Consider the following 144,179-nt stretch of genomic DNA (forward strand, 5'->3'; position numbering starts at 1 on the left):
TCTGGGCCCATGAGCCTTTAGCTATGCCCCTGGCTCCAACCAGAGTAAAGTTCTATTGCAATGACTGTGCTGTTTTCACCTCCATCACTGCGCCATCGTTGATGGTTCATGAAGTTCCAAGTCACAGAGGTGGACCATGCTGGCTTCTGCCAGCCCACATCAGCAGACTGACAGCTTTCTCCCCTTTCGTGTATAGGGAGAAAGCTGTCACGCTGCATACTGGGAGAGGCAGGCATGGCTCACCTGCAGGGCTTGGAGCTCAGCTCTGAGGCTGCATTCACACGAACATATATCGGCTCCGTTTTCACGCCGAGCCCATATACGTCGTCCTCATCTGCAAGGGGGGGGGATGGAAGAGCTAGGAGCAGGAACTGAGCTCCCGCCCCCTCTCTGCCTCCTCTCCGCCCCTCTGCACTATTTGCAATGGAGAGAGGCGTGATGGGGCGGGGCTAATTCTCAAAACTTAGCCCCACCCCTGTCCAGCCTCCTTTCATTGCAAATAGTGCAGAGGGGAGGAGAGGGGGTGGAGAGGAGGCAAAGAGGGGGCGGGAGCTCAGTTCCTGCTCCTGGCTCTTCCATCCTCCCCCCTGCAGAGGAGGACGACGTATATCGGCTCGGCGTGAAAACCGAGCCGATATACGTTTGTGTGAATGCAGCCTGAGTCAAACTTCATGAACTGGTGATATACTTTTTTGACAATCTGAATTCTTAGTAAACATGCACAGAGGGAACTAACTTTCAGTTCTATTCCCATATGAATGCTCAATACCTCTAGTATGATAACCCGATGGCGTCAGTATGTCACTATGATTTGTCTTCTTGCTTTTCTACCTCTTGGATATATGTCTAATTAAGAAGCACCAGCAGCATCAATCATTTGTAAAAGATATTCAAGTTGACGTGTATTCCATTTTAATGAGGCCATTTTATAAGATTCATACAATAAGAAGGCAGAGAGGATGTTGATAATTAAAACGAAGTTGTAATCAATGCAGAATTGTTATATGTGTTTTTGTGATTAAATAATTAAAATGTCAGGTTCACATTCACTTGATTAAATGGAACAATTACTGTACAGTCACAGTAAATTAAAAAAGAAAGTGCAGCAAATAAAGCTGTCCCAACACTGCCTAGGAGAAAGGCTCTACCGGATTCAGTGGCACTTCTATATAGCCAACCTCAATATTGGTATTCATTAAATCAGGGCTAGGATTGGGCAAATTCAGTTCTACTAATCCTTTAGTTGGCCAAATCTTCATATTATTCCCCATCTGCTGCTGAACACCAGATATGATACACAGCCAGCCATATGGACTGAAGCTGATTTATTGCAATCTAAGATCTATATATATATAAAGACGAAAGCCCTCACTGACTCATTGACTGACTGACTCGCCACTAATTCTCCAACTTCCCGATGTCGCAGAAACATGAAATTTGGCACAATCATAGATTATGTCTAAAATAGGAAAAGTGAAGGGGTCCCAACTCGATTATTCAATTCTAGCGCAAAATAATTAGCGCCCAAATTTTACATATGTAATCTAATTCTCTCACTTCCCGATGTCCTAGAAACATGAAATTTGGCACAAGCATTGATTATGTCATATATAGGAAAAGTTAATGGGTCCCACCTCGATTATTCAATTCTAGCGCAAAAGAATTAGCATCCAAATTTTACGTACGTAATCTAATTCTCTACACTTTCCGGTGTCATTTTATATAAAGGAAACGTCGCATGGTTACCTCCACGTGGTGTTTCCTGGGTAACGCAAAGAACCATGCAAAATGGTGAACATATGTTTTTCCGGTATCTCTAAAGTAACCACGACTTCATAAGATTTTCCGTGTTAACACCAGATAAACACCAGTACCAAATTAACTCGGGTGAAGCCGGGTATATCGGCTAGTAGATTTATATTAGTCTAAATATATGTAAAACCTGATCTATTGTATTCAGTTATATCATGCACATAAACATAGTCAACAACATATGAGTGAACACAAAGCAGCAACTGGAAGACAGCAGTTGATTTTATACATGTAATCACTGTCAGACTGCGAGCTGAAACAATTTTAATTGCCTATGGTAGACAATGGGCAATACCTGCATGTAGTAATGTCCTGATTTGTGTGTCTTTTGATTCAATTTAAATCTTCCCATGTAGGTACAGTGCAGCTTGCTCATTTTTTATCCAGGCATGTTGGAGCTGAATTTTCTTTTGTTTCATGGATAGGGTTGCCCCTTTCAGGGAAGTTACCCCATATAACTTAGTTTGATGATATGCCATAAGGAAAGAACAGTTATTGGGTATACCTTTAATATATCTTCCGTCATGGGAGGGGCGTTTTTGTTCAATTTAATCATTTTTTTTTGGGGGGGAGGGAGGCAAAATATACAAAATAAGCATTTTGGCTCATTTTTGTAGTTTTGTTTTTACAGTTTTCTCTGTGCAGGAAAAATAGTATGTTCAATTTATTGCACTGTTCATTATGGATATGATGATATCAAGCATATATCTTTACATTTTTTTTATACAAAGAGGGGAACGTTCACAAAGGGGTTTTTTACTTTTTTTACTATTTTAATTTCTTTTCTTTTTTTTTAGCATATTTTATGTCCCTAGAGGGGACTTAAACCAGAAAAGCTATGATCACTATGATAATTAGAGATGAGCGAATATACTCGTTTCGAATAATTACTCAATCGAGCACTGCGATTTTCGAGTACTTCTGTACTCAGGTGAAAAGATTCGGGGGGAGGCGTGGCATAGCGGGGGGTAGCAGCGGGGAACAGGAGGGAGCCCTCTCTCTCTCCCTCTCCCCCCCACTCCCCGTTGCAACCACCCACTCACCCATGGCACCCCCCGAATCTTTTCGCCCGAGTACGGAAGTATTCGAAAATCACGGCGCTCGGGCGAAAAAGGGGCGTGGCCGAGTAGGTTCGCTCATCTCTAATGATAATGCATTACAGTACTGCACAATGCATTATCACAGGCTATGGCAGGTCCAATCAACATTGTCTTGCATCCGGTTACATAAGAGAGGATTGATCAGATCATACCCTTTACATGCCATGATGTATAAAGGGTTAACAGTGGGGATCAGTGTACTCGCCGAGTGGGAGGCTGGCTGTCAGTTACAGGACATATGTATATGTCCTATAGAGTTAAGTACCATGGGCCCAGGACATAAACTCTCAATAAAAGTTCTGTTTTAAGTGACTTTTTTATGCATTCAGAGTGTAACAAATAATACATCATCTTAATCTTTCTTTATATACATAAACATTAATTTCTGTCATATGTTCTTTATGCATGGTCAAACAACTAGACCAATCTGCACCAAATTTGTCACATAGGTAAATGAAACACTTTGGACGGTTTTAGACCAGGTTTCAGCTCTCTAGGATCTACTATTTACTTTATTTTCACAAAAAAATCAAAATACAACTAAACGACTGGACCAATCTACACCAAATCTGCCTTATTGGTAAATAAGGCAGTTCAGAAGGTTTTAGATCTGGTTTGAGCTTTCTAGGACCTAACGTTCTTAACATATTTTTCTCCCAAATGGGCTAAAACTACATTAAAAAAATATATACTCCCTGCAATGCCAGATCGCCGATTCTGCGGTCCGTCGATGTGGCATCTAACAGGTGACATCACTTGGCCAGCAGGCCTGGTGATGTCCTGTTAACCTTCTAATGCAGAAGCCCCAAGGCAGCTTTATGTGACACCACTGATGACGTCCCTGCTGGACTTTCATTAGCAACAGCGGTCACATGAGTAAACAACCCATGTGACTGCTGCCGCTGATGTGAATACATCCCTGCAGAGGCATCCAACAGCGGCGGGGGAAAACCCCCTTAACTTACCTGGCACAGTGCACTAGGCAGATGTAGTGCACCTGACGATCATTTGGTGCTAGCTACATCTGTAGTCCTGGTGTAAGATGAACAGCACTGAAATAAACATGATTTTGTGATACTCTGTCGGAAGATTTCTATACTGTATCCATCTATATGTGGTCATTGCTGGTGATGTGAACGCTAGCCTGTCAAGGCTTTTGCTAGCATGTCCCGATAATGCATTGAATTTGTTTCATGACTAATTGGAGTCCTTAATATTCAAAGAAATGTAAAGGAGGACACCTCTGTATGTAATGTTATCAAGCTACAATATTAATCTGCTATTACTAAAACTACTGAAATAAACATGGGCTTATGTTGTAATAAACTGGATTGGCTATTAAACACAATTTACAAACTTTAACCCTTTCCAATCCACTGTCTGATGTCTAAAGACATTATGATTTAAGGCTGTATAGCTCCGATGTTGGAAGACGTCCGTCGGGGTTCTCTTACTGTATACTGCCAGCCTCTCTGTTGTCGGAGCCTATCCAACGTGTCACCTCATGCAGTACTGGCTTTAGCCAGCAGATAGCGCCATTGTATAATGGCAGAAAGAGAGTAAGAACCCTAGGAAAACCAGGATACAAATTCGATTGGAAAGGGTTAAAATAACTTGTGGAATTGAACCCAGCTATAACAATTTTATAAAGAATTGTGATATGCAGTATCTACAGTATACTAAGTTCATATTCATGATGGCCAGGCCTTTGCGAAATATCTTGCTGTGGAAGAATATGACAGTGTATAACTGAGATTTATTGATTTTGCAGTTGTGTAGTGGCCAGCCGGATAGGCAAGGGTGGACACTTTCAACGTCGAAGGCCCCTGTACTCTTTATTGTGTGATTTTTCTGAGCAGTTCAGGAATATGAATAGACTACAATGTGTTTCCATATTTACATGTACAATAATGTACTACTTGAAGAAAACTTACTGGATGTTCAATCAATTGTAACGTTTTTTTCCATTGAATATACTGTGAAAGCATTCGAGCCATTCATAACCATAGCCTGATAAAGTTTCTTTAGTGCAAATGTTTAGATTGGCTTTTGTGATATAGGCAGAACAAAGAAAGGACTGGACATCGGGACCTGAGACTGCCGGCACACAGCATAATAATATAATGCAAAGATGAATCCACTGACTTGGCTAGGAGGAAAGAGGGTGACCATCCCAATCATTCACCCCCTTGAAGCCATGCAGGCATTATTAGATGTCCATGGTACTGGTGTGTCTTAACACCACCAAGAAGTCCTGGTGGAGACAAGATTGATAGGGGGTGACGCCCTCTGTACCTGATTGGCTGCACAGCTGGGTCGACTGCAGGTCCTGGCAGCCCACTAATTATTTATTCTAAATGCATACAGCGGCCCCCACTGCAGCAGTGCAGCCCCTTGTGCAAGGGCCTTCCCTGTCGTCACCCCAGAAGGCTACACCCCCCTCTGTTTTAAAGCGCAAAGCGGGGTCGCAAGCAGAGAGCCCACAGCGCCGTGAAGCGGCCTTACCGGTGGCTGCCAGAGTTGCAAGCAGGGAGCCCATAGCGCTGTGAAGCGGCCTTACCGGAGGGTGCTGGGGTCACAAGCAGGGAGACCACAGCGCCGTGAGACAGCGTTACCGGCGGCTGCAGCCACCACCCCCCCCCCCCCACACCCACCATGTCACTTTCACCTCGCAGCAGGCAGCAGAGAGCCAACAGCGCTGTGGGGAGACACAGTGAGAGCAGGCAGCCACAGTCTGCAGGACCTCATCAGAGATCCGACAGCGGCGATGGACAATGCAGGCAATGCATGAGAACAGCTGGGAATGTAAGACCCAGGCAGCTAACAGAGCGGGAGCAGTGACCCGGGTAAAAGACACAGGCACCGAATCCTCTCTGAAGCAGAGAGTCAACAGCAGCGCCACTGTCACATAGAGACGGGTTACAGGGGTCCAGCAGAGCAGTGGATCACTCATATTCTGCCCGTAATCCATTTCAGGACCTTCCAGGACCTTGCAGAATTCCGCCAATTGGGAGCTAGGAGTGTGACAGGGGCATTCCTCCATTGAAGCCCTGTCAAAGCTCTAGCTTCCTGGTGGAGTCAAGATACACCAGTACCGATGTCCATCAAATATAAGGTTCCTATTGGATTGCAAACAGTGAGGGACTTTTTTTCACTATATTTTAAATTTTCCTTTGTGGCATATACTTGAGCATTGGCTTGCTTGATTCTTTTTTGTCATATAAGTTACAGTCACCACAGCTGAGATGTAGTTATAAGAGGGGCAGAGGAAATAGTCACAACTGAGCCGCAACTGAGCCACAGAGCCGGAGAAGGTGCAAAGACGCTTTGGGCCCAATTAGAAGCCACATGATGGCTTGGAGACCAAGAGGCTTGTTATTGTCACATTCGCATTAACCTTTACTATAAAATGATCAAGCTACTGTATTTATCCTGCACAGTAAATGCCATGAAGAAAAGGAAAATAATGGCAGAATTGCTATTTTTGTTCATCCTGCCTTCTTAAAAACACTATAGAAAGTGATCAGAAGTTCCATACACTCCATAATGATACCAATTGTCTCGCACAAATAAACCCCATACAGCTTATTTGACAGAAGTATGTTTTGGCTCTCAGAACATGGCAACATGACAAAAAATGTAACATTTTTTTGTTAAGGTGCTTTGTACCCCAAGTGTTACCAAAAATAGTGGCAATAGAGTATTTTAATCCAAACCCAGAAATGAATCCACCAGGAAGGAGACGTCTAAGTCCTTCTTTTATATCTTACATATCTTTTGATTCCACTTCTGGGTTAGGCTCAAAATAATGCATGAAAAACTGCTCCAAAAACTACAATGTTTTTCCAAAAATGCTGTGAGTAAGGCCGTCTGCACATGAGCTTAATTCATTGCATGCCGCCCGCATGTGACAGTGGCACAGCACACAGCAAGTACTCAATGACATTGCATACTTAGTGCATGGCAATTGGCAGCCTGCAGCATCTTGGCGTTTACACGTGCATGATGTGCGCCAGGAAGGAACATGCTGCAATCTTTATTGCATGCGTATTCCGTGCAATGTGTGTGATTGGCAGCATTGGAGTCTATGGCAGATTGGTACAACGTATTCTGCATACAGCACCCATGCGTGGAATATGCTGGAACAACACGGTCGTGAGAAGGAGCCCTAAAACAACCCTAAATTTGGTATCACCGTAGAAATGCATATAGTTGTAACCAGTCTAGGCAACGCTATGTGAGCTAAGCAGCCAAGACTCCAGGCTTGTACATTGTAGCCATTTTGAATAGAAATCTGTGCAGCTGCAACTAAAGTATCTCTAGCTCATGGCTCATTCACAATTTTGTCATTTAATTACAGTGTACGGCTGCATCCTGGAAATGCTGAATGGACCCCATTAACTATATTGAGATTCGTCCAGATTTTATTATGCCTTTCAAGATTTTCCAGGATGAAATAAAAGCTGCTTTCTTGTGTCCTGGATTTTAATGAAAAATCTACAATGAAGGCTAAGAATGAAACTTCCAATGGAGATGTGAATGAGTCCTCACATAGTACTGCCTAGACTGGATACAGTTGTATTTACTGTTCAGATGACAGCAGGACTGTCAGAACTCAACGGCCACGACAGGGCCATAATATACTGGACGCGAGGCAGAAAAGGATTGGCGGTGTTAGGTCAGTCCGAGCCATGTTATGACACTTTTGTGGTTGCACGTCTGTTATTCCTTCTAGTTGATAAAGGATCATTGAGAGTCATATGTTGAAATTCCTCTAGGTGGTTTGTGTTTTCCTTTACTGGGCAATCTATTTAGGAGGGGCTTATATATACCACCCCTGCTTTCCATAGTTGCTGATTATTCATCTCTTATTGGTGACGTTGGTCTAGTCAACATTTCCCTTGGAGTTGTCATACTGATTCAGTTAAGTAGCTGGTGTATTTCTATATTGGAGTTGCTTCTGCTATCGCCTATAGTTGTTACAACCTTTTCTTAGCTATTCCCTGTTTCCACCAAGAGAAAGTACAGGTAGCCCCTAGGTTCCAGCACGGGGCTGTTCCTATTGGGCGATCACCCCACTTTAGGCAAGTTTTTTTCCCACTTCTGGCTGTTGGGGCTAGATTTCCTCTCTTTCCCCCTTGTGTGTGTTTGGGTTGCGACTTTGGTGACCTCTGGTGCTGCTACCTTCTCTCGTTCTTATTGCTTTCTAGGGGGGAATCTCTGGGGGATATTTAACCCTTTGAATGCTAGCATCGTCTACCTCTCCTTTACAACTTCCGCTACAATCTAATTTTTGTCGAGCAGTTTAAGGACGTTGTTTACTGACTTTTTGACGTCCAGATATGGAATTTGGTTCCTGATGACGCTACTCTAACTGTAGCAGAAACGCGTCGAACCGCGTAATTTTTCTTAAGAAGTGACGTCCTAAGACTATTCCATACAATTGATGGATTATCTTTCCTCTCCTTATTTTGGATTGGAAGTAATCAATTTTGGAATTTTTTCTAAGTTATCAATGGTCTATTCTCCATCAGATATAGCCACATGGGAAGTTATCTATATATAGTGGACTAGATCTGGGAGGAGTGGATCTTCTCTTTTCTGCTGAGATTACCCTGAAGTCTCTATTGGAGTGCAATTTAGAGGGATTTATGTATACCTCTGTGCACTAAACTAGGCTGGGGTAACGTGTGAAGTTCCAAAAATTCTGAACCCAATCACCGAGTTAACCCCTCGTTTAGAGGGCTACGGAGACTTCTCGAGGTTGTTGGTGTTCTGAGAAACTTCTGAACGTACTAGCTAGTTTGACCCTTTGAGTAAAAGGTTATAGCTACACTACATAATTCTGTAGCAAATCACTGATTGTTTTGAACCTTCTATGGTCTACTCCTTTTAAAGCTGTATAGCTTTAAATTCTCTATCCCGAAATACGGCCATTCCGTCATCTCTGGGAATTTTGTTTAAGGAGTACTCTCTTTTAGCTATATGTGTGTCCTATCTGAGACTTGTTCATCAAGTTCTTTTTTATAAAGATTTAATAAAAGTTATATTTTAGAACCCTACAGTGACAAATTCAGTTTGACCATCTGGTGTTCCTCCTGCTCCAGTGATTTCTCAATGAAGACAGTGGGTTGAAACATCCAACTTGTCTTTTTTTACATGAATCAAAAACCAGGAGATACGCATTTTGGGGTAAACCTTTTCATCAGTCAAGTTGGATGGAACATAACTCTTAGGGCTGGGGTATAGACCCAAAAGTGCTGGTGCTATGAGGGACGGTGACGGCCGGGCCCGGGAACACCTAAAGAAGTTGAGCCCTGGCTATTTGTCTGGGACTCAGGCCCTTGACATGATTGGGTTTGCTCCACCTCCTTCTTCTTTTCCTCCTTTCTAATATTCTATATAGGTACCTTTAGGCCTCTTTCATAAGAGTGTCATTTCTTGGCAAAGTTAGCCGTGCAAAAGAATTGCAACTATCTCTGCCGAAAATCGGGTGAACGAAGAATAGGCGCATTTTTTTTAGCCATTCACATGGCTGACTGAAGGGAAACTATGCTGCAGCCCTGAAATCCCTCAGTTGGCAGAACTACTTTAATGACCTTTAAATGCCTCAACTAGCGGCATTTCAGTGTTGAGCAGCGCAAGCTGCTGCTAAGCTCCCTCCCTGTCCCTTTTTCTGACAGCTCCCATAGACTCCCATAGGAGTCTATGGAGCCTCCAGCATTGTTCTGTCCAAAGATAGGGCAAGAATTGTATTTTTCAACAGCATTGAATTTTGGTCGCTGAAAACGCACCTATGTACTATATTTTTCGGTCAGGTTTTTTTTTTTGCGCGTCTCAGTTTGATGTGATATGTTCGTGTGAAAGAGGCCTTATACAGTACAACTGTCAGCCACATAAGTGCCTGGCACTCATCCCAGCAACTATCATTTCTATGCTTTCACACAGGAGCGATAGTCTGTCGGAGAATGGAGGTGGAGCGCACTGGAGATCTTAGCTCACTCCAACTAAATGACCGGCGACTAATGGGCGACTTCTCTCTCAGTGCTTTGTTGATGGCTATGTGTACACGTGCTCACAGTCACTCAGGACTATCGACCAATGTAGTGCTACCTTGAGTAGCCAATACATGATGTAAAGGTACTGTATATCTAGTAGAGCTGCTTACTGCTCTACCACTGGGCGTAAAGATCAGTTACTATCTAAAATACAATCTATTGCCATTGAGTCCTTAATAAGGATGTATAATCCGACACCTCTGGTTTCATATCACCGTAGCGTACATTTTAATACCAGTACTGTACATGTTCTTACGTCTCTCTGCCTGGTGGATCTTATTAGAATGACCTTTCTGCTTCATAATATTATGCGTTGGTGCTTCCTTGAGGCTTATTTTTCTCTTTTCCAAGTACCTCTGAAGAATTCCTTCATGTATAACGGCACTCGTTCTCCTCCCGCTGTGGCTATGATGCCATGGGCATGTCTTACAGTGTTCGAATGCTTCAACCTTCCTAATGTTTGAAGTTTAGTGTCTTGCGTTCTCCTGTCATTCATTACTTTCTTCTGAGATGCCAGATGTTAGATAAAGCCGGTGGCTGTGTGCACTTCTCAGCTTGAGTCAAATGGCATGAATTGCATAGCAAAATTGTATAGGAAAATGTCACCTGTGCAGAGGATGCAGATCATCAGGGATAGCGGTGTAGACGTGAGGCTGGGGGATATTATAAATAGGTTTTATTCACACTTCAATGTCATGTCATTGCAAAAGTTGGACTTTTTTGCTGCAATGTTAAAAGGTCAATTACTGACTTATAGGGTAGCTATGCTCCGACAGATGATGCTTAAGGAGGCATTTTTTTTTATCTTCCAATTTGCATACCCTTTTGCCAGGGAGCATTGTATGGCCTTTAATTCTCCCTATGCTCTCATGGTGCCCTCCATAAGGAGAAGCAGTAGCCTCCTCAGACCTAGAAGAAACATATACACCAGTGTTACCCAAATCCAATCCCTAAGACTGACCAACAGGTTATGCTTTCAGGATATCCTATAGATAGAACACCTGTTGTAGTTTTTGAGACATTGACAATAATTACATCACCTGTGCAATACTAAGGAAATCCTGAATTTATGACTTGTTAGGTGATCTTGTGGAGTTGGGAAACACATTGAATAGGTTCACAGACCATATAGACTCAATAGATGCCAAATGGGAGACCTATTGGTAAAGGAAAGAGTAACTTGCTACACTTTTTCCTATAGAGTTTGCCATGGCATAAAAATACATTTTTGATATTGGAGCCTATGGATCACGCATACCACTGTATAATATACTTTATATTTAGCAGATGTGTCAGGAGGTTTCCCATGTGCATCAAAGCAAAAGCATTAATGTGTTGTAAATAAAGACCTAGAAGACTATCAATAGAAATGTTTATGAGTATATATAGCCAAATTTTACTAGGATCTACTTACATTATCATATTGATGGTAAGTGCTAGATTACGTTTGATGTCTGCCATTGGGAATGAATGGATTAAACAGATTGGGATTCAATTAACATAGTAAAATAGTATGTAAGGCCGAAAAAAAAAAAAAACATATGTCCATCCAGTTCAGGCTATTACCCCCAATGTTGATCCAGAGGAAGGTAAAAAAACAATTAGATAGAAGCCAATTTTCCGCATTTAACTGAATCAATCCTATTAGTTTCCCAAAGATAAACATTGTCATGTACTCAACAAGTTGCTCCTGGAACTGCAGGAAAGTGAATGTTCCCTGGTACTTCTTTTAAAGTATAGGCTTTATAGGTAGCAATTAGAGATGAGTAGTATCTAGCTGGCTGGCTGAGAGAGAGAGAGAATTTTGGTGCTGGCTTTTCTCTAGTAGCGATCTGAATAAGGTAGATTGCTACTTTTTTGTAACATGCCTTGGTCTTTCACTTCCCCAGGCATGGCTGAAGCACCAGGTTGGACAGGTCCCCATCTGTTAAGCAGGCAGGTTTTCTCTTGCCCGTGGCAGCCCCCCTTTCCCTTACTACTACTGAGGTATCTGCATGCACAGTGCAGAGCATGTAGACATTCTTTTTGTCATGCCACTTGACTGCAAGTAGTGGATCACTTGCAAGTACGTAAGTCGTTTCACTATCCACGCGCCTAGACACCAGGGGTTGTGGGAATCCAGTTCTATTTCTTCTTATTGTCCCATAGGCCCATGTGTTTGCAGTGTGTAGTCATTTGAATAGTCGGGCACTAGTATAGTAGTTATCCAAGTACACATGGTACCCCTGGTGCAAGAACAGCCCCGCTTGTCTTCTGCATGCCCTACTCGGAGCGCTCAGCTGTATACCAGCTGAGCGCTCCGAGAAGAGAGCAGCTGGATGCAGAAGGCAAGCGACCCCATTTGTATTCTGTATATCCCGCTCGGAGCGCAAAGTGATCGCTAAAAACTGTCAATCAAACTGCCGTTTGAGCAATCATTTTGCTGTAAATGTACACAACGATTATCGCTCAAAAGACATCTTTTGATCGTTAATCATTGTGTCTAATCCACACATTAAAGGGGTTGTCCCGCGAAACAAAGTGGGGTTATACACTTTTGTATGGCCATATTAATGCACTTTGTAATGTACATTGTGCATTAATTATGAGCCATACAGAAGTTATTCACTTACCTGTTCCGTTGCTAGCGTCCTCGTCTCCATCGTGCCGTCTAATCTTCAGCGTCTAATCGCCCGATTAGACGCGCTTGTGCAGTCCGGTCTTCTCCCTTCTGAATGGGGCCGCTCGTGCCGGAGAGCGGCTCCTCGTAGCTCCGCCCCGTCACGTGTGCCGATTCCAGCCAATCAGGAGGCTGGAATCGGCAATGGACCGCACAGAAGACCTGCGGTCCACCGAGGGTGAAGATCCCGGCGGCCATCTTCACAAGGTAAGTCAGAAGTCGCCGGAGTGCGGGGATTCGGGTAAGTACTGGACGGTTTTTTTTTTTTATGCCTGCATCGGGTTTGTCTCGCGCCGAACAGGGGGGCTATTGAAAAAAAAAAAAAAACGTTTCGGCGCGGGACAACCACTTTAATTAGCCGTAGTTAGTGGTGGGAAACTTTACTGTAAAAGTTGGTTTGTTTCCTTTTGTCACAATACTGCCATTCTTTTGCATTGATTTGTTCAAAAATTAAATTGCATGTTTTTTGTAAGTCCACCCTTGGCATCGTATCCTGAAACCTGCTCCATGGCACAGCACCCGCAACCTGTGTTTGCATACCTGTTTTCCTACAACGGGCAATTCATTTGGTTGGTGGATTTGATTGACATGATATAAAGGTCTTTAGCTAGAAGATGTCTTCAAATAAAGCCGTTATGGTTATAAAGCCTAAACTATGTTGACCCCCTTGCATATTCACATTCATTTTTATCTACTTATCTGCTCAATTAGGTAAGCAGCAGCGGCTGCCGCTTTGATCTCATATAGATACATAACATTAAAGCATTTTCTGTGAAATTTCATTAAGTTTTGTCTGATCTTGCTTTTTGCTGCTCATTACACTTCTGTACAAGTGGAACAGAAAATAAGTCTGTGATCCTTTTCCTTGTGGGAGAACAGTCAGTAATTATTGTACCAATAGCAGTGATGTGAGAATTGGTATATAAAAAAAAAGAAAAGTGAATTCAAGAGTATCAAAAACCTATACTTCCCTGAAGAAATGTTTTTTCCTGAACTAGAAGCGGTCCCAGGATGCAGTCAGAAACACAAAGTAGCACACGGCTTACAGTATCTAGTTCAGCAACATTGATCCACCCCACATAAAGAATGTATTTATTTTACATACCTAATGAAGTGCTACATTTAATCAATATAGTGTGTAAACACAGAGATGGAAATGTCAAGCAGTGAATCAAAGATGAGGGATTTTTTCTCCTGAGTGTTAACTCTTTGAAAAGGTAAAGAAATCCCTAATCTATTCTTGGGCAGTGATGACCTGAGCGATCGATAACAGGATCCTGTTAGCATTTCAAAAGTGACAATACCCAAATATTTTAAGCCATGATTTCCACTGATGCATCATTTTACAATAGTCATTAAGAAGCAGTAATAGTGACCCCCTCCCCATGGCAGCCCCCAGTATAATAGTGCCCCCCTCCCCACGGCGGTCACCGGTATAATAGTGACCCCACCCCTGATATAATACTGCAGCGCCCGCTGCCAGTGGGTGTGGTGCTGCCGCTCCCTTCAGCGTCCGCTGCCAGCGACTCTGGTCCTGCTGCTGCTCTCTGCCCTCATCCCATCGGCGCTGCATGCGCTGCTGCCACTGCCCCAGCCTCTCGGGATGCGCTGACGCCGCCGACGCTTCCTCTCCTCAGGCCACACACGCTCCCAGTCAATCACAAGCTGGGGGCGTGAGTACATGTCAAATCCCTGTATTATGTCACCACCCCTAACTTCTGGTGGCAACATAATACAAGAATACTGACGTCAGGAGGGGGGAGGAGGATCCCGGCTGCACACTGATGTCACAGTGTGCGCCGGGATCAGCGCCGCTAGCTGCGCAGCTGATTGAATGCCGGCAGGGGAGCCACAGCCCCTGTCGGTATTCACTAAAGTGGTGAGCGGCCTATGGCGACGCATGCCAGCAGAGAGGGCTCTGCGTGCCGCCTCTGGCATGTGTGCCATACGTTCGCCCCCACTGACCTAGGGTATGTTATGTATGAAAATAAACAGTGGACCTTGATGGACAAAAATCTGCATTGTGCTTTACTACTAGTTCACTGAAGAATTCTATATATTTATATTTAGCAGTAGAAGTATTTTTGCTGAGATACATGGTATCCATAAGAGCAGAGGACAGCAGAAATCTGGAGCACCAGTAGGTAATCTTATAAGTGAGAAGCTAAATGCAATTACTGAAGAACACTGCCAAGTTTTCATCTTTCTGATGGAGGACCATATAAATGAGATACTAAACCTAAAGTCTCATTTCTCTAAAGCTACATGACATTTTTTCTATGTAAGCAATTATCTCAGGATGCGGACAGACTGTGGGTTGTATATGTCAATGAGATTACTGACAGTCATCTCTTATTCGGAGAACATCCGGGGTCGTTGACAATTGTATTTGCTTTTATAAACCCTCTATTACATGTTTGGTGATGTAAATCATCTTTTACAACTGAATTGTTGCATGACTCTGTCATTACTTTAGTAAGAATTCATGTATCTTTGTATCATATATACTGCAGTATATCAGCATTTTCAATGTAGGAACCCACCAGAGAATCTTCCAATATTGTCAGGGTATGTTTGCGCAGGCCAGAAAATCTGCAGAAGTTACAAAACAAGCATTGCGGATGGGATTTTGGAAACCCCAACCACATGCTGCAGAGAAAAATTGTAGTGTAAGTTGACAGGCGCTGCAGATTTTAAAGGGGCTGACCAGTAGTAAGTTATGAATAGCCTATACTCAGGATTAGAGATGAGCAAGCATACTCGCTAAGGGCAATTGCTCGAGCGAGCATTGCCCTTAGCGAGTACCTGCCCGCTCGAGAGAAATGGTTTGGTTGCCGGCGCAGGGCAGCGGTGAGTTGTAGCAGTCAGCAGGGGGAGCGGAGGAGAGAGAGGGAGAGAGAGATCTCCCCTCCGTTCCTTCCCACTCTCCCCCGCAGCTCCCTGCCCGCCGCCGGCAACCGAACCTTTTCTCTCGAGCGGGCAAGTACTCACTAAGGGCAATGCTCGCTCAAGCATTTGCCCTTAGCGAGTATGCTTGCTCATCACTACTCAGGATAGGTCATCAATAGTAGCTTCGTAGAGGTTAGTCACCAGGGATCCCTGCCAATGTCTTGTTTGTAAAGCTGGTGCACACTAAGCTGATTTCTGCAGAATGTAGACAGCTCCGTTTCCACTGTAGTGGCTAGGCTTGGTATCGCAAGGATTGAAATTAATGGGAACTCTCCTGCAACGCCAATCCTGGCCAATGCAGTGAGAACGGATCTGTCCGCTTCCTGCAGAAATCAGCTCAGTGCACCAGCATGGCAGAACTCCACCAGTCTGCTGTCAATAACCTATCCAGAAGATAGGCCATAGATAGTTTACAACTAGACAACTTCAAATCCACATCATGTCAATTCATACTGTGGATTTCCACCGTGGCTTACACTCCTTTAACGAAGCGATAAAATCCACAGTAAATCCGCTTGAAATCGATTTGGAATTGCCACTGCTAATTTTCTGCTACAGAAAATCCACAGCAAGTCGTCAGAATGTGAACACAGCCTTAGCCCTCATTCACACAGCAGAATTTTGCCATGGATTTTGGCCCAGTGTCCAAATCCAGAACAAAATCTATATAATTTCAGTATACTGTTGGTGCTATAAAACTCCATGCTGTAGTTCATATGGCACTGATGTTTCCCAATGTGGATACTGAAATGTGCATTGCATTAAAAAAAACAATTAGCATATCAATTCTACACATACATGGATTTGCGGCATTGACCAAGGCTAAATCCACATGCAGATCCACATTAAAATACGCAGCAGAACTCTGACGCTCCGCCTACAGTACCAATCTGGGCCACTTAGTAATGCATGGAGCTGTTTGCTTCCTGTAGCAAAACAACCTTTTTAATAGTTGACCTAGGAAAAAACTGACCATTGAACTTTATCAGCATCTAAAGGAGCTCAACTTATAAGAAAGTCCTGCAGGTTGATGTGTAACATTCATGCTCCTGTCTGCAGAATAAAAAGCTTAGCAATGCAGAATTTGTAAATGCCGTCACTTTTGCCAAGTCCTAAAATATCTCCTTGTGTTTTCTCTAGGAATGGAAATTTCATGTCAAGACAACAAGAGGCCTGAATCCTACTTTGTGGAGGAACATGTGTCTTATAATACAATGTAAATGCCATCAAGGAGACACATTGAAGAACATGTGAAGTTTTCTTTTACCCCCTCTATGGCCTAACACTCTTCAGAAATCTTTCCACATTTCCGTATATTGGAAATGTGCTTCGTGAAATTTATAATATTTGGAAGAAAACCTCCATATTAATTCTAAATGAGGTGATATCTGTGTCTTACTATATATTGTTGGCTAGTGCCAAGGATTTAGGAGATATTTAAAGGTCATTTACAAAGGAACTGAGGTATCTACAGTAAGTTGTTGATAAAAGACAACAATAAGAAAGGTAATCTTGTGTGGAAATCCCTCAGTCATTGGTCTATCTAAGTATGCTGTGTAACAGTTTTATGGATTTACTATAGAAACTGGCTGAAGATATGGAAAGCACCAGTGGCAGGAGCTATGGACCTGCCAATCTCACAATATACAGGGTCAAACTCAACAGCTCCAACTCGAGCTCGGAGTTCACTGGAGTGCAGCTCATACAGTCCTACAAGCCACTTATCATACCATGCTATACTTTAGTAGTATTAATTGGAATATTTGGGAACTACCTACTTCTGTATGTCATTTGGAGAACCAAGAAAATGCACAACGTCACCAATTTCTTTATTGGAAATCTGGCTTTTTCTGACATGCTCATGTGTGCCACGTGTGTGCCCTTCACTCTCGCCTATGCCTTCAACTCCCAGGGCTGGATATTTGGCAAGTTTATGTGTTACTTTGTGTTCCTGATACAGCCAGTAACAGTGTACGTTTCTGTCTTCACCTTAACAGCCATTGCTGTGGACAGGTAATAACCCCTTACGTCGATTCTTGACTTATTTGTAGAAGTATCACTTCAGACCATTTTATAATGATGTTTTTGTCATGACCCTACTGTACACTACCTAAGTTTACTGCATCTGGTTCTTATATTTTCCTGTCTGCCTGCTTAAAATGTACACTCATTGTCAAAAGAAATCAAGTACCTAGAAGGAGTTGTCAGAATCTAATGAAGCTTTCTGTATGTGATTGTAATGTTGGTATAAGTGATTACAATATCAGAGCAAAAGGAGAATCTGTTGTGGAAAACTAACACCTTGAAGGGAGGCTCTAGTACCCTGTTGTACAGCCTCTAGCTTGCATACAAGATGTAATATGGGAGGACATGGAGGCTATTGTACCCTGTTGTACCGCCTCTAGCTTGCATACAAGATGTAATATGGGAGGACATGGAGGCTCTAGTACCCTGTTGTACCGCCTCTAGCTTGCATACAAGATGTAATATGGGAGGACATGGAGGCTATTGGACCCTGTTGTACCGCCTCTAGCTTGGATACAAGATCTAATATGGGAGGACAAGGAGGCTCTAGTACCCTGTTGTACTGCCTCTAGCTTGGATACAATATGTGATATGGGCAGGCATGGAGGCTCTAATACTCTGTTGTACCACCTCTAGCTTGGATACAAGATGTGATACTGGCGGGCATGGAGGCTCTAGTACCCTGTTGTACCACTTCTAGCTTGGATACAAGATGTGATATTGGTGGGCATGGATGCTCTAGTACCCTTATGTACTGCCCCTAGCTTGGATACAAGATATGATACGGGTGGGCATCAAGGCTCTAGTACCCTGTTGTACTGCCTCTAGCTTGGATACAAGATGTAATACGGGTGGGCATGGAGGCTCTACTACCAAGTTGTACTGTCTCTAGCTTGGATACAAGATGTGATACGGGCAGGCATGGAGGCTCTAGTACCCTGTTGTACCGCCTCTATCTTGGATGTGAGATGTCATATGGGCAGGCATGGAGGCTCTAATCCCTTGTTGTACCACCTCTAGCTTGGATGAAAGATGTGATACTGGTGGGCATAGAGGCTCTAGTCCCCTGTTGTACCACCTCTAGCTTGGATACAAGATGTGATACAGGGGGTATGGAGGCTCTAGTATCCTGTTCTACAACCTCTAGCTTGGATGTAAGATGTGATACTTGTTGGCATAGATGCTCTAATACCCTGTTGCACCACCTCTAGCTTGGATGCAAGATGTGATGCAGTTGTGCATGGAGGTATACAGATTCCAAATGGTATCCTGCAATATATCTGTACACATTTGCTGTAACTGAGCCTCTAGATTGTGCAAACCCGTAGGTTGTCAAAATTGGCATCCCAGATGGTCCCATAGATGTTCTATTGGCGATAAATCAGGTGACCATGCAAGCCACAGAAGTGTAGCAATGTTGTGGAGACATTCCTGTGACCCCCTTGTGTGGCCGAGCATTATCCTGCTGGAAAATACCTCTTGGAAGCCGCCATGAGAGGAACACATGTGGCTGCAGGATGTTCTGAACATATCGCTGAGCTGTCATTGTCCCTCGTACCACTACTAGGGGTTACCGACTGTTGTATGCAATGGCCTCCCAGACCATCACACTAGCAGGGTGCAGTGTGTCGCTCCACAGCATAGACAGGATTGAGGTGCTCACCCCTAAGTCTACAGACACAAATATACCTGTCATTAGTGCCCAAGCTAAACCTAGATTCGTAGCTGAAGAAAAACTAGTTCCACTCTGTAGCAGTGTAGTTTCATCATTTGGCACCACTTTAGAGGTGATGGTGGATGGGTGTCAAAGGCAGGACACATAATGGGTGCTGTGAGACCAAATATCCTTGAGCCAAGTGCCTGGAAATGGTTCCAACAGACACAAGGGGGGAACAATGGTGCCACCTGTCTCTGGATGTCGAACAGCAAAAGAGTTGGAGCTGCTCGTGCTTGTTAGACAATCAGACGATCATTTCTGCTGGTGGTCTGTCAAGGATGGGATTACTTTTAGGTTCTCAGGTGGCAAGACCGTTCATCTAATCACACCACAACTCTAATCGTTTGTAAATCTGCCTCAGATGTAACTGCATGCCAAGTTTTGCAGCAAAACGCCAACTCCTTCTAGATACTTGATTTTTTTGGTTTACAAAGAGTGTATTTTACTGAAATCACAGCATAAGGGCTTATTCAGACAGGCGTATATAGTCCGGGTGTTCCCGCCTTGCCAATATACACTATCCCTCTCTGCAAAGGGGAGGAGGCGGGCCTGGCCAGGAGCTAGTGCACTGAGCTCCTGCCCCCTCTCTGACCCTCACTACTCTTTGATTCCGATTCACCCCATATAAAGTTCAGCTCTTCTAGTAGGATTTCCTGACATTTTCTAAGTTGCATTTTTTAAGCAAGAAGCCATAAAGAGCTTACAACACATCAAAGGGATCTTTGAATTCAATGAATGGCTGAGCGCTGCCTGTGATTGGCTGAGTGCTCAGCCAATCAGACGCAGCCCTTTCAGCAGGCAGAGATTTTAGACCTCGCCTGCTGAAAGAACTTCAATACAGTTCCTGGGTCCCAAGCGGCTAGACGTGCCTGAGCCCTGACAGCGGTGGACAGGTGATTATATATTTTTTAAATTTTTTACACAAGCTAGGAATGATTTTCAGGGACGGGCTTATATTTAAAGCCCTTCCCCGAAAATCATTGCGGGGTGCTGGCATCCTTTTGATTTCAAAGGGCCCGCCAGCAGCAGCAGTGGCCGTATAATGGCAGAACATTGCGTTCCTCTGTCACAGCTGTCACAGCCATGAGAGCTGTGACAGGGGATTCTTTACTCCCCATGGGGAGTCCCCTTGTCTCTGAACACTGTGACGGTGCTGTCACAGTGTTCAGTGACAAGGGAACACCCCGAGGGGAATATTGACGTGCACCACGGACCTATGGTGCACAGATGTCTTATGTTTTGCAGGTACATGCGTTTGCGCGCCTGTAAAACATGGACATGTGAACAAACCATAGGGAACCAATGGTTCCAATAGATGCCTGGTTTTGTGTGGATGTATGTACGCACGTAAACACACTCATCTGAATAACCCCACAGGTCTCATTTAGATGAGCATGGTTTACACGCTACTACAGCAGCCTGTAAACCACGCTTCTATAACAACCAACAGGTTGCTATAGAAGCACTCAAACAGATAGGACAGCAAGTGCTGACTCGCCTGTCAGCTCAGTGCTGTGGCGCTGTCCATGGTGCTTACCATACGTTCCCATGGGAGCTGCAGCAGCACTCTGCTCGTAGCATAGACACCGCAAAATTCCTGCATGTCAGAAGAGTGTAAACCACGCTGAACAAGGGCCTAAAAGATTTCAGCTTGTTTTTCAATGGAATTGTACAGATAATGGGTTCCATTGATGGTGGGCATAAATCTGAAATGATTCATCTTTGTTGAATTTGTTGAAGGGGTGAGTAGAATTTTTATATCCACACTAGTAAAAGCTGCACATTTCTGCCACTGATTAAAACTTTTGTATCATTAGGGAAAAGACAGTAAATCCCTTATCGGGTCTTTCGTGCAGACCTAAAATCATTGGTCTGCCGCTGCATCGTTCTGTGTAAACAGGCCGTCATTCATCTATGTTTGTCCTTCCTAAAATCTGCCTCTGTTGTTGACTATGGCTTTGGGATTTTTTTTCACATTCGCATTGAATACAAATTAAATCATATGTGACCTCCTGGGGTTGTATGAAATTTTTACTGACTTTTATTGGCATGCCAGGATCGTCAAGGCTACACAATCAGTATTCCAGAAGTCAAAGTAAATTATTGCTTAGGAATGCAAAGCTTTTGATCTGATCCACATCTCCCAGAGAGCCATGTATAAACAAGAAATGTGCTCCAAAGTGAGTCTTTTTGCAATGTTTTAGCTACAAACTAAGTCAGGTAGTTGATAAATAGGGTTGTATAAACTGTCACCATATAATTAACTAGAAGAGTTGTTACTCTTTATCTTTTGTCATTCAATTCTGATATTGCGCAACATTTGTATATTTGCATTTTCTCAACTTTTTCTGTGCCCCAGTAGCAGCGCACTGTCGCGGAATCATCATGCAGAAAAGTTGTAGTCATGGAGATATGTTGCTCCTTTTATGATTCGCAGTCACCTTGATGCCTAGAGAACCAGACTTACATTGTATAATGATAAGCCTCACAGAGTCATCTTAATAATCAGAAGCAATTGTTCCGTAGATTTACATAATGCATCAAACTACAATATTGGCACACATCCATATACAATTTTAATGTGCCTTGTAGAAAAGGAAAATCCAATGCAAAAATGTACTGTACTTAGAAAATAGTGCATCATAAAGTAAGAAGTCATCTAACTGTATTACTTTACTGTATAACCTTACAGGCCTGGAGATTTGATATAGGCGTGGACAAACTGCTCTGGCAATGGCCAAAATTATAGCTAACTGTCAACATATTGGCATACCAGAGGGCCCTAGGAATTTTACTTGCCCCTGGTTCCCGTTGTTAAGAAAATTGTAGATCAATGTGTGAGTTAATTGTTTTCTTAGTAAATTGTAGACTAGGAAGATATAGCCTGCTGCTAGTAGAAGTAGCACACACACACCCCTTGCATTCCTTTTCACTGAATTCATAACGGTTTCATTGTATGTTATAGTTACACCTTAACCCCTTGAGTGGCACGCCCGGAAATTTTCCGGGACGAGCTCCACTGCCCATAGCGATATAGTCCGGAAGATTTCTGGGCTATGTATCACTATGGAAGCTGCAGAGCACAATGCCACAAGCTGTGGCAGTGTGCTCTTCCTGCACAGTCCCACAGAGAACAAAGCAAGGGCTTTGAAAAAACAGCAGAAGATATTGCCGATCTGCCGGCAATCTCCTGCTTCTAAATCTCCTGCTTTGTTTACAGGTTGCCATAGAGCCTATTGGCTTGTCAGAAGCAAGCTGATGGTCTCTGTGGCAGGGAGAGCTTGGTGCTTGGCTGTGAGAGGACAGCCAGGCACCAGCTCTTACAGCAGAGATCAGAGAAAACTTCTGATCTCTGCTGTGTTAACCCTTTACATGCTGCAGTCTATGTGACTGCAGCATGTAAAGGGCTGTCACTGCAGCATGTAAAGGGCTGTCACCATCGGACCCCCGGAATGTGATCAGGGGGTCCTGATGGGTCCCTGTGGAAATCCCCTAAAGGGACAAAAATAAAAAAAAGTAAAAAAAAAAACAAAAGTAAAAAAAATATTTAAAAAAATAATAACACTTCTCTCCCTTTACTTTGAAAAAAAATCAAAAATACAATCACACATGTGGTATCCATGCGTCGTAATGACCCAGAGAAGGAAGTTAATATGTTATTTAACCCCTTAATGACATGGCCATTTTTTTCTTTTTTCCCCCATTTCTTTTTTTCCTCCCCCCTGTTTAAAAAATCACAACTTATCCCGCAAAAAACAAGCCCTTATATGGCCGTGTCAATGGACAAATGAAAAAGTTATGGCTCTTGAGACGCAACTGTAAAATTAGTTGAAATTCAATGATTAGACCATTTTTAAAAACCTGCCCTGGTGGGTCAGACAGGGTGGTAGGAAACCCGCCACTCAAGGGGTTAAAGGTGTAACTTATGTTAATCATTTTAGTGGTAACTAGAGATGAGCGAACGTACTCGTCCGAGCTTCATACTCGTTCGAGTATTAGCGTGTTCGAGATGCTCGTTACTCGAGACGAGTACCACGCGATGTTCGAGTTACTTTCACTTTCATCTCTGAGACATTAGCGCGCTTTTCTGGCCAATAGAAAGACAGGGAAGGCATTACAACTTCCCCCTGCGACGTTCAAGCCCTATACCACCCCCCTGCAGTGAGTGGCTGGCGAGATCAGGTGTCACCCGAGTATATAAATCGGCCCCTCCCACGGCTCGCCACAGATGCATTCTGACATAGTTCAGGGACAGTGCTGCTGGTGCCGGAGCTGCTATAGGGAGAGCGTTAGGAGTTATTTTAGGCTTCAAGAACCCCAACGGTCCTTCTTAGGGCCACATCTAACTGTGTGCAGTAGTGTGAAGGCTGCTTTTTGCAGTGTTGCACTTTTTTTTTTTTTTGTGTATCGGCCGTGCAGAGCATTGCGTCCTGCAGTAATTTTACATTGTCCAGGGCCAGTGGTGGTGAGGCAGGGACAGAAGACATATTTAGTGTATATAGGCAGTGGGCCTTTCCAAAAACATTTGGGAAAAAGAATCTATTTGGGCTGCCTGTGACCGTCCTCAGTGTACTGGGTCTCTGCTGGGGGTAGTTGTCCTAATTCATACGCAGCCAGCTAAGTGTTACAGCAGGCTTGCGCAAAATTCTTTCCTGCCTCTGTGTTGCCTCTTACATCACCGCTGTATTCCTGTCCACAAGTGTACTGGGTCTCTGCTGGGAGTAGTTGTCCTAATTCATATGCAGCCAGCTAAGTGTTACAGCAGGCTCACGCAAAATTCTTTCCTGCCTCTGTGTTGCCTCTTACATCACCGCTGTATTCCTGTCCACAAGTGTACTGGGTCTCTGCTGGGGGTAGTTGTCCTAATTCATACGCATCCAGCTAAGTGTTACAGCAGGCTTGCGCAAAATTCTTACCTGCCTCTGCTGTGCGTTCCGTAAGCGAAGTCAGCCTCCAACCACAGGCCAATAAGCGGCACATTTAATTACAGCATTCTGTTTCTGCACTACTGGTAATACACCATGCTGAGGGGTAGGGGTAGGCCTAGAGGACGTGGACGCGGGCGAGGACGCGGAGGCCCAAGTCAGGGTGTGGGCACAGGCCGAGCTCCTGATCCAGGTGTATCGCAGCCGACTGCTGCGGGATTGGGAGAGAGACACGTTTCTGGCGTCCCCACATTCATCTCACAATTAATGGGTCCACGCAGTAGACCTTTATTAGAAAATGAGCAGTGTGAGCAGGTCCTGTCGTGGATGGCAGAAAGTGCATCCAGCAATCTATCGACCACCCAGAGTACTGCGCCGTCCACTGCTGCAACTCTGAATCCTCTGGCTGCTGCTCCTCCTTCCTCCCAGCCTCCTCACTCCATTACAATGACACATTCTGAGGTGCAGGCAGACTCCCAGGAACTGTTCCCGGGCCCCTGCCCAGAATGACCAGCAATGGTTCCTCTCCCACCGGAGGAGTTTGTCGTGACCGATGCCCAACCTTTGGAAAGTTCCAAGGGTCCGGGGGATGAGGCTGGGGACTTCCGGCAACTGTCTCAAGAGCTATCGGTGGGTGAGGAGGACGATGATGATGAGACACAGTTGTCTATCACTCATGTAGTTATACTTGGAGTAAGTCCGAGGGAGGAGCGCACAGAGGATTCGGAGGAAGAGCAGCAGGACGATGAGGTGACTGACCCCACCTGGTTTGCTACGCCTACTGAGGACAGGTCTTCAGAGGGGGAGGCAAGTGCAGCAGCAGGGCAGGTTCGAAGAGGCAGTGCGGTGTCCAGGGGTAGAGGCAGGGCCAGACCAAATAATCCACCAACTGTTTCCCAAAGCGCCCACTCGCGCCATGCCACCCTGCAGAGGCCGAGGTGCTCAAAGGTCTGGCAGTTTTTCACTGAGAGTGCAGACGACCGACGAACAGTGGTGTGCAACCTTTGTCGCGCCAAGATCAGCCGGGGAGCCACCACCACCAGCCTCACCACCACCAGCATGCGCAGACATATAATGGCCAAGCACCCCACAAGGTGGGACGAAGGCCGTTCACCGCCTCCGGTTTGCACCGCTGCCTCTCCCCCTGTGCCCCAACCTGCCACTGAGATCCAACCCAAGCGCAAGTACGCCGCCACGCACCCGCACGCTCAAGCGTTAAACGTGCACATAGCCAAATTTATCATCCTGGAGATGCTGCCGTATGGGGCTGTGGAAACGGAGGCTTTCAAAGGTATGATGGCGGCGGCGGCCCCGCGCTACTCAGTTCCCAGTCGCCACTACTTTTCCCGATGTGCCGTCCCAGCCCTGCACGACCACGTCTCCCGCAACATTGTACGCGCCCTCATCAACGCGGTTACTGCCAGGGTCCACTTAACAACGGACACGTGGACAAGCACAGGCGGGCAGGGCCACTATATCTCCCTGACGGCACATTGGGTGAATTTAGTGGAGGCTGGGACAGAGTCAGAGCCTGGGACCACTCACGTCCTACCCACCCCCAGAATTGCGGGCCCCAGCTCGGTGGTGGTATCTGCGGCGGTGTATGCTTCCTCCACTAAACCACCCTCCTCCTCCTCCTCCTCCTCCTCCTACGCAACCTCTGTCTCGCAATCAAGATGTGTCAGCAGCACGTCGCCAGCAGTCGGTGTCGCGCGGCGTGGCAGCACAGCGGTGGGCAAGCGTCAGCAGGCCGTGCTGAAACTACTCAGCTTAGGAGAGAAGAGTCAGACGGCCCACGAACTGCTGCAGGGTCTGACAGAGCAGACCGACCGCTGGCTTGCGCCGCTGAGCCTCCAACCGGGCATGGTCGTGTGTGACAACGGCCGTAACCTGGTGGCGGCTCTGCAGCTCGGCAGCCTCACGCACGTGCCATGCCTGGCCCACGTCTTTAATTTGGTGGTTCAGCGCTTTCTGAAAAGCTACCCACGCTTGTCAGACCTGCTCGGAAAGGTGCGCCGTCTCTGCGCTCATTTCCGCAAGTCCCACACGGACGCTGCCACCCTGCGCACCCTGCAACATCGGTTTCATCTGCCAGTGCACCGACTGCTGTGCGACGTGCCCACACGGTGGAACTCTACGCTCAACATGTTGGCCAGGCTCTATGAGCAGCGTAGAGCTATAGTGGAATACCAACTCCAACATGGGCGGCGCAGTGGGAGTCAGCCTCCTCAATTGTTTACAGAAGAGCGGGCCTGGTTGGCAGACATCTGCCAGATCCTTGGAAACTTTGAGGAGTCTACCCAGATGGTGAGCGGCGATGCTGCAATCATTAGCGTCACAATTCCTCTGCTATGCCTCTTGAGAAGTTCCCTGCAAAGCATAAAGGCAGCTGCTTTGCGCTCGGAAACAGAAGCGGGGGAAGACAGTATGACGCTGGATAGTCAGAGCACCCTCCTGTCTATATCTCAGCGCATTGAGGACGAGGAGGAGCATGAGAAGGAGGAGGAGGAAGAGACAGCTTGGCCCAATGCTGAGGGTACCCATGCTGCTTGCCTGTCATCCTTTCAGCGTGTATGGCCAGAGGAGGAGGAGGATCCTGAAAGTGATCTTCCTAGTGCGGACAGCCATGTGTTGCGTACAGGTACCCTGGCACACATGGCTGACTTCATGTTAGGATGCCTTTCTCGTGACCCTCGCGTTACACGCATTCTGGCCACTATGGATTACTGGGTGTACACACTGCTTGACCCACGGTATAAGGAGAACCTTTCCACTCTCATACCCGAAGAGGAAAGGGGTTCGAGAGTGATGCTATACCACAGGACCCTGGTGGACAAGCTGATGGTAAAATTCCCATCCGACAGCGCTAGTGGCCGAAGGCGCAGTTCCGAGGGCCAGGTAGCAGGGGAGGCGCGGAGATCAGGCAGCATGTACAGCACAGGCAGGGGAACACTCTCTAAGGCCTTTGACAGCTTTCTGGCTCCCCAGCAAGACTGTGTCACCGCTCCCCAGTCAAGGCTGAGTCGGCAGGAGCACTGTAAAAGGATGGTGAGGGAGTACGTAGCCGATCGCACGACCGTCCTCCGTGACGCCTCTGCCCCCTACAACTACTGGGTGTCGAAGCTGGACACATGGCCTGAACTCGCGCTGTATGCCCTGGAGGTGCTTGCTTGTCCTGCGGCTAGCGTCTTGTCAGAGAGGGTGTTTAGTGCGGCTGGGGGAATCATCACGGATAAGCGTACCCGCCTGTCAACCGACAGTGCCGACAGGCTTACACTCATCAAGATGAACAAAGCCTGGATTTCCCCAGACTTCTCTTCTCCACCAGCGGACAGCAGCGATACCTAAACAATACGTAGGCTGCACCCGCGGATGGAAGCATTGTTCTCTATCACCATCAAAAATGTGGACCTTTTAGCTTCATCAATCTGTGTATAATATTCATCCTCCTCCTCCTGCTCCTCCTCCTGAAACCTCACGTAATCACGCCGAACGGGCAATTTTTCTTAGGCCCACAAGGCTCAGTCATATAATTTTTGTAAACAATTTTTATACGTTTCAATGCTCATTAAAGCGTTGAAACTTTCACCTGAACCAATTTTTATTTTAACTGGGCTGCCTCCAGGCCTAGTTACAAATTAAGCCACATTAACCAAAGCGATTAATGGGTTTCACCTGCCCTCTTGGTTGGGCATGGGCAATTTTTATGACGTACATTAGTACTGTTGGTACACCAATTTTTTGGGGCCCTCGCCTACAGTGTAATCCAATTAGTTTTTTGCCCACCTGCATTAAAGCTGACGTAACGTTACATCAGCTGTGCTGGGCACTGCAATGGGATATATTTATGTACCGCCGGTGGGTTCCAGGGAGCCACCCAGGCTGTGGATCCACAGGGAGTTGTAACTGCATGTGTCCACTTCTAATGAACCCCAGTCTGACTGGGGCATGCAGTGTGGGCCGAAGCCCACCTGCATTTAACATGACATTACCTCAGCTGTGATGGGCAATGCAATGGGATATATTTATGTACTGCCGGTGGCTTACTGTGTCTATGAATTAAAAACCCCAGTCAGGTTGGGGCATGCAGTGTGGGCCGAAGCCCACCTGCATTTAATCTGACGTTAGCTCTGCTGTCCAGGGCACTGCAATGGGATACATTTATGTACAGCCGGTGGGTTCCAGGGAGCCACCCATGCTGTGGGTGCACACGGAATTCCCATTGCGGAGTTGTACCTGCCTGTGACTATTTATAAAAAAACTGCGGTCTGACTGGGGCATGCAGACACCTTGACAGAATGAATAGTGTGTGACACATAGGTTCCCCATTGCTATGCCCACGTGTGCAGCTCCTGATGGCGGTGACACAGGATTATATTTCTCATTGCTTCTGTACAGCATTGTGGGCTATCGCCCCGCCCCTTTTAAAGAGGGTCGCTGCCTAGCCTTGCCAACCCTCTGCAGTGTGTGCCTGCGGTTCCTCCTCATGGCAGACGCACTTATAAATAGACATGAGGGTGGTGTGGCATGAGGGCAGCTGAAGGCTGCGCAGGGACACTTTGGTGTGCGCTGTGGACACTGCATCGTGCGGGGGTGGGGGGTGGGCAGCATGTAACCCAGGAGAAGTGGCAGCGGAGTGTCATGCAGGCAGTGATTGTGCTTTGTGGGCGGTAGTGTGGTGCTTAGCTAAGGTATGCATTGCTAATGAGGGCTTTTCAGAAGTAAAAGTTGTTGAGAGGGGGGGCCCACTCTTGCCGCTATTGTGGCTTAATAGTGGGACCTGGGAACTTGAGATGCAGCCCAACATGTAGCCCCTCGCCTGCCCTATCCGTTGCTGTGTCGTTCCCATCACTTTCTTGAATTGCCCAGATTTTCACAAATGAAAACCTTAGCGAGCATCGGCGATATACAAAAATGCTCGGGTCGCCCATTGACTTCAATGGGGTTCGTTACTCGAAACGAACCCTCGAGCATCGCGATAATTTCGTCCCGAGTAACGAGCACCCGAGCATTTTGGTGCTCGCTCATCTCTAGTGGTAACCTATCATGTATTCTTGTTAATCTTGGAGGTTTATACTTCCTGTGATGTCATTTATCATACATAAACTACATACAACTTTGAATACATTAGAAATCATTTGATACCGCAACAAGACTGATGTGATTCGAATTTCTCCTATGGGCCCAGACTTCTACACGAGATCTGAGATTGTCTTCTCCTTGGTAAACACATAAATTCTCCTTCCACCCGTACATTATAGAATGTAAGAAATTGACTCACCCAGACAACCCTCTTTTAAAATGAAGCCACAGATCTAGTTTTTCCAACTACACAATCAGCAATATTACTGATATAGTATTGCATGGTTGACATTTGCATGATTGGCTCTCCATGTAAAATATGGATGCACCAGGTGCACCAGGATCAAGATCTACTCTTCATTCTGCAACACAATAGGGGTTTCAAGTGCTCCTCTATGATATCCATATGCCTTAATGGCATAAGAACAGCGCATATGTATTCCACAGCACTGTACAGAGCCTACATTGGTCTCTTTCCCCATTGGGGCTCACAATCTAAATTCACCTATTTGTATGTTTTTGGCATGTGGGAGGAAGCCTATGCAAACAGAGGGAAAAATTCATACTCCTAGCAGATGTTGCCCTTGCAACCAGGACTCAGTGCTAACCACTGAACCACCATGCTATCTTTATGATTGGAGTATGTTAAAATCATATGCTGGTTAATGTATTGTATTGCATGGTGAAATTTAACAATTCCATGAGCCTTCAGGTCCTAAGTAGAGATGAGCGAGTATACGCGCTAAAGGCAATTGCTCGAGCTGCGGGGGAGAGCGGGGCGGAACGGAGGGGAGATCTCTCTCTCCCTCTCTCCCCCTCCCCCCCACTACCTACTGCTGACTGCCGCTACTCACCGCTCCCCCGCGCCGGCACCCGAACCTTTTGTCTCGAGTGGGCAGGTACTCGCTAAGGGCAATGCTCGCTTGAGCAATTGCCTTTAGCGAGCATACTCGCTCATCCCTAGTCCTAAGCTCTCGCTCACGACCTGAAGGTTGCAAGTTTAAGTCCCGCATTATTCAGGTAGTCGGCTGAAGGTTGACTCAGCCTTCCATTCTTCTGAGGTCGGTAAAATGAGAACCCAGCTTGGTGGGGGGTAATAAATAAATTACCTAAAAGCGCTGCGCTGTACAATAAGTGAATTATCCAAGCTCCATGTTTGCTACAGCCCATTCATAATACTGCAATAAAACTCCCTCTGTCATACCATCAACCCTCCTATGACATAATCACAAAGTGGCCTATGGGCTCTCATGGCAGCCTGTGGCCTAGTGTGGCCCTAACACATATTCAAAATTAAAAATTACAGTATACTGCAATACTGAAATATTGCTGTATATTGTATAGGCAATCACATACTCAAGTCTCCTAATGAAACTAGAAAAAATGTAAAAATGAAATTAATAAAAATATTTTTAAAAAGAAAGAAATTAAAAATTAAAAAAAGTTTAAATTTTTCCCTCTGGATGCAAGTAATAAAAACTAAACATAATTGGTTTCCCCACATCCGTAAAGTCTGAGCTATTAAATTATTGCACTATTTATACCACATAGAGAACAGCATAAAAAGTTACACAATTCCAGATTTGCACTTCTTTGTTCTCCCAACCTCCCCCAAAAGTTCTAAAAATGTATCAAAAGGTCATACAGTACCCCAAGAAAAGTTACAGCTCACCCCAGAAATAAGAATCTCTTACGTACCACCCATAGATGTAAAAATAATAAAGCTATTGGTCTCACTATATTGCAACAAAAAGCTATTTTAACCCCTTAACACCCTAGAATGTACAGTGTGTGTTCGGAATTTGTATGGAGTGGGATCTGGAGCTGATTCCACTCAATGCAATGTTGCTGCTGGCTGTCTTTCACAGCCTAATACACATGCTTGCCATTAGCAGAGGGAGTTTAAATTTCCTGGGGCACGAGTCTTTCTGTGCACAGAAACGTTGGTCGCGCATGCGCAGAAGGCGACATGAGGTCCTGAAAGGACCATTTCATCGTGGAACATCACTGAGGACAGGGGTGAGTATTTTCACCTCCTCTCATGCCTCCGATCCATGAGGGAAGGTGAAACTTTAACTTTAACTTTATTTAACTTTATTCAACTTTTCCATGATACTTGACCTGTAGGTAGATGGGAAATTTTAAATCTTCTGGGCAATTCAGGATTTTGCCCATGCGCCGCCAATTTTTCCTTGGCGCGCATGCGCAGAAGACAGCACAGCATCCGTTCCGGAGTTGGACATTGCCAGGCATTAGATGAGGATCTAGATGAGAAGTTTCAGCCCCCCTCATGGATGCGATCACATTGCTGGGGGATGGGCTCTCCGCGGCCCAGGATGACAGCTCCAGGTTGTCGGCTACCTTCAGTAACCAACAGCATGGAGCTGTCACATCTAAAGCCTGCAGGGCTTTAATCCTCAGTGGATCCATACTTTTACGTCCCTAAGGATTAAAACCCACTTAGGCAGGACGTAAAAAGGCAATGGGGCCGTCACTATTGGGTTAAATGGTGTAATTAAAAAATGCAACTTGTCTCATGAAAAACAGGCCCTCCTATGGCAATGTCACTGCAAAAAATAAAAATTTGGCTTTGAGAATTTGGGGAGGAGAAACAAAAGCAAAAAATGCCTGTCCCTTAAAGGGGCTGTCCAGGCAGGACAAAAGTTTTTGAAATGAGCTGAAAGTGGTGGCAAAACATAAAAGTAGTAATACTCACCTCATCCAAACGCTCACCATTCCCATTCCACCATTGACTGATCCCCCTCTGCCCTCCACCTACAGCAGCAATCCCAACACAGCGATATGTAACCACTGCAGCTAATCCCTTGTTATTGGCTGCAGGGGTCGCATGTGCCTTTTGTCTGTGATATTACTGCAACTTTACTGCATGAGAAAGTGGAGAAAAGCAGAATACCAGGTATTGACGGAACAGGAGTGGTGCGGGGGTAGAGTTAAGTAATTTTTGATCAACAGAACAGGAGCCATGCTGGGGGTGAATTGAGTATTTCCTGTTATGTTTTGCCATCACTCTGAGCTCATTTGAAAAAAAAAATTGTTTTACCTGGATTACCTCTTTAAGGGATGAAATGAGTTGTATCAGATGAAAGTTGACTGACTGCTGAGCTGCAATACCCCACACAGCCAGTGAACAGACATGGCGCTGTTTCTGGAAGAAAGCAGCTACGTTTTCTAATCCTGTAAACCTCTTTAAGAAACACTGTGAGTGTACTTTGTCTTTTATAATCAGTTTATAAAGCATTTGGAAGCCAGATTACATTATACTGCATAGCGATTGATATTAAAAAATAAAATGAAAATTGTTCGTAGGGAGGTAATTGGCCATTAGTTAAAAGTAAGCCAATCTATTGTGCAGTTCCATAGCCCTTCCTCGTTGTGTAATTAATTCGAGCAGTCAGCTTTAGATTCTGCTAATGGTGTTCACTTTAGGCCCTTTCATTTGCCGGTACCAGCCTGTGTGTGTGCTGCTTGAAGTAAAAGCACTCGACTTTCCTTTAGTATTGTGTATCGGTTAATGGAATCAGCTGCAGTGTTGTCTTTACACGCTAAATTCAGATGGCTAGAGGCCACCCAAAGCAGTAAACAAGTCATTAATAACTTCAGGTATACAAGACATTTTTTCAACTTGTGTGCATTGCATGGTACTTTGCTACTTTTATTTTAGGAAAAAAATTGTTCTTTTTTTCTTTAGTGCATGCATATTGTGTCGTTACAGCCATTATTTAAACGTATGGTTGTCCAGAGAATCTTTGTCAGTCATAAGGGAATTGCATGCCCCATGGTGGATCAATATCAGTCATAAATAAGATAGCTCCCATCTCCCAAGAAAGACAAGGAAAGAATGTGCCCCTCTCCAAAATGAATCAGTAATAAGTGAACTCTGACCTTAACCCTATTGATATGCTATGGCACAAGGCATCCCAGAAATATTAATGATAGTCCAAAATGTCTCCTCAACATTGTTCTAATCGTATTTGCAGCTAAATGAAATGTTTGAGGGATGCAATTGCTGATTGCTACTGAAGGCAATCCATCACATGTGATTAAATTCAAGGGTTCTTCTCACTTTTTTTTCTCCCTGAACTGTGGATGTTTAATCAATGTGCTCAATAGAGGGTAGTACCTGTATAACTATCTATGTGTTTTTTGCTTAGGGTAGCTGCTTTCACACAGGAGTGATACCTACTCACTAATTGGAGGCAGAGTGCACTGGAGATCTCTTCTGGCTGTCTGCCTCCATTCAGAGTAAACAGGCAATCATTTATAGATGAACAATTATCAGCGAGCAGCGCTGACAAGGCTCATCGCTTATTTCTAGTGGGCTCGAAATGAGCAATGAACGAATAGTGCACGAAAAGTGTATGATGGCTGCATATTTAGATGCAATGGTTATCACTCAAAAGATGGCTTTTGAGCGAATTTTGAATGATAATCGTTGTGTCTAAATGGGCCTTAAGTGAGCTGAAAAGCGAGCAACTGGGACAAGTGTAGAGTTCTCAGTCACTTGCCTTGTCAGCACATGCGCAGAGGAGTTATTTGTTTCTTTTTTAAACACCTGCTTTACCATGGAATCTGCAGGCCATCCGCAATTGAATTGTTGGACGGGCCACGGATTGGACAGCTTCCGTTGACTTCGGGGACCGCACTGCAATGGAGCATGGTGCAATTTATTTTTCCGGACTAAAAAGGTCTGGAAATCAGATCCGCATGATTTATTTCATTTGCAGACACCCATGTTTCCCTATGGGGGCTTTATTTGTGGATCGTCCACAAATCAGATCTACCTGCAGACATTGAGCCTAACTGTGAGTCATGAAACAGTTACTAAATGAATGTGTGTTTAATTGTGCTCTATTCTGAAATTACCATGCTGGAGGGGGTACTGCTTCACATAGAGTAGGGTAATGGTTGCCAGATGAGGTTCCTTAAAGGGAAGCAGCCGCCAGGATACTCCAGGGTCAACACTTGTAATTGCAAGTACAGCACTCATTGAAATCAATGGGACCCCAGCCTGCAATGACAAGCAAAGCTCCCATTTATTTCAAAGAGAGCTGCCCTTGCAATTACGGGCACAGGTGTCGGAGCAGTGCTTCCACTTATCCTGACAGCTTGGATAATCCCTTTAAATGCAGCTGGGGAGAGAGGGTGGAATCTGGTTCTCATTGAAGAGACTCGGCTGGTGTATGGAGGCTAGAGATGAGCGAGCATACTCGATAAGGCAAAGTACTCGAGCGAGTAGTGCCTTATTCGAGTATCGCCCGCTCGTCTCTAAAGATTCGGCTGCCGGCGTGGGTGACAGGTGAGTTGCGGCGGTGAGCAGGGAGGAGTGGGGGAGAGAGAGGGAGAGAGAGATCTCCCCTCCGTTCTTCCCTGCTCTCCCCCGCTGCTCCCCGCCCCCTGCCGACACCCGAATCTTTAGAGACGAGCGGGCAGGTACTCGCATAAGGCACTACTCGCTCGAGTAGTTTGCCTTATCGAGTATGCTCGCTCATCTCTAATGGAGGCATATTTGAGGCAATGCTCCTTGCCCTCTACCCAGCATGCAGTAGGTAGATGACATGGAGAGTGAAGATTGTAAAGTGTAAATGCTAAAAGGGTAGTAGTGAGTTATAGCTATTATGATTATACAGTACAATGCAATGGTTAAGGCGACGCTACTAAAAATTGCAGCATTTACAGCAAGTGCCTATGGTTTAGAACTCGGCTGAGCGCACATTTTCTACCATTTGTGATGATAAAGGCTATAAAAGTACTACATTTACCTGCCATGCTGCTGATTTCCCTTGACTCATAGTGACACAGAAGACACATCTTCCTTCTCTCCAGCTCTTTTTTTTAGTTCCGTAGCTAATGTTTCTTTTCTTCTGACCATAGAATGAGATTATGTTTCTGCTGCTAGCTTAAAAGCAGTCTAATGTTTCATAGAAAGGGATACAAATACAGAACTCTGTGCCACCATACCCGCCTGAAAAATGGAATTGCCTATCTCAGTTTCCATAGCTGTAAAGATAAGAAATCGTGATCTTGTTAATACAGAATCATGTTGTTGTTGCATATAGGCATTACCAGATACAAACTATGTCATGGGTAGTGATGAGTGATTAATAAAATAATCAGTTTGTGTCTGTATCGGGACGATTTCATGAAAATCATTATGAATCGGGACAGTAGATTCCGACTCCCATTAAAGACAATGGAAGTAAAAACCAGGTTTACTAATTTGCCCTCCAGAAGGTCAAATGCAGCTTAAAGGGGTGGTCTCGCGAAACCAAGTGGGGGTATACACTTCCGTATGGCCATATTAATGCACTTTGTAATATACATCGTGCATTAAATATGAGCCATACAGAAGTTATTCACTTACCTGCTCCGTTGCTAGCGTCCTCGTCTCCATGGTTCCGTCTAAATTCGCTGGCAGCTTGCTTTTTTAGACGCGCTTGCGCAGTCCGGTCTTCTCCATTCAGCACGAGCCGCTTCAGTGTGCTCCCCGCTACAGCTCTTCTGCGCATGCGCAGACGAGCTGTCACTGCTCGGGAGCGCGCTGAAGCGGCCATTCTGCACCATCCTCTGTTAGAGGAAGGTGCAGAAACTGGAGCTGCCCAGCGGAGAAGCCCAGCCCAGCAGCCCCGAGAAGCCTCCCAGGTAAGTGATGGGTCGGGGGGGGACTGCCGCTGCGCCGGGGGGGGACTGCCGCTGCGCCAGGGGGGGACTGCCGCTGCGCCGGGCTGCGCCGGGGGGGCTGTCGCTAGGCCGGGGGGGGCTGTCGCTAGGCCGGGGGGGGCTGCCGCTAGGCCGGGGGGGCTGTCGCTAGGCCGGGGGGGGGCTGCCGCTGCGCCGGGGGGGCTGTCGCTGCGCCGGGGGGGCTGTCGCTAGGCCGGGGGGGGCTGCCGCTGCGCCGCGGGGGCTGTCGCTGCGATGGGGGGGCTGTCGCTAGGCCGGGGGGGGGGCTGCCGCTGCGCCGGGGGGGGCTGCCGCTAGGCCGGGGGAACTAGCGCTGGGCTCCGGAACCTAGCGCTGGGCTCCGGGGCCTTCACCTGGGCTGAGGGTCTAGCGCTGGGGAGCCGGGGGCTAGCGCCGCTTACCTGCTGCCTGGCGGTGGGCGTCTGGTCGGCGGCTGCGGGGCGTCCGGTTGCCATAGAGACACAGCTGGCGGCGTCTCGGGAGCGCGCACGTCGGGCTGCAGCGAGCGACGGGGAAAGAGCCGGCGGCCATCTTGAGGAAACTTTTATAAGTTGCTGAAACGCTGGAACGGTAAGTACGAACCAGCTAGAAATGTCATTTACAGGGGGGCTTAGTAATGTGTGTTTAATGGGGGGGACTGGGCAAAAAAAAAAATTAACTGCTTCCTCGAGACATCTCCTTTAAGTCCACCAAATTGCATGGAAATACAGCCACACATGGGGAACACTGTGCTCCTCCCAAAAACTGGTCAAAATAGTGTACAGTGGTGCAGTGATCAATCGTAGCTCATGCGTGTCACTGAAAATAAAAGAAGGCCCACGTGGGGTCTCCAAGATCAAACATTGTGCCAAGGAAGACAGCATGTGTGTTGCTTGTTTTAAAAGCAATGTCATACATTTTACACAGGGAAATTCTTCCAGGTGAACACAACACTCAAGCACGGACCTGCTCCAAGGAACAGCTGTAGAGCTACTAGAATTTAGTTACACAAGATAGCAGCTGTGCTGCTTGTTTTAAAAGGAATTTACAATCCAAAGCAATGTAGACAGCGGCAGAACAATTGTAGTGCAGAAAATTAGATTTATTCCTCCATCTTCAATAAAAATACACATGACGTTTTGACCGTCCAACGGTCTTTTTCAAGCATGATGCTTGAAAAAGGCTTTTGGATGGTAGAAACATCACGTGCAGGAAAGCACATCTAAAGCATGTTGTGAAAGCTCTGGCGACTAGTCCAGTTTAGATACCCAAAGGTCAATGGGGCAAACGCTAATATGATTGAAGAGAAGCAGCATCCACGGATATTTATCTCAACACTTTAATTCATCCAGCATAAAACAACGTTTCAACCATGATATGGTCTTTGTCAAGTCAAGAACTTGACAAAGACCATATCATGGTTGAAACGTTGTTTTATGCTGGATGAATTAAAGTGTTGAGATAAATATCCGTGGATGCTGCTTCTCTTCAATCATATTGGCTCTTATCACTCTCCGGTCCGAGTGGATCCAGGACTGGTAAAGAAGCGTGCAGTTTCTTGCCCAGTGGTCTCCTCCCTCTCCATATAGAGGTTTAGCGTGTGCTGTCATCTTTTATCTGCTGGTGGCGTTAATGGGGCAAACGCTGACATACTTGGTACTGTTGTATCTTGTCTCCACCAAAATAATGAGTACAGACCTGTCATTGTGCTGAAGGAGGTGTAGGGTACGCCCCCAGCTGCCGATTGGCTGGGCTATGCGATATTCTCCAGTGTCAGCTGCGAGTGCCTTCCACCCCGCCGGAACCTTCCAGTCTTAGCTGCAAGCTCCTTCCCCCGTGGTTATGCAATTCCCCTTGCCATGTTTTCTGGAACACGTGGCCAATTTGGCCTGTCCGCTACCACTACCACTGACATGTTCCCTGCCTCTTTCTTTCTTCAGGTTTCCTTTTTATATTACATTTTTTTTAAATAAGATTTTTTGCTGTGTGTAGTTTTATGTAAGTTAACAGCTAACAGAAAACTAGTGCTAGCAGCGTAAGGCCTGCAAATAATTCATAGAGGCCAATCTGGCAACTTTGAACGGTGTCTAACTTTGGCTGCTGACACGCACTGTGTGTATTTAATATTTCCCTCTTTGGTTTTCTTTTTGTTTATATTAACAAAAAAAGCACAGCCAACTAAATAAGCCGCAATCCCTTGGAAGCATGATATGTGAGAAAACAAGGCCACAGAGTATATAGCTTGTGTCTTTGGAGGCTGTCCCTGTTTGGTGCAGCATAATTGATTTCCCCAGACCCCACTGCTAGCTGAAAAAGGTTTTCAAACAATTGGTAGGGCCTGGACTAGCGACTTTGAGTGACATCTGAGACCACAAACAAAGAACTGCAATATTTCCCACACCAAAGCATAGTTTGTCTGTCTAATTGCTGCTATATATGTTGACAGCAGTAGAAATATACCTTCTCCCAATTTACAGACCATATTTCTTATAAGTCAACCGTAAAGTGGGTGCTGGTTGCACTGTGCCTCTGTTATATATGGCTAGTTTATGTGATATCGGCGTCCAATGAAACAGCTGTCCATAGGCAAGATGAAGGACACATTTGGTGACATCAGCAAGGCATCCTGGTTGTTGATTGGCCGCACACTGACCATTGCAGCAGGCATTATGGGAAATTAGATTTTCTCATGATTATCACCAAAAATTGGTTTGGGCTATCCCGCTTTGATTTTGTAAAAATTGGGAGGATTTTATTGCCCAGATTATCAAGGTGATCAACACTAGTCATGGGCCCAATTAGGAGGTTCCATAGTGGCAATGCCCTTGCAGCAGAGAATCCTTATTGAAGTTATCATCTTGGGTATTATAAGACAATTAGACTGAATTTTCTATAGAACATTGATATATTCATTAGCGTTGAGCAAACTGAAGCAGGAAAACTGTGTCTCGGCTCAAACTTTTCTGAAAGTTTGGTTCGGCACAAGCCCAAACCAAGCTTTTAGCAAGTTCTATCTGAAACAGGGTTCTACTGGTTCAGTTGGCTCAACACTAATACTGAATAGTGGTATATAACACTACCTAAGAGCCATAAAATCACAGCATAACACTCTCAGAGTATTATATACTTGGCTTTATAGCTCATAGACAGTGTTATAACCAGTTATATGGGCTTTGGTGAACTTCTAGTTCAGTTCGAACTAATTTGAGCAAAACTAATTCAAGCCTAAATTTTTTCAAAAGTTTGAGGAACCTTTTCAAACTAAACTTTTCAAAATGTTTGTTCTATACCCCACCCATTCATTATATTTATTTGCCTACATCTAAACCTACTATTGGTCTGCCATGTGTTCCTTTTTAGAGATGAGCGAGCATGCTCGTTTAGAGCAATTACTCGAACGAGCATCGCTTATTTCGAGTAACTGCCTACTCGGGCGAAAAGATTCGGGGGGAGGGGGTGGACCGGGGGGTTGTGAGGTAAGGGTAGCCGGGGGAGATCTCTCTCTCTCTCTGCTCCCCCCCCCCCCACAACACCCTGCTCACCCCCGCCGCCCCCGAATCTTTTCGCCCGAGTAGGCAATTAATCGAAAAAAGCGATGCTCATTCGAGTAATTGCTTTAAGCGAGCATGCTCGCTCATCTCTATTCCTTGTATATTGCTTCCCAAAACCTTTCACTATATTCAATGTGCAGCCGAGTGATAAAACTACATTCTCCTCATGCAATCTGTATTCCTTTTGGCGCAACCTATGATCTTATTATTTTTGCAGCAGCTACCTGATACTCATTTCTACAGTTCAAGACCTTCTGAGACAAAAATGTATAAGGATTAGAGATGAGCGAACACCAAAATGTTCGGGTGTTCGTTATTCGGAACGAACTTCCCGCGATGTTCGAGGGTTCGTTTCGAACAACGAACCCCATTGAAGTCAATGGGCGACCAGAGCATTTTTGTATTTCGCCGATGCTCGCTAAGGTTTTCATGTGTGAAAATCTGGGCAATTCAAGAAAGTGATGGGAATGACACAGAAACGGATAGGGCAGGCGAGGGGCTACATGTTGGGCTGCATCTCAAGTTCACAGGTCCCACTATTAAGCCACAATACCGGCAAGAGTGGGCCCCCCCCCCCCCCCCCTCCCAACAACTTTTACTTCTGAAAAGCCCTCATTAGCATGGCATACCTTTGCTAAGCACCACACTAGCTACAACAAAGCACAATCACTGCCTGGATGACACTCCGCTGCCACTTCTCCTGGGTTACATGCTGACCAACCGCCCCCCCTCCCCCCCACAGCGCACACCAAACTGTCCCTGCGCAGCCTTCAGCTGCCCTCATGCCATGCCACACTTATGTCTATTTAGAAGTGCGTCTGCCATGAGGAGGAACCGCAGGCACACACTGCAGAGGGTTGGCATGGCTAGGCAGCGGCCCTCTTTAAAAGGGGCGGGGCGATAGCCCACAATGCTGTACAGAAGCAATGAGAAATAGAATCCTGTGCCACCGCCATCAGGAGCTGCACACGTAGGCATAGCAATGGGGAACCTATGTGCCACACACTATTCATTCTGTCAAGGTGTCTGCATGCCCCAGTTAGACCGGGCTTTTTAATTCATAGACACAGGCAGGTACAACTCCCTATTGTGAAGTCCCTGTCGACCCACAGCATGGGTGGGTGCCAGGAAGCCACCGGCGGTACATAGAAATATCCCATTGCATTGCCCAACACAGCTGAGGTAGTAATGTCGTGCGTAATACAGGTGGGCTTCGGCCCACACTGCATGCCCCAGTCTGACCGGGGTTCTTTACAAGTGGACACATGTAGGTTAAACTCCCTGTGGACCCACTGCCTGGGTGGGTGCCAGGAAGCCACCGGCGGTACATAGAAATATCCCATTGCATTGCCCAACACAGCTGAGGTAGTAATGTCGTGCGTAATACAGGTGGGCTTCGGCCCACACTGCATGCCCCAGTCAGACTGGGGTTCTTTAGAAGTGTACAGATGTATTAAAAACTCCGTGTGCACCTACAGCATGGGTGGCTCCCTGGAACCCACCGGCGGTACATAAAAATATCCCATTGCATTGCCCAACACAGCTGAGGTAGTAATGTCGTGCTTAATGCAGGTGGGCTTCGGCCCACACTGCATGCCCCAGTCAGACTGGGGTTCTTTAGAAGTGGACACATGTAGGTTAAACTCCCTGTGGACCCACTGCCTGGGTGGGTGCCAGGAAGCCACCGGCGGTACATAGAAATATCCCATTGCATTGCCCAACACAGCTGAGGTAGTAATGTCGTGCGTAATACAGGTGAGCTTCGGCCCACACTGCATGCCCCAGTCAGACTGGGGTTCTTTAGAAGTGTACAGATGTATTAAAAACTCCGTGTGCACCTACAGGATGGGTGGCTCCCTGGAACCCACCGGCAGTACATAAAAATATCCCATTGCATTGCCCAACACAGCTGAGGTAGTAATGTCGTGCTTAATGCAGGTGGGCTTCGGCCCACACTGCATGCCCCAGTCAGACTGGGGTTCTTTAGAAGTGGACACATGTAGGTTAAACTCCCTGTGGACCCACTGCCTGGGTGGGTGCCAGGAAGCCACCGGCGGTACATAGAAATATCCCATTGCATTGCCCAACACAGCTGAGGTAGTAATGTCGTGCGTAATACAGGTGGGCTTCGGCCCACACTGCATGCCCCAGTCAGACTGGGGTTCTTTAGAAGTGGACACATGTAGGTTAAACTCCCTGTGGACCCACTGCCTGGGTGGGTGCCAGGAAGCCACCGGCGGTACATAGAAATATCCCATTGCATTGCCCAACACAGCTGAGGTAGTAATGTTGTGCGTAATACAGGTGGGCTTCGGCCCACACTGCATGCCCCAGTCAGACTGGGGTTCTTTAGAAGTGGACACATGTATTAAAAACTCCGTGTGCACCTACAGGATGGGTGGCTCCCTGGAACCCACCGGCGGTACATAAAAATATCCCATTGCATTGCCCAACACAGCTGAGGTAGTAATGTCGTGCTTAATGCAGGTGGGCTTCGGCCCACACTGCATGCCCCAGTCAGACTGGGGTTCTTTAGAAGTGGACACATGTAGGTTAAACTCCCTGTGGACCCACTGCCTGGGTGGGTGCCAGGAAGCCACCGGCGGTACATAGAAATATCCCATTGCATTGCCCAACACAGCTGAGGTAGTAATGTCGTGCGTAATACAGGTGGGCTTCGGCCCACACTGCATGCCCCAGTCAGACTGGGGTTCTTTAGAAGTGGACACATGTAGGTTAAACTCCCTGTGGACCCACTGCCTGGGTGGGTGCCAGGAAGCCACCGGCGGTACATAGAAATATCCCATTGCATTGACCAACACAGCTGAGGTAGTAATGTTGTGCGTAATACAGGTGGGCTTCGGCCCACACTGCATGCCCCAGTCAGACTGGGGTTCTTTAGAAGTGGACACATGTATTAAAAACTCCGTGTGCACCTACAGCATGGGTGGCTCCCTGGAACCCACCGGCAGTACATAAAAATATCCCATTGCATTGCCCAACACAGCTGAGGTAACGTCAGCTGTAATGCAGGTGGGCTAAAAATTAATTTGATTACACTGTAGGCGAGGGCCCACAAAAATTGCTGTATCAACAGTACTAATGTACATCCCAAAAATTGGCCATGGCCAGCCAAGAGGGCAGGTGAAACCCATTAATCGCTTTGGTTAATGTGGCTTAAGTGGTAACTAGGCCTGGAGGCAGCCCAGTGTAACGAAAAATTGGTTCAAGTTAAAGTTCCAACGCTTTTAAGCGCATTGAAACTTATAAAAATTGTTCAGAAAAATTATTTGAGTGAGCCTTGTGGCCCTAAGAAAAATTGCCCGTTCAGCGTGATTACGTGAGGTTTCAGGAGGAGGAGCAGGAGGAGGAGGAGGAATATTAGACACAGATTGATGAAGCAGAAATGTCCCCGTTTTGGATGGTGAGAGAGAACGTAGCTTCCATCCGCGGGTGCAGCCTACGTATTGCTTACGTATCGCTGCTGTCCGCTGGTGGAGAACAGAAGTCTGGCGAAATCCAGCCTTTGTTCATCTTGATGAGTGTTAGCCTCCAGGGCATACAGCGCTAGTTCAGGCCACGTGTCCAGCTTCGACACCCAGTAGTTGTAGGGGGCAGAGGCGTCACCAAGGATGGTCGTGCGATCCGCTACGTACTCCCTCACCATCCTTTTACAGTGCTCCCGCCGACTCAGCCGTGACTGGGGAGCGGTGACACAGTCTTGGTGGGGAGCCATAAAGCTGGCCAGGCCCTTAAAGACTGTTGCACTGCCTGGGATGTACATGCTGCTCGATCTACGCACATCCCCTGCTACCTTGCCCTCGGTACTGCGCCTTCTGCCACTAGCGCTGTCGGCTGGGAATTTTACCATCAGCTTGTCCGCAAGGGTCCTGTGGTATAGCAACACTCTCGAACCCCTTTCCTCTTCGGGAATCAGAGTGGGCAGGTTATCCTTATACCGTGGATCGAGCAGTGTGTACACCCAGTAATCCGTCGTGGCCAGAATGCGTGCAACGCGAGGGTCACGAGAAAGTCATCCTAACATGAAGTCAGCCATGTGTGCCAGGGTACCTGTACGCAACACATGGCTGTCTTCACTAGGAAGATCACTTTCAGGATCCTCCTCCTCCTCCTCCTCCTCCTCAGGCCATACACGCTGAAAGGATGACAGGCAATCAGCCGGTGTACCGTCAGCAGCGGCCCAAGCTGTCTCTTCCCCCTCCTCCTCATCCTCCTCATGCTCCTCCTCCTCCTCCTGTACGCGCTGAGAAATAGACAGGAGGGTGCCCTGACTATCCAGCGGCATACTGTCTTCCCCCGCCCCCGTTTCCGAGCGCAAAGCAGCTGCCTTTATGGTTTGCAGGGAATTTCTCAAGATGCATAGCAGAGGAATGGTGACGCTAATGATTGTAGCATCGCCGCTCACCACCTGGGTAGACTCCTCAAAATTACCAAGGACATGGCAGATGTCTGCCAACCAGGCCCACTCTTCTGAAAGGAATTGAGGAGGCTGACTCCCACTGCGCCGCCCATGTTGGAGTTGGTATTCGACTATAGCTCTACGTTGTTCATAGAGCCTGGCCAACATGTGGAGCGTAGAGTTCCACCGTGTGGGCACGTCGCACAGCAGTCGGTGCACTGGCAGCTTAAAGTGATGTTGCAGGGTGCGCAGGGTGGCAGCGTCCGTGTGGGACTTGCGAAAATGTGCGCAGAGCCGGCGCGCCTTTACGAGCAGGTCTGACAAGCGTGGGTAGCTTTTCAGAAAGCGCTGAACCACCAAATTAAAGACGTGGGCCAGGCATGGCACGTGCGTGAGGCTGCCGAGCTGCAGAGCCGCCACCAGGTTACGGCCGTTGTCACACATGACCATGCCCGGTTGGAGGCTCAGCGGCGCAAGCCAGCGGTCGGTCTGCTGTGTCAGACCCTGCAGCAGTTCGTGGGCCGTGTGCCTCTTATCGCCTAAGCTGAGTAGTTTCAGCACGGCCTGCTGACGCTTGCCCACCGATGTGCTGCCACACCGCGCGACACCGACTGCTGGCGACATGCTGCTGCTAACACATCTTGATTGCGAGACAGAGGAGGAGGAGGAGGAGGAGGAGGGTGCTTTAGTGGAGGAAGCATACACCTCCGCAGATACCACCACCGAGCTGGGGCCCGCAATTCTGGGGGTGGGTAGGACATGAGCGGTCCCAGGCTCTGACTCTGTCCCAGCCTCCACTAAATTCACCCAATGTGCCGTCAGGGAGATGTAGTGGCCCTGCCCGCCTGTGCTTGTTCACTTGTCCGTAGTTAAGTGGACCGTGGCAGTAACCGCGTTGTGAGGGCGCGTACAATGTTGCGGGAGACGTGGTCGTGCAGGGCTGGGACGGCACATCGGGAAAAGTAGTGGCGACTGGGAACTGAGTAGCGCGGGGCCGCCGCCTCCATGATACTTTTGAAGGACTCCGTTTCCACAACCCTATACGGCAGCATCTCAAGGCTGATGAATTTTGCTATGCGGACGGTTAACGTTTGAGCGTGCGGGTGCGTGGCGGCGTACTTGCGCTTGCGCTCCAACAGTTGCGCAAGCGACGGCTGGACGGTGCGCTGAACTACACTGCTGGATGGGGCCGAGGACAGCGGAGGTGAGGGTGTGGGTGCAGGCCAGGAGACGGTAGTGCCTGTGTCCTGAGAGGGGGGTTGCATCTCAGTGGCAGGTTGGGGCACAGGGGGAGAGGCAGGGGTGCAAACCGGAGGCACTGAACGGCCTTCGTCCCACCTTGCGGGGTGCTTGGCCATCATATGTCTGCGCATGGTGGTGGTGGTGAGGCTGTTGGTGTTGGCTCCCCGGCTGAGCTTTGCGCGACAAAGGTTGCACACCACTGTTCGTCGGTCGTCAGGCGTCTCTGTGAAAAACTGCCTGACCTTAGAGCACCTCGGCCTCTGCAGGGTGGCATGGCGCGAGGGGGCGCTTTGGGAAACACTTGGTGGATTATTCGGTCTGGCCCTGCCTCTACCCCTGGCCACCGCACTGCCTCTTGCAACCTGCCCTGCTGATGCCCTTGACTCCCCCTCTGAAGACCTGTCCTCCTGAGTAAGCGTTGCACACCAGGTGGGGTCAGTCACCTCATCGTCCTGCTGCTCTTCCTCCGAATCCTCTGTGCACTGCTCCCTCGGACTTACTGCCCTTACTACTACCTCACTGCAAGACAACTGTGTCTGATCGTCATCGTCCTCCTCACCCACAGAAAGTTGTTGAGACAGTTGGCGGAAGTCCCCAGCCTCTTCCCCCGGACCCCGGGAACTTTCGAATGGTTGGGCATCAGTGACGATAAACTCCTCTGGTGGGAGAGGAACCGCTGCTGCCCAATCTAAGCAGGGGCCCGAGAACAGTTCCTGGGAGTGTTCCCGCTCCTGAGCAGGTGTCATTGTAGTGGAGTGAGGAGGCTGGGAGGAAGGAGGAGCAGCAGACAGAGGATTCGGATTTGCAGCAGTGGACGGCGCAGAACTGCGGGTAGACGATAGGTTGCTCAAAGCACTTTCTGCCATCCAGGACAGGACCTGCTCACACTGCTCATTTTCTAATAACCGTCTCCCGCGTGGACCCATTAATTGGGCGATGAATGTGGGGACACCAGAAACGTGCCTCTCTCCTAATCGCGCAGCAGTCGGCTGCGACACACCTGGATCAGGAGCTCGGCCTGTGCCCACACCCTGACTTGGCCCTCCGCGTCCTCGGCCGCGTCCACGTCCTCTAGGCCTACCCCTACCCCTCAGCATGCTGTATTACCAGTGATTTGATTTCACAGGCAGCTAATAAATTGGCGCAAGACTGCAGGCCAAATATAATTTTTTCCCTTTTTTGAAAACGAAAGGCCCCACTGCCTCTAGTGAATGTATAATCTAAGTTTAATAACTGTGCTGTTTTCCTGCTAATGTGTCACAGAACGTGAGGGTAGCAGAGTTATTAACTGTGGCAGAGCAGGTATTTTTTTTCCCAATTAAGGAAAGCAAATGGCGAAGCCAGGAGTAAAACGTAGCTGGGTGCGTCTGATTTTTACAGGTTGCACACGCAGCCGACACGTGTCCACCGCCCTTAGGACGGACAGAGGCAGGACAAATAGAATTATTTTCCGTTTTTTTGCACCAAAAGGCAGCACTGCGTATATTCTATGAACATGAGAAGTTTAATAACTGTGCTGTTTTCCTGCTAATGTGTCACAGAACGTGAGGGTAGCAGAGTTATTAACTGTGGCAGAGCAGGTATTTTTTTTCCCAATTAAGGAAAGCAAATGGCGAAGCCAGGAGTAAAACGTAGCTGGGTGCGTCTGATTTTTACAGGTTGCACACGCAGCCGACACGTGTCCACCGCCCTTAGGACGGACAGAGGCAGGACAAATAGAATTATTTTCCGTTTTTTTGCACCAAAAGGCAGCACTGCGTATATTCTATGAACATGAGAAGTTTAATAACTGTGCTGTTTTCATGCTAATGTGTCACAGAACGTGAGGGTAGCAGAGTTATTAACTTGGCAGAGCAGGTATTTTTTTTCCCAATTAAGGAAAGCAAATGGCGAAGCCAGGAGTAAAACGTAGCTGGGTGCGTCTGATTTTTACAGGTTGCACACGCAGCCGACACGTGTCCACCGCCCTTAGGACGGACAGAGGCAGGACAAATAGAATTATTTTCCGTTTTTTTGCACCAAAAGGCAGCACTGCGTATATTCTATGAACATGAGAAGTTTAATAACTGTGCTGTTTTCCTGCTAATGTGTCACAGAACGTGAGGGTAGCAGAGTTATTAACTGTGGCAGAGCAGGTATTTTTTTTCCCAATTAAGGAAAGCAAATGGCGAAGCCAGGAGTAAAACGTAGCTGGGTGCGTCTGATTTTTACAGGTTGCACACGCAGCCGACACGTGTCCACCACCCTTAGGACGGACAGAGGCAGGACAAATAGAATTATTTTCACTTGTTTTACAAGCAAAAGGCAGCACTGCGTATATTCAATGAATAACAACTGTGTTGTCGCCCTGCCTATACAATTCTTTCCCTGCAGTATCAATGGAGGGTGCAATGCTCTGCAGAGGCGATTTTGAGAAGCAAAAAAAAATGCAGCACAGCTAACAGCAGCCTGGACAGTACTGCACACGGTTAAATATGGCCCTAGAAAGGACCGTTGAGGTTCTTGAAGGCTACACTCACTCCTAACACTCTCCCTGCCTATGCAGCACTTCTGTCCCTAATGCCAGGTGCAACGCTCTGCAGAGCCGATTTTGAGAAAAAAAAAAATTGCCACTGCTAACAGCAGCCAACACACAGCTATCAGTGGCCCTAATAAGGACCTTTGGGGGGTCTTGAAGCCTACACTAACTACCAATTCTTTCCCTACAGCAGCTCCGGTACAAACAGCACTGTCCCTCATCTAACTCACATGGCATCTGAGGCGAGCCGCGGGAGGGGCCGACTTTTATGTTCGGGTGACACCTGATCTTCCCAGCCACTCACAGCAGGGGGGTGGTATAGGGCTTGAATGTCACAGGGGGAAGTTGTAATGCCTTCCCTGTCTTTCAATTGGCCAGAAAAGCGTGCTAACGTCTCAGGGAAGGAAGTGAAAGTAACCCGAAAACCGCATGGTGTTCGTTACGAATAACGAACATCCCGAACACCCTAATATTCGCACGAATATCAAGCTCGGAAGAACACGTTCGCTCATCTCTAATAAGGATCCAAGTATTTGTACAGAATAATCATTTCAATATCAGTTATTTTCATTACATCCATGTGTCAGTTGACTACACAAGGTATATTAGACTGCATATTTCTGATCCTTTACCATTATAGTGCATTATGTATTCATTCTCCGAGCTAAATAGGATTTTATGTGACTAGGGCTTATTAACCCCTGGAGAACATGGCCATTTTTCAGTCTTTATTTTTTGCTTGTTCTTTCATGCTTTCATAATCCAATTGAATAGGCTTTTTGAATACAGCAATACCAATTATGTTTTTTTTACTTTTAATTTTTTACTCGAATAATGGGAAATAGGTTTTGAAATCTTTTATTTTTTGTCGTATTTAAACAATCTTTATTAAACCTTTTTTTTAGTTCCAGAAGGGGACTTGAACTTGCTATCATCTGACTGCATGTACAATATATTGTAGTACTTCAGTATTGCAGTATATTGTACATTTATTGCCATAGCTGTTAAGCCCTGCCACAAGCTTTTTCAAGTGTTGTCTGGGAGAGTAGGGGGCTGTAGAGTATATTCCATGTGCACTGTCAAGTATGAGCTAACCGAAAGAAACCAACAGGACATGAAGCACCAATGAGCTCTAAGAATTGCATTGGAAAGTGTAAAATGTGATTGTTCCCAGCAAGAGAAACCACGTAATCTTGTAGATATGATACCTTTTAATGGCTAACAAAAATGCATGATGTTACAGCAAGCTTGCGAACCAACGCAGGGTTCTTCTTCAGGCTTAAATGGATTGGATCTGAAGAGGCATGCATATTTATACACACTTATAACATACATACTTATGACAAGGCGCAGATATGGATGTGATTGGTTCGTACTTAAAAGGAATTCTGCAACAGCAAACAAACTTTTTTTGTCTAGGCACTGATAACAGAGTGAAAGTTTTATGGTCCCTAAATTACTGTTGGGGGGGGGGGGGTCGTCATGCTAGAAATGCTACAAGAGGTGCAAAACATTTTTCACTAAACACTGATAAGGGAGTGAAAGTTTATGGTCCCTGAATTACTGTTGATGGGGGTCTTATCTGCAATAAATGTCTCACACTTCCCATTCACGCATAAATCCTGGGGAATAATTTAACCCAGTATTCAACGTGTCAAAGGTTGTTATCAATTTATATTCCCAAATTCTTCTATGGTTTTGTGACTTGAAACCACCCTTCAATATCAAAACTCTCATATCTCCTATGTCATGCCCATGGTTAGAGAAGTGCTCAGCCACAGGTAATTCTCTTTTTCTGTGTTTAATCGTGTGACGATGAGATCTCATCCTGGCTTTCAGTTTCTGTCCTGTTTCTCCGACATAAAGACCCCCAACAGGACATTTACTGCACCAGATCAGGTACACAACATTGGATGAGGAACATGTGAATGTCCCTGGGATCTTATAGCCCTGCTGTGTGTTGGGGATCCGTATCCTGTCCGCAGTCAGTATATGTGAGCAGGTCTTACAGCTCCTTACATTACAGGGATATAGTTCCTTTTTGTATGTCAGAGGGCAATGCACTCCTGATTATAAAGTTCCTTAAGTTAGGAGGTTGCCTGTAACACAGAAGCGGAGGGTCCGGGAATATGGTTTTCAGATGGTCATCCTTGTGCAGGGTATGGTGGAGTTTCTTTGCGGTTTTCCTTAGTACCTCTAGTTGCGGATTGTAGGTCACTACTAGAGCCACACAATTGTTACTTTCCTTCTCCTTGCATTGGAGTAGTTAATTCCTGGGTTTCCTGGTGGCTCTGGTGATTTGGCCATCAATTGAGGTGGGAATCGTAGCCCTGATTTATAAATGTCCTTTTAAGATGGTACAAATGTTCCTCTCTGTCTGTTGGGTTGGGTTGGAGCAGATCCGGTTATACCTGATGGCCTGGCTGAAGACAATGGACTTTTTGATGTGTTTAGGATGGATACTGTCCCATCTGAGGTATGTGGGTCAATCAATCGGTTTTCTGTATAGGGATGTCTGTATTGAGTTGTTTAAAATCTTTATGGTGGTGTCCAAAAAGTTGATTTCTGTATACGAGTAGCTTAATGTCAGGTTTATGGTGGGGTAAAATGCATTGAATCTTTCATGGAATTTTATTAATTCTTGTTTGGTGTGGGTCCAGATGATCATGATGTCATCAATGTAGCGAAAGTAGGCCAATGGTTTGCTGGGGCAGAAGGCCATAAAGTCACTCTCCAGTTTTGCCATAAAAAGGTAGGCATATTGTGGTGCCATTTTACTGCCACCCGGTGAGTTGCAGGAATATCTCTTTGCCAAAGGAGAAATAATTGTGGGTGAGAATGAATCTTGTAAGTTGTAGCATTGCATCAGAGGCGACCCCATTGGCCTCAAGGTGCGCCTGGCAGTCAGTCAGTCCATCCTCGTGTAGGATGTTGGAATACAAGGATTCCACATCCATAGAGGCCAGGATGGCGCCATTGGGGAGGGGACCTACGGTTGACAGTTTGTTCAGTAGGTCCATGGTGTTTTGCAAGTAGCTGGTTGTGTTTCTCACCAGTGGTTTGAGGATGCCTTCCACCCATCCTGAGATTCCTTCAGTGAGGGTTCCCACACCTGAGATAATCGGCCTCCCTGGGTTGCCAGCTTTGTGTAGTTTTGGAAGCATGTAGAATGTTCCAACCTTGGGGTTCTCTGGTATCAAGTCCAGAAGTTTCGTGGAGCCCACAGACAGGCTTCTGATGACCCTTCTCAATTTCCTCACATATTTCTGAGTCGGGTCTTGATTCAGTTTGGTGTAGTATCTGGTGTTTGTCAGCTGTCTGTCTGCTTCTTTCTTGTAGTCCGATGTATTCATGAGGACTATAGCACCACCCTTATCTGCAGGCTTAATGGTGATTTCCTTGTTGCTCTTAAGTGCATGGATGGCACTTCTTTCCTGCATATTGATATTAAATGTTTCACTTCCATGCTTGTCCAGTATAGTGGCTTGCACTGCATGCCTAAAGGAGTCTATGTATTTGTCCAAAGTGGGATTGCGGCCAGGAGGGGGCATCCAATCAGACTTCTTTTTGGCCCCAAGTTTCTCCTGTGTTTGTGTGCTTGAAGGTCCTGTGTCCTCTTTATCATGAAAGAATTCTTTCAGTCTTAGTCTTGTGAAATATTCCTCCATGTCACTACAAAGTTCTGTTTTGTCAAGCGTTTTAGTGGGACAGAATGAAAGTCCCCTGGAGAGGACACTGAGCTCCACCTTACTGGGGTTGTGAGATGACAGATTGATAATACAGCTGGCTTTACCTTTGTCCGTATCCCTTTGGGGGTTCTGTTCCATCCTGCCAGACCCGGGGTGCTCCTGATCCGTGTTTGGGTATAGGCCTGCTCTGAGTCAAAGTCTCCAGAGTGTCTTTTCCTTCTTCTGAGTAAGGCAGCATCGTAGTGTTGTGTAAAAGTGTTGCATTTCCAGGTTCAAGTCCTCTGTAAGTGTATTCCTTAAAGTTTGTATGTCCACAAGGGCGTTATTCTTGTTGCTGTAGAAGACATGGATAAGGTGATTCCGCAGTCTCTCAGAAGTCCTGTAGCAAAGACGTTGTGCATAACGAGTATTGTAAGTGTGCAGAGTTGGATTCTTCAGGCAGAGTCCTTTTGGGAATTAGATGTTCCTTCTTGCATCTGGTTAGAAAGAAAATGTTGCTGTCCAGTTGTGCCAACTTCTTCAGAAGATGTTTCAGTTCCATTTTTGTACGGTACATTCTGGTATCCTCCATTAGCTATAATGAAAACAAAGCTTTGGTACCGTATTAGCCAGTAGAGCAAAACGTGATTGTTCCCAGCCAGAGAAACCATGGAAAGTGTAAAATGGCCTTTAAGCACCAGGGATCAGGCTGTGACTGCTGTCTCTGTAACTATATAGCTATGTCACCGATAAAGTCCATAAATGAAAACTTTTAATATGTCTATGTGATACGTCAATAACTGGAGGTACACTTTAAGGTTTTCAAGTAAGGCTGAAGAGTAAAACAAGATATAAAGGAACAAACAATTGGAAGAGCAATTAGTAGTTTGAATGTACTTGCTGCAAACTTTAAAGCTGCAGGCTCTGGAATAAGGAGCCTAAAGTGCTGTCATTAAAATATCATTTAAAACCGTATGATTTTGCCTGCTGTATACTAAAAGATATTCATGCTTTTTATTTTGTAGATGTAGTAATTATAGTCACATAAATGCTTAGCAGTGAGGATACTGAATGGGCTGGAATTGTGCTTGCTTACTTCTTCACTTAATTTGTTCCACTTCTTCTCCTGCAGTCGCCATAGTGTGTTTAGAGAATAAATGACTGTCTTCAGTTTCTGATTTGTCATTTAATGGATGTGAGCAATGGAGACTTTATTTATGTAATTAAGACAAACAGACATCCTTCTGCGCCAGTCTTTGGTTTCGCATGAAGTGTTATTTCTTGTTAGACTAATTTTGTATTTCAGTTTTTCTTCATTTCCTGTTTTTTATTTCTTTTACAAGCAAAAAAAAGCATAGTGGCAAGATGTTAAATCAGGGGTGCACAACACTTTCTGGTCTGAGAGCCACATTGCCATACTAAACCACTTCCAAAGGCCACCAGGATATTCCTATCTGAGATATTTATGGTAAATCCTAGATATATGCCACAATAAAGTGAAGTCAAGGTCCATTTACACTGGATGAATATCGAGCAAACAATGCCCGACACTCGTCACTGCACGGGAGCTAGCAGAGCGGCTAGCAAGGGGGCGCGGCAGTGTAGGAGATTTCTCTCCTCTCGCTCCCCCACCCCTCTCCATTGAGATAACACAGCACCCGTTCGCTATTGAACGGCGGCTGTTTAAACAGAATGATGAGCTGATCATCCATCGTTTATGCAGCATTAAAGATCAGCTATGAGCTCATCACTCAGTTAAAACAGCCGCCATTCAGTAGTGAACAGCAGCTGTGTTATTACAATGTAGATGAGGGATGTTGAGGTAACGGCCTGGCACTTCATACGTCCTAAAAACTAGAATGAAAAGAGCTGCATATACAATTCCTCTAACTCATGTACTAATTTCTAGAGTGCCAAACAGGTCATGAGGCTTTATTCCCCTAATATATAGGGACCGAGACATGGCTACACAGTGCACCCTTAGTACTTGTCCATGCTCATTGCCCTGCTATGTGCCACGCCGCTTCACCCTGACATGGAAACTACACGTGAGCAGCCATGCATAGATATTTCTGTGTCCAGATGATTGGGGCTGCAAAGGATGGGATAGTGGGCCACATGTGACCCCCCCCCCCCCCAGGCCACCTGTTGTACATCTCTGCCCTAGATGAAGGAAAGTCTAACTATAACTACAAGCTTGTGTGTGAAGCTGGCCATACAATAGGAATGTGGACGAGGAGGAAAAACAGGGGTGGAGCAAAACCCGTACAGTTGTGTTTGTTCTTAAGACTGTGCTGGGAGACACAGCAAATCCTCTTGGGAGGGCACATATGGCTATTCCATCCTAGACGCGCAGGATTACCTATGCAACCTGAGTGGGCTGTAGGTACTGCCTCATGCTAACCGTAGTACCAAGGACAATCGCAAAATGCAAAACTATCAGTCAGGAGGGTGGAAAGAGTAATTGTTTGTGGTCACCACCTGCAAAACCATTCCCTTTTTGGAGTTTGTATTCCTGTTGACTCTACAACCACCTGTTGCCACTTTCATTTGTACCAAAGCAAGTGAAATGGATTCACAATCTCTTTTGCTTCCTAACTAGATAGATTGTTAGAAACCTAGAAAACTGATGGCAGAAAAAGACCCCCTAATCCATCTAGTCTGCCATTATATTATTTCCTTTTTATTTCTCTCTAAGAGATAAATCTACACTTCATTATTGTTGATTTTCAAACCACATCTTCTAGAAGTTTGTTTTAAGCAACTACTACTCTTTCATTATCATATATTATTTTCTGACACTGCTACTGATCTTCCCTCCAACTAATCTCAGATTGTGCCCCGTTGTTCCAGTGTTTAGCTTTCTAATAAAAACAGTTGCTTTCTGAACCTTATTTGTACCTATGCCATATATAAAAGTTATCCATCATGTCTCCCTCTTCCTTCCTTCCTTCCTCTTGTATCATATATAAAGGTTTCCATTCTGTCCACCTCTTTCTTCTCTCCTCCAGGCTATACAAATGACATTCTTTACATCTTTCCTGATAAGTTTTGTTCTGGAGACCTTTCACCACTTTTATAACTTTTATAGCCCTATCCAGCTCTTCTCCTATGTCCTGATTATCTGCTCCATGCTCTTGAGATTGTGCTAGTAGACACAGTAAGCCTTCTTGTGATGGCACATATGGATGTGCCATCCTGGAGGAGCAGGACTACCTGTGTAATCTGATTTGACAGCAAGTACCGCATTGTGCTACAAATAGTGACAAGGAGACTAGCCAAGAACAAAACTAGAGATGAACCAGTCAGGAAAGATAAGGAGAGAATAATTACTTTGATCATCACTGGCAAAACCATTTCCATTTCTATACATTCCCTTCTTATAGAATTGTCTGAAATCTGGAGGACGTATTTGTTTTACTGGTTAACTATTAATAACATAGGAATACATTTATGGGCTGTCATAACATGTCAACACACTGTGTTTTCTATAATTATTCTTTATGTTTGATCTTTGATCATTTATGCGTCCTTCAATCTGTTTACAGTTTTTCCCAGGCTGCATGAGCACTCAAGCAGATAAACAACAGTTCAACATACACTTAAAACATGATTTTAGAACAGCTTACTTTCTCCCTCAATTTTGAACTCTGTAACGCTATGATTAATATTTAAACAGCATTTACATATTTTAGTTCCACATTTATATTACATTTTAGTTAAAGTCTTTGCATTGGTGGATAACTGCCAAATGAGGGTATTTTTGGGGAGGTGTGGACAGGGGGGAGTTATGGCCACTGGCTACGGCTGGAAGCTCCCCTCACCTCCTCCTTCCACCAGTCACTTCCATCAGCATACTCCAGTGTTACAGATGCCACACCATCCTTCTGGTTGATTATACTGCCTGTAAGGTGTGCATGGGCTTCTGGTCTGCCTGTTAAAGAGCCAGGTGGGCACCAGGCTTTTCCCATTTTCAGGCCTCAGTCACACGGGTGCATCGGCACCCGTACACCGGCGCCAATGCGCCCATGTGACTGACACCAGCAGACGGACATACCTGCAGACGGCCGTCTCCTGCAGCGCTGGAGGAAAGAACATGTGACCGGCTTCATTGCCAGTCATGTGTTCTTTCCTCCAGCGCTGCAGAGAGACAGCCGTCTGCAGGTACGTCCGTCTCCTTCCCGCGAGTGTACGGGTGCCAATGCGCCCGTGTGACTGAGGCCTCAATCAATCCTTATATTTCCTTGGCTATTTAAGGCACCTAACTAGAAGGTGTCTGAGCAATAAGTTCAGTTGGTTCTGTGTAGCTGTTCCTACTCTTGTAGGCTCTTGCCTACATAGCCAGCTCTCCCAAATTCTGCTTTTGCTAACCTTGGCCTGTTCTTTGACTATAATTTGCCTGATTTCTGCCTACTCTGCTTGTCTCTCCATTTTCTGTGAATTTTGTCTGTCCCGACTTTGCCCTTTTATATTGACTACATCTTTATCTGTCCTTCATGCACTTTACTAGTCTGAAAGTATTGAATTATATTTTATGTAGTAGTGTCATGTGCATAATATTTTTTGTGCCATGTTCATAGCAATATGTCTGTGTGCAAAAGACAGACATTGTAGTTTTACTAACAGGGTCTCAGACGATGAGCATGCAGCTTTGTCATAATCAACCTTTGTAATGTTTTACTAAGTGAGAAGTATCACACATGCTGTAGACTTTGTATTGTTGACTTTGTGTGGGATGCCACAGTATATAACCTCTTGTATTAGAACAATAAAGCAAAAGGGCATGGAAACATAACTTGAGTGTTTCTCATTGTATTCTTCTCCAATGCATCGTATAATAATTAGGCATCCCTGATTGATAAGACTACAATACCCCTTATGAATTCAACACTTTAGTGTCTTTGACCTGTTTGTGTCAGCTGCCAGAGCACCAGGGCCACTCCTTGGGTAATGGCTTAAAGACTCCTGCAGCTGTAAGAGGTTCACCCCTAAAGGAGTTAAACATAGAAATAGCCTGACTATAAATGCAACAAATTTTGAGGCAAATTGGCATGTACGACAAAATTTGAGACATGCAAACGAGCTCAAGTTGTATTGGCTGTTACCTTGCCCACAAAAGACTGTCTTTTGACCTGAGTCACAAAAGGAGATCAGAGAGTCTACAAATGAGTTGTGCTGGTGCCTGGAGAAGCTCCGAAAGCGTGAAAAAGAACAGAGGCTGGTGTGTTAGGTACTATGGAGGAGAAACAGCAGAAATCTGTGGGCGCAGGGCTCTGTACTGCACACAATGTAGTGGTGCTGCTGAGAGCTTCAGGAAGGAGAGCATTAGCCTATGTGAAAGCATGCAGGCACCTGGCTGCGGGCTAGAAGCTACTTCTAAGATGCTGAGGACCACGTAAAGTCTTTGCAGTGAGACTTCTTACAGACATGTCACAGACTACAGGGATGCTGCCATCCACCAAATACAGAGAGATAGGAAGAGTTTGGAACTGCTTCATAGAGTCAACAGATCAAGCTGCCACAGAAGGACATTGTGGCATTTACCTTCATTGAGTCATAAGTAAGGCCAGCCTCATTAAAAGCCTAATAGTGTGCACACTTACAGCGACCTTTATGGGACTATGCTATCGGGGTAAAAAAACAAATACAATTCTTTAGGATGCTGGACATTACAAAAACACTTGAATATCCAGTTTATTACTGAAACTGAATTTTACTGGAATCGAGTCTGGGCTATTGGACACTAGTGTTAGAGGCTTTGGAAATCTGCAGGTTTCGGAAAGTAATTTTCTTATTTATGAACTGCGCGCGTCAACTATATTAACTGCTTGTGTTAATTTCCAATTTATCTTTGCTCAAGTGTGTTACTAACATTGCAATAATTTAATCCTAAGTGAGCAATATTATTTTTTGTTAAATGTGATTGTTCTTAGTAAGACATACTACGTAATTTTGTAGATATGATACCTTTTAATGGCTAATAGAAATATATGATGTTATAGCGAGCTTTCAAACCACTCAGGATTTTTTAAGCCTGAAGAAGAATCCTGAGTAGGTTTGAAAGCTTGCTGTAACATCATGTGTTTTTGTTAGCCATTAAAAGGTATCATATCTACAAGATTACTTGGTTTCTCTTACTGAGAACAATCACATTTTGCTCTATTGGCTAACACCGTACCAAACTTTTTTTTTTAAATTTCTGTTAGACATAACAACAAAGTGGTAGCCCCTCGTTAGTCACGATATCATTCTAGGTTGTTTGTTTAAGAACTACTTCTTACCATTGCAATATATTACTTTTGTTCAGTTTAAAATAGACGCTTTCTGTTGTGCACCTCTGTCCTGTAACCTGCGTTGCACTACCATCCCCATACCTTAACTAAAACCAGATCCTTCAAGAAGGGGTTGAAGAGTGAAAACTAGTGGATCCTATGTGCAGCCCTCAAAAGTAGCCCAAAGTCAAATCGAACAATAGCACAGTGAGTCCCCAGCATGACAAAGGGTGCTGTGAAATTCTAATTCAATGATTTAATAATTATTTAATGTCTTCTCTCAGCAAAATATCAGTTTGGGTCTCCCAATAATGCAAAGTCCAAGATCAGATTTCAAAAGAGCTCATTGTTTTATTATAACCTGCTATATTAAAGACTGTTTCATACTGAAAGACATTAGAGGCCATATTGAACTCCCCTGTTGTTAATGGTTTCATATTGGCAATCAGGAATAATGTTCAAACGACAACTGAATCAAGGTTTTTGGAATAGCCTTTTTCCAAAAATCTATGAAGCAGTACATTAAATGGTGATCCCTAGAGACCTTCTATAACACAATTTCTCCTAATCTTCTTCACTTAGCTGCAAAGAAAATTCTATTAACTTTCGAGGGTTTCTATTGGTAACTTCTCAACTCTTAATAACCTTTTCCATCAACCTTCTTAAATGCGTTTTACTGCAAATTTGCATACTTTCTGTGTAAGTTGTTAAATCCAACAATACAATTTCCCGGCTGTTAATGTGAAGTGTAAAGTTTAAATCCCAGCTATCTTTGCTGAGATTTTTCTTTAAAACTACTAGGTCACCTTCTCCCCCCTTTCCGTGTCAGATTAATATTATTGATAAATCTCTTAGAAAATATAGACTTTGGGTCAAGGACTGTGCAGTACATTGCTTACAACTGCTCCTATAAAGATATGCAAAACGGGCCCGTTTTTTGTGCCCATGGCCATCCCTCTCAGGTTTGTAGATGATATTGCCCATTGTATCTAAAATACTTATGCCACAAAGCGAATTGTTTGGCTTGTAAAGTAAAATCTCACTTTGTGCAGCATAAGAGTATCTTCCATTAAAAATCATGATAGCAAATTGATACCCATTTCAGGTAGAATATTTGCTATATTAGGATGTGACATTAGTGAGGCCAAAATATAGTCCACATCCCAATGAATCTCCCTAAGGAGATTCTGCAAGTGTCCAATGTCTATTAGATATGCTGGTAGAGTAATGACATACTTTTGAGGGTGGCTGTTAATGCATTGTACTTTTATACATTTCCAGTAACTCAGTCTATACTACTTATAGGTCTGCTTGGGGGGGGATACCAATGATTGTCATGTCTTTGGTAAATAGAAATAGGGAATGTTGGGATTAGCACTATTTACGTAAAATGTGAACTGTGTGCATACTTTGAACATAGCACTGCACTATTTATCAAGGGGATTTCTGGTAATTCGATAGACTATGCATGCATAACTATGAGAATTATTAGTGTAGAGACAAAGCTTGAAGATTCCATAGTGGAAGACTAAGCGCTCCACACATTATTGTCATTTTTAATCTCTGAAATTTAGAAGCTATGATTTTAATAGATGTCCTGTATATAAAAACTATTTGTGATTGGTATCTTTACTGGAACACAGGGGGGAATTGATAAAAAGGTTTTGCCAGATTGTGACACAAAAAAGTCTTAATATGCTTCCACAAAATGTTTGCAACTTTTTGACAGGTACACCTCTCCATAACACTTTCCCAAAAAGATGCGTAGCTTGTCGGGGGGCACGTGATTGCTGTAGACCGACACATTTATGTGTTATGTACACCAGAAAATGGGGTAAATAATACCAGAAATCTACACCACTTTCTAGTTGGCCTAGACTTCTGTGCAGGCACACTGAGAAGCTTATCTGCAGATTTTTGGTGTGGTTTTAGAAGTCGAATCTATGCAGGAAAATCTGATGGAGATTTTACTATGCAAACATACTTTTATAGTGCCCCCTTTTAGACCCCCAAAGAGCAACAGCGCCCTATTTAAGGATCTACACAAAGTAATAGTGCCCCAACTTAGGCCCCCTATAGTGACACTGCACCATTCAGCAATAATTGCACCTTTGTGCTCCCTATAGGACTATCTATAACACCCCTTTTCTGCCCCCTACATACAGATTAAAAACCCTAAATTTAATTGCAAATTAATAAAAAAAATATATTTAGACGCTCAGGCCAAGTACACTTTTGGCTGCTTTGCTAATCATCTGTAGCCAAAGTGCACTGCATTGTAGCAAATTGGTTTTCGAAAAAGCTAGTTGACAACCCCTATGGGATTTGTAGTGACAGCCTTTTCATTATTGTCACTTTTGAAAGCATGGAGGGAATAAAAGAAACATTTCAACAGAATTTTTAATAATTTGACTCTAGAGAACCACTCAATGACTTATATTTGCATCTAGTTAGAAAGAGCTTTAATTACCTATATGCTTTATCCTTTCCTAACCTTATGATAATTGTCCTATATGAATATTATCTAGATTTTTCTGAATATCCAAGCCTATTGTCCAAAAACAAATCCATTTTAAAAGCTATATAAACTTGGTTACCATAATTGGATATAGCTTGAATATAAAGTAGTAATTGGGTTGTAATTATTGTATTATATTTCGGTGGTTGTTCTCTAATGTGCATGGAAATGTTGCTATAAATGCTGCTGGTTTCCATGGTTTAACAATTTTTGTCATCCAGAAAGCTTATTGAAAACTATCCAAAATGATAACATTTTTGAAGAACTTTCAGCTTCAGCCAAGGATAAAAAATATTTATGGCCAATTTAAATTCCTGTAAGCCTCAGGTAGCCAACAGACAGGCACATTAAGAGGTCGGAGGTTTCCAATTCCAACTGTGCATTTTGCATGCTAACAAAGCTGCAGAATAAGAATTACTTTGGGGAACTGATTATAATAAATTCAAAAGAACAAAGTGTTTAAAGGAATTAATGTGTGAAATCTTTATAAAGACTAATGAATTTAACTTCTCATGGAGGAATTCAGATGAGTCGCTCTTCAGTTGTTCAACTTTAAAGGGAATCTGTCACCTCTTTCCCACCCACTGTATAATCCATAATGTATCCATAATGGCCAATAACACCCACATACCCTACGAAATGTACCATATTGAACTCCCGCACCTTGCTCTAATGAGGACTCAACAGTCCAATGAGCGGGCCCAAACCTTGCTACCACCCAAGGGATTCTTTGAAACCGTACCATCTGGTTATGCACACGGTGATCTTAATCTTGTACATGCTCTGCACACCCTGTGACTGACACATGTGCAACTTCTCTTGCCCATGCTTGAGATTTGCTCAGCCATGTGGATGACATATGGAGCAATCAAAGGCTAAGGCATAGGGTTTCAAAGTAAACCTTGGGCGTTGTACGGCCCAGTCATGCCCACAGGACTGTTCAGCCCTCATTAGAATACGGCACAAGAGTTTCTTAAAGAATGTTTCCAAAGGGTATATTTACAATGGCGATTTTTGCCTGTTAGTTTCGTCCAATGTGTTATGTACGGAATTCGCATGCGAAAAAAAAAACTGCATTTTCAATAGGTTTATATACATGGAGGATTTTTCTTTTGTAGGAAGAGGCTTGGTCTCTAGCTGCCAGACAGATCTACTAAAATTTACACCAGAAACTTATTCAGATTATTAAAGCAGATGTTCGGTTGTAAGCTATCAATGGTCTGCTGCCCAGGACCGCCACTGATAAGCTGTTCTCTGGGCCACTGAGCTGATTTCTGCAGGAAGTAAACAGCTCTGTTCGCACTGTAGTGGACAGGCTTGGTATTACTGACCAAGTTCCCATTGAAGTAAATGCGTGTAATACAAAGACTCGCAACTGCAGGGAGAATGGAACAGTCATCTTCCTGTAGAAATCAGCTCAGTGCATGATCCCACTGACCCTGCAAACATCTGATCAGCAGAGGTCCCAGGCAGCAGACCAACTAATGATGGCCTACCCTAAGGACAGGCCATCAATAGCTTACAACTGGACAATCCCTTTAAGAGATATGTACTTCTTAACAAATTTGGTGCATCTTACTCCAGCGCACTGCTACTAACCACTAGTTTAAGGTAGCCAATCTTTAGTCAATTTACCCCTAAATCTTAAAGAAAAGACATTATGATTCTCATTATTTAAAGTCCTACACCAACCTAAACTATGTTTTAGCTTAAAAGAGATCGGCTCATTGCTATTGATTCCCTCTTTAGGGCTCAGTCACACAGGCGCATCGGCACCCGTACACCGGCGCCGATGCGCCCGTGTGACTGACAGTTAGAAGACGGACGTACATGAAGACGGTCGTCTCTCTCCAGCGCTGATGAAAGAACACATGACCGGCAATGAAGCCAGTCACATGTTCTTCCTCCCGGCGCTGCAGAGACGTCCGTCTTCAGGTACGGCCGTCTGCTGGCTGCAGTAACACGGGCGCCGATGCGCCCGTGTGACTGAGCCCTGGAACTTTGTACGTGAAAAAGTTTGTACAATCATAAAGAAAGTGATTTATTTCCAAGGAAATGGTTACTGCACTGGAACCAACATGGGTTATTTAGTAGTATACACCAGAAAACCAAGCTCAGTTCTAGAACCACACAAGCTATGAGAAATGCAACAATAGCACATATGTCTAGATAGAGAGGTATAGAGATCTGCAGAGACTCATTATACAAAACTGGAAGTACTGCTGCCTTTACATGAATCAATATGAGATGTTCAACGAGATTTGCACCATTTTAAAAGGAACCTGTCACCATCTTTACACTTATTGAACCCTCCATACCATTTAATAGGTGGTAAAAGGGGCATTGACATAGGTAGTTTGCTAACCATGCAGGTCCTTACCATGCTTGTAAAACTAGAGGTTTAAATGTTCCCGCATCTCATGTAAATGATGGCTGATCAGTTTGTTGGGTGTGACGGATTGTGAGCGATGGGCTGGCTTGACAGTCTGGGGAGACCTCCGAGCCTCCCCAAACATTGTGTAAAATGTTTCCATTAAATGGGTTTCACATAGGCCGATGCCCACTGTATGGGGGACGAATGCTCATTGAGACTATATACACGTGAGCGAGCCAATGAAAAACTAACTGTTTTACGTGCGATTTTCATGCAATTTTTTTTTTCAAGCACATTTTCCTTAGCTCTGATTCTTTTTTATGTGGTCTTCATAGTAACATATTAAAAGTAGACCAGAATCACATGGTAGGCATGCAATTTCGATCTATTTTTTTATGCTGCCATAGAAAATAATAGGCTATTTGTGAACAAGAGTCGCATAGAAAAGGACATGTATCAAATTGCATGTGCGAATTAAATCATACAAATGAATGGGTTCTTTTCCCATGAGAGTTCTGTCCAGCTTGGCATCAGACGTAACTCGCATGGGAAAATCGTCCGTATTAATTTCATGTTTGTTCGCTTACATGGGTAGATGTGTGCGGACAACAATAATTCCCTTGGCAATACAAAAAAAATAATTTCCCGACGAACAAGTGTTTGCTCATTTGTCAGCTTATCGTTGCTCTGCTTACACCAGGCAATGATTGGGTAAACAATTATTCACAACCCCTGGCCATTGTAAAAGCGCCTCAAAACAACTTTCATATCTGTGTTGGAGGTTCCGTTTGGAACTTTCAGCACAAATTGCTGGACAAACCGCAAAGCATGACAGAAACCCAACAGACGCAACAGCTCTATTCTCATTTGCACAAGGAAAGACTAGAAGCAATGGGATGAAACTGAAAGGGAGGAGACACAGATTAGATATTAGACAGTGAGGGTGATCAATGAGTGGAATAGGTTACCACAAGGGGTGGTGAGTTTTCCTTCAATGGAAGTCTTCAAACAAAGGCTGGACAGACATCTGTCTGGGATGATTTAATGATCCTGCATTGAGCAGGCGGTTGGACCAGATGACCCTTCCAACTGTACCATTCTATGATTCTAAAGTTAATGGGTCCCAAGAGTGCCATTTGTTCCGTCATGTATCAGATCCAGCACTTCAAAAAGAAAGCAAGATTGTTCCCCATGACCCACCTGGTCCTCCATGCCAACCGGCATGCCCTTTCCACCAAACATCTATTGATAACAATGTATGGAGAAAAGTCCAAGGCAATAGGGGCATCCAAAAATAAAATGTAGACCATAGCATACTTTAAAAAAGGCAAATCAACACTCGTTTAAGGTATGCAGGTCCTTTGTCAAGCAGGCATAAGGTAACTACAAGCAAGGTATTTTCATCTTCAGCTCCTATGACGGAGCTGAACAACAGAAATGAAATAAGCTGCTGTGACCCCAGCCGAAAACATTTATTAGACTGCTAACTTAGAGCCATCCCTTCTCATAGACTGCTTAGTTTTGGTAACTGTCACCTTTGTGAGATAGTTGCACATTACATTTCAGATGGAATCATTTTAAACATCTCGTAACCCCTCGGCTATCCAAAGAAAGGTACCCTAATTTACGATCTATTAAGAAGTGTAAAGCCTCCTGAGAAACAGGAAATGAGGTATAATTCTAGTATATATCTATGCCCTTTGTATTATAAATAAGCTGCTTTCTCATTTAGTTGGCGCTGGTCACCCGCTCCTACATGTTGCGCATTGAATAGATAAGATGTGTAATTCAATTAGGATATCTTGTAGCAGAGGGCTGTGCGAGTAGCTTCTATTCAGAATGAAGCCTACATAATGTTGGTAATTTTGCTCCATTAGCCGGAAGGCTTATGGTAATGATTGTGCTCCTTTAAAACTTATCAAGTGTTTTGCTGAATAGATTCAATAATTTAGAGTACAATACATCTCCCACTCTTCCTTGAAATCACTGCAGTGAACTTCTGTTACTCAGCTTTATTATTGCTGTATGAATCTATGGATGCTTCGCTTACCTACAAAAGGACCATTCAATGGCACAATGCAATAAACAAACAGGAAATCGTAGGTCAATTAGGAGAATTTGAGAGTAAGTCAAAGGCAGGAACGTATTCCAAACATCTTATAAAAACAACACATACTGATTGGCCACTTCAACCTCTTACCGCTGCAGCCTTTTTTTTTTTCATTTTCTTCTCCCCACTTTCAAAAACTGAAAACTTTTATTTTTTTATTTTTCCAGCAACATAGCTACATAAGAGCTTGTTTTGTTGCAGGACAAGTTGTACTTTTCAATGCTACCATTTAACCTACTATACAATGTATTGGGAAATGTGTAGTGGAGTGAAATCGAAAAAAAAACACGCAATTACATCATTTTGAGGGAGCGTTTTACAGCATTCATACTGCAGTAAAAATGGCATATTATTATCTTTATTCAGTGAGTCACTACAATTGCCGTGAGACCAAATTTATATATGTTTTTTATGTTATACTACTTAAAAAATACCTTTTAAAAATATTTTTTTTCTGTTATCTTGTAACCCAAAAAGATTTTCATTTTTCATTGATGAGGTTGTGTGAGGGCTCGATTTTTGAGAGGTGACCTGTGGTTTTTACTGGTACCATTTTGGGGTACAAGTGCATTTGATCATTTTTATTCCTTTTTTTTAATAGATGAGAGGACTAAAAAAGCCCAATTCTAGCATTAAGGTTTTTGTATGACGATATTTACCGGGCGAAGGGGGTTTAATATTGTGATAATGTAATATGTGGAGTTTTACAGATGCTGCAAAACAAATTGAAAATGTTTTATTTTTTGATGCGACAACTGGGAAAAGTTCTCTCAACTTAAGGTTTATTATCTTTTCTTATTCAAAAATATTATTTTACTGTTTTTAGCCCCCTCAGGGAACTTGACCCTGTGATTGTTTCATTGTTTATATAGTATAATGCAATACCATAGTATTACATTATATTGTATTTTTACCGGACATCATTCATGGCAGCCCCGTGGGCCTTCAGAAGGCCCATGGCTGCCATGTCACCCAAATAGCTCCCCACAATCTCATTGTAGGAGAGCTGTCCGGGAAATCTCAATTCTGATAACCTCAGTGTTGTATTCAACTGCAATTTTCTCGACAATGCACCACCTGTTCATCAGAACAATTCTTCACTATTTCTCTGAACCCTTTTGTCCCCTACTCTCACATTGCATTTAGCAGTGTTCGTCTGAGGTATGTGTAGGGAACATTTCCCAATACATAACTCCACTAGATGCCACTGTATAGCCATACAATGTAATCCATAGCCCAGAAGTTATATTGAAAGATGGGCATACTTTTTCTTCCTGGATGCCTCTGTATACCAATGTATACTAGTCTGACAAATGCCAATATTTAAAAACAAAAAACCTATTAATATGTGTTGTGGCAAGGGGGCTACTCTTGCCTGCAGGATCGCTGACTTCTAGACCGGAATGGGCACCAGCTGTGTAGAAACACTCTGGAGACATGGAAATTTCTTTAACCCTGGCTCCTGCCAGTCTTTATTCACGGCACCAACCACATAACAGAGTCCAGATCACGTACTTCAGTACAACATAAAGTCCATATATCCACACCCCACCTGGGTGTTGAAGTTAGGGGCATCACCCTGTCAACCTCTTACCTTTCCAGGCCACCAGCCTGCAGCACCTCACTCTGCTGCACTGGTCCCCCCCCCCCCCCACCCACTTTTTGGCAGGCACTGGCTTTTATCTGGTTCCTGTTCCACCCCTTGGTTAACCCCCGCAATAGAAGTCCTGTCTCTGGCCCTCTACAGGCCCTTCTGTGTACTGCACTACTACAGTGTTTAAAAATGATGTATAAAAAGGTTGTACAAAGTAAAGCTTTATGAGTCAGGAAAAAGGCTAAACTTATTTTATTAATATGGAGATGTAAAAAGTAACAAAACCATCAATAAAATAGTACTGGTGTTGAAGGAGTAAGTAAAATGTCTCCTGTAATAAAAATAAAAGTGTGAATCCAATTATTTTGTATATCGTAAACAAGTTAAAAACAAACATGAATAAAACGCAGCATCACAGACCTCCTGAGATGAGGCTTAGTACATATAGTTCATACCGAATGCTCCTAACGAACAGATGCAGCCAGAGACAGAAATATGTTGATCCAGGAATATTCGCACATGCGGCAGGGGATCTGAGACGAGTTATTGCTTTCTGAAAATATCAGTCTCTTGAAAAGGCTAATCATAGAATAATCTACAGTATGTGTGAAGAGTAATTAGCAAATCTCTGCCACTCCAAAATAAACCATTGGTTCATCATTGTGAAAATTCATGATGAGTGGTCCGTGGCCTGGAAAACATGACACGATGAAGAAATACATCAAACCTTTGATTAATTGCTATTCACAGATGTCAGTAATGAAAAAGTTATTTTGATATAGTTGAGTAGATGCATCGAAATTAGTCCACATAGTAAAACAATGAACCCAAAAAGGAAATAAGGATCATATAAGTCAAAATGGGGCAACCCTCCAAATGCTTGTGGTCTGCATCACTATGCAAATGTTTAGAGGCTCTGCATTAGGGATTCTACCCACTAGCGTTTTTTTCTCTAGCGACGGCGACAGCAGCGCCAGCCCCATTGAAAACATAGGGAATACATCGCGGACTTCTGTCACATCTGTGACAGCTATGGCAGAGGATTCCTTCATCGCCGTGGGGACCGTGCGATAAAGGAATCCTCTGCCACATGTGTCACAGCTGTGGAAGAAGTCCGCGATGCTATCACATTTCTTTCAATGGGGCCAGTACTGCTGAGGATCCATTGAAAGCAGTGGGTTTGTAGCGATGGTTTTCGGGGAATAAGCCCTTCCCTGAAAATCATGGCTAGCTATAAAAAAAAGTAAAAAAAATACTTACCTAGAAGAGCCATCCAGCTCTTCTCTCCAGCACAGCAGTTGTCTTCTGTGTTCTGGAGGCCGGGGATTGAAAAATCCCCTCCCCCAGAAAGCGCTGGTCTCATTGGCTAGTGGGTAGAAGCCCTAATGTATATGTAGCCCTTATTCGAACAGTTGAAGGAGAGAAGGCACCCACAACTTTGGGTTAGTCCTTCTCTTGGGAGGATTGAGGTAGGGAAAAGCGAGCACAGGTTTGTTGTATCCATATCGAAGGGGAATCATTCAACTTGAGCTGGGCATTAATCAGTCATTCAAGAAACCAGTCCATTCTGATCCATTTAAATTGCCACTGCACTTTGAGACAACTTCTTTTTAATTAATAGTCAATGTGAGAACTAGCAAAAGTAAAAAAAAAAAATCACTCTAGAGTGCTGTCCACTAGGGGTCTCCCTTCTTTCTAATTTGCTGTCCAATCCTGTTGTCATGTGGAATCTGTCTCTAGTAACAGAAATAACAAGATGACAAACAGGAAATAAAAAGAGGGCGATGGCTCGTGCTGCCCTTAGAAGTCTATAGAGAGAAGAGGAGAAGCGAAGGCACAAACTCACATAGACAAGCTGCTGGAGCTAACTGAAAAGTAAAGATTCAGCCTGCAGAATGGAAAACTGGTAAATGCAGGATACAAGCCATAGATTGAGCAAAAATAGTGCTATTTATCATATACACACGGCAGCTGGCTCTAAAAAGTCATCTGAAAATGTGGGTACACTTTAAGAATAGCCTCTCCGGGAATTTATGGACGGTTGGCAGTCCTGTCCCCTTACCAATGAGCATAGTTATAGTATGATACACTTAAGCTGGTTTAACAAACATCACTTATCAAAACCTTTATCTAATATATCGCCTTCTCTTGTGTGTTTTTCTTATATACTCTGCATTTAAACTATAATACATCTGGGCTTCTTTTGGCACTGATCTCAGCAAGATTTGTATTTGTATGAGGACATCTTAACTCTCTATCAAGTCAAAGAAGGCTCAGGCCAGTTTAATAACACCCCCCAATTCTTTTGTTATCCCTAGAGATAACCCTGGAGATAAAATCCACTCTACCCATTGAAAACACATGGACACTTGGTTCAACCTGCATGTATATAGGGAGTCAGGAGAAATATAGGGTCAAACAGCAGCTATTGAAGATGGCATCTTTAAACTCCTAACTGTAATCTATGGTAGAATTTGATAGCAAGTGTTAGATATCCCTGCAGCGCCTCCATAGGGAAAAAGAGGCATTACACAGCTTTCAGTGAAATTAGTGAGAACGTGTTGTTTAAGGTACATGCTAATCTGCTTCCAATCATCAACGACAAAAATATAATAAATTCTCTCTTGATCTAGAGGAGTTGGGGGGCTATTATGTAACTGCATGTGTACTGTGAAATGAAGAATTTATTCCTGCTTAACGTGACAAAGAGTTTAAAATGGGAACTGAAGCTTTAGTTTCTGGCACTTATTAAGGAAATTAATTTTATAAACTAACATAACCCTATTTTCCCCCATTTTAAGTTTCCATAGAAACTAAATAGATTTGTAGCTATAGCTGACATGTAATTGAATACATGAAAGAAGTTCAGAGCATAAAACAAGTATATTGTGCTACGATTGTTGAAATTATTTTTAGCGTTTTTAATTATTTTTAGGTATTTGTCCTTACATTGTATTCCATTTATGATTACTATTGTTATAGCCTCTCAGCACAATGCAATTAGGCAACGATCGTAACATAGAATGAAGGGATGTTTTCAATAAAGCTGTTATAGCATTGCACTAGGTCTGCTATATCGTAGGCCCCATTCTGTTCAATATATTTATCAACCACCTGATAGAGGGGCTGCACAGCAAAATATCAATATTTGCAGATGACACAAAATTATACAATATAATTAATGCAATGGAGGACAATGTGCTGCTACAAAAGGACCTAGATAAGCTGGGGGCTTGGGCAGAAAAATGGCAAATGAAGTTCAATGTGGATAAATGTAAGGTTATGCACATGGGCAGGAGAAACGGATGTCACCAATATACACTAAATGGGGTACTGCTAGGGAAAAGTGATATGGAAAAAGACCTGGGGGTATTAGTGGATAGTAGACTAAACTGGAGTAACCAATGCCAGTCAGCTGCTGCAAAGGCAAATAAGGTTTTGGGATGCATTAAAAGAGGTATAGGGGCGGGGGACGAGAACATTATCCTCCCACTATATAAGGCACTTGTCAGGCCTCTCATGGAATACTGCGCACAGTTCTGGACACCGGTGCTCAGGAAAGATGTTACGGTATTGGAGGGGGTTCAAAGAAGAGCAACTAAGCTAATACATGGAATGACGGGACTGGAATACCCAGAGAGGCTATCAAAATTGGGACTATTTACTCTAGAAAAAAGAAGGTTAAGGGGCGACCAAATAACCATGCATAAGTACATGAGGGGACAATACAAGAATCTTTCCCATGATCTGTTTATACCCAGGACTGTGAAGGTAACAAGAGGGCATTCGCTACGATTAGAAGAATGCAGGTTTCATCACCAACATAGAAAAGGGTTCTTTACTGTAAGAGCAGTTAGACTGTGGAACTCTCTGCCTGAGGACGCAGTGATGGCAAAATCCATAGAGGAGTTTAAAAAGGGACTTGATGTCTTTCTGGAGAGGAAGGATATTATAGGTTATAAATCTTAGGTTAATTGTTAATCCGGGTATACAGGCAGGTAGGAACTATTAGGGAACAGGGAACAGTCTGATTGCCATTAGGGAGTCGGGAAGGAATTTTTTCCCCAAAAGGGATAATTGGCTTCTGCTCTTGGGGTTTTTTGCCTTCCTCTGGATCAACAAAACAGGAGGCTAAACAGGCTGGACTAGATGGACATTGTCTTCATTCAGCCTTACGAACTATGTTACTAGGTTACTTGGGAATGGTATTTTAGTCACTGCAGCTACATAGTAAAGAGGCAAGCTTTATATATTTATCAACATCCGTGTACCAGTCCATATGAATGCAAGATGTTCTTTGGTCTTTGTGAAGCCATCGTATCCAAAAGATGTAAAAAAAATACATTTCCTCCCCTAAAAGTTGTTGTCCAGTTGTAAGCTACTGATGGGCTATACTCAGGATAGGTCATCAGTACTACATCGGCAAGGACATGTTTCCCAGGACCCCACGACCACCACTACCAATTAGCTGTTCACCAAGGTGGTGTGCTTGTGCACTAAGCTAACTTCTGCAGGAAGCAAACAACTCTGCTCCCATTGCAGTGAGCAGGCTTGAGATTGCAGGCCAAGTTCCAAATTCTATCAATGGGATCTTGACCAGCAATACCACTATAGCAGGAACAGAGGTGTCTGTTTCCTTCAAAAATCGGCTCAGTATGCCTGCCGGCAGCAAGAACAACTGATTGTTGGGATTCCCTAGAGAGGGACTCCTGCCAATCTACTATTGATGGCCTATATTGCGGATAGACTATGAATGGGTTACAACTAGGTAAGACTTTTAAAGAAAATCTGTCACCTAAAATGCATATAATAAACCAACCGTAACACAATATGGGGGATTGATAGACAAATGTAACTATATCTTTTCTACTTTTCAGAGTGACTCCATTTCTCAGTTATTGCAGTTTTAATGCTGTACTCATGGTGTGCTCGTTGGCTTCAAACAGTCGAAATGGCAGTTTTCTCCATGGTTGTCCAGGCTCTCTCTCCCCTCATTACTATAAAACACACCCCTCTATTAATGATTGACATCTTTATTTCCCTTGCATTCCACATACTGCACTCTTAGTGTATGCTTTGGGACAGCGCCTATAGCGGAATGGGTGGGTAAGTGTGCAAATGATTGTGAGCATGTGAGTATAAAGGAAGGGAACTTACCTAGTGCCCACGGGGAAGACCACTGTCCACTGTAGTGTTTCCGAGTGCCTTACAACCCGTAGGACTTCCAGTAGTTGGAGTTTGGCTAGAGACTCCGAAGACCCTATACCTGGAAAGGTGTGGGTGAAAGAACAGTAGGAATAAATGTGGAAAAAGAAGAAATCTCTGCGCTTGTACTGGTTCTGTCATTGTTGCGGATAGAATAGAACCATACGGAAAAGAATGTTCCAAATTGATATATTTTAATTTATGCAACAAGACAAAAACAAAGGAGAACATTTAAAGGTCTGACTATAACGTCAGATAGGCATGATTCAACATGTTTCAGGGCTCACATAGCCCTTTTTTAAGAACTAAATCTAATAATGTAACACTGGACCACAAGAACTGTTAGATTTTGTGCTTGAAAAAGGGGCTATGTGAGCCCCAAAACGCATTGCACCATGCATATCTGACATTATAGTCAGACCCTTTTATGTTCTCCTTTGTTTTTGTCTTGTTGCATAAATAAAAATATATCTTTTTAGAGCATTCTTTTCCAGATGGTTCTATTCTATCCTCAATAAGGACAGAACCTTTACAAGTGCAGAGATTTCTCCTTTTTCCACATTCTATTCCTACATACTGCACTCTGTAGTCGGAGCATGCGCAGTAACATGCCCTGCTCTAGTCCAGATGTTGAGCCCAATGGCCACAGGAGGGTACATCAGTACTCATGCACTGATTCCAAAAGTGCAGTGCAAGTGTAATATGTGATAAGTACATAGTCTGGAGATGCCAATCATTAGCATAGGGGCATCATTTGTTGAGAGAGAACCTAGACCAGGAACAGAGAAATCCACCTATTGGACTGTTTGAAACTAGTTAACATATCAAGTGCCTTGCATGAAAACGGTGATTATGGAGCAGTGAAGTCCCTGTGAAGAGCAGATTCTGTATGCTCACACTCGTATGTCAAACCCCCATCTTATGTTACAGTTGGTCTATGATGTGAATTAGGGGTAATAGACATACTTTCAGCTGGTCAAACATTAGAGATATTGGATGTCTTAAAAAACGGATTTAGATAATTTTCTGCTATTGATGCCTTTTTGTGACACAAATGAGTGTAAAAGAGGTCACTCATAGCAGACATCTATCAAAACGTTGAATTGCTATGTGGATTTTCTAGTTATTGTAAGTTGCTGTACAAAATTCATTTATGCTGAGTGAATAACAGTTCTGCTTCATGGAAGTCAACAATAGGCCACAGATCATGGCACAGATCGTCTGTGATTTGTCACTGAAAGTTATGGCAGTGCCATCCAACACTACAAACAGCACTTTTATAGCTACCTCAAGTAGAGTATATATATGTGTACTAGTGTTCAGTTATGTGTATTGGCCTTGAATGGTCACTAGATGGTTAACATCTGGTGCCCTCACTACCTAACACTGCATAACTATGCAGAATTCACCCTAACCTGCTCTATTACTTATTAATCACCCCTAGCTAGTTCTGGGATTGGGTAGAAAGAATCCCCTTAGCTCAAGATTGGTTAGTGGGTTGAGTATAAAAGACATGGCGAGGGTGGGGCTTAGGCAGCTCTGGGCTGGGGGAGTCTAGTTGAGGTTTAAAGATGTAGAAGAGATAGAGTAAACAGTAGGTTGGTTGGTCCAGGTGTGGACCTGGACACCAGCTATGGAGAAAGTCTGGCTGTGGAGTTAGCAGGAGGACAGAGAGGAGTCTTCTTCAACCATGCCAGGAGGAAGCTCGAAAGAAAGCAGACACCACAACAGTGAGTTTAACTTGTCCCTGCATGATTGGAAGTCAGTGTGTCCACAGGAGAGCCTGCACTATTCCCTCTATTCCTCCACAAATAACCTCCTAGCACAGCAACCACTTAACTCGCCTGACAGTCTCATCATTCAGAGAGAACTGAGGGGTAAATGTATTACATTGCATGTGCACAAGATGTTGCTGGAAAATGTACTGCCTGTGATTTGAAGATTGTTTAGTCTGCAAGTTCTAGTAAACTGTGTGCCTTACTGATAATTCCATTGACTTGTCTCTTTATTTCATTATCGCAGCTTAATCAAATATATTGAACAGAATGGGGCATAATACTGAACTGTGTGGCACCTCAGTAGCAACTGTGGCCCAATCAGAGTACGAACCATTTATTACCACCCTCTGCTTTCTATCTCTAAGCCAGTTCTTTACCCAGATACACACATTTTCACCCAATCCGAGCTATCTCATTTTATTTGTCAGCCTATTATGCAGTACGGTGTCAAATGCTTTAGAGAAATCCAGATATACGAGATTTGGACCTCATAATCAAATTGTTCACGAACTAATGCTGTGGGACCCCTGCAAAATAGCGTAGTAACATCAGTTATTATGTAGAAGAAGGAGATAATAACTTTGAAAGCCAAATTTTGAATAATCAATCCCTGTACTTATAGCGCCATGCAACGCATGATTGTATCACCTAGTTAGGCGAATAAAGTCTCTTGACCTGTTTGCCGCTCCGGAAATGAGTATATGAGTTAGAGGCATCTTATATACATACAGCTGCCTCCATTGTTGGTTATAGGACTTATGAAATGCCAGTCTGTTACCCTGCAATCCCCCATCTACAGTGGAAAGAGCCACAGGCATTGTTTCCTCCTCTCTGGAGTGCTGATTGGGGATAGAGATGACCCCATTCTCCCAATAGGTAGGAGTCCTGGAAGTGGAACTTACATCAATTTATTATGGCACATATTTAGGATATACCATAAATGTCTCAAATGGGAATAAACCTGTGGTGTTTGGAAATGGTTCAGTATGGCAATTTTTCCCTCAGACCAGAAAAAGTGGTGCAGGAGGGCAAAGATTCAGTTCACCATCCTAGCACTGCATCTAAATAGCTTGATCATGGCGGAAAGACCTCTTTGCACCCATCCTGGCACCTAGCACCTGGGGCACATGGCCTAGCAAGTACACTCAAGCTATATCCTCTCTGATACATATGGGGTAGGGAATAACTGGCTTCATTGGTGCTAATCCGACCATAGGGACCCCCCACAATCCTGAGCCCAAGGGACTCAAATGTCCCTGCATGAATGAAGAGGTGTTCACGCCTATGCATTAACGTACAATTCCTTTCAATGGATCTGTTGTAGATAGCCAAGTTCAAGTGTTTGCTCGACTGTTACGCTATTCATTTAAGGACCTTTAGGATCCCTGTTCTCGGGTTCTGTGAAGGTAACAGTGCTTAAACCCCCACCAATCAGCTAGCTAAACCATAGCCCCTACTTCAATTGGTGGAACAGCCCTTTTACACATCATACAACTCTAGTTTTTGGGCACTTATTGACTAGCCTACAGATAGCTGGAACTGGTACTGCTCAACTCATGTATCATCAAACATGAAGACTATGCTATCTATACAAAAATTGGGTTTGTGTTACCACAACAACTCTTCCATGTAGGCCATACCAAATGGCCTCTAGATAAACTAAACCACTCACATATAACAAAAATGATAACTGTAAGTCTGAAAAACATTTCAAGAAGGACAGTCCTTACCAGAAAACTGGTTCAACTCAAGATTACATATCTCATCAGTACAGAATGTTGGTACATACAGTTAGAACATGCTCCATGTATGGTCATCTTCTAACCATTCAAGGTATCGGTAGATGGAGAGATAAACAACTGTTCAGCCCATGTGCTGATCTGTGATTATGTGTCCATCTGTGTGCATGCCCAAATTGAAGAGTCATTCATTTGTTTGTTTCTCAGTATGATCAGCAGGTTAGTTGCATGAATGTCCAATGATACTTGCACCAGATCAATGAAAGTTGATTAGTAGCCATAGGTTACTGTAGTTTTCATTTTGTTGATAAATAACCCACTTGGTTTTAATTAGCAGTATGCGATTTGTCTTGTTATTGTGTCTAGAACATTGGACTCACTGACTTCTGCCTATTGATCTGCTTCTGACATTCAGCTCAACTACCAATACTATTATGTTTTCTTGGCAACAACATAAATATATTGATTGTCCTGTAAAAAAGTAATTTGAAGATGAGCATCAGCTGCCCACACTTTATAAACTACTTGTATCTGTCACTATTTAAAGGGGTTCTGACATGAATAATTTTTTTATGCTTTAGCAGCCACTGTTCCCTGGTCTGCCTAATGGACCCAGGGAACCCATGGGTTAATGGCTGCTAAAGCATAAAAATCTTATACTTACCTTGTCTCCTGTTGTTGTTGACATCGGGGGGTCATCTCCCGGCAGCATATTAGCACTTTCTGCTTAGGTTAAGCAGCCTGACTAGAGCCACCTAATTGGTGCACGCTGTGCAGTCACGTGGTGCCGAAGAGCCAATCAGGTGGCTCTAATCAGCAGCGCTGCTTAACCTAAGCAGAAAAGTGCTAGTATGCCTCCCGGCAGGCAGTCTTCTTCCTCCAGCAGCTGCGCCGCTCCGGGATCGCGCGCATGCGCAGTGGAGAGGTGCCCTCTGACAGGAGTCAGGACGGGCTGCGTCTCCACTGCGCATGCGCAGCATTCCGGAGTTCAGCCGGATGGACGGGCCGCCCACAGCAAGCACTGCTTGTGACGTGCTTGCTGTGGCGGTCCGTCCGTTGACCTCGGAAGTGCCTGACGGACGGACCAGAGCAGGAAGCGGTCTTTTTGACCGCTCCTGCTCTGCTTTAAAGGCACAGAAGAAGATGCCGGCTGGAGGGGACATGCCTGGCGATCGGGCCAGGCCAGGCAAGGTGAGTACAAATTTTTTTTTTTCATGTCAGAACCCCTTTAATCTGCTTGCTTTTGAAGCTGGAGAACAATGAGTTTTTTCAAGTTTTATAATTCTTTCTGGAGAGGTTATTGAGCAATATATACACACCTGCTAGTATAAAAGCCATGTTGTAAAATGTAATATGGCTTGAAGACATTAAGATACGGTGCTAGGATGGTGAACTGAATCTTTGCCCTAGTGCACAACTTTTTCTGGTTTGAGGAAAAAATTGCCAGTCTTCTCCATGGAATTTATTTCATACAGTTTACAAGCCACAATATTGAAGTCTACAAATGAATAGACTCAAATATTTCTGTTTTATTTCGTGTGGTTTCACACCTACACTGGGGGTTCCACCTTCCTGCTTCAAGGGGAATCCCTGCAGCCGAATGGCTCCTTCTTAAGACGGAAACGAACAACACCGGATAGACCCTGTTGACTATAATAGGGTCATTTTGGTTTCCGCTCAGCTGCCCAGCTTTTGGACAGAAGATGTGAAACCGGCTTTTAATGTTTCAACATCATAGAGTTTCCTATTAACCAACTCATTACAGGTGGGCCATCCTCCATCCATACAGAATATATCCATGTGTACTTTTAGTTGCATCATAATTAGAGATGAGCGAGCACCAAAATGCTCGGGTGCTTGTTACTCGGGACGAAATTTTCGCGATGCTCGAGGGTTCGTTTCAAGTAACGAACCCCATTGAAGTCAATGGGCGACCCGAGCATTTTTGTATTTAGCCGATGCTCGCTAAGGTTTCCATGTGTGAAAATCTGGGCAATTCAAGAAAGTGATGGGAACGACACAGCAACGGATAGGGCAGGCGAGGGGCTACATGTTGGGCTGCATCTCAAGTTCACAGGTCCCACTATTAAGCCACAATACCGGCAAGAGTGCCCCCCCCCCCTCCCAACAACTTTTACTTCTGAAAAGCCCTCATTAGCATGGCATACCTTAGCTAAGCACCACACTACCTCCAACAAAGCACAATCACTGCCTGCATGACACTCTGCTGCCACTTCTCCTAGGTTACATGCTGCCCAACCCCCCTCCCCCCTGCACGACGCAGTGTCCACAGCGCACACCAAACTGTCCCTGCACAGCCTTCAGCTGCCCTCATGCCACACCACCCTCATGTCTATTTATAAGTGTGTCTGCCATGAGGAGGAACCGCAGGAACACACTGCAGAGGGTTGGCACGGCTAGGCAGCGACCCTCTTTAAAAGTGGTGGGGCGATAGCCCACAATGCTGTACAGAAGCAATGAGAAATATAATCCTGTGCCACCGCCATCAGGAGCTGCACACGTGGGCATAGCAATGGGGAACCTATGTGCCACACACTATTCATTCTGTCAAGGTGTCTGCATGCCCCAGTCAGACTGGTAATATGTACCTTAACAGTAACCGCGTTGGTGGTAATGTGGTGGTGACTGCGGACCTAGTAGCGCGGTTGTATTTTGTTGGTTTTCGGAATGTGGCCAGGATTAAGTTGGCCGTGGCGGGGGATGTTTTTGAGGCACTACGTGTCCTCTCCACGTGTCTGTGGTTATATGCACCTTAACAGTAACCGCGTTGGTGGTAATGTGGTGGTGACTGCGGACCTAGTAGCGCGGTTTTATTTTGTTGGTTTTCGGAATGTGGCCAGGATTAAGTGGGCCGTGGCGGGGGATGTTTTTGAGGCACTACGTGTCCTCTCCACGTGTCCGTGGTTATATGCACCTTAACAGTAACCGCGTTGGTGGGAAATGGCCTCGCCGCCATCATGTCTTTGGGAAGCCTCTGTTTCCACACCCCAGAGACATACCATTAGCAGCGGTATAGGCAGAGCCCATAATTCGTAACATTTCAGCCGTAGCATTAGGACAGGCCCCACTAACATATCACTAGCAGCATTATAGGGGGAGCACAGTTTTAGTTCCATTTCAGTAATAGTAGCACTCAAGACAGGCCCCAGTAACAATTCCGAAGCAGCAGTATAGTGGAAGCGCAGTCTTCGTTCCATTTCAGTAATAGTAGCACTCAAGACAGGCACCAGTAACAATTCCGAAGCAGCAGTATAGTGGGAGCGCAGTCTTCGTTCCATTTCAGTAATAGTAGCACTCAAGACAGGCCCCAGTAACAATTCCGAAGCAGCAGTATAGGAGGAGCATAGTCTTAGTTCCATTTAAGTAATAGTAGCAGCCTACACAGGCCCCAGGAACAATTCCGAAGCAGCAGTATAGTGGGAGCGCAGTCTTAGTTCCATTTCAGTAGCTGCAGTATAGCCAAGGCCCAAGTTACATTTATGTAGCTAAAGTGTAGGCCAACCCCACACACCTTTCTGTACCATGAGTGCAGGCGAAGAACATAGAAATTGCTATGATTACACTGTAGGTGAGGGCCCAAAAAAAATGGTGTACCAACAGTACTAATGTACCTCAGTAAAAATTGGCCATGCCCAACCAAGATGGCAGGTGAAACCCATTAATCGCTTTGGTTAATGTGGCTTAAGTGGTAACTAGGCCTGGAGGCAGCCCAGTTTAACGAAAAATTGTTTCAAGTTAAAGTTCCAACGCTTTTAAGAGCATTGAAACGTATAAAAAATTTTTAGAAAAATTATATGAGTGAGCCTTGTGGCCCTAAGAAAAATTGCCCATTCAGCGTGATTACGTGAGGTTTCAGGAGGAGGAGCAGGAGGAGGAGGAGGAATATTATACACAGATTGATGAAGCAGAAATGTCCCCGTTTTGGATGGTGAGAGAGAAGGATGCTTCCATCCGCGGGTGCAGCCTACGTATTGCTTAGGTATCGCTGCTGTCCGCTGGTGGAGAAGAGAAGTCTGGGGAAATCCAGGCTTTGTTCATCTTGATGAGTGTTAGCCTGTCGGCACTGTCGGTTGACAGGCGGGTACGCTTATCTGTGATGATTCCCCCAGCCGCACTAAACACCCTCTCCGACAAGACGCTAGCCGCAGGACAAGCAAGCACCTCCAGGGCATACAGCGCTAGTTCAGGCCACGTGTCCAGCTTCAACACCCAGTAGTTGTAGGTGGCAGAGGCGTCACGGAGGACGGTCGTGCGATCGGCTACGTACTCCCTCACCATCCTTTTACAGTGCTCCCGCCGACTCAGCCTTGACTGGGGAGCGGTGACACAGTCTTGCTGGGGAGCCATAAAGCTGTCCAGGCCTTACATGCAGCTGTACATGCTGCTCGATCTCCGCACCTCCCCTGCTACCTGGCCCTCGGAACTGCGCCTTCTGCCACTAGCGCTGTCGGATGGGAATTTTACCATCAGCTTGTCCGCCAGGGTCCTGTGGTATAGCAACACTCTCGAACCCCTTTCCTCTTCGGGAATGAGAGTGGGAAGGTTCTCCTTATAGCGTGGGTCGAGCAGTGTGTACACCCAGTAATCCGTAGTGGCCAGAATGCGTGTAACGCGAGGGTCACGAGAAAGGCATCCTAACATGAAGTCAGCCATGTGTGCCAGGGTACCTGTACGCAACACATGGCTGTCCGCACTAGGAAGATCACTTTCAGGATCCTCCTCCTCCTCCTCCTCCTCAGGCCATACACGCTGAAATGATGACAGGCAAGCAGCATGGGTACCGTCAGCAGTGGGCCAAGCTGTCTCTTCCCCCTCCTCCTCATCCTCCTCATGCTCCTCCTCCTCCTCCTGAACGCGCTGAGATATAGACAGGAGGGTGCTCTGACTATCCAGCGACATACTGTCTTCCCCCGGCTCTGTTTCCGAGCGCAAAGCGGCTGCCTTTATGGTTTGCAGGGAACTTCTCAAGATGCATAGCAGAGGAATGGTGATGCTAATGATTGCAGCATCGCCGCTCACCACCTGGGTAGACTGCTCAAAGTTTCGAAGGACCTGGCAGATGTCTGCCAACCAGGCCCACTCTTCTGAAAATAATTGAGGAGGCTGACTCCCACTGCGCCGCCCATGTTGGAGTTGGTATTCCACTATAGCTCTACGCTGCTCATAGAGCCTGGCCAACATGTGGAGCGTAGAGTTCCACCGTGTGGGCACGTCGCACAGCAGTCGGTGCACTGGCAGATTAAACCGATGTTGCAGTGTCCGCAGGGTGGCAGCGTCCGTGTGGGACTTGCGGAAATGTGCGCAGAGCCGGCACACCTTTACGAGCAGGTCTGACAAGCGTGGGTAGCTTTTCAGAAAGCGCTGAACCACCAAATTAAAGACGTGGGCCAGGCATGGCACGTGCGTGAGGCTGCCGAGCTGCAGAGCCGCCACCAGGTTACGGCCGTTGTCACACACGACCATGCCCGGTTGGAGGCTCAGCGGCGCAAGCCAGCGGTCGGTCTGCTCTGTCAGACCCTGCAGCAGTTCGTGGGCCGTGTGCCTCTTATCTCCTAAGCTGAGTAGTTTCAGCACGGCCTGCTGACGCTTGCCCACCACTGTGCTGCCACGCCGCGCGACACCGACTGCTGGCGACGTGCTGCTGCTGCTGACACATCTTGATTGCGAGACAGAGGTTGCGGAGGAGGAGGAGGAGGAGGGTGGTTTAGTGGAGGAAGCATACACCGCCGCAGATACCAGCACCGAGCTGGGGCCCGCAATTCAGGGGGTGGGTAGGACGTGAGCGGTCCCAGGCTCTGACTCTGTCCCAGCCTCCACTAAATTCACCCAATGTGCCGTCAGGGAGATGTAGTGGCCCTGGCCGCCTGTGCTTGTCCACGTGTCTGTTGTTAAGTGGACCTTGGCAGTAACCGCGTTGGTGAGGGCGCGTACAATGTTGCGGGAGACGTGGTCGTGCAGGGCTGGGACGGCACATCGGGAAAAGTAGTGGCGACTGGGAACTGAGTAGCGCGGGGCCGCCGCCTCCATCATACTTTTGAAGGACTCCGTTTCCACAACCCTATACGGCAGCATCTCAAGGCTGATAAATTTGGCTATGTGGACGGTTAACGCTTGAGCGTGCGGGTGCGTGGCGGCGTACTTGCGCTTGCACTCAAACACTTGCGCTAGCGACGGCTGGACGGTGCGGTGCGAGACATTGGTGGATGGGGCCGAGGACAGCGGAGGTGAGGGTGTGGGTGCAGGCCAGGAGACGGTAGTGCCTGTGTCCTCAGAGCGGGGTTGCATCTCAGTGGCAGGTTGGGGCACAGGGGGAGAGGCAGCGGTGCAAACCGGAGGCGGTGAACGGCCTTCGTCCCACCTTGTGGGGTGCTTGGCCATCATATGTCTGCGCATGCTAGTGGTGGTGAGGCTGTTGGTGGTGGCTCCCCGGCTGATCTTGGCGCGACAAAGGTTGCACACCACTGTTCGTCGGTCGTCAGGCGTCTCTGTGAAAAACTGCCAGACCTTAGAGCACCTCGGCCTCTGCAGGGTGGCATGGCGCGAGGGTGTGCTTTGGGAAACAGTTGGTGGATTATTTGGTCTGGCCCTGCCTCTACCCCTGGACACCGCACTGCCTCTTGCAACTTGCCCTGCTGATGCCCGTGCCTCCCCCTCTGAAGACCTGTCCTCAGTAGGCGTAGCAAACCAGGTGGGGTCAGTCACCTCATCGTCCTGCTGCTCTTCCTCAGAATCCTCTGTGCACTCCTCCCTCGGACTTACTGCCCTTACTACTACCTCACTGCAAGACAACTGTGTCTCATCGTCATCGTCCTCCTCACCCACTGAAAGGTCTTGAGACAGTTGCCGGAAGTCCCCAGCCTCATCCCCCGGACCCCGGGAACTTTCGAATGGTTGGGCATCAGTGACGATAAACTCCTCTGCTTGGAGAGGAACCACTGCTGCCCAATCTGAGCAGGGGCCCGAGAACAGTTCCTGGGAGTCTGCCCGCTCCTGAGCATGTGTCATTGTAGTGGAGTGAGGAGGCTGGGAGGAAGGAGGAGTAGCAGCCAGAGGATTTGGATTTGCAGCACTGGACGGCGCAGAACTGTGGGTGGATGATAGCTTGCTCGAAGCACTTTCTGCCATCCACGACAGGACCTGCTCACACTGCTCATTTTCTAATAAAGGTCTCCCGCGTGGACCCATTAATTGGGCGATGAATGTGGGGACGCCAGAAACGTGCCTCTCTCCTAATCGCGCAGCAGTCGGCTGCGATACACCTTGATCAGGAGCTCGCCCTGTGCCCACACCCTCACTTGGGCCTACGCGTCCTCGGCCACGTCCACGTCCTCTAGGCTTACCCCTACCCCTCAGCATGCTGTATTACCAGTGATTTCCCAGGCAGGAAATAAATTGGCGCAAGCCTGCAGGACAAATAGAATGTTTCCCTTTTTGGGAAACGGAGGGCCCACTGACTATATTCAATCAGATAAGATATGTGTTGCACAGAAATGCAGTTATATGAAGTGCAGCAGAGCAGTTACTTTTCACAGGCAGCAAATAAATTGGCGCAAGCCTGCAGGAAAAATAGAATGTTTCCCTTTTTGGGAAACGGAGGGCCCACTGACTATATTCAATCAGATAAGATATGTGTTGCACAGAAATGCAGTTATATGAAGTGCAGCAGAGCGGTTACTTTTCACAGGCAGCAAATAAATTGGCGCAAGCCTGCAGGACAAATAGAATGTTTCCCTTTTTGGGAAACGGAGGGCCCACTGACTATATTCAATCAGATAAGATATGTGTTGCACAGAAATGCAGTTATATGAAGTGCAGCAGAGCAGTTACTTTTCACAGGCAGCAAATAAATTGGCGCAAGCCTGCAGGACAAATAGAATGTTTCCCTTTTTGGGAAACGGAGGGCCCACTGACTATATTCAATCAGATAAGATGTGTTGCACAGAAATGCAGTTATATGAAGTGCAGCAGAGCGGAGACTTTTCACAGGCAGCAAATAAATTGGCGCAAGCCTGCAGGACAAATAGAATGTTTCCCTTTTTGGGAAACGGAGGGCCCACTGACTATATTCAATCAGATAAGATATGTGTTGCACAGAAATGCAGTTATATGAAGTGCAGCACAGCGTTTACTTTTCCCAGGCAGGAAATAAATTAGCGCAAGACTGCAGGACAAATACAATTTTTCTCTTTTTTGGAAACGGAGGGCCCACTGACTATATTCAATCAATAATATATGTCTTCTGGCCCTGCCTACACAATTCTCTCCCTGTAGTATTACTGCAAGGCGCAATGCTCTGCAGACAGCCGATTTTGAAAAGAAAAAAATATGCAACACTGCTAACAGCAGCCTGCACTGTACTGCACACGGATAGATGTGGCCCTAAGAAGGACCGTTGGGGTTCTTGAAGCCTACACTCACTCCTAACACTCTCCCTACCTAAGCACCACTTCTGTCCCTGTAGTATTACTGCAAGGCGCAATGCTCTGCAGACTGCCGATTTTGAAAAAAAAAAATTTGTGCAACACTGCTAACAGCACCCTCCACAGTACTGCACACGGATAGATGTGGCCCTGAGAAGGACCGTTGGGGTTCTTGAAGCCTACACTCACTCCTAACACTCTCCCTACAGCAGCACCAGCAGCAGCACTTTCCCTCAGCTAACTCAGTCACAAGGCATCTGAGGCGAGCCGCGGGAGGGGCCGACTTTTATACTCGGGTGACATCTGATCGCCCCAGCCACTCACAGCAGGGGGGTGGTATAGGGCTTGAACGTCACAGGGGGAAGTTGTAATGCCTTCCCTGTCTTTCAATTGGCCAGAAAAGCGCGCTAACGTCTCAGAGAGGAAACTGAAAGTAACCGGAACATCGCGTGGTACTCGTTAAGAGTAACGAGCATCTCGAACACCCTAATATTCGCACGAATATCAAGCTCGGACGAGTACGTTCGTTCATCTCTAATCATAATCTTTTGTTACTATCATACATAGTATTACGTTTGGGCAAGTCGTGAAACATCAACCTACAGGAATGCAATATATTTATGGCTGTAAAGGAGGATGAAGGATATACATACACAACCGGACACAGGACTCACCATACACTCTGGAACAGACATGACATTACCAATTCAAACCAAACGACAGGCATATTAACACCAAAGGACAGAGTGGAAATCAGACACAGACCAAACGAAGGGAAAGGGGAAACACAGAGACATCGGACTACACACCATACCAGGCAGCCAAATACTTATCGAATGTACTAATACAACAAGGCATATGGAAATATCAATAAGCACAATGTATTGGTTCACATTTTGGCCAAAATATCTAAGCTCACATCAAGGGTCCTCATAATTTTGTGAGTCCCTACTCTAAGAAGATAAGCAAACCATAGAGAAGGGAACCCTGCCTACGAGTGGGACGATCGTGCCAATAAGAATTGCCCCACAATGGCACCTAGGGGACACTTGTCTTGACCTAGATAGGAACAGGCAGGAACAACAGACAAGAACATAATACACACCAGGCGTCTACACACCTAACAAACACTGAACAAGACATTGTTTACACCAGGTGTCTACACACCTAACACATAGATACTGAACAAGACATTGTTCACACCAGGTGTCTACACACCTAACAGATGGACACTGAACATGACATTGTTCACACCAAGCATCTGCAAACCTGACAGACACCGAACAAGACATTGTTCACACCAGTTGTCTATAAACCTAACAGATAGGCATTGAACAAGACATTGTTTACACCAGGCGTCTACACACCTAACAGACAGACACTAAACAAGACATTGTGCTCACTAGGCGTCTGCACACCTAACAGACAGACACTAAACAAGACATTGTTCACACCAAGCATCTGCACACCTGACAGACACTGAACAAGACATTGTTCATACCAGGTGTCTGCACACCTACAGACACTGAACAAGACATTGTTCATACCAGGTGTCTGCACACCTACAGACACTGAACAAGACATTGTTCATACCAGGTGTCTGCACACCTACAGACATACACTGAACAAAACATTGTTTACATAAGGCATCTGCAAACTTAACAGACAGACCATGAACAAGACCTTGTACACACCAGGCATCTGCAAACTTAACAGACAGACAGTGAACAAGACATTGTACAAAAAAAGCTAAAATTAGAACCGCTGTGAGCGGTCTCTGGTCCTGTGATCACTGTTATCCAATGGATAATGGCGATCCCGTAAAAGTTAAAAAATAGTTGAAGTGTAATGTTCCTATTGGTTTGGGCCCGTTGTGCATACAGACATAGGATTAGGGCCACAATGGGCATGTTTCTGAACACAGGACAAACAGGGATCCATTTTGGGATTGAAGTCTTCATTCATCTGTGTGCTGTACAAAAAAAGTGTTTTTAAAATGAAACAATTGCCAAAAAAATGAAAAACGTAATTTTTTATTCTGCTTTGTTTGTATTTATTCAAAACCTCTGTGGTCAAAATACGCAGTACACCCCTAGATTAATTTGTTAAGGGGTCTTGTTTTCAAAATGGGGTCATTTGGGGGGGTTCTCCATTGTTTTGGCCACTCAAGGGCTCTACAAGTGTGCTATGGGGCCTAAATCACCTTCAAACAAAGCATCTGTTCTGAAAGCCACCAGCTGTTCCTTTTGCTTTGGGCCCCATTGTGGATATGGACATAAGATTAGGGCCACAATGGGTATGTTTCTGAACACAGGACAAACAGGGCTATCCATTTTGGGGTGCAAATCCTCATTTTCATGTGCACTATAGAAAAAAACTGTCTTTAAAATGACATATTTGCAAAAATATGAAATTTTATTTTTTCTCCTCTAAGTTGCATTAACTCCTGAAAAAAAAACTGTGAGGTCAAAATACTCATGACACCCCTCAGTAAATACATTAAAATATGTATTTTTTTTTTAATTGGGTCATTCGTGGGGGTATCTATCTAACCTTCTGACACCTATGAGCCTTTGCAATCTTGGCTTGGTGTAGGAAAACAAAATGTTCCTCAAAATGTTAATAATTAATGTTAAATTTGTACGTCTCCTAAAATTTGTTTTTCAAATGTGCATCCAGAATAAAGTAAACAGATGGAAATATGTATCTCATCAGAAATTTGTACAGCATGTTTGAACATATTTGAGATATTGCAGTTGAAAATGTGAAAAAAATAACAATTTTTTTCAAAATTTTCCCAATTTTGTCACTCTTAATAAATATACACAAATTCTATCGGTCTATTTGTACCACCTAAATGAAGTACAATATGTGGCGAAAACACAATGTCAGAATCACTTGGATATGCAAAACCTTTATGGAGTTATTCTATGTTAAAGTGACACATGTCAGATTTCCAAAATTTGGCTTAGTCACTAAGGGGTTAAGGAATTACAAAATGCTACCTGTCTAAAATTTAGTCACTTAATTATTGACCCACCTCAGTAGGTTCTCAGATCAAATGTAATTTTAGCCATTTCAAAAACCATTTGATGAGCGGTAACAGTTTTGCTGATTCTATTCTAGTTGAGAGATTAGTTGTCTGCTCTATTTTCAGCTCTTCAAAAGAATAGAATCTTGACAAGTGACAGAAAGCGCATCAAGCGAATTCCTAATGACTTCCGTAAAAGTGAAACAAAGAATACATTTCTCTAGAGCCGTACAAATGTTGAAAATGCCAAAGAAGTGAAATACAATTGAAAATGTATTATCAGCTGTATGCTCGAAAAAGGAGTATAGAAAGTTAAAAAAAAAAAAAACTTTTTAGGACCATGACTGAGCCCTTCCTTCCCTTCTTTCCACTGTTTTCCTCCCACTATTCTGGAACAAGCTTCTCTTGGTTTCATCTGTTCCGGAGCTGGGCTACTTTCTTAGATGTTTTCTAGCTTAATTTTGAGATAAACCCTCTGTATTTATGAGGGCGTCTCTTGAGTATACTCCGACAATGATATACTTTAGATCTTGATACTGTTCTTACCTTGGCTAGAAGTTGTGAAGAGGATTTTCTTTACCAAGGAAAGAATTCTATAATCATCCACATTACTTGCTTTCTATGCTCTTACAGGCCTTGTGTTACTTCTCGCTAGGGCTTACCTCCTTTTTAAGAATATAGCTGTCATGAACCGAGCCTTCACAGCACTTAATATGGATGCGACCACAAGGGTTGATGTACTTTCATTCCCTCAATCCTGTACTTGTTGCATAAATCACACCCCAACACAGTCCTACGCACCCCAAAAATACTCTCTGCCACCACTGACCTTTTTACTGTAATTCCTGCCATACACAGTTACAGCCGTCTCACCACCGGCTCACACGGCAGTAAAACACTGTGTCATGCACGCAGCATTTTATGCATACAGCCATCGTTGTGAGCCCTAAGGCAAGTCAGCTGCCTAAGCTTTGGTAACATACTAAGGTATGGGCACTCACTGCACTCCTACAGTACAAATTACACTCCATAAAGCAACAAAGACTACACATAGAGGTTAAAACTTTACTGCAAAAAGTAGCAATGCTTCTAAAAGTACCAAAAAGAGAATATAAAAAAGGACGTACAGTACATACAAAAAAGTTACAAAAATATAAAGAATAGAAAGTAGGATACCAGACCTTGCTGATTGGATTGGTTAAGAAATCTGGATGTCTGAATGGCTATCACAATAAGGAACCCCAAGTAATAGAATTTCCTGTGGCCACTGACTGCTAGAAACTGAAAAAGCATACACATAATGAGAGACTATTCTTATTCGCAAAAGAGAGGTAATTGGACCAAAGACATGCCTGACTTGGACAGCGTGTGTGAATGCAAGAATATCATTCTCCTTGACAATAACAGATCTCCAGACCTTTATCTCTACGTAGTTTGTCATGAAATAGCAAGGAAAGAGGCCACACCAGAAAATAAGACCAGTTATGGCTCACTTATTTTTGAGCCTACTAAAGCGAGGAACTATTTGAAAAAATTGTTGTAATTCCTAAACGGTTATTGAAACATTTGCATTAAACCCCTTGGTTAAAGCTGGAATCTACACTTTAGGGCGAATTCAGATGAGCGTGGTTTTCTCACAGCTGTATAATGGCCCACAGAGAAACCACTGATCTCAATAGGAGTTCAATAGTTTCATTTTGACTACCTCTTTTCACGGCCATGATTTGTAGGACCTGCCCTATCTTTCCCACGCATAGCTGAACTACATGCAGGAAAGATCTGGCGGCGCCGGTCTTCCCGCGGTTATTTTTAAACTCCTGCAATCCGGAATGGAGTTTGAAAAGTCGGCGAAGGGGAAAGGATTCCCCTCATTCAGGAGCAACTACACTCTGTGCCATTGAGCAGAGTTGCCCCTACGGCCATCTGAATAAGCCCTCAATCACATATTGATGACTTTCTCTTGAATCTACTGTCATGTTGTACAGACGCTAAATTATGAAAACTGTGTCACTGTCCAAATACTTCTGGACCCGACTTTAAAATTCATTCATGGATTATAAGCTTTATTATAGAAAATTGTACTTTTATTGTCCATCTGTGAACATAATAAGTTTGGCACTTGCTGCTCTCCAGAAAGCAACAGCTTGCCGTGCTATTCATCACTCATTAGTGGATATTGTTGTGTGTCCTTCGTAGTCTGAACTAAACTAATTAGGAAAGCTGTTATTATAAATAACCGCTAAACAAGGCTGCAGAGCAAATTTACTAAGTAAGCAATCTACAGCAAGCAAAGCATTAAAGGGTACTAAACTTTTTACAAACTTTTGAGATGTCATAGTGATGTGCCAGAGGTTTTTATCAGTGGGAGTATAGGTGCTGAGACCGCCATGATTGTTAAACCAATGGGGGGAAGCGCTTATCTTAGCGCTGTGCCTATTCGGCCATCACTGTGAGAGTATATGGATTCCATAGACTTTATGGAGCCTGCACACCATTCCAAGCACTGATTGGAACAACTGAACAGGCACAGCACTCCAATGAGCGCTTCTGCCTGTTTGTTTTAGCAATCATGGGGGTCTCTGCAGCCAGCCCCCCACCAATCAAAACATATGACATGTCACTACGACATATCAGAAGTTTGTAACATGTTTAGTGACCCTTTGAGTCTTTTTCAGAATATCAGGTTAAAGTGGTTGTCCAGATATAAACTATAGTAGTGTACTGGATGCCATTTTCTCCAGCAGGTTCTGGGGTATTCTGTAGCTTCCTAATTTACTAGTATTGCATGCGCATGCCTTGCAATAACCAGTCAGACACAAGCTATAGGTCTCAGGTCTAAAACTGGATCTGGGCGTACAATGCTCAGAGCCTCGTGTTTATTGAAACACATAATACCTGCCCTTTATGGGCGTATAACATATTACATCAATAACATTCGTTGGGCCATATAGAATCCCCCACCCCTCCCCACACCCCTCTGAGGTCCAGTGTACAAGTCAGCCTTTGTCTCCTCAACATGTGGTCAGTCAAAAACTAGCTTCTTTGTCTCAGAAGTTGAGAGTGGGGGAAGGGGGCTGGGGAAACCCTCTGACTGTTTGCAATGGGAGTGGGCGGGACAGGGGCAGAGCAAAGCTTCCGCCCTTTGTCCCCAGCCAGAAATGGGAGTGGGTGGGACAGAGCGGAGCTTAGCTCTGCTTCTGTCCGACCCCCTCTCATTGCAAACGCCAGAGTGGAAGAAACTGCCTATCCATATAATACCGTATTTCATTACAGAGATTGTAATTAGCAATTGGATAAATGCAGGTATGTGATTAATATCCAATATTTGGAAGCACACCCATGTAATGGCTTTTAGGGATATTACTAGTGTGGCAGTTTCTGTGTAGGGGTGGGGGTCGGCAACAACATAGTTGCACTCTCAGTCCATGTAAAAGTCCAAATAACTTTATTTTTCTTGGATATTAACCCTTTCCAATCCACTGTCTGACCTCTGAAGACATTCTGATTTAAGGCTGTACAGCTCCGATGTTGGAAAACATCCGTCAGGGTTCTCTTTTTGTATATTGCCAGCCTCTCTGCTGTCGGAGCCTATTCAACGTGTCACCTCATGCAGTACTGGCTTTAGCCAGCATATAGTGCCGTTTCATAATGGCAGAAAAATAGTAAGCCCCCTAGGAAAACCAGGATACAAATTGGATGGGAAGGGTTAGGAGATAACAGAAATCTCAGTGGAAAACAATCCCCACTGGCAGCACATACAGTTTGTGCAATAAACATAACAAATGCTTGCCCATCAAGGCGCTAACTAAACAGCAGTAGTCTCACTTACTACTATCCTGCAGCAATGGTCAGCAAACAGCAGCAGTCCACCAGGTAGATGTGCTCACTCCAGGCTCTGGCTCTGACTGCCTGAACTTGCAGCCTTTTGTGTCTCATTGATTAATTCAGTGGACCCAGCTGAGCTTACTGGAACCCAGAAGAAAGACCTGGACTGGAGTTTTATCTCACCCAGGCTCAGCATTTGGGTGTAGTGTACGCTCCCTCTAATACTCTTTCTTGCACATGTTTACACCAGAAAATATCATATTTTTTCAAAAGACTTCTAAAAATATCTTAGAATATGCTATTTTGTTACCCAAACCCCCAACAACAACTTTATAACTAAGACCCCTTTTGAGTTATCACTTTCAAACTTGAATACATTAACCAAGGATACTTCAAGAGTAGAGATGAGCGAGCATACTCTCTAAGGGCAATTACTCGAGCGAGCATTGTCCTTAGCGAGTACCTGCCCACTCAGAAGAAAAGATTTGAGTGCCGGTGGGGGCAGGGAGTGGCGGGGGAGGAGCATGGGGGAACGGAGGGGAGATCTCTCTCTCTCTCTCTCTCTCTCTCCCCCCGCTCCCCGCTGCTCACTCCCGCAACTCACCGCTCACCCGCGCCGGCACCCGAATCTTTTCTTCCGAGCGGGCAGGTACTCGCTAAGGACAACACTCGCTCGAGTAATTGTCCTTAGCGAGTATGCTCGCTCATCTCTATTCAAGAGCATACTCATCTGTTTGTACCACTTTCTTGGTGATCAAACCTTTGTGTTTCTCACTGGGAAAGAGAACTAGGTTTTTATGAGTGAAGAAGAATGGAATAGAACATTTATGCTGCAACAACTTCTCTCTCTTTGTACCTCACATTTAGAAATATCAAGGAAACTTTTTTATCACTGGTATCTTACCCTAGCTGCTTAGCTTTGACATATCCTACATGTTGGCGATGCTTCACGGGTAAGGGAACTTCGAAACATATCTTTTGGACTGTCCCTATATTGGGGAATTTTGGAACCAAATTGTTATATCACTCAAAGAAATTTTACATATTCAGATAGATTGGAATTGTGCATTACATATTAATGTTGCAGCTCTACCATTAGAAGATAAAACAATAGTTTTTCATAGTCTAGTAATTGTCAAAACGCTAATTGTGAAATGCTGGAAGTCCACTGAGACACCTAACCTCTCGGAACTCATATCTTATATTAACCTCTTAAGGACCAGGTTGTTTTGTACCAAAAGGACCAAACACTTTTCACCACTTTTTTACCCATGTGGCGGTTTTACTGCAAATTTTTTTCCTTCAGCTAACAAAATTATTTTTGCTGCGCTTTTATTCATGTGACATATAGGGCAATTTTTAATATCTTTTTCATTGACTTTTTTTCCGGTTTTTTAGTTTTTTTGAGGGTAAACAGCTGAAAAAAAAAATTTTTATAACATTTATAATAGTTTTTTTTAATTAGTAAATTTATGCTAAAATAAAGTATGGGAATGGGCTCTTCATTTTGTTTCAGATGTTGTGATATATAATATGTATGGGTTTGGATTACAGCGACGGTTTTGGTTTGCATCGACTTTGGGTTATTTTCTTTTTTATGCCTATTGTTTTATTTTATTTTATTCTGTAATTTTTTTGCTTTACTTATGTTTGTAATGATTTTTTTTATCATCTATGATGCCCATGACATCATATAAGACCTCTGGGGGTCATTCACATTGTCTTTTTTTTTTATTGCACACTTTTCTACATCCAGAGGAGCCCCAGTTACAAGGGAAAACATCCCCCTGCAGTGACATCAGTCACTAACAGAGCTGATCAGGGTCTAATAGGAACCTGCAGCTCTGCTGTAGCAGGGGGCTCCTGGCAGTCATGTGATCACCAGATCGCGTAGTGGAAGAAACACTTTCACTTCTTATTACATAGCCTCATTGAGCACTACGTACCTGGAAAAGAAAAAGGCAGAATTGATTAAAAACATCTTCTCCCTTCTCTTCGGGTTCGACAACCCAAACTGCTCCTGCTTAACCCCTTAGTGACGAAGCCTGTTTGCGCCTTAGTGACGGAGCCAAATTTTGATAATCTGACATGTGTCACTTAACATATTATAACTCCGTAAAGATTTTGTATATCCAAGTGATTCTGACATTGTTTTTTCGCCACATATTGTGATTTTCCTTTTTTTGGCAATTCTGACAATTTAAAAACTGTTTTTTTAACAGCACACATATGAATGAAGACTTGCACCCCAAAATGTATACCCCTGTTTCTCCCGTGTTCAGAGACATACCCATTGTGGCCCTAATCTTATGTCTGGACGCACAAAGGGGCCCAAAATGAAAGGAGCAGTCAGTGGCTTTCAGAACAGAAATTTAGCTTGAAGGCCTTTTAGGCCCCATTGCCCACTTGTAGAGCTCTTAAGCGGCCAAAACTATAGAAAACACCCACAAATTACCACATTTTGAAAACTAGACCCCTTAATGAATTTATCTAGGGGTGTACTGACCATTTTGCTCCCACAGTTTTTGAATCAATTTAAAGGAGATGTCTCGAGGAAGCAGTGAATTTTTTTTTTTGCCCAGTCCCCCTAATTAAACATACATTACTAATTACCCCTGTAAATTACTTTCCTAGCTGGTTTCTACTTACCGTTCCAGCGTTTCAGCAACTTATAAAACTTTTTCCCAAGATGGCCGCCAGCTCTTTTCGCATCGCTTGCTGTAGCCCGACGTGCGCACTCCCGAGACGCTACCAGCTGTGTCTCCATGGCAACCAGACGCCCCGCAGCCGCCGACCGGACCCCTGGAGTGAACACGGCCGACCTGTCACCCACCGCCAGGCAGAAGGTAACCGGCGCCGCCCCCCCCCCCCCCATCACAGCGGCAGCCCCCCCGGCCCAGCGCTAGTTCCCCCATCACAGCGGCAGCCCCCCCGGCCCAGCGACAGCCCCCCCCCCCCGGCCCAGCGCTAGTTCCCCCGGCGCAGCGGCAGCCCCCCCGGCCCAGCGCTAGTTCCCCCGGCGCAGCGACTGCCCCCCCCCCATCACAGCGGCAGCCCCCCCGGCCCAGCGCTAGTTCCCCCATCACAGCGGCAGCCCCCCGGCCCAGCGACAGCCCCCCCCCCCCCCGGCCCAGCGCTAGTTCCCCCGGCGCAGCGGCAGCCCCCCCGGCCCAGCGCTAGTTCCCCCGGCGCAGCGACTGCCCCCCCCCCCCATCACAGCGGCAGCCCCCCCGTCCCAGCGCTAGTTCCCCCATCACAGCGGCAGCCCCCCCGGCCCAGCGACAGCCCCCCCCCCCCGGCCCAGCGCTAGTTCCCCCGGCGCAGCGGCAGCCCCCCCGGCCCAGCGCTAGTTCCCCCGGCGCAGCGACTGCCCCCCCCCCCCATCACAGCGGCAGCCCCCCCGGCCCAGCGACAGCCCCCCCCCCCCGGCCCAGCGCTAGTTCCCCCGGCGCAGCGGCAGCCCCCCCGGCCCAGCGCTAGTTCCCCCGGCGCAGCGACTGCCCCCCCCCCCCCCATCACAGCGGCAGCCCCCCCGGCCCAGCGCTAGTTCCCCCATCACAGCGGCAGCCCCCCCGGCCCAGCGACAGCCCCCCCCCCCCGGCCCAGCGCTAGTTCCCCCGGCGCAGCGGCAGCCCCCCCGGCCCAGCGCTAGTTCCCCCGGCGCAGCGACTGCCCCCCCCATCACAGCGGCAGCCCCCCCGGCCTAGCGACAGCCCCCCCGGCCCAGCGCTAGTTCCCCCGGCGCAGCGGCAGCCTCCCCCCCGGCCCAGCGACAGCCCCCCCGGCCCAGCGCTAGTTCCCCCGGCGCAGCGACAGCCCCCCCATCACAGCGGCAGCCCCCCCGGCCCAGCGACAGCCCCCCCCCGGCCCAGCGCTAGTTCCCCCGGCGCAGCGGCAGCCCCCCCGGCCCAGCGCTAGTTCCCCCGGCGCAGCGACAGCCCCCCCCCCATCACAGCGACAGCCCCCCCCGGCCCAGCGCTAGTTCCCCCGGCGCAGCGGCAGCCCCCCCGGCCCATCACTTACCAGGACAGCTGGACGGCGGGACAGCTGGGCGGCTTCTCCGGACAGCTCGGCAGCTCTGCACCTTCCTCTAACAGAGGAAGGTACAGAATGGCCGCTCCAGCGCGCTCCCGAGCAGTGACAGCTCGTCTGCGCATGCGCAGAAGAGCTGTAGCGGGGAGCACACTGAAGCGGCTCGTGCTGAATGGAGAAGACCGGACTGCGCAAGCGCGTCTAAAAAAGCAAGCTGCCGGCGAATTTAGACGGAACCATGGAGACGAGGACGCTAGCAACGGAGCAGGTAAGTGGAATAACTTCTGTATGGCTCATATTTAATGCACGATGTATATTACAAAGTGCATTAATATGGCCATACGGAAGTGTATAAGCCCACTTTGTTTCGTGAGACCACCCCTTTAAGCAAAGCAGAAGGAAAAAATTATGAGTTTGGTTTTTTTGGCAATTCTGTCATTTTAAAAACAGCTTTTTTTGTACAGCACACACATGAATGAGGACTTGCACCCTAAAATGGATACCCCTGTTTCTCCCATGTTCAGTGACATGCCTATTGTGGCCCTAAACTTATGTCTGGATGCACAACAGGGCCCAAAATGAAAGGAGTAGTCGGTGGTTTTCAGAGCAGAAATTTTGCATAAAGGTGATTTAGGCCCCATTGCCACTTGTAGAGCCCTTGAGTGGCTAAAACCATAGAGAACCCCCATAAATTATCCCATTAAAACTAGACCGCTTAACGAATTCATCTAGCCATCTACTGAGAATTTTTACCTTATAATTTTTGAATAAATCTAAGCAAAGCAGTAGGAGAAAATTACGATTGTCATTATTTTGGCAATTGTGTCAAAAACTGTTTTCTTTGTACAGCACACATATAAATGAGGACTTTCACCCCAAAATGGATACCCCTGTTTGTCCCGTGTTCAGAAACATACCCATTGTGGCCCTAATCTACTTACAGGACACATGACTAGACCTATAATGGAAGGAGCACCCATTAGATTTTAGGGTACAACTGAATTCATTCCAGGCCCCATTGCCCAATCGTACAGCCATTGAGCGGCCAAAACGATAAAGAACTCCCACAAATGACCCCGCATTGAAAACTAGACCCCTTAATGAATTTATCCAGGGGTGTACTGCATATTTTGACCCCGCAGTATTTGAATGAATCTAAGCAAAGCAGAAGGAAAAAAATAATGATTTTCATTTTTTTGGCAATTGTGTCAATTTAAAAACAGTTTTTTTGTACAGCGTACATAGGAATGAAGACGTTCCCCCCAAAATGGATCCCCCCGTTAGTCCTGTGTTCAGAAACATGTTGTAGCCCTAATCTGCTTACAGGACACATGGCTAGGCCTATAATGGAGGGAACATCCGTTAGATTGCAGGGCACAACTGAATAAATTCCAGGCCCTATTGCTCACTTGTGCAGAAAAAAAAGGACTCCTAAAAAATAATCCCCACACACACTCCGCGCCCTTTTTGGCCTTCCCCAAATCTTAGATAAAAGTAATATTGTAAACTGGGGGGGGGGGTAATTACGGGGGCCTGGTTGGGATGGGTACATGGGGCAATAAAATCTGGTATCCCTCCTCCTCTTATCCTTTTTTGGGGGTATTTCTTGACCTCAGAAGCAGGGACGGGGTGTAAAGTGGCGCACTGTGAGTCTCCAAAAGCTTGATGAGGTGCGGCGGTCTCACACAGAAGGCGCTCAACAAACTGCTCCTGGAACTACAGGAAGGCGAGCGTTCCCGAGGCTTCTTGTAAATTACGGATTACAGGTAGCAGTCTGAATAACGCCGGGCTTACACAGCCGTATGTGGAATCAGCTTGCAGACGCCTGCAGCGGATCCCAGCTGTGAGCCTGACCGTGGCGCTGCATACGGCCGCGTAATGTACTGCCTACTCACTCAGGCAGTCATGCGCAGTACGCCTTTTTTTTTTTGTTTGTATTTCCCACGCCGTCGCTTAGCGATGACACGGGTACCCGCAGCCTGTATACAATGTAGTTGCGTATGGTCTGCAGGTATATCCGCAACCATACAGTACAATGGGCGGTAAAATAGAAGCTGCTGTGTTCTGTTTTCTGTGAGTGGATTACGCAATTCCAACCCACTAATGTGAGCGGAATTGTGTAATCCAATGCAATTGATTTGTGTATTACCGCATACAGGATCCGTAATTCCTAAGGTAGATTGCTACCTGCGGGCACTGACAGCATGGAGCTGTCAGATCCTCAGCCAAGAGGGCTTTAATCCAAAGAGGATGCATGTTTTTACGTCCTCTAGGATTAAAGCCCACTTAGCTAGGATGTAAAAAGGCAATAGGGCCGTCACTAAGGGGTTAATTGCAGGAGCAGGAATTTTAATCCTTCGCCGTATTTTTACTATCGACCGGGATTAAAGCCCAGGACCAAGTGCTGTAAATTTACAGTGCTTGGTCCTTAAAGGGGTTAGTAGTAATTGTAGCATGGAGGGTACTCTAGCAAGCATAATCGTCCATTATACAAAATTTAGGCTCAATTGGGAAAATGGGATTAATTTGCCTTGGACTAAATTTTTAGCGATTCATTTCATTAAGTAAATCCTTCATGTACTCTATGCTTTTTAGAAGCCTCTTGATAGCCATGTTTCTAGTTTTATGCTTTCTTGTATAATTTGTATAAAACAAGCTTATTGCATTCGCAACATTTCTATTTTTGCTACATGTCATCTGTACACATGTGAATATGTGTATCCTTACAATGCTTTAGATTTATGGTACGGTAAATTACTGTAAATTAAATTCAATAAAAGCGTATTAAAAAATAGTTGTTCTACAACCCGATTAGGCTGCTGCTGGAGCAGTACTCTTCCCAGTAGGTCAAGATCACCTTCAATGTAGCTGCTTATAGGTACTTTCCATATCGCCCCGGGAAACCCTAAAAAGTAGAGGGCATATTTTTAATGCAACCTGGTATGTAAAGAAAAGTGAAAACTACTTCACTCAACTGCCAACAAGATGCAAAGAAGGGCAGGTGTTACGTGTGCTGCTGGGATCTGTAGTTCTAAGCTTTCTAGCAGCACAGACCTCACAGGGTGAATTGATTGAGCTGGCTGGGTGTGGTACTTCCTGCTAGCCAATCTCCTGAGTCTCTACTCACCCTGAACACCAGACAGAGACTGACCAGGAGCTGGGTTTATATGTGAGCACAAACCCAGGAGATTGGCTAGCAGGAAGTACCACACCCAGCCAGCTCAATCAATTAACCCTGTGATGTCTGTGCTGCTAGGAAGCTTAGAACTACAGATCCCAGCAGCACGTAACAGCAGGGCTGCAGCTTGTGAGACCCAAGAAATGGTAATTCCCACACCTGGTATGGGTAAAAATTGAAGGCTCTAGTATTGATCCATAAAAAAACTTTTTATAGACAATATGTTCCCACTAATGCTTTTCAAGCCATACAGGGACCCTTAATCAGAGCATAAACACCAATACAACCTGATTTGCTATTAGAAAGCAATTTAGTTGCCACAAGTGCCCATTGGTTCAGCTTTGATGGTATGAAATAGATGCCATAAAGGGAACCAGTATTGTAAATGATCATGTCTAAAATTACTAAAACTGTCATTGTACATGGCATAGGCTACAGGTTTCTGCAATCTGTTTAGAAAAGACCATTGCTTTACAAGTGGACATGAATGGTATATTTTTAGCAAAACCAGTATGCTGCATTCTAAAGTACTAAAGAGTAAATGAGTGTATAAAAAACTGGCAAGAGAGAAGGAAGAGAGTCTCAAGAGAAATTCGCACCAACCAGCTGTAACAATGAATAAAGAGGCAATCCACTGCAAGGCAATTATTGTAAGTTCCCTGTCTCTAGTGTTTCTTCACATCACATATGCCATCCTGTAATTAATGAAATGCACCGATCAGCTCTTCAGGGTCAGGATTATAATTGTTGCATACAATAAATACTGCTATGGATCACTGGATACTTTGATATGCCAAGAATGTCTCAGAGAATATTATTATTGATGCTTTGTTGGCACAAAGGAAAGGTTTTTAGGGGGCAATTTGGGATTGTTAGTTCAGATATTGCAATCCAATGGTTTGTCTTAGGACAACTGTGTATATGAAGGCTGTATGGTAATGTATGGAGTCCATACCACTCCCTAATACAAAGCCACAATGCTCCGTGTGCTACCATAAAGGCTCCGTCAAGTACAGTACTATATGTATGAACAATACCCCCATATATTCACTACCGGTCACGTGATTTGCGGATGCGCATCCGTCATGCGATCCGCAAATCGCGTGAAAAAACGCCCGTGTGACTAAGGCCTAATACTCCAAAATGGCAATATCTGGCACTTCTATCTAAGCTTCTCATTTTCTTTTCATCACCAGTGAAGTGCTAACGACATTACCAAGAGAACCAGCAACTCTATCGCCAATGTCCGTGGCCTGTGCATTTGTCATGCTACTGAACTTGCACCACTTGTTGGAATGGCAGTGGCTCTTATATGTAATCATGCAAGTGGTGTTGGATCGATAACGCTGCACTTCTTTATAAGGGAGCTCTAGCACTCCCTCACAAGCCTATACGTAGATTGACCAAGAGGGTTAGAAATGTAAAACCTCTTATCAGGATGATGCACACAAGAGAAAAGATCTTATTTTTTCTCCGAAGCTACTACAGAAGTTTTATAGACGCACTCTTATTACGGATGGCTGTTGTACAAATCAGTAATAGGGTACTCAAGAAAATATGTGAGCCTATAACATACTTCCACGTACCTCCTCTTCAATATAGAGGTCTTGTTGCCCATGTAGACTAGGATATCAGTCATATACAATTTATGGAACCCTACGGTACCCTCAAATGCCCTTAATTTCAAATATAGAAATATGAAATAGAACAGAAAATGAATGCTCTATCAGGTGCAATATAATGGAGGTATTCTTTCTAAGAGCATTGTTCTACAGGAGCGAGCTTCCATTTGTACCGCTACAAGTAGAATGGATTCCGTGCACATGGTCATGACATGTGCATGAGGCCTTTAGCTGAGAGGTGAATTATTCTATATTTGCTATGAGTGTTGTTAGTGATGAGAGTGTTTTAGGGATTGGTGTTGAAGTATGGATCCACGTGAGAGCTATAAGGTAATGTTCATATTTCCACTTCCATGTGTCACTTAGTAGCTTGGTAACTAATGTTATAAACTCGAATTGTTTCCGAGAATCCATTTTATGTTACTAGAAAATCTAATTATTTATCTTGTACTTTCAGCACGGTGCATTACAGTCTGGTTAGGAAAGTTTAAACCTATCCAACTACAATACCCAGCATGCACAGGGACTGGACAGAGAGAATTACCAGCATAAGGCTCCTTCCTCACACTCAGTATTTTAAAGGCTTGTGTAAAATGCCATTAATTTCAAATGTTTTTCATAGCGTTTTTTAATAAGAGCATTTTTTTGTTCCTTTTCATATTTTAGCATTTTCTTGCTTTTTTTTAAGGGGTTGTCTCATAATTGACTTTTATCACCTATCTATAGAATAGGTGATAAAAATTTAATCTGGGGGGTCTCAGCAGTGCGACCCCCACCGGTCCCAAGAGCAGAGGTCCCAAATTCCCCTCTTCTCATCACTGCAGGCTTGCTGCACCCACCCATAGTGATGTCACAGTGACTGTAGCGGTAGTCATGCAAGAGCTCTGCCTCTCCATTCAATGGGGGTGACGGATATAACTGTGTACAAGTGCTCAGCTATCTCCAGCAGTTCCACTGAGAATGAATGGAGCAGCACTGCACATGCGCGAATGACACACAATTCAATCTCCCTCTTGCTGCAGGGGGTGCAGTCATCCTATAGTGAGGAGGAGAGGGAGAAACAATACCCCCACTCACAGGATTATGAGGGTCTTAGTGGTGATTGAAAGCTTTACAGAAAGGCCTACTGAAAAAATAAAGGATGCTGCATTAAAAAAAAACAAAAACATTACAATGCTCAAAATGATACCTTTTCCTGGCTAACAAAAATACATGTTGTTATAGCAAGCTTTTCAACCTACTTAGGGTTCTTCCTCAGGCCTGAGGAAGAACCCCAAGTAGGTCTGAAAGTTCGCTATAACATCATGTATTTTTGTTAGCCAGGAAAAGGTATTATATCTACAAGATTACTTGGTTTCTCTTGTAGAGAACAATTCCATTTTGCTCTACTGGCTAACATGGTACCAAAATGCTCAAAATGGCCCAAACAAAAGCGCAGTGTATATCAACTTTTCATATCACTTTCACTATAGTCTTTAACCCATTTATGACTCGGTCCAGACTGGTACTTAGTGACCTAGCAAATTTTCTTGTTCAAAAGCAATGTTTTTTTAATTTTTCCATTAACGGTAAAGTATGAGGCCTTTTTTTGCCTAATGACGTTTTACATTTTAATTGGTGAGGATTGGGGTGCTAAGACCGCCAACCATTCCCTGTGATCATCCAGCAGTGTACAAACTTATAGACTTCCTATTGAGCCCATACACAGCTGCAAGCAGGAACAGAAGCAACAGAATGAGTACAGCATGTATATGAGCACCAATGCCCCTTTGTTTTAGCGATCAGTGCGGGTCTCAGTCTTTGGGCACCACCGATCAAAACTTCTGATATATTAAAAGCTTTCTAAATGTTTAATTACCCTTTAACTTAATGTGAAGGTGGAATTTATGAATTGTCTGAGTCTCGGCATTGATTGGTCAATTCATAAATCCCGCCTCCACAACACGCTGGCTGTTGATTGATTCTTCGGCTGCTGCTCAACCAATCAATGCAGCACTGGATGAACCAACCAGAGCCATCGCATTGGTTCCTCGTTCGCTCCATTGATTGGCTGAGCAGCGCGGGATGAACCAATCACAGCCATCCCTACCAGGAAGTGATCTTCTGTGGGCGAATGAGGACTGCAGGACACCCGGCATAGATCCTGGAGAACAGTAGAAGGACCTAGACAGAGCCTTTTAGGTAAGTATTCCTTTTATTTCTTTATGGTATGCAGCTAGGGCCCATTTTCGGGGTAGAGCTTAACCTTCTCGCAATAAAATCGTTTATTGCGGGCAGCAGCGATGCGTGATTTTCCACAAGAAAACGCATCGCTGTCGCTACAAAATCGCAAGAACAAAGCTGCGATTTTGTAGGGGTGATATCACTGTTGCCCATGTAAAAAAGGCCTGAAACTGACAGGAAGGCAATTAAGCCCCTCCTTTGGAAGGGTCAAAAAACTTTTGCACATGGCATTCCTAGAAGCGATTGTTAGAGATGAATGGGAGTGAGCGCACACACGATTTTGAAAAGAGTGGCGCTGGCTGTGCGTGTGCTGACTTTGCCGGGGAACACTGCAGGAACGAGCGGACCGGATAAGTATGAGACACAGCTCTCGGGACTCTATGGCACCTAAACCATAGGCACTAGAGATGAGCGAGTATACTCGCTAAGGCACATTACTCGAGCGAGTAGTGCCTTAGCCGAGTATCTCCCCGCTCGTCTCTAAAGATTCGGGGGCCGCGGGGGGGAACGGAGGGGGAGAGTGGGGAGGAACGGAGGGGAGATCTCTCTCTCCCTCTCTCCCCCTGCTCCCCGCCGCAACTCACCTCTCACCAGCACCGGCCCCCGAATCTTTAGAGACGAGCGGGGAGATACTCGGCTAAGGCACTACTTGCTGGAGTAATGTGCCTTAGCGAGTATACTCGCTCATCTCTAATAGGCACTATAACTTTATGGTGCTGCTGATACTTGATGGCTGGTTTGCTTTAAAGTAACATCTGGCCAAAGTGTTATTATCTAAATAAAAAACACTATTAAAATACGCCAAAGAAAATCTGCCAAGCATTGTGTGCTAATCCAGCCTAATGCTAATGATTGCGGCTGTCATCCACTTTCCACGGCGTCCTTTCAATGTAACAAGCAGACACATTGAGAACAGATTTTCTTTCGAGTGAATACTATGGATGTCTAAAGCGATAATTACACCGCCTCTGGACTGCCGATAAAGCGAGGTGTTATTAACTTATAACAACTCCATCCTGCCCCGCTGGGCCTGTTTTATTGAATTAGGAAGCTTAATGCGCACAATGAAAGAGCGATACTGTCCTGCAAGAAAAGGCTTGAGTTAGGGATTGGCTGGCAACATTTCACCGCTGAAAGCAACAGATTTATGAGGTTTAGATTTTATGTTATTTGCTTTTCTCTAAAATTAACCCCTTAGGGCTCATTGACAAAACCATGATTTCTGCGCACATTACATGTGACACGGGGTGAATGGAATCAATTAGAGTATTTGGACTTTCATTGATCCATTCACATCAGCATATCTACACTGCATGTGGATACACGCCAGAAAAATATTGCAGCATGCTCTATTTCTCCACGTATCACCACATGAGAGCCTTATTATTTCTATGGGTAGCATATGCAACTCTGCCCATACGCAATACATTGCATATGGGTGGCGATTAGAGATGAGCGAACGTACTCATATAGGGCAATTACTCGATCGAGCATCGCTTTTTTCGAGTAACTGCCTACTCGGGCGAAAAGATTCGGGGGCGCCGGGGGTGAGCGGGGGTCGGCGTGGTGGAGCAGGGGGTAGCAGTGGGGAACAGGGGGGAGCTCTCTCTCCCCCCCCCACTCCCCTCTACAACCCCCCGCTCACCCCCGACGCCCCCAAATCTTTTCGCCTGATTAGGCAGTTACTCGAAAAAAGTGATGCTCGATCGAGTAATTGCTCTAAACGAGCACGTTCGCTCATCTCTGGGGGCGATAGAAATGCAACCCCGCTATGAGACAGAGCAGTGAATTTTAAAAAAAAGTCACACTGTGCATGACCACATTCGTGAGATACACGGTCATGCGCAGTGCACTCGCTGCCATACACGTGTGAATGAGGCCTCAGTGACTGGCCTATTTTGCGCTCTAATGACCAGGTTTTTTTTTTACGTAAGTCAAATCCCAAGAAACAGAACAGTTTTATTTTTTTGTTAACATACCCATATGAGGCCGAGTTTTTTTGGGTGGGGCAAGTTGCATTTTTAATGGTATCGCTTTAGAGTACATGTAATGTATTGTTTTAATTTCAATTATTTTTTCAGGAGTGCATAGAATTTTTTTTTTCTTAAATTAGAACAGAATTTCTGCAATTTCTTAGTTTTTTAATAGGGTTCATTGTATGGTATAAATTAAATGTTCTCTTTATTCTGTAGGTCAATTTGATTACAGTGATACTAAATGTATGCACTTTTTTATGTGTTGCTTACTTTTCCACAATCAAAAAACTGTTTTTAAAAAAAATTGCATTTGCATTGCTACATTCCTGGTGTGAGGAATACACGTATATTTTAAGACACTTGCCCAGCCAATGAGAAACCAACAGCGTTTGGATGCTACTGGGGGAATGGTATATATAAAATGTCAATATCCTTCTCGGAGTGCAGGTGAGCCGGGTCCGTATGAGGCTTCAATGACTTCATTGCTATTTTAGTACACGCTAACAGCATGCATGAATTATCCAAGTTTGTTCTATACATTAAGTGGCTAATAAATTGTACTCCCTGCCGGCGGTCACCTTTATAGACTCACTTAATGCCATATAGCAGTTTGTAGCACCCACGTGTACAGAGATAAAGTACTACTCTTATTATTGAAATTAATGGAAGGCAGAATTTAAAACTGAGAAGGCAGGGGGTTGTAATCTTGGGATATTTATACGGTACTTATCTATACTAAGATTATTACATTTATTATTATTCTGCTGAAATATGAAGATATTTCTATAGACGGTAATGTCGGCACGTACATTGCTGCAGGCTGGATGTGCATTTAGTAGAGTGAGTCTATAAAGGGCATTTGCCATCATGATTGCACTCATAGGCGCAACTTGAAGCTTCTGGGCCCCGATGCAAAACCTGTAACAGGGGGCCCCAAACTATAATGCTTTATTCATAGTACTGGGCTCCCTATATGGAGAAGAGAGGCCTTATGGGCCCCCTAAGGCTCCTGAGCCCGGGTGCAACCGCATCCCCTGCATCCTCTATAGTTACGCCCCTAATTGCACTATAGGTCATGGCACTGATAAGATATATCTTCCTGTCGTTAAAGAATACCTGTCAGGTCCCTTAAGCTAGGTTGTGGGAACTACAGTAAAGTGACAGACATACTAATTTCAGTGATTTTTCACTTATACCGATTGGTTTAGTGATTTTACAAAACTTACTTTTGAAACTTTACGGCGCTAACGAGAGAGTCCAATGAAGCTCATGTATACTCATATATGCATGCTCCCCCTCATTCCTCCTGCCACTACATGCTGCTTGACAGGTCTCTCCCTGAGCACAGTAACACAGAAGAACCTGTCAATCAGCATTCGGAGGGAGGAGGAAGTCAAGGGGGCATACATGTATGAATATTCATGGGCTTCAATACACTCATCTGCAGTCCGTCTCTGCAAAGTTTCAACAGTAAGATTTGTAAAACCACTTAACCGATCAATCTACCGGCCGGTCTCACATGACCAGATTTCTATTGCAGAATCTGCGATAATCAACAGCATGGACGATCCACGGTATTCCACACACATTAAAAGAATAGAATATTCACATATCCGCTCAGATGAGCCAATGGAAGCCGTCCGAACCGCGGCCAATCTGGAATTGACATCGCGGATAGGCTGTGGGTACCCGCGTCATCGCCTAGCGACGGCGCAGGAAAAAATTTTTTTTTTTTTTAAATCTGTAATGCGCATAACCGACGGCAAGCTGCCATGGTCATCTGTAATGCAGAGAAAATAAGGTAAGTGGGGTCGCGGGCCGGTGACAGAGTCTGATTCCGCTGCAGGCTCTTGCATGTGGAATCCGACCCGCCCGTGTGAGACCGGCCTAAGTGACTGACCGCTGAAATCAGCATGTCTGTAGCTAAACCCTGCTGTCTGCAGCCATGACAGTATGAGGGACCTGACAGGTTTCCTTTAAAGCCCATATACAGTCCTTATAAAAGTCAGTCAGAAAGTTTGACTTTGCATAATTTTTTAAATGATAATTGGCCGAAATGGTCAAACGATTGTTTGAGATGGATAAATGTGATCTGCCAAACTGGAAAATTTTAGCCAGGGCTCAATTAAACGACGTATCTTTAGCATGATCAACGAGAGTCTGCAAATCATTTGCTACTTTGCATGAGTCCGCTCTGTTTTCTTGGTTTTTTACACTGCGTCCCTGATTGGCATTTTTTTCCTGTTGTGTGGCTGGTGGGATCATTAGTTCAAAAGATCCCATGGGCAACTGATTAAGTGTATACCATATGATGCTTAACTTTTGTATAGTCAACGTAAGGCATGTGGACATCATAGTGGGAGATACTCAGAGCTCAAGGTCTCAAGGTCTCAAGGTATTCATGACCTAGAGCAACGAGCCACTAACAAGCAGCAGAGTCAAGTCATCCATCTATTACATGTTGAATGCAAAACAAGCTCTTTGCTTGTGGTCTTGGCAATATCAATTTACCACCATGGGGACTCCCAAATTAAAGCAATTGTCTGTGATGGGACATTCTCTTTAGAGAAGTTTTCCGGGACTTAAAAAAAAGTTGAAAAAGGGCTTAAAATCAATAAAAATAAAATAGCTATCCCACCTACTCCCCATCTAGCACTGCAATACCAGTGCCCCCTGCACAGCGCCGGTCATTGTGCACCTGAGCACTTTGCCACTCACAGTCTTCAGCTGTGATTCTTTTATGGCTGCTAAAGTCTGTGAGTGGCTGAGCGGTCAAGTGCACAATGAACAGCATGTGACCACCCGCTGCTTCTTCTGGGTTCCATACGTTGGGCACCGGGCTGCAGCACTGGACTGGGAACGGCCGGATTAGGAGAGTATTCCATTTTTATTGATTTTAAGCCCTTTAAACTTTTTTAAGTCCTGTAAACCCCCTTTAAAACATATAGCTATGCAGGCACTTGTAAACACATCAGGTTTTTGAAGTTTTGCCCCACAAGGCACAGCTATCCTCATTCTAAGACTCATTAGAATCACGCATAAATTAGATATAAAATGATTCATTTTCCAAATCTGGAAGCTACAACATAACTACACAGACTTCATTCTGAAGCTAAATCACTGTGAGAAGTAATTAATGTCAAGACAAGTTTCAAAACCAGATTAATTGCAATATGACTGCTGTTACGGGAGGCTCTAATTATTTGTCCTTTTCTCTGTCTCTCACAAGGTACTATGCAACTGTACATCCCTTGAAGAGAAGAATATCTGTTACCACATGCTCCTACGTCTTGGGAGGTATCTGGCTCCTGTCCTTTGCTTTGGTTGGACCAGCGATTGCTCACACTTATCACATAGAGTTCCAACAACAAGGCTTTGCCATCTGCGAGGAATTTTGGTTTGATAAAGAGACAGAGAGGTTGGCCTATGCTTACAGCACCCTGATCATTACGTACATCCTCCCTTTGTCTGCAGTGTCATTATCCTATATCTGCATTACGGTTAAGCTGAAGAACAGAGTGGTCCCAGGCCACCCCACACAAAGCCAAGCAGAGTTCGATAGGCTCCGCAAGAGGAAGATATTCAGACTCATTGTCCTGGTGGTAACAGCCTTTGGAATATGTTGGCTTCCTATTCATGTTTTTAATATTATCCGGGACATTGACATCAATCTCATCAACAAGCACTATTTTCTTCTCATTCAGCTTCTCTGCCATTGGTTTGCCATGAGTTCCTCTTGCTGCAACCCTTTCTTGTACGCTTGGCTTCATGACCGATTCCGCAGTGAGCTAAAGAAGATGTTCACCTTCAAACGTAAAATTATCCCAACCAACAACTGCGTGGCTGTGAGTGTGATGCTCTAGACGTCGTCTAGCCGATCATTCCTAGCAAAGACAACCTAAGGCTTTAAAGCTGCTATGGAACTACCTTTTCCAGTCTCAATTTTTAAGCTAAGTTCTCGAAGGCACTTTATGTTTTCCCAATAGACATGTCCTAATCCATCAGAGAAAGAGGCATTCTATGGTTTCAGGTAAACGAAGGAGATTTGGGATACGTCTGCAGAGAAGACATAAGGTTCCTTTAAAAACAGAAAGTCAGAGACTCAGTTGTGATGATAAGTAGGATTTCCATCTATTCGACAATTAACTCCGGTGATAGTCTGGTTTTGGTCAGTTGGTCGGTCATTTTCAACTGCAGTGAACTATCCACCGAGGAAAACATCATCTATCATCCAGGAGAAATAACATTGATAAAAATGTGCCTTCTAAAAGGTTGCATATCAGCTGCAATTTTTCATTTCACAATGTGTATTTTATCATAGGGGACTCTACTAACGTCTTAAGGGCTGACCCTTCTCGAAAACATATTGCTGCCTGAGAGACATGTAAAAAGATGCTGCACTGCTAATTCGCCTGGGTATGATTGTGTTGGCAGTCCATTGTTCATTACTCAGACTCATATTAGAGGCATTGCTTTTCTAGCTGCAAATCGGAACCAATTATATGTCCATTCCTGGTAAATGAATGTAACAGTTAACATTTAAAAAACGTATGTCGTTCATCAGAAATGACAAAAACACTATCAAGGCTAAAAAGTGAATAAAATAATCTTGATTGTAAGTTCTTGAGTCAGGTCTGCAGTTTTTATCTCACATTGTTAATTATTGATTGAGTTAGGATCATGTCTCTTTTTTCCTAAGATAATGTAATCACTGATTAGGATTAGAGATGAGCGAGCACCAAAATGCTCGGGTGCTCGTTACTCGAGACGAACTTTTCGCGATGCTCGAGGGTTCGTTTCGAGTAACGAACCCCATTGAAGTCAATGGGCGACCCGAGCATTTTTGTATATCGCTGATGCTCGCTAAGGTTTTCATTTGTGAAAATCTAGGCAATTCAAGAAAGTGATGGAAACGACACAGCAACGGATAGGGCAGGCGAGGGGCTACATGTTGGGCTGCATCTCAAGTTCACAGGTCCCACTATTAAGCCACAATAGCGGCAAGAGTGCCCCCCCCCCTCCCAACAACTTTTACTTCTGAAAAGCCCTCATTAGCAATGCATACCTTAGCTAGGCACCACACTACCTCCAACAAAGCACAATCACTGCCTGCATGACACTCCGCTGCCACTTCTCCTGGGTTACATGCTGCCCAACCCCCCCCCCCCCCCCCCACACACACACACACACACACACGACCCAGTGTCCACAGCGCACACCAAACTGTCCCTGCCCAGCCTTCAGCTGCCCTCATGCCACGCCACCCTCATGTCTATTTATAAGTGCATCTGCGAGAGGAAAAGCAGGCACACACTGCAGAGGGTTGGCACGGCTAAGCAGCGACCCTCTTTGAAAGGGGCGGGGCAATAGTCCACAATGCTGTACAGAAGCAATGAGAAATGCAATCCTGTGCCACCTCCATCTGGAGCTGCAAACGTAGGCATAGCAATGGGGAACCTATGTGCCACACACTATTCATTCTGTCAAGGTGTCTGCATGCCCTAGTCAGACCGCGTTTTTTTATAAATAGTCACAGGCAGGTACAACTCCGCAATGGGAATTCCGTGTGCACCCACAGCATGGGTGGCTCCCTGGAACCCACCGGCTGTACATAAATGTATCCCATTGCAGTGCCCTGGACAGCAGAGCTAACGTCAGATTAAATGCAGGTGGGCTTCGGCCCACACTGCATGCCCCAACCTGACCGGGCTTTTTAATTCATAGACACAGGCAGGTGCAACTCCCTATTGTGAAGTCCCTGTGGACCGACAGCATGGGTGGGTGCCAGGAAGCCACCGGCGGTACATAAATATATCCCATTGCAGTGCCTAACACAGCTGAGGTAATGTCGTGCTTAATGCAGGTGGGCTTCAGCCCACACTGCATGCCCCAGTCAGACTGGGGTTCTTTAGAAGTGGACACATGCAGTTACAACTCCCTGTGGACCCACAGCATGGGTGGCTCCCTGGAACCCACCGGTGGTACATAAATATATCCCATTGCAGTGCCCAACACAGCTGATGTAACGTCAGCTGTAATGCAGGTGGGCTAAAAATTAATTTGATTACACTGTAGGCGAGGGCCCCCAAAAATTGGTGTACCAACAGTACTAATGTACCTGAGAAAAATTGCCCATGCCCAACCAAGAGGGCAGGTGAAACCCATTAATCGCTTTGGTTAATGTGGCTTAATTGGTAACTAGGCCTGGAGGCAGCCCAGTTAAAATAAAAATTGGTTGAGGTGAAAGTTTCAACGCTTTAATGAGCATTGAAACGTATAAAAATTGTTTACAAAAATTATATGACTTGGCCATGTGGGCCTAAGAAAAATTGCCCGTTCGGCGTGATTATGTGAGGTTTCAGGAGGAGGAGCAGGAGGAGGAGGAGGAGGAGGAATATTATACACAGATTGATGAAGCAAAAAGCTCCCCGTTTTTGATGGGGATAGAGAACGATGCTTCCATCCGCGGGTGCAGCCTACGTATTGCTTAGGTATCACTGCTGTCCGCTGGTGGAGAAGAGAAGTCTGGGGAAATCCAGGCTTTGTTCATCTTGATGAGTGTTAGCCTGTCGGCACTGTCGGTTGACAGGCGGGTACGCTTATCTGTGATGATTCCCCCAGCCACACTAAACACCCTCTCTGACAAGACGCTGGCCGCAGAACAAGCAAGCACCTCCAGGGCATACAGTGCGAGTTCAGGCCACGTGTCCAGCTTCGACACCCAGTAGTTGTAGGGGGCAGAGGCGTCACGGAGGACGGTCGTGCGATCGGCTACGTTCTCCCTCACCATCCTTTTACAGTGCTCCCACCGACTCAGCCTTGACTGGGGAGCGGTGACACAGTCTTGCTGGGGAGCCATAAAGCTGTGAAGGGCCTTAGAGAGTGTTCCCCTGCCTGTGCTGTACATGCTGCCTGATCTCCGCGCCTCCCCTGCTACCTGGCCCTCGGAACTGTGCCTTCAGCCACTAGCGCTGTCGGAACGGAATTTTACCATCAGTTTGTCCGCCAGGGTCCTGTCGTATAGCATCACTCTCGAACCCCTTTCCTCTTCAGGTATGAGAGTGGAAAGGTTCTCCTTATACCGTGGGTCGAGCAGTGTGTACACCCAGTAATCTGTAGTGGCCAGAATGCGTGTAACGCGAGGGTCACGAGAAAGGCATCCTAACATGAAGTCAGCCATGTGTGCCAGGGTACCTGTACGCAACTCATGGCTGTCCTCACTAGGAAGATCACTTTCAGGATCCTCCTCCTCCTCCTCAGGCCATACACGCTGAAAGGATGACAGGCAAGCAGCATGTGTACCCTCAGCAGTGGGCCAAGCTGTCTCTTCCCCCTCCTCCTCATCCTCCTCCACCTCCTCCTCCTCAACGCGCTGAGATATAGACAGGAGGGTGCTCTGACTATCCAGCAACATACTGTCTTCCCCCGACTCTGTTTCCGAGCGCAAAGCGTCTGCCTTTATGCATTGCAGGGAACATCTCAAGAGGCATAGCAGAGGAATGGTGACGCTAATGATTGCAGCATCGCTGCTCACCATCTGGGTAGACTCCTCAAAGTTTCCAAGGACTTGGCAGATGTCTGCCAACCAGGCCCACTCTTCTGTAAAGAATTGAGGAGGCTGACTCCCACTGCGCCGCCCATGTTGGAGTTGGTATTCCACTATAGCTCTACGCTGCTCATAGAGCCTGGCCAACATGTGGAGTGTAGAGTTCCACCGTGTGGGCACGTCGCACAGCAGTCGGTGCACTGGCAGATTAAACCGATGTTGCAGGGTGCGCAGGGTGGCAGCGTCCGTGTGGGACTTGCGGAAATGTGCGCAGAGCCGGCGCACCTTTCCAAGCAGGTCTGACAAGCGTGGGTAGCTTTTCAGAAAGCGCTGAACCACCAAATTAAAGACGTGGGCCAGGCATGGCACGTGCGTGAGGCTGCCGAGCTGCAGAGCCGCCACCAGGTTACGGCCGTTGTCACACACGACCATGCCCGGTTGGAGGCTCAGCGGCGCAAGCCAGCGGTCGGTCTGCTCTGTCAGACCCTGCAGCAGTTCGTGGGCCGTGTGCCTCTTATCTCCTAAGCTGAGTAGTTTCAGCACGGCCTGCTGACGCTTGCCCACCGCTGTGCTGCCACACCGCGCGACACCGACTGCTGGCGACGTGCTGCTGCTGCTGACACATCTTGATTGCGAGACAGAGGTTGCGTTGGAGGAGGAGGAGGAGGAGGAGGAGGGTGCTTTAGTGGAGGAAGCATACACCGCTACAGATACCACCACCGAGCTGGGGCCCGCAATTCTGGGGGTGGGTAGGACGTGAGCGGTCCCAGGCTCTGACTCTGTCCCAGCCTCCACTAAATTCACCCAATGTGCCGTCAGGGAGATATAGTGGCCCTGCCCACCTGTGCTTGTCCACGTGTCCGTTGTTAAGTGGACCTTGGCAGTAACCGCATTGGTGAGGGCGCGTACAATGTTGCGGGAGACGTGGTCGTGCAGGGCTGGGACAGCACATCGGGAAAAGTAGTGGCGACTGGGAACTGAGTAGCGCGGGGCCGCCACCGCCATCATACTTTTGAAAGCCTCCGTTTCCACAAGCCTATACGGCAGCATCTCCAGGCTGATAAATTTGGCTATGTGCACGTTTAACGCTTGAGCGTGCGGGTGCGTGGCGGCGTACTTGCGCTTGCGCTCAAACACTTGCGCTAGCGACGGCTGGACGCTGCGCTGACAGACATTGCTGGATGGGGCCGAGGACAGCGGAGGTGAGGGTGTGGGTGCAGGCCAGGAGACGGTAGTGCCTATGCCCTGAGAGGGGGGTTGGATCTCAGTGGCAGGTTGGGGAACAGGGGGAGAGGCAGCGGTGCAAACCGGAGGCAGTGAACGGCCTTCGTCCCACCTTGTGGGGTGCTTGGCCATCATATGTCTGCGCATGCTGGTGGTGGTGGCTCCCCGGCTGATCTTGGCGCGACAAAGGTTGCACACCACTGTTCGTCGGTCGTCTGCACTCTCAGTGAAAAACTGCCAGACCTTTGAGCACCTCGGCCTCTGCAGGGTGGCATGGCGCGAGGGGGCGCTTTGGCGTTCACAGTGCAACTGTATTGCAGTTCACAGTGCAACACTCTGCAGTTCTTTGACATACTCCAGGGCCAGAAGCGCTTAGGCAGGGACAGAAGACATATTGATTGAATATAGGCAGTGGGCCTTTGCAAAAAAATTTGGGGAAAAAAATCAATTTGAGCTGCCTGTCACTGTCCTCAGTGTTCTGGGTCTCTGCTGGGTGTAGTAGTTCTCCAAAATCATACGCAGCCAGCTAAGTGTTACAGCAGGCTTGCGCCAAATTATTTCCTGGCTCTGTCTGGGCTGTGAAATCACCGCTGTTTTGCAGTTCACAGTGCAACACTCTGCAGTTCTTTGACATACTCCAGGGCCAGAAGCGCTTAGGCAGGGACAGAAGACATATTGATTGAATATAGGCAGTGGGCCTTTGCAAAAAAATTTAGGGAAAAAAATCTATTTGTGCTGCCTGTCACTGTCCTCAGTGTTCTGGGTCTCTGCTGGGTGTAGTAGTTCTCCAAATTCATACGCAGCCAGCTAAGTGTTACAGCAGGCTTGCGCAAAATTATTTCCTGGCGTTCCGTAAGCGAAGTCAGCCTCCAACCACAGGACAATAAGCGGCACATTTAATTACAGCGATCTGTTTCTGCATTACTGGTAATACAGCATGCTGAGGGGTAGGGGTAGGCCTAGAGGACGTGGACGCGGCCGAGGACGCGGAGGCCCAAGTCAGGGTGTGGGCACAGGCCGAGCTCCTGATCCAGGTGTATCGCAGCCGACTGCTGTGGGATTAGGAGAGAGGCACGTTTCTGGCGTCCCCACATTCATCGCACATTTAATGGGTCCACGTGGTAGACCTTTATTAGAAATTGAGCAGTGTGAGCAGGTCCTGTCGTGGATGGCAGAAAGTGCTTCCAGCAACCTATCGTCCACCTACAGTTCTGCGCCGTCCACTGCTGCAACTCAGAATCCTCTGGCTGCTGCTCCTCCTTCCTCCCAGCCTCCTCACTCCATGAAAATGAGACATTCTGAGGAGCGGGCAGACTCCCAGGAACTGTTCTCGGGCCCCTGCTCAGATTGGGCAGCAGAGGTTCCTCTCCCACCAGAGAGTTTATCGTGACTGATGCCCAACCATTGGAAAGTTCCCGGGGTCCGGGGGATGAGGCTGGGGACTTCCGGCAACTGTCTCAAGACCTTTCAGTGGGTGAGGAGGCCGATGACGATGAGACACAGTTGTCTATCAGTGAGGTAGTAGTAAGGGCAGTAAGTCCGAGGGAGGAGCGCACAGAGGATTCAGAGGAAGAGCAGCAGGACAATGAGGTGACTGACCCCACCTGGTTTGCTACGCCTACTGAAGACAGGTCTTCAGAGGGGGAGGCAAGAGCAGCAGCAGGGCAGGTTGCAAGAGGCAGTGCGATGTCCAGGGGTAGAGGCAGGGCCAGACCGAATAATCCACCAACTGTTTCCCAAAGCGCCCACTCGCGCCATGCCACCCTGCAGAGGCCGAGGTGCTCAAAGGTCTGGCAGTTTTTCACTGAGAGTGCAGACGACCGACAAACAGTGGTGTGCAACCTTTGTCGCGCCAAGATCAGCCGGGGAGCCACCGCCAGCAGCCTCACCACCACCAGCATGCCCAGACATATGATGGCCAAGCACCCCACAAGGTGGGACGAAGGCCGTTCACCGCCTCCGGTTTGCACCGCTGCCTCTCCCCCTGTGCCCCAACCTGCCACTGAGATCCAACCCCGCTCTGAGGACACAGGCACTACCGTCTCCTGGCCTGCACCCACACCCTCACCTCCGCTGTCCTCGGCCCCATCCAGCAATGTCTGTCAGCGCAGCGTCCAGCCGTCGCTAGCGCAAGTGTTTGAGCGCAAGCGCAAGTACGCCGCCACGCACCCGCACGCTCAAGCGTTAAACGTGCACATAGCCAAATTTATCAGCCTTGAGATGCTGCCGTATAGGGTTGTGGAAACGGAGTCCTTCAACAGTATGATGGCGGCGGCGGCCCCGCGCTACTCAGTTCCCAGTCACCACTATTTTTCCCGATGTGCTGTCCCAGCCCTGCACGACCACGTCTCCCGCAACATTGTACGCGCCCTCACCAACGCGGTTACTGCCAAGGTGCACTTAACAACGGACACGTGGACAAGCACAGGCGGGCAGGGCCACTATATCTCCCATAGTGGAGTACCAACTCCAACATGGGCGGCGCAGTGGGAGTCAGCCTCCTCAATTCTTTTCAGAAGAGTGGGCCTGGTTGGCAGACATCTGCCAGGTCCTTGGAAACTTTGAGGAGTCTACCCAGATGCTGAGCGGGGATGCTGCAATCATTAGCGTCACCATTCCTCTGCTATGCCTCTTGAGAAGTTCCCTGCAAAGCATAAAGGCAGACGCTTTGCGCTCGGAAACAGAGCCGGGGGAAGACAGTATGTCGCTGGATAGTCAGAGCACCCTCCTGTCTATATCTCAGCGCGGTGAGGAGGAGGAGGTGGAGGAAGATGAGGAGGAGGGGGAAGAGACAGCTTGGCCCACTGGTGAGGGTACACATGCTGCTGGCCTGTCATCCTTTCAGCGTGTATGGCCTGAGGAGGAGGAGGAGGAGAAGGAAGAGGATCCTGAAAGTGATCTTCCTAGTGAGGACAGCCATGTGTTGCGTACAGGTACTCTGGCACACATGGCTGACTTCATGTTAGGATGCCTTTCTCGTGATCCTCGCGTTACACGCATTCTGGCCACTACGGATTACTGGGTGCACACACCGCTTGACCCACGGTATAAGGAGAACCTTTCCACTCTCATACCCGAAGAGGAAAGGGGTTCGAGAGTGTTGCTATACCACAGGACCCTGGCGGACAAACTGATGGTAAAATTCCCATACGACAGCGCTAGTGGTAGAAGGTGCAGTTCCGAGGGCCAGGTAGCAGGGGAGGCGCGGAGATCAGGCAGCATGTACAGCACAGGCAGGGCAACACTCTTTAAGGCCCTTGACAGCTTTATGGCTCCCCAGCAAGACTGTGTCACCGCTCCCCAGTCACGGCTGAGTCGGCGGGACCACTGTAAAAGGATGGTGAGGGAGTACGTAGCCGATCGCACGACCGTCCTCCGTGACGCCTCTGCCCCCTACAACTACTGGGTGTCAAAGCTGGACACGTGGCCTGAACTCGCGCTGTATGCCCTGGAGGTGCTTGCTTGTCCTGCGGCTAGCGTCTTGTCAGAGAGGGTGTTTAGTGCGGTTGGGGGAATCATCACAGATAAGCGTACCCGCCTGTCAACCGACAGTGCCGACAGGCTAACACTCATCAAGATGAACAAAAGCCTGGATTCCCCAGACTTCTCTTCTCCACCAGCGGACAGCAGCGATACCTAAGCAATACGTAGACTGCACCCGCGGATGGAAGTATCGTTCTCTATCCCCATCAAAAACGGGGACCTTTTCGCTTCATCAATCTGTGTCTAATATTCCTCCTCCTCCTCCTGCTCCTCCCCCTGAAACCTCACATAATCACGCCGAACGGGCAATTTTTCTTAGGCCCACAAGGCTCAGTCATATAATTTTTCTAAACAATTTTTATACGTTTCAATGCTGATTAAAGTCTTGAAACTTTCACCTCAACCAATTTTTATTTTAACTGGGCTGCCTCCAGGCCTAGTTACCAATTAAGCCACATTAACCAAAGCGATTAATGGGTTTCACCTGCCCTCTTGGTTGGGCATGGGCAATTTTTCTGAGGTACATTAGTACTGTTGATACACCAATTTTTGGGGGCCCTCGCCTACAGTGTAATCAAATTAATTTTTAGCCCACCTGCATTACAGCTGACGTTACATCAGCTGTGTTGGGCACTGCAATGGGATGTATTTATGTACCGCCGGTGGGTTCCAGGGAGCCACCCATGCTGTGGGTCCACAGGGAGTTGTAACTGCATGTGTCCACTTCTAAAGAACCCCAGTCTGACTGGGGCATGCAGTGTGGGCCGAAGCCCACCTGCATTAAACATGAATTTATTACCTCAGCTGTGATGGGCAATGCAATGGGATATATTTATGTACCGCCGGTGGCTTCCTGGCACCCACCCATGCTGTCGGTCCACAGGGACTTCACAATAAGGAGTTGTACCTGCCTGTGTCTATGAATTAAAAACCCTGCTCCGGTTGGGGCATGCAGTGTGGGATGAAGCCCACCTGCATTTAATCTGACGTTAGCTCTGCTGTCCAGGGCACTGCAATGGGATACATTTATGTACAGCCGGTGGGTTCCAGGGAGCCACCCATGCCGTGGGTGCACACGGAATTCCCATTGCGGAGTTGTACCTGCCTGTGACTATTTATAAAAAAACGCGGTCTGACTGGGGCATGCAGACACCTTGACAGAATGAATAGTGTGTGGCACATAGGTTCCCCATTGCTATGCCTACGTGTGCAGCTCCAGATGGAGGTGGCACAGGATTGCATTTCTCATTGCTTCTGTACAGCATTGTGGACTATCGCCCCGCCCCTTTTAAAGAGGGTCGCTGCCTAGCCGTGCCAACCCTCTGCAGTGTGTGCCTGCTTTTCCTTTCGCAGATGCACTTATAAATAGACATGAGGGTGGCGTGGCATGAGGGCAGCTGAAGGCTGGGCAGGGACAGTTTGGTGTGCGCTGTGGACACTGGGTCGTGTGTGTGTGTGTGTGGGGGGGGGGGTTGGGCAGCATGTAACCCAGGAGAAGTGGCAGCGGAGTGTCATGCAGGCAGTGATTGTGCTTTGTTGGAGGTAGTGTGGTGCCTAGCTAAGGTATGCATTGCTAATGAGGGCTTTTCAGAAGTAAAAGTTGTTCGGAGGGGGGGGGGGCACTCTTGCCGCTATTGTGGCTTAATAGTGGGACCTGGGAACTTGAGATGCAGCCCAACATGTAGCCCCTCGCCTGCCCTATCCATTGCTGTGTCGTTCCCTTCACTTTCTTGAATTGCCTAGGTTTTCACAAATGAAAACCTTAGCGAGCATCGGCGATATACAAAAATGCTCGGGTTGCAAGCCAAACAATGACTTTGGTCCCACATTGCTCCAATATTTTGAATAAATGTGGTATTCCTGCATTAACTCATGTAATAGCAATGTGTCAACTCCACCAATGAAAGGTGATCTTCAAGTCATACTCTTTCATACTGTTTCACTCAAAGCAACAGTCATTTCTGTCTCTTGTTTTAAAAAGAGATCTATCCAGATGTCCTTAGAAGAAAGAGATGTGAACATGCTGACGACCTGCAATCTGATGTTTTCCTGGATTCACAATCCTACTTTATGTTCCAAGTGCTACAAGACACTGGCAGTTATCGCTGCACCAGCATGCCACCCATGATGTGCTTCTTAAGGCTCTTTTACATGGCACAATTATCATGCAAACCACTTGTTAGACTGAGCGGTTTGTGCATAATTGTGCAGTGTAAATACATACAGTGAAAGACTGATAATGGATAAATTGCTGATGGGATTTTTCATACAAAGCATAAAATCATTGTTGGTCTGCCACTTCATCTGCTTGTGTAAACAGGCAGTTGTTCATCTATGAATGACTGCCTGTTTACTGTGATTGGAGACGGGCAACCGGAATGGTCTCCAAACGACTCAACTTCCATTCACTGAGTGATGATCGTTCCTGTATGAAAGCACAGGACCGATTATCATTGGGACAACTAAAGTGCTCAACAATTGTCCCATGTAAAAGGGGCTTAACTTATCAATGCTTTACTAATAATTTATTACGCAGCATTTTAGTAAAATATTACACATTATACAGTTGTATTTGTAACTTGACTCCTTGCTGAGAACATTTGCTTAGCTCAATGTAACTGAATGCTCTCCCAAACTCTAAAACCCAAGTAATGTACTATAATGTGGGGCTGTGAATTGGTAACTTTCATTCACATTAGAGAGGATAGAGTCTTTAACAATTCTCTGCCGTTGATTCTCTGATCACAAATCACTCGGATTCATTGAGAGTCTCGAACTTGGTGAGTCAATTCTGCATGTATAAGACACATTTATGCTTGGAGCAGAATGTGCTGATGACTTCATAGATGAGTTGAAATAGAATAATAATGATAGACAAGGAAGTGAGCTCATGATGTCTGAATGCTGCTGAGAATTGAATTGATGTTCAATTTTTTAGTGCTCTTACACTGCAATAACTTATCTTTAGAGGTTTTCTGAGACCCTATTATAACATCTTAAGATAAATGTTATGTTCCTTCAGAGCACAACCACGATGCCCTCCACGGATATCACCAAAAGATCACACTGAAACGTAGTTAATGTCCACAATGGACCAACATATAGATGTATAATATTACCAGAACAAGAGAAAAAATAGGAATGGGTATGCTATGCCTAACCAACATTAATTTGGTGGACCCTGCCTAAAAGTAGGTTGAGTTCCTCGATAGGGATTGCTCAACGCCTCTATATAGGGAACATAGCTCCTTCGTAGATGGAAGATTGGGAACGATATTTAGCAGATGCCAAAGCTAACAGAACCAGACAAAGATACATGATAGGGAGTCCACAGCCACGCCTAACACTACAGGCAGGTTAGGGTACAGGTGTCCAACAACCCATAGAACTAAGGAGAAACATACGGGACTTGGTTCAAGCCTTTGACAACCATACAGACAGAGGGGACTCAAGGCGGAACACGGATCAGGCGTCCAACAACCATACAGATAGAGGGAAGTAAACAGAACTTGACTCGGGCATCTGCCCACCAACAGATGGGTGGAACAAACAATACTCAGACGTCCAACAATTATATGGGCAGGTGATACAAACAAGTCAGGGCTTAGACCAAATATGAATAACTTCAGACAAAAGTCTGCACAGCATGCATGCACGTAGAAGAATAACCAGCACAATCTAAGGGAGGGACCAGAATAAATACACATACATTATCCCTGATTGGCTGACTAGGGGAAACACCTCCCTGTTGACCAATCAATCTACACACCACAGGAGATATTGAAGCAGGAAAAAGAAGAAGGTAACATAAAACACTGAGGGATTCCAGACAGATGACACCCAAAGGAACATCTGCACTTATAGGAAACATGAAGGTATTCCTGTCTGACAACACCCAAGGGAACCTCTGCAATGACAGGAGACCCAGAGGGATTTCCAAAAAAGATGACACCTAAAAGACTTTCTGCAGTGACAGGAAAAAGACATTCAACAGTGGCCAAGGGGCGGTCATGTGGACCCAGCTGACGTAGAGATGTCACCCCCGATTCCACTTCCTGATTGCGGTTGGCATACGGCAACAACTAAAGTATTTTGCCACAGTTTATTTGTCCTTTCAGTAGCTTTTCAATGGTGTTTCTGGGGTTAAAGCAAGATAACAATTGATATTCAGTGGTTTAAGATAAGGTAAGTAACTATTAGAGATGAGCGAACACCAAAATGTTCGGGTGCTCGTTATTCGGAACGAACTTCCCGCGATGCTCGAGGGTTCGTTTCGAACAACGAACCCCATTGAAGTCAATGGGCGACCAGAGCATTTTTGTATTTCGCCGATGCTCGCTAAGGTTTTCATGTGTGAAAATCTGGGCAATTCAACAAAGTGATGGGAATGACACAGAAACGGATAGGGCAGGCAAGGGGCTACATGTTGGGCTGCATCTCAAGTTCACAGGTCCCACTATTAAGCCACAATACCGGCAAGAGTGGGCCCCCCCCCCTCCCAACAACTTTTACTTCTGAAAAGCCCTCATTAGCATGGCATACCTTTGCTAAGCACCACACTAGCTACAACAAAGCACAATCACCGCCTGCATGACACTCCACTGACACTTCTCCTGGGTTACATGCTGACCAACCGCCCCCCCTCCCCCCCACAGCACACACCAAACTGTCCCTGCGCAGCCTTCAGCTGCCCTCATGCCACACCAGCCTCATGTCTATTTAGAAGTGCGTCTGCCATGAGGAGGAACCGCAGGCACACACTGCAGAGGGTTGGCACGGCTAGGCAGCGACCCTCTTTAAAAGGGGCGGGTCGATAGCCCACAATGCTGTACAGAAGCAATGAGAAATAGAATCCTGTGCCACCGCCATCAGGAGCTGCACACGTGGGCATAGCAATGGGGAACCTATGTGCCACACACTATTCATTCTGTCAAGGTGTCTGCATGCCCCAGTCAGACCGGGCTTTTTAATTCATAGACACAGGCAGGTACAACTCCCTATTGTGAAGTCCCTGTCGACCCACAGCATGGGTGGCTCCCTGGAACCCACCGGCGGTACACAGAAATATCCCATTGCATTGCCCAACACAGCTGAGGTAGTAATGTCGTGCTTAATGCAGGTGGGCTTCGGCCCACACTGCATGCCCCAGTCTGACTGGGGTTCTTTATAAGTGTACAGATGTAGTAAAAACTCCGTGTGCACCTACAGCATGGGTGGGTGCCAGGAAGCCACCGGCGGTACATAGAAATATCCCATTGCATTGCCCAACACAGCTGAGGTAGTAATGTTGTGCTTAACCCTTTCCAATCCAATTTGTATATGGTTTTCCTAGGGGGCTTACTCTTTTTCTGCTGTTATACAACGGCGCTATATGCTGGCTAAAGCCAGTACTGCATGAGCTGACACGTAGGATAGGCTCCGACAGCAGAGAGGCTGGCAATATACAGTAAGAGAACCCCGACGGACGTCTACCAACAACGGAGCTGTACAGCCTTAAACCCTAATGTCTTCACAGGTCACACAGTGGACTGGAAAGGGTTAATGCAGGTGGGTTTCGGCCCACACTGCATGCCCCAGTCAGACTGGGGTTCTTTACAAGTGGACACATGTAGGTTAAACTCCCTGTGGACCCACTGCCTGGGTGGGTGCCAGGAAGCCACCGGCGGTACATAGAAATATCCCATTGCATTGCCCAACACAGCTGAGGTAGTAATGTCGTGCGTAATACAGGTGGGCTTCGGCCCACACTGCATGCCCCAGTCAGACGGGTTCTTTAGAAGTGTACAGATGTATTAAAAACTCAATGTGCACCTACAGCATGGGTGGCTCCCTGGAACCCACCGGCGGTACATAAAAATATCCCATTGCATTGCCCAACACAGCTGAGGTAACGTCAGCTGTAATGCAGGTGGCCTAAAAATTAATTTGATTACACTGTAGGCGAGGGCCCACAAAAATTGCTGTATCAACAGTACTAATGTACATCCCAAAAATTGGCCATGGCCAGCCAAGAGGGCAGGTGAAACCCATTAATCGCTTTGGTTAATGTGGCTTAAGTGGTAACTAGGCCTGGAGGCAGCCCAGTGTAACGAAAAATTGGTTCAAGTTAAAGTTCCAATGCTTTTAAGCGCATTGAAACTTATAAAAATTGTTCTGAAAAATTATTTGAGTGAGCCTTGTGGCCCTAAGAAAAATTGCCCGTTCAGCGTGATTACGTGAGGTTTCAGGAGGAGGAGCAGGAGGAGGAGGAGGAGGAATATTAGACACAGATTGATGAAGCAGAAATGTCCCCGTTTTGGATGGTGAGAGAGAACGTAGCTTCCATCCGCGGGTGCAGCCTACGTATTGCTTACGTATTGCTGCTGTCCGCTGGTGGAGAACAGAAGTCTGGGGAAATCCAGCCTTTGTTCATCTTGATGAGTGTTAGCCTGTCGGCACTGTCGGTTGACAAGCGGCTACGCTTATCTGTGATGATTCCCCCAGCCGCACTAAACACCCTCTCCGACAACACGCTAGCCGCAGGACAAGCAAGCACCTCCAGGGCATACAGCGCTAGTTCAGGCCACATGTCCAGCTTCGACACCCAGTAGTTGTAGGGGGCAGAGGCGTCACCAAGGATGGTCGTGCGATCCGCTACGTACTCCCTCACCATCCTTTTACAGTGCTCCCGCCGACTCAGCCGTGACTGGGGAGCGGTGACACAGTCTTGGTGGGGAGCCATAAAGCTGGCCAGGCCCTTAAAGACTGTTGCACTGCCTGGGATGTACATGCTGCTCGATCTACGCACATCCCCTGCTACCTTGCCCTCGGTACTGCGCCTTCTGCCACTAGCGCTGTCGGCTGGGAATTTTACCATCAGCTTGTCCGCAAGGGTCCTGTGGTATAGCAACACTCTCGAACCCCTTTCCTCTTCGGGAATCAGAGTGGGCAGGTACTCCTTATACCGTGGATCGAGCAGTGTGTACACCCAGTAATCCGTAGTGGCCAGAATGCGTGCAACGCGAGGGTCACGAGAAAGGCATCCTAACATGAAGTCAGCCATGTGTGCCAGGGTACCTGTACGCAACACATGGCTGTCTTCACTAGGAAGATCACTTTCAGGATCCTCCTCCTCCTCCTCCTCCTCCTCCTCCTCAGGCCATACACGCTGAAAGGATGACAGGCAATCAGCCGGTGTACCGTCAGCAGCGGCCCAAGCTGTCTCTTCCCCCTCCTCCTCATCCTCCTCATGCTCCTCCTCCTCCTCCTGTACGCGCTGAGAAATAGACAGGAGGGTGCCCTGACTATCCAGCGGCATACTGTCTTCCCCCGCCCCCGTTTCCGAGCGCAAAGCAGCTGCCTTTATGGTTTGCAGGGAATTTCTCAAGATGCATAGCAGAGGAATGGTGACGCTAATGATTGTAGCATCGCCGCTCACCACCTGGGTAGACTCCTCAAAATTTCCAAGGACATGGCAGATGTCTGCCAACCAGGCCCACTCTTCTGAAAGGAATTGAGGAGGCTGACTCCCACTGCGCCGCCCATGTTGGAGTTGGTATTCGACTATAGCTCTACGTTGTTCATAGAGCCTGGCCAACATGTGGAGCGTAGAGTTCCACCGTGTGGGCACGTCGCACAGCAGTCGGTGCACTGGCAGCTTAAAGTGATGTTGCAGGGTGCGCAGGGTGGCAGCGTCCGTGTGGGACTTGCGGAAATGTGCGCAGAGCCGGCGCGCCTTTACGAGCAGGTCTGACAAGCGTGGGTAGCTTTTCAGAAACCGCTGAACCACCAAATTAAAGACGTGGGCCAGGCATGGCACGTGCGTGAGGCTGCCAAGCTGCAGAGCCGCCACCAGGTTACGGCCGTTGTCACACACGACCATGCCCGGTTGGAGGCTCAGCGGCGCAAGCCAGCGGTCGGTCTGCTGTGTCAGACCCTGCAGCAGTTCGTGGGCCGTGTGCCTCTTATCGCCTAAGCTGAGTAGTTTCAGCACGGCCTGCTGACGCTTGCCCACCGCTGTGCTGCCACACCGCGCGACACCGACTGCTGGCGACATGCTGCTGCTAACACATCTTGATTGCGAGACAGAGGAGGAGGAGGAGGAGGGTGCTTTAGTGGAGGAAGCATACACCTCCGCAGATACCAGCACCGAGCTGGGGCCCGCAATTCTGGGGGTGGGTAGGACGTGAGCGGTCCCAGGCTCTGACTCTGTCCCAGCCTCCACTAAATTCACCCAATGTGCCGTCAGGGAGATGTAGTGGCCCTGCCCGCCTGTGCTTGTCCACGTGTCCGTAGTTAAGTGGACCGTGGCAGTAACCGCGTTGGTGAGGGCGCGCACAATGTTGCGGGAGACGTGGTCGTGCAGGGCTGGGACGGCACATCGGGAAAAGTAGTGGCGACTGGGAACTGAGTAGCGCGGGGCCGCCGCCTCCATGATACTTTTGAAGGACTCAGTTTCCACAACCCTATACGGCAGCATCTCAAGGCTGATGAATTTTGCTATGCGGACGGTTAACGTTTGAGCGTGCGGGTGCGTGGCGGCGTACTTGCGCTTGCGCTCGAACACTTGCGCAAGCGACGGCTGAACGGTGCGCTGAACTACACTGCTGGATGGGGCCGAGGACAGCGGAGATGAGGGTGTGGGTGCAGGCCATGAGGCGGTAGTGCCTGTGTCCTGGGAGGGGGGTTGCATCTCAGTGGCAGGTTGGGGCACAGGGGGAGAGGCAGGGGTGCAAACCGGAGGCGGTGAACGGCCTTCGTCCCACCTTGTGGGGTGCTTGGCCATCATATGTCTGCGCATGGTGGTGGTGGTGAGGCTGTTGGTGTTGGCTCCCCGGCTGAGCTTTGCGCAACAAAGGTTGCACACCACTGTTCGTCGGTCGTCAGGCGTCTCTGTGAAAAACTGCCAGACCTTAGAGCACCTCGGCCTCTGCAGGGTGGCATGGCGCGAGGGGGCGCTTTGGGAAACACTTGGTGGATTATTCGGTCTGGCCCTGCCTCTACCCCTGGCCCTGGCCACCGCACTGCCTCTTGCAACCTGCCCTGCTGATGCCCTTGACTCCCCCTCTGAAGACCTGTCCTCCTGAGTAAGCGTTGCACACCAGGTGGGGTCAGTCACCTCATCGTCCTGCTGCTCTTCCTCCGAATCCTCTGTGCGCTGCTCCCTTGGACTTACTGCCCTTACTACTACCTCACTGCAAGACAACTGTGTCTGATCGTCATCATCCTCCTCACCCACAGAAAGTTGTTGAGACAGTTGGCGGAAGTCCCCAGCCTCTTCCCTCGGACCCCGGGAACTTTCGAATGGTTGGGCATCAGTGACGATAAACTCCTCTGGTGGGAGAGGAACCGCTGCTGCCCAATCTAAGCAGGGGCCCGAGAACAGTTCCTGGGAGTGTTCCCGCTCCTGAGCAGGTGTCATTGTAGTGGAGTGAGGAGGCTGGGAGGAAGGAGGAGCAGCAGACAGAGGATTCGGATTTGCAGCAGTGGACGGCGCAGAACTGCGTGTTGACGATAGGTTGCTCGAAGCACTTTCTGCCATCCAGGACAGGACCTGCTCACACTGCTCATTTTCTAATAACCGTCTCCCGCGTGGACCCATTAATTGGGCGATGAATGTGGGGACGCCAGAAACGTGCCTCTCTCCTAATCGCGCAGCAGTCGGCTGCGACACACCTGGATCAGGAGCTTGGCCTGTGCCCACACCCTGACTTGGCCCTCCGCGTCCTCGGCCGCGTCCACGTCCTCTAGGCCTACCCCTACCCCTCAGCATGCTGTATTACCAGTGATTTGATTTCACAGGCAGGAAATAAATTGGCGCAAGACTGCAGGCCAAATATAATTTTTGCCCTTTTTGGAAAACGAAAGGCCCCACTGCCTCTAGTGAATGAATTATCTAAGTTTAATAACTGTGCTGTGTCCCTGCTTATGTGTCACAGAACGTGAGGGTAGCAGAGTTATTATAACTGTTGGAGAGCAGGTATTTTTTTCCCAATTAAGGAAAGCAAATGGCGAAGCCAGCAGTAAAGCGTAGCTGGGTGCGTCTGATTTAGCAATGTTGTTCAAGCAGCTCACACGTGTCCACCGCCCTTAGGACGGACAGAGGCTGGACAAATAGATTTGTTTTCAGTTTTTTTCCACCAAAAGGCAGCACTGCGTATATTCAATGAACATGAGAAGTTTAATAACTGTGCTGTGTCCCTGCTTATGTGTCACAGAACGTGAGGGTAGCAGAGTTATTATAACTCTTGGAGAGCAGGTATTTTTTTCCCAATTAAGGAAAGCAAATGGCGAAGCCAGCAGTAAAGCGTAGCTGGGTGCGTCTGATTTAGCAATGTTGTTCAAGCAGCTCACACGTGTCCACCGCCCGTAAGGACGGACAGAGGCTGGACAAATAGATTTGTTTTCAGTTTTTTCCACCAAAAGGCAGCACTGAGTATATTCTATGAATAATAACTGTGTTGTGGCCCTGCCTATACAATTCTTTCCCTGCAGTATCAATGGAGGGTGCAATGGTCTGCAGAGGCGATTTTGAGAAGCAAAAAAAAATGCAGCACAGCTAACAGCAGCCTGGACAGTACTGCACACGGATAAATATGGCCCTAGAAAGGACCGTTGAGGTTCTTGAAGGCTACACTCACTCCTAACATTCTCCCTGCCTATGCAGCACTTCTGTCCCTAATGCCAGGTGCAACGGTCTGCAGAGGCGATTTTGAGGAAAAAAAAAATTTGCCACTGCTAACAGCAGCCAACACACAGCTATCAGTGGCCCTAATAAGGACCTTTGGGGGGTCTTGAAGCCTACACTAACTACCAATTCTTTCCCTACAGCAGCTCCGGTACAAACAGCACTGTCCCTCATCTAACTCACACCGCATCTGAGGCGAACCGCGGGAGGGGCCGACTTTTATGTTCGGGTGACACCTGATCTCCCCAGCCACTCACAGCAGGGGGGTGGTATAGGGCTTGAACGTCACAGGGGGAAGTTGTAATGCCTTCCCTGTCTTTCAATTGGCCAGAAAAGCGCGCTAACGTCTCAGGGAAGGAAGTGAAAGTAACCAGAACACCGCATGGTGTTCGTTACGAATAACGAACATCCCGAACACCCTAATATTCGCACGAATATCAAGCTCGGACGAACGCGTTCGCTCATCTCTAGTAAGTAACTATAGTTATGCAAATTATATTTTTTGAAAAATTGAGAAAATTCAGGACTGTTTCTACTCTCTCTGCTAAAATCACTTAAAAAGCAAAATGGAAAATCCTGAACGAGCTCAGGAGTATATGTTTAGTAGAAGTGATTACTGCATAAGGGACATCTACAGGTTCTTAAATTCAAGGGTTCACTTAGGTTTTCCCTCCACTGTGGAATTTTTATTTTTATGATCAATAAAAGACATGAAAGATACAACTGTTTGTGTGTTATTAGTTTAGCTAGATTGTGTGTTGTCTATAATTGGGATTTGGATAATAATTAGACCCCATTTTATTAGTAGATGCAGGAATCCAATGGGTTTTCTTTCTTTCTTTTTTTTGCAGCCGAATATTTAGACAGAGAGGCCTTCTAAGGATCCACTTTTGGAAATGTATTCATTCTGTGAATTGATGGGCCCTGAACTGACAGCAAAGCCCTGGATGAAACACAATCAGATATAAAATATGCCCCTTTACATTCCCAGCCAGGTGTATAACGGGAAAGAAAAGTCCCTGAGATAATAATTAACAATCCCCCAAGTGGTTCAAAGAATTACAATAACCACTCCCAGAATAGGAGATTCAATCACATTACGTTCCCCCTGTTTCCAAATCTTTGTACAAGAGAAAGGTGTTAAGAACTGCCTTCTAGTTCTCCACTCTCCACTACCTTTTCTAACTTGCAGAGCTGGAGCCCCTCTCCATGGGTTCCATTGCAGCTGCTTGGTCTGCCTCTACATTGTCTACTCTATTGTATCCAGTACATGTTTAACCTTTCCAATCCACTGTCTGACGTCTTCTTACATTCTGATTGAAGTTTGTACAGCTCCAATGTCAGAAGACATCTGACAGGGTATTCTTACCGTCTATTGCCAGCCACTCCGCTGTCGGAGCCTCTCTGGCGCGCACACTGGCTTTAGCCAGCAGATGGCACTGTTGTATAACAGCAAAAAGAGAAAGCCTTTTAGGAAACCCTGAATCCAAAATTGGATTGGAGAGGGTTAATATCAAGGGAATCACAATATATAGGAAAAAATCTATAGGAAAATAAAGTCCACACACCAGGTCTGTGCTAGCTGCCATATGACTGACTAATCAAAGAATAAATGGCTACTAGCACTAAAAAAAAAAACTCTAAACAGACAAATCTTCTATGTGATCGTCCATAAAATAGCTTACAAACCTCATTTACAAGTAAAGCCTCACCTAAAACCGGTCCTGTTCTAATGTCTGTTCATAATCACATTTGGGTTGGCCTCCGTGCCCACATTAATATATTACTTACATCACAGATTGAGCTTTATTCCAGGACATGTTCTGATATTAAGTAGCGTCAAATTGTATCTAAATTGATTTTACAGTCATGTTAGAGATTGTTTGTCTTCCATCTTGAAATGATAATATTGCCCTGTGGGAAAAATGCCGTTTAGAGGTACCATTTAGCCAATATTGCAAATGTTATAAGAATGAATTGCTTCCAAGCATGTCATTACTAATTGGAATAGATGAGGGATCTGTTAGGAATGTCACGCAAGAAAGAGAATTAATTACTGGAACATTTCATTGGAAAGAAAGCATTGAAATGTGCTGGTAAAAAGAGCTGCTAATATTATGCACATATATCCTTGACTGCCTACCTTCTGGACTGCTTCTTTTTCCTTCCGGGTAGCATAGAGCTGGTTCATGTACATGGTGAAACACATGACTGGAGCTGGCCAATCCCTGGCCTCAGGCTGGCCAGAGAGGGACAAAAGTTGTGGCAGATATCTGCACTATACTACCCAGAAGGCAGAAGGAGCAGTCCAGAGTGGCTTGGACTCAAAAAACAAGTAATTTTATAGTTATTTGTTTTTTTTCTCCTAACAATCAGAAAAAGGCATAACTGCTTCTGCTGAATTGGTAAGAACCAGAGTTGGAGGGCCTGCTGGAGAGCGGGTAGCTGGGGTTCCCCCTAAATAGCAGATATCACAGAGCCTGAAGACAGTGCTCCAAGCTCTCCGGCCCTTGTATATATCATGTAAATGTTTTTGGAGGTTCCCAGAACTTTTGTGAGTATTAAAATAGTACTCATGGGGATAGATATTTTTTCTAGACCTACCAGTTATCTAGCTGAAAAATACTACAGTCATCCTCTTTCAAGCCTAAAATCGCGACATGGCTAACAAAAGATTGTATACAACTGTATAAAGAAGATAGAAGTAGTAGTGATACAATTAGTAGCCAGACTTGTAGTCTTGTATTATTACCCCTCCCTGACCCACATCACAGGCCTCTTACTAGCCAAACCAGGATCCTACTGCACACTGATGAGGGGCAAAACCCCGAAACAGCTGTCTGTGTATGGATTCTGGCTTGGTTTTCAATTCCCAATCATTGCTCTTCAGACCTGTATAAAGGGTCAAGCATTGATTCGAAGGAATGCTGCCATCCAATAGGTGGTGCTGCAGAGGTATTGTTTCATCTTCCTTATTTGCATATTAACCAGAGGAGCATGGATGACCTTATTGCAGTGTCCGAGCAGCGGGCCCACAGCTGAGGAGATGGTGGGGTAGATAAGGGTGATTATGTCACGGTGGCTCTACATCTCCTCCCTTGGGGATAGCTCGGGACCCAACCAAGTTACTGCCGGGGGAGGTCACAGGGAAAGGGTTACTAGCGGTTATCTTAAAGTCCTTTGTCACTTGTGACAACACCGTTCTGTCCTCTGCGGTGAATCCTGAAGTTGTAATAAATAGTCCACACACAGGGAAAACTTTCTGAACAAAACCAGGAATGGTCAGTAATGTCCATTTACTAGAGATGAGCGAACACCAAAATGTTCGGGTGTTCGTTATTCGTAACGAACTTCCCGTGATGCTCGAGGGTTCGTTTCGAACAACGAACCCCATTGAAGTCAATGGGCGACCAGAACATTTTTGTATTTCGCCGATGCTCGCTAAGGTTTTCATGTGTGAAAATCTGGGCAATTCAGGAAAGTGATGGGAATGACACAGTGACGGATAGGGCAGGCGAGGGGCTACATGTTGGGCTGCATCTCAAGTTCCCAGGTCCCACTATTAAGCCACAATACCGGCAAGAGTGGGCCCCCCCCCTCCCAACAACTTTTACTTCTGAAAAGCCCTCATTAGCATGGCATACCTTTGCTAAGCACCACACTACCTCCAACAAAGCACAATCACTGCCTGCATGACACTCCACTGACACTTCTCCTGGGTTACATGCTGCCCAACCGCCCCCCCTCCCCCCCACAGCGCACACCAAAGTGTCCCTGCGCAGCCTTCAGCTGCCCTCATGCCACACCACGCTCATGTCTATTTAGAAGTGCGTCTGCCATGACGAGGGACCGCAGGCACACACTGCAGAGGTTGGCACGGCTAGGCAGCGACCCTCTTTAAAAGTGGCGGAGCGATAGCCCACAATGCTGTACAGAAGCAATGAGAAATAGAATCCTGTGCCACCGCCATCAGGAGCTGCACACGTGGGCATAGCAATGGGGAACCTATGTGCCACACACTATTCATTCTGTCAAGGTGTCTGCATGCCCCAGTCAGACCGGGCTTTTTAATTCATAGACACAGGCAGGTACAACTCCCTATTGTGAAGTCCCTGTCGACCCACAGCATGGGTGGCTCCCTGGAACCCACCGGCGGTACACAGAAATATCCCATTGCATTGCCCAACACAGCTGAGGTAGTAATGTCGTGCTTAATGCAGGTGGGCTTCGGCCCACACTGCATGCCCCAGTCTGACTGGGGTTCTTTATAAGTGTACAGATGTAGTAAAAACTCCGTGTGCACCTACAGCATGGGTGGGTGCCAGGAAGCCACCGGCGGTACATAGAAATATCCCATTGCATTGCCCAACACAGCTGAGGTAGTAATGTTGTGCTTAACCCTTTCCAATCCAATTTGTATATGGTTTTCCTAGGGGGCTTACTCTTTTTCTGCTGTTATACAACGGCGCTATATGCTGGCTAAAGCCAGTACTGCATGAGCTGACACGTAGGATAGGCTCCGACAGCAGAGAGGCTGGCAATATACAGTAAGAGAACCCCGACGGACGTCTACCAACAACGGAGCTGTACAGCCTTAAACCCTAATGTCTTCACAGGTCACACAGTGGACTGGAAAGGGTTAATGCAGGTGGGTTTCGGCCCACACTGCATGCCCCAGTCAGACTGGGGTTCTTTACAAGTGGACACATGTAGGTTTAACTCCCTGTGGACCCACTGCCTGGGTGGGTGCCAGGAAGCCACCGGCGGTACATAGAAATATCCCATTGCATTGCCCAACACAGCTGAGGTAGTAATGTCGTGCGTAATACAGGTGGGCTTCGGCCCACACTGCATGCCCCAGTCAGACGGGTTCTTTAGAAGTGTACAGATGTATTAAAAACTCAGTGTGCACCTACAGCATGGGTGGCTCCCTGGAACCCACCGGCGGTACACAAAAATATCCCATTGCATTGCCCAACACAGCTGAGGTAGTAATGTCGTGCGTAATACAGGTGGGCTTCGGCCCACACTGCATGCCCCAGTCAGACTGGGGTTCTTTACAAGTGGACACATGTAGGTTTAACTCCCTGTGGACCCACTGCCTGGGTGGGTGCCAGGAAGCCACCAGGCGGTACATAGAAATATCCCATTGCATTGCCCAACACAGCTGAGGTAACGTCAGCTGTAATGCAGGTGGGCTAAAAATTAATTTGATTACACTGTAGGCGAGGGCCCACAAAAATTGCTGTATCAACAGTACTAATGTACATCCCAAAAATTGGCCATGGCCAGCCAAGAGGGCAGGTGAAACCCATTAATCGCTTTGGTTAATGTGGCTTAAGTGGTAACTAGGCCTGGAGGCAGCCCAGTGTAACGAAAAATTGGTTCAAGTTAAAGTTCCAATGCTTTTAAGCGCATTGAAACTTATAAAAATTGTTCTGAAAAATTATTTGAGTGAGCCTTGTGGCCCTAAGAAAAATTGCCCGTTCAGCGTGATTACGTGAGGTTTCAGGAGGAGGAGCAGGAGGAGGAGGAGGAGGAATATTAGACACAGATTGATGAAGCAGAAATGTCCCCGTTTTGGATGGTGAGAGAGAACGTAGCTTCCATCCGCGGGTGCAGCCTACGTATTGCTTACGTATCGCTGCTGTCCGCTGGTGGAGAACAGAAGTCTGGGGAAATCCAGCCTTTGTTCATCTTGATGAGTGTTAGCCTGTCGGCACTGTCGGTTGACAAGCGGCTACGCTTATCTGTGATGATTCCCCCAGCCGCACTAAACACCCTCTCCGACAACACGCTAGCCGCAGGACAAGCAAGCACCTCAAGGGCATACAGGGCTAGTTCAGGCCACGTGTCCAGCTTCGACACCCAGTAGTTGTAGGGGGCAGAGGCGTCACCAAGGATGGTCGTGCGATCCGCTACGTACTCCCTCACCATCCTTTTGCAGTGCTCCCGCCGACTCAGCCGTGACTGGGGAGCGGTGACACAGTCTTGGTGGGGAGCCATAAAGCTGGCCAGGCCCTTAAAGACTGTTGCACTGCCTGGGATGTACATGCTGCTCGATCTACGCACATCCCCTGCAACATGGCCCTCGGAACTGCGCCTTCTGCCACTAGCGCTGTCGGCTGGGAATTTTACCATCAGCTTGTCCGCAAGGGTCCTGTGGTATAGCAACACTCTCGAACCCCTTTCCTCTTCGGGAATCAGAGTGGGCTGGTTCTCCTTATACCGTGGATCGAGCAGTGTGTACACCCAGTAATCCGTAGTGGCCAGAATGCGTGCAACGCGAGGGTCACGAGAAAGGCATCCTAACATGAAGTCAGCCATGTGTGCCAGGGTACCTGTACGCAACACATGGCTGTCTTCACTAGGAAGATCACTTTCAGGATCCTCCTCCTCCTCCTCCTCCTCCTCCTCCTCAGGCCATACACGCTGAAAGGATGACAGGCAATCAGCCGGTGTACCGTCAGCAGCGGCCCAAGCTGTCTCTTCCCCCTCCTCCTCATCCTCCTCATGCTCCTCCTCCTCCTCCTGTACGCGCTGAGAAATAGACAGGAGGGTGCCCTGACTATCCAGCGGCATACTGTCTTCCCCCGCCCCCGTTTCCGAGCGCAAAGCAGCTGCCTTTATGGTTTGCAGGGAATTTCTCAAGATGCATAGCAGAGGAATGGTGACGCTAATGATTGTAGCATCGCCGCTCACCACCTGGGTAGACTCCTCAAAATTACCAAGGACATGGCAGATGTCTGCCAACCAGGCCCACTCTTCTGAAAGGAATTGAGGAGGCTGACTCCCACTGCGCCGCCCATGTTGGAGTTGGTATTCGACTATAGCTCTACGTTGTTCATAGAGCCTGGCCAACATGTGGAGCGTAGAGTTCCACCGTGTGGGCACGTCGCACAGCAGTCGGTGCACTGGCAGCTTAAAGTGATGTTGCAGGGTGCGCAGGGTGGCAGCGTCCGTGTGGGACTTGCGGAAATGTGCGCAGAGCCGGCGCGCCTTTACGAGCAGGTCTGACAAGCGTGGGTAGCTTTTCAGAAAGCGCTGAACCACCAAATTAAAGACGTGGGCCAGGCATGGCACGTGCGTGAGGCTGCCGAGCTGCAGAGCCGCCACCAGGTTACGGCCGTTGTCACACACGACCATGCCCGGTTGGAGGCTCAGCGGCGCAAGCCAGCGGTCGGTCTGCTGTGTCAGACCCTGCAGCAGTTCGTGGGCCGTGTGCCTCTTATCGCCTAAGCTGAGTAGTTTCAGCACGGCCTGCTGACGCTTGCCCACCGCTGTGCTGCCACACCGCGCGACACCGACTGCTGGCGACATGCTGCTGCTAACACATCTTGATTGTGAGACAGAGGAGGAGGAGGAGGAGGAGGGTGCTTTAGTGGAGGAAGCATACACCTCCGCAGATACCAGCACCGAGCTGGGGCCCGCAATTCTGGGGGTGGGTAGGACGTGAGCGGTCCCAGGCTCTGACTCTGTCCCAGCCTCCACTAAATTCACCCAATGTGCCGTCAGGGAGATGTAGTGGCCCTGCCCGCCTGTGCTTGTCCACGTGTCCGTAGTTAAGTGGACCGTGGCAGTAACCGCGTTGGTGAGGGCGCGCACAATGTTGCGGGAGACGTGGTCGTGCAGGGCTGGGACGGCACATCGGGAAAAGTAGTGGCGACTGGGAACTGAGTAGCGCGGGGCCGCCGCCTCCATGATACTTTTGAAGGACTCCGTTTCCACAACCCTATACGGCAGCATCTCAAGGCTGATGAATTTTGCGATGCGGACGGTTAACGTTTGAGCGTGTGGGTGCGTGGCGGCGTACTTGCGCTTGCGCTCGAACACTTGCGCAAGCGACGGCTGAACGGTGCGCTGAACTACACTGCTGGATGGGGCCGAGGACAGCGGAGATGAGGGTGTGGGTGCAGGCCATGAGGCGGTAGTGCCTGAGTCCTGAGAGGGGGGTTGCATCTCAGTGGCAGGTTGGGGCACAGGGGGAGAGGCAGGGGTGCAAACCGGAGGCGGTGAACGGCCTTTGTCCCACCTTGCGGGGTGCTTGGCCATCATATGTCTGCGCATGGTGGTGGTGGTGAGGCTGTTGGTGTTGGCTCCCCGGCTGAGCTTTGCGCGACAAAGGTTGCACACCACTGTTCGTCGGTCGTCAGGCGTCTCTGTGAAAAACTGCCAGACCTTAGAGCACCTCGGCCTCCGCAGGGTGGCATGGCGCGAGGGGGCGCTTTGGGAAACACTTGGTGGATTATTCGGTCTGGCCCTGCCTCTACCCCTGGCCCTGGACACCGCACTGCCTCTTGCAACCTGCCCTGCTGATGCCCTTGACTCCCCCTCTGAAGACCTGTCCTCCTGAGTAAGCGTTGCACACCAGGTGGGGTCAGTCACCTCATCGTCCTGCTGCTCTTCCTCCGAATCCTCTGTGCGCTGCTCCCTGGGACTTACTGCCCTTACTACTACCTCACTGCAAGACAACTGTGTCTGATCGTCATCGTCCTCCTGACCCACAGAAAGTTGTTGAGACAGTTGGCGGAAGTCCCCAGCCTCTTCCCCCGGACCCCGGGAACTTTCGAATGGTTGGGCATCAGTGACGATAAACTCCTCTGGTGGGAGAGGAACCGCTGCTGCCCAATCTAAGCAGGGGCCCGAGAACAGTTCCTGGGAGTGCTCCCGCTCCTGAGCAGGTGTTATTGTAGTGGAGTGAGGAGGCTGGGAGGAAGGAGGAGCAGCAGACAGAGGATTCGGATTGGCAGCAGTGGACGGCGCAGAACTGCGGGTAGACGATAGGTTGCTCGAAGCACTTTCTGCCATCCAGGACAGGACCTGCTCACACTGCTCATTTTCTAATAACCGTCTCCCGCGTGGACCCATTAATTGGGCGATGAATGTGGGGACGCCAGAAACGTGCCTCTCTCCTAATCGCGCAGCAGTCGGCTGCGACACACCTGGATCAGGAGCTTGGCCTGTGCCCACACCCTGACTTGGCCCTCCGCGTCCTCGGCCGCGTCCACGTCCTCTAGGCCTACCCCTACCCCTCAGCATGCTGTATTACCAGTGATTTGATTTCACAGGCAGGAAATAAATTGGCGCAAGACTGCAGGCCAAATATAATTTTTGCCCTTTTTGGAAAACGAAAGGCCCCACTGCCTCTAGTGAATGAATTATCTAAGTTTAATAACTGTGCTGTGTCCCTGCTTATGTGTCACAGAACGTGAGGGTAGCAGAGTTATTATAACTCTTGGAGAGCAGGTATTTTTTTCCCAATTAAGGAAAGCAAATGGCGAAGCCAGCAGTAAAGCGTAGCTGGGTGCGTATGATTTAGCACTGTTCTTCATGCAGCTCACACGTCTCCACAGGCGTAAGGACGGACAGAGGCTGGACAAATAGATTTGTTTTCAGTTTTTTCCCACCAACAGGCAGCACTGCGTATATTCAATGAACATGAGAAGTTTAATAACTGTGCTGTGTCCCTGCTTATGTGTCACAGAACGTGAGGGTAGCAGAGTTATTATAACTCTGGCAGAGCAGGTATTTTTTTCCCAATTAAGGAAAGCAAATGGCGAAGCCAGCAGTAAAGCGTAGCTGGGTGCGTATGATTTAGCAATGTTTTTCACGCAGCTCACACGTCTCCACAGGCGTAAGGACGGACAGAGGCTGGACAAATAGATTTGTTTTCAGTTTTTTCCCACCAACAGGCAGCACTGCGTATATTCAATGAACATGAGAAGTTTAATAACTGTGCTGTGTCCCTGCTTATGTGTCACAGAACGTGAGGGTAGCAGAGTTATTATAACTCTGGCAGAGCAGGTATTTTTTTCCCAATTAAGGAAAGCAAATGGCGAAGCCAGCAGTAAAGCGTAGCTGGGTGCGTATGATTTAGCAATGTTTTTCACGCAGCTCACTCGTGTCCACAGGCGTTAGGACGGACAGAGGCTGGACAAATAGATTTGTTTTCAGTTTTTTCCCACCAACAGGCAGCACTGCGTATATTCTATGAATAATAACTGTGTTGTGGCCCTGCCTATACAATTCTTTCCCTGCAGTATCAATGGAGGGTGGAATGCTCTGCAGAGGCGATTTTGAGAAGCCCAAAAAAAATGCAGCACAGCTAACAGCAGCCTGGACAGTACTGCACACGGATAAATATGGCCCTAGAAAGGACCGTTGAGGTTCTTGAAGGCTACACTCACTCCTAACACTCTCCCTGCCTATGCAGCACTTCTGTCCCTAATGCCAGGTGCAACGGTCTGCAGAGGCGATTTTGAGAAAAAAAAAAATCCCACTGCTAACAGCAGCCAACACACAGCTATCAGTGGCCCTAATAAGGACCTTTGGGGGGTCTTGAAGCCTACACTAACTACCAATTCTTTCCCTACAGCAGCTCTGGTATAAACAGCACTGTCCCTCATCTAACTCACACCGCATCTGAGGCGAGCCGCGGGAGGGGCCGACTTTTATATTAGGCGAACACCTGATCTCGCCAGCCACTCACAGCAGGGGGGTGGTATAGGGCTTAAACGTTGCAGGGGGAAGTTGTAATGCCTTCCCTGTCTTTCAATTGGCCAGAAAAGCGCGCTAACGTCTCAGGGAAGGAAGTGAAAGTAACCAGAACACCGCATGGTGTTCGTTACGAATAACGAACATCCCGAACACCCTAATATTCGCACGAATATCAAGCTCGGACGAACGCGTTCGCTCATCTCTACCATTTACTTGATTCCAATAAAATACCAGCAGGTCAGCACAAATTACACTTCTAGAAGGTGGTGTGACAGGGAGGCTTCCTTGAGGTAATCCGGACAATCCACGATCTCAGTTATCTGTGTGATCCGGCTCCCGGACACTCTCTTCCTCTCCCACTCTTTACCGGTCAACACTCACACTTCAGGTGCTTTCCTTCTCTCTCCTTTTAGGGGTGGCACTGGCCCATTCTGGGTAGAGTAGGCCCAGGCAAAGCTGAAGGGCATCTCTCAGCTTCTTCCATTCCTCACCCATAGACCGACCAATGTCTGTGGGGTTCACTCACTTGCAGCCTCCAGCACTAGACTACACTAGCTTAGATTAGCCTAGACTAACTCAACATAGCATCCTTACCAACGTATATATAAATCACAGTCACAAGGCATACAACAAGCTACATTTTTCAGACATAACCCAGACATTAACCCATGATGCAAAGGTGCAATACAAATAGGAAATGCACACTACATAGAAAACACTGACAGTAAAATTAGCACGAGACAAACACATACCATTATGGAGGGGCCCCGCTGACTTCGCGACACTATACTTATAAGTCTCCTCACTCACCTTCTTGATGCTCTCCTTAAGGAGAGATGTTACCCCTCCTGACCCATATAAAAACACAAACTGTTTATCCTTTTTGATACATTAGCTACTCGTACAACTCAAGCTATTTTTTTAATTTGTAAGGGATTTTTGTTTTTTTCTTTCCTTAATCCAAGGGTCTTCATGCCCTTTTTTCTCTGCTGGATATGTTTTATTTTCTTGTTAGGTGAGAAGTTATTCCCTTTGTTTTGTGTGGTTTTACAGTCCTAGGGCTTAAACAGACGAACATGTATGCATATGTTTTTGCACACGTTAAAAACTCACACTCGCAAAAGGTGATGAATAGAACACATTCATTTCAATGGGTTTGCTCTCATGAGCTTGTTTCCTATGCGTGACAAAATATAGGACTTGCCCCATCTTTCTGCGTTTTACACAGCAAACTGCCATAGAAGTCTATGGCAGATTCAAAAAAGCAAAGTGAAGGGTGTGACCCTTCGGACTACGTACCCTGCGGATAAGAAGACAGCTGGCCCTTATTAGGCTGTATATACCCTTTCCATTCCAGGAAAGGGAGTATGATGCAGGTGTGGGAACGGGCAAAAATTACAGTACTATGAGCTGACACACGCATATCAGCCTGATTATTGCCATCTCAAAACCTTGTTCATACGCAAATATGATCTGTTGTAGCGAGCGTACTTACGCTTATGTTAGACTGTCAGCCCTCGGGCCGGCTTCTCACGGTCATAAGTGCATTTGCGCACACCTGAGCGCTGCGTTTTTGTGGTATTGTAGTGTACAGGATTGTACACTCCATAAAAGGCTGTGGACTCCAAGGTGACGTAATGTTGTAGATGTCACTGTAATATGCTAATTTGATGTTGGTCAACTACACTTTATCCCTCACAAGGTACAGCCTGACATACAAGCGTGATTCAGCTAGTTAGGAGAGAGACAACATGTGATAGGTAGAAGGAAGCTACACATGGGTTGGTAGATAGAAGTTAGAGTGAAAGAATAGAAGGGGTTAGTTTAGTGTAAGGTCCAATGTCCACTTGCATGCACGGATTCCACTGCTGAATCCCACAGCAGAATCCAGCTGTGCATACGGGCATGGACAGAAAAAAAAATAATTTTCCCTGTCCAGCTCCAGCGCGGTCTCCTGCATGCCAGCCAGATCTTCTTTCTTCAGCACGGCGGATGCGTCCGAGCGCTGGCGAAGTGCCAGACACATGCATAATGTAATTTTTTTTTATTTCCTGCTTTCCCGTGGATCCGCGGAACGTCCACAATTGCAGCTGTGGCTGTGCCGCAGATCGGACGACTTCCACTGCCTTCAATGGAAGCCTGCCCGCAGGATCCGTAGAAAAATAAAGCATGATGCGATTTCTTCCCGCGTATGCGATCCGCATGCCAAGAAAAAAAAAATCACATCTGCATGCTTTTAATTGTCTTGCAGATGCTAAGGCATCCTTATGGGCGGCTACAAGTGCAGATCTCCAGCGCGGAAGACTCGCGCAGATTTTATAATTAAAATCTGCCCATGGACATTGGGCCTAAGTGTGAGTCTAAAGAAGGAAACTGAGGAGCACGGAAGAAGGGGGTTGCTAGAGAGAGCTCCATTGAAAGACCAATTTACTGATCAGTGTGGTGGGGAGAACAAAAAGTGTGAGTACTAGAGATGAGTAAGCACGCTCGGATAAGTCAGTTACTCGAGCGAGCCTCGCTCTTCTCGAGTAACTGCATTCTTGGCCGAGCGTGCTTGGGGCAGGGGGTAGCGGGGGGGGGGAGAGAGAGATCTCTCCCACTCTCTCCCCCGCTACCCCAAGCTATCGTCCCCCCCCGAGCACACTCTGACAAGAATGCAAGGCTCGCTAGAGTACCTGACTTATCCGAGCGTGCTCGCTCATCTCTAGTGAGTACCTAAAAGCTCTACAATTCATACTGAGCAAGGAAAAGAGAAGTAATAGTCAATCTTCAGCAAGAATCAGTCCTGAAAAAGTAGAAGAGAATCAACTAAAGAATAAATTAGCTATAATGTTTTAGAAGAAAGGAAACTCAAAACTCAAAAAAATAGGAGAGAGTGAATCAGGAGGGCAGAGCATAGAGGATAGCAAAGATTTTCATGCTTATTCACTGTAGGAAGAGCTTGTTTGCTGTCCAGATGACAAGTCTGCGCTGCATGCCTGTATCCTCTCCAATAGCTCTGCTGCCTCTAAAGAAACTGATTTGCATTTCAAAGAAACGTAATCTGGAATTGTGCGGAAAAGTACTTTTCAAATTGCGTTAGATGAAGTGGAAGATTCTTGCTGTCTTAAAATAATAAAATGGTTATTTTCTTCAGCCCTAATTCTGCCTTCTTTACCTCGTTCCCACCATTCCCCATCAGCACAGAGGTACAGCACCATGCTTCAGGAGACAGAAATGTTTTATTTTATTTTTCTCCTTTACATATGTTTATTTTGTCCGGCACAGACCTTGGTCCGTATACGGACTGGCATCACAAGCTTTGCAATTGCCCTTTGTCTGTGGAAACCGCACCAGAAACGCATAGTTTCCAGGAAGGGGAGCAGCGGCGCTACCATGACAAAAAACTGCTTTTCCGCAGCTCCCACACCTGACTCTGGTCCGGCATACTGCAGTATGAATGATGCTTTTTTGTGCGTGCATTGGTGTATTTTATTTTACCCCCACAAGGTATGTTTATGTGCACACGGCAAACAAACGGACCAATTCAAATGAGTAATGAATTCAGATGTGTTCTTTTTCCAGTGTAATTACGCAGTGCTTCACGCATCTCCTTGCGTATTGACGCACTCCTCATTGACTTCTATGGGGATCTATGATGTTCAAGTACAGGGAAAAATAGAAGACGGCTGAAATAAGTGTGCAAAATTCGGAAATGTGAACGAACCCATTGAAGTCAATGAGTTCTATTCTGTGTGTATTGCATGCAAATACACCTGTTTGAAGTCGGCCTTATAAAGAAAAAAAGCAATAAAGAAAAAGTTTTTTAAAAGTGATGGAACCAACCTTGAGCTCAGCATTCTCAGTGGGCCTGTAGCGGCAGTGTGGGCTACTCCAGTGGTATGTTTGCCCTTGGATAACAGTATCCAATAGAAAACAGCTATACTCCATCGCGAGAACATACTATAGAGACAGCATACAATTGAAATTGTAGTCAGAATCATACCCGCTACCCCTGTGCTGGACACAGACCCCAGACAGCTACTACGGGGGAGGAAATAAACAGGTAAAGTGACATAATATAAAGTGGATTCTAGAGCACTTTATACTGATAGCAACTCCATGTCTATAGCGTGTAAGTGGCGGAGTTTATTACGCAACACAGCTTTATATTTTGGGAGCTTGTTACGAACATCTAATGCACTTTTCTGCAAAAGCTAAGTACTGTCTATTATTACTGTTGTAGTTTGGCTGCTTGAAATATGAAGAATAGGTTTTGTTTTATGTCATCTTGAGAATTTTCATAACCCAAGACCCTCTCGTCTGTCTCTGCATCTCGCATTGTTTTATGTGTTCATCTCTCTCAACCAGCCATCGAGAAAAACGGAATTATTGTCAGCTAATAACCACTTTCCTTTATTGCCCCTTTAAAATCCCCAATATTCTTTAAGCACTCAGAATGTTTAATAAACGGCTTACAAGCGTCTCTTAGAGGAAGTGGCTTAGCGGCGGCTCAATAAAGTCAAACAGCATCTAATGCATTTGAAATTACGGATATAATTGCTGTCGTGGAATGGGATATTTCTTCAAGAACTCACAGGGTTATTGACAACTATAGCGTTATTGACAAATTAAAGACAGCATTAGTGAAATCCATCTTTGAATCAATAGTCCGGACTACCACACCTTTCTATGCACAAACTTCTTAGCTTTATTGACCAGTATGAGCAGAGGCGTAATTGGCAAAGATTCAGACTGGTGCCCTTCTTTCCCTAGTCGTCCCATGAAAAATGACCCCAATTCCATTTGTCGCAACCCCTCCCTCCACCAATTAATGTGTTATTGAAGGGGCAATTTCATTAATAAACCTCCCGTTCTGGCTCTAGGCTTGCAGATCAGGGAAGAGGTAGTCTTGCCGCTGAGTTATTAGGGGGAAGTGTGTAGTGGCACCCCCTTCTTCCTACCTTCTTGTTGCGCCGCTTGCTCCACCCTAGCTACACCCCTGAATATGAGACACAACACTTGAAGCTACACTTATTACCTGGGCATTTTCATTTGGCATGTAATTTTGTAAAACATTTTTTTGGTCAAAGAATGATCACTTAGTATTACTTTTCGCAACCAGTTATCCAGTGTGACACCCAAGCTGAACGCTCAATACATCTGGATTGGATGTAATAGATGTCCAGAAGGATGGATATACACTCTATTTGAAAACTCGGAGAACAAAACTATTAATAACTAAACTAAATGGGGAAAAGGAAATCAAATCTCCCGTTATCATTCTGTATAAATATGGGAAACTCCTGTCTAAAAGCAAAACGATTGCCCTGACAAGGGTAACCCCACAGCCGAAATCTGGGGACTACCTAGAATGTCCTTAGATGAAAAAAGGGGTGAGAAGGACTTATCTGACTGGTGTTCTTACTTTTTACTTGCTGTTGTACTTCTGACACCAGGATGATGTAAACCAGATCACAACTCCACCATACAGAAGAATAACTGGTGCCAAGAGAAGGGGCTTAAATATATATATTTCCGGTTGTGGAAACCACCTCCTCCATTACTCACACTTTCACATTGCCTCCGGTTAGAAGTGTAATAGGAGTGATTGAAACATGGTAGTAGAGTTTCCTTAGAATGGGTAAAGGTTTTTTTTAAGGGTTCCTTCATTTTATCCACTTTAATGATTACCACCTTGAACCCAGCTAAAAACAATACTAGAGGAGGTAGGCAGTAAAAAGCTGTTGCTAACGTGTTTTAAAAGCAAGAGACTCTACTGGTTTTTTTGGAATGTTCCTCAAATGTAAAGCAATGCAACATGATATAATATGCATATATTGAAGATTATGGTTAATAAGTGATAATATAGTAGGTATATCTACAATCTCATGTATTACCAAATAAAACTCAATGCCATCAGTTGTGTGCAGAAACCAAACACACTTCTGCTTTATTAGGTCCACACAGTATTGTAATTATATCGTTTTAGGCACTAGGTTGGAACCGTGGGTGTAGTAGCCATGCAGATCAAGAGAGTAGTCAGGGACGAGGCAAGAGTCGGCAACAGTGGGACTAAGTTTGCAGTACAAGGGAGGAGGTGGGTAGTGTTGTCAGGAGGAATGCCAGTGGTTGGTAACAGGAGGTCTTGGCTCATTTGTAGAGGAGCAGTCTGGTAGAGGAGCTTGACTAAGCCTGTGAGGCACAGTAATCACACACTTGTGCAGTGGCAGGGTCAGGCTTGAATGGTTAACCTAATCAGGAACCAGGCGGAGCTAGAACAGGGACTGGATTGCAGGAGCTGAGAATATTGCTAAGGCCAGTGCAGAGGAATTGTCCAAAGGGCTGGATGGCTTAGCACAGGGAGAGCTGCACAGGAGGACCTGGTTCAATTCCTGACAGTAATGTTACAATCCATCTAGCAAACTATTGGGCTGTTGGACTAAATTCATACTTCTGCTCAAAATTCATTGTACAGTACAAACTGGGAATTTTACTGCTTGAGATAAACACAGTATCAGATACATTCATCAAAAATGATCCCAGATGGGGGGGCGTGGCCTAGATGGAGACCGGAGCAGCCGCACTTTTCTGATCTCCGCAGGTCCCGGCTATTAAAAGCGACACCAAGCTACAAAAGAAGAGAGACGAGGAGCTAAAAGTAAAAGCAAAAGGTCTGACACAGATGGCAGCACGGAGGAAGACAAAAACGGGGCCGCAGCGGCTCACCGCCTTCTTCACGACCCGCTCGAGCGATACAGCGGGAGAGGAAGGAGACGCCGGCATGCAGAAGCAGCGGACCCCCGCCGGAGCAGCGAATGAAGAGACCGGGCTGCAAAGGGGAAAAGGTAGGAGACCCTCCATCACTCCCTCACCACCAAGTCCCCTCGCTAGAGCTGCAGAAAGGCAGGCAGGACACGCCAAGATGGCGCCTGAGGCACCCACAGGGAAGAGACTTCCCGCGCCCCCAAAGCAGAAACAGCAAGGGGCAGCAGAGCCAGACGCTCACAGCACCCTGCATTCCCCAGAACAAGAGCCCCAGCCCACACATAACAGTGAATTAGCCCCAGACCCTGAAGACACTGAAGACCCTATTCAGAGAATGAGCTGCACAGAACAAGCAGCATCTGAAATATTTATAAAACAAATGATAGTAGCACTGAGGGGGTCCCTGCAAAAGGACTTACTATCTGTAACAGCAGCCCTTAACTCCTCAATATCTGACCTGGGTACAAGAGTAGACCACGTTGAAAATAAACTTGCCGAGTTCACCTCTTCACACAACGACCTCATAGATGCGCACTACAGCGTAGAAGAAGAAATTGAGGCATTAAAAAGCAAAGTAGCAGACATTGAGGACAGGAACCGGCGGAACAATTTAAAAATAAGAGGAATAGCTGAAGCAGTTCCCCAGTCCGAACTGAAAGGATATATCCAGAAGTTAATAAAACACATCCTTCCA

The 144,179-nt window shown here is 46.2% G+C and overlaps 1 protein-coding gene across 1 annotated transcript; it reads left to right on the top strand.

Annotated features, from left to right (window-relative positions):
- The first annotated feature begins 17,039 nt into the window (after positions 1-17,039).
- PRLHR (prolactin releasing hormone receptor) lies at positions 17,040-107,548 on the top strand. The gene is made up of 2 exons (XM_066590000.1): positions 17,040-17,591; positions 106,552-107,548. The coding sequence occupies exons 1-2, from the start codon at positions 17,176-17,178 to the stop codon at positions 107,183-107,185; spliced, it is 1,050 nt and encodes a 349-aa protein (XP_066446097.1). The 5' UTR covers positions 17,040-17,175; the 3' UTR covers positions 107,186-107,548.
- Positions 107,549-144,179: the final 36,631 nt, after the last annotated feature.

This window comes from Eleutherodactylus coqui, chromosome 2 (assembly GCF_035609145.1).
Source record: "Eleutherodactylus coqui strain aEleCoq1 chromosome 2, aEleCoq1.hap1, whole genome shotgun sequence".
Lineage (NCBI taxonomy): Eukaryota > Metazoa > Chordata > Amphibia > Anura > Eleutherodactylidae > Eleutherodactylus > Eleutherodactylus coqui.

Excerpts from the sequence above, each read along its gene's own strand:
- PRLHR (XM_066590000.1), top strand. The coding sequence starts at position 17,176 with ATGGAAAGCACCAGTGGCAGGAGCTATGGACCTGCCAATCTCACAATA. Across the intron at positions 17,592-106,551 it reads ACAGCCATTGCTGTGGACAG|GTACTATGCAACTGTACATC; the intron begins GTAATAACCCCT and ends GTCTCTCACAAG.